A 144,179-nucleotide genomic window follows, 5' to 3' on the forward strand; every position below is an offset into this window, starting at 1 on the left:
CCTACAAAAAAGTCTCTTGGAGCCAAGCACAAAATTCCACAGGAAGTCGGCCATTTTGGTCCAAGTACGCGATTTAGTGGTTTTCGCACACGTTGTTTGGAGAGTGATGCTCCGTCGCCCTTTTCACCAATCGCCTTCAAACTTCTGCTATATACTCTTAAGGCATAGGGGAAAAAATTCAACCGTCGGATTTTTCAAAAGTTGAAAGGTGTGGGCGTGGCTAAGCCTCAAACTTTGACCTGTCGCCGCGCCACTCTTTTTTTCACAGCTCCCTACTGGACTCCTTTTACCCAATCAGCAGGAGTCTCTGGCAAATAGCAGTAGACAACTTGAGGTCACTTGGTATCCAGTACTGGAAGGTTTCAAAAAAAGGCGGGGCTTTGGGAGCATGGCGAAAATCGCCATCACGCCATGGAAATACGTTTGCCTCTCATTTCTTCATTTATCGTGATATCGTTACGAAACTTCTGGTGAGTGATCCTAGTCTGACCCCAAAGAGACATAGACAGCTGAAATATGTGGGCGTGGCCTAATTTCTGAAATAGCGCCCCCTAGGACCATTTAAACTAATAGCCCCAAGCCATGCTTTCACTGAGGATTACGAAATTTGGTACACTAATGTGGTGTCCCAGGACCTACAAAAAAGTCTCTTGGAGCCAAGCACAAAATTGCACAGGAAGTCGGCCATTTTGGTCCAAGTACGCGATTTAGTGGTTTTCGCACACGTTGTTTGGAGAGTGATGCTCCGTCGCCCTTTTCACCAATCGCCTTCAAACTTCTGCTATATACTCTTAAGGCATAGGGGAAAAAATTCAACCGTCGGATTTTTCAAAAGTTGAAAGGTGTGGGCGTGGCTAAGCCTCAAACTTTGACCTTTCGCCATTACTTGACTTAATAACTCCCATGTGCATGATCAGATCTTTTTCGAACTTTGTCTGTGTGATCATTGACCATATCTGTAAACAATGACAATGTGGACAGCTGACATCATCTAAGCCCCGCCCCCTGACTAAAGGAAGTTATTATTTTATGCTGAAATGCCCATATTTGTCCCCTCTAATTTAGTCAACATGACACCTAGGTCATGCACTGTCTTCATGATGCTGTAATGGCCATTCAAATCTGATAGCTTTCCAGAAAGGGAGGGGCTTTGATGCCATGGCGAATTCTTGCGTATGCCGTAACCTTACAATTCAATTTAATGGTGAGCTCAGAGGGGATGCTTAGTCAGGGTGAGGTGCGGACTAGGAGGCCATTTGCTGTTTCCGGTGACGGGATGATTGACGTTTCTGTTCTGCCAGACATGCCCTGGTGCCCCGGGCTGCCGGCCAGGCCGGAGCGGCGCGGAGCTGCGAGGGCCGAACGACGCTGCTTGCAGCTTTAATTAGGCCCGAGCAGCGAAAGCGCTGCGAAGGCCTCTTGTTTTTGCTCTGATTATTATTATTTTTTGTTATTCCGTGCCCCCTTTGAACAGCTTTTTGGGGACCTTAACATACCCCAAAACTCACAATATTTTGCACACTTGTCAGGCCTGGTGAAAAATTTGATATTTTAAAGGTCCCAAAAAAATCGCAAAGAAAATGGCTGAACAGCGCCCCCTACAAAGTGAAAAAAAACCCTCTCCATAAAGCTTAGTTTATCGTACAGTTATGAAATTTGGTACACTTGTAGTACTCAACAGTCCGCACAGAAAAGTCTCTTGCAACCATGGTCAATATCAAACAGGAAGTCGGCCATTTTGGGTTGAAATGGCGATTTTTTGCCGTTTTTGCCGTTTTTAGGGTCCGTTTCTGATTGGATTGCTCGATCATTTTTCGCACGATCGTCTCAAAAATTGTGTAAAATTGCTCAGAAGGGATGGGCGAACAAAATGAGATAAGGATTCTGAGTTTTCGTATATGTTGAAGGGGCGGAGCCAGGCCTCGAAGTTTGACTACTCGCCAAAAATATTTAAATTGCTATAACTTCATAACTGAATGGAATAGAGTTACCAAACTTTCTGTGGTCATTCGTCATCCACCCACAAAGTAAATTGAAAGGTCGGATGATGACATCACACAAGCCCCGCCCCCTCAGGACCAAAAAGATCAAGTTTTACTGTGAAAGGTCCCAAATTGCCCCATTTCACTTAATCACCACAAATTTGTAGCTGGTAACTCAAGACAAGTGGGGGTTGCTTGGCGTCACTTTATGGGAGTTTTCGGCAGAGGGCGGGGCTGTGGTGGCGCGGCGAATTCAGGCGTACCGCCTTGGCCTTACGTTTGCCTCCCATTTCGTCATTTCCAAAGATATCGTCACGAAACTTCTTGTGAGTGATCCTAGTCCGGCCCCCCAAAAGATCTGATGTGAACATCTGGTGGGCGTGGCCTATTTTCTGAAATAGCGCCCCCTAGGACCATTAAAACTATTAGCCCCAAGCCATGCTTTGACTGAGGATTACGAAATTTGGTACACTAATGTGGTGTCTCAGGACCTACAAAAAAGTCTCTTGGAGTCAAGTTCAAAGTCGCACAGGAAGTCGGCCATTTTGGATCAAGTACGCGATTTAGTGGTTTTCGCACACGTTGTTTGGAGAGTGATGCTCCGTCGCCCTTTTCACCAATCTCCTTCAAACTTCTGCTATATACCCTTAAGACATAGGGGAAAAAATTCAACCGTCGGATTTTTCAAAAGTTGAAAGGTGTGGGCGTGGCTAAGCCTCAAACTTTGACCTGTCGCCACGCTACTCTTTTTTTCACAGCTCCCTACTGGACTCCTTTTACCCAATCACCAGGATTCTGTGGCAAACAGCAGTAGACAAGTTGAGGTTACTTGGTCTCCAGTACTGGCAGGTTTTGAAAAAAGGCGGGGCTTTGGGACCATGGCGAAAATCGCCATCACGCCATGGAAATACGTTTGTCTCTCATTTCTTCAGTTATCGTGATATTGCTACGAAACTTCTGGTGAGTGATCCTAGTCTGAGCTCCAAGAGAAATAGACAGCTGAATTTTGTGGGCGTGGCCTATGTTTTGAAATAGCGCCCCCTAGGACCATTTAAACTATTAGCCCCAAGCCATGCTTTGACTGAGGATTACGAAATTTGGTACACTAATGTGGTGTCTCAGGACCTACAAAAAAGTCTCTTGGAGTCAAGTTCAAAGTCGCACAGGAAGTCGGCCATTTTGGATCAAGTACGCGATTTAGTGGTTTTCGCACACGTTGTTTGGAGAGTGATGCTCCGTCGCCCTTTTCACCAATCTCCTTCAAACTTCTGCTATATACCCTTAAGACATAGGGGAAAAAATTTAACCGTCGGATTTTTCAAAAGTTGAAAGGTGTGGGCGTGGCTAAGCCTCAAACTTTGACCTGTCGCCACGCTACTCTTTTTTTCACAGCTCCCTACTGGACTCCTTTTACCCAATCACCAGGATTCTGTGGCAAACAGCAGTAGACAAGTTGAGGTTACTTGGTCTCCAGTACTGGCAGGTTTTGAAAAAAGGCGGGGCTTTGGGACCATGGCGAAAATCGCCATCACGCCATGGAAATACGTTTGTCTCTCATTTCTTCAGTTATCGTGATATTGCTACGAAACTTCTGGTGAGTGATCCTAGTCTGAGCTCCAAGAGAAATAGACAGCTGAATTTTGTGGGCGTGGCCTATGTTTTGAAATAGCGCCCCCTAGGACCATTTAAACTATTAGCCCCAAGCCATGCTTTGACTGAGGATTACGAAATTTGGTACACTAATGTGGTGTCTCAGGACCTACAAAAAAGTCTCTTGGAGTCAAGTTCAAAGTCGCACAGGAAGTCGGCCATTTTGGATCAAGTACGCGATTTAGTGGTTTTCGCACACGTTGTTTGGAGAGTGATGCTCCGTCGCCCTTTTCACCAATCTCCTTCAAACTTCTGCTATATACCCTTAAGACATAGGGGAAAAAATTTAACCGTCGGATTTTTCAAAAGTTGAAAGGTGTGGGCGTGGCTAAGCCTCAAACTTTGACCTGTCGCCACGCTACTCTTTTTTTCACAGCTCCCTACTGGACTCCTTTTACCCAATCACCAGGATTCTGTGGCAAACAGCAGTAGACAAGTTGAGGTTACTTGGTCTCCAGTACTGGCAGGTTTTGAAAAAAGGCGGGGCTTTGGGACCATGGCGAAAATCGCCATCACGCCATGGAAATACGTTTGTCTCATTTCTTCAGTTATCGTGATATTGCTACGAAACTTCTGGTGAGTGATCCTAGTCTGAGCTCCAAGAGAAATAGACAGCTGAAGTTTGTGGGCGTGGCCTATATTCTTAAATAGCGCCCCCTAGAGCCATTAAAACTTTCAGCCCCAAGCCATGCTTTGACTGAGGATTACGAAATTTGGTACACTAATGTGGGGTCTCAGGACCTACAAAAAAGTCTCTTGGAGCCAAGCGTAAAGTCGCACAGGAAGTCGGCCATTTTGGTGCAAGTACGTGATTTAGTGGTTTTCGCACACATTGTTTGGAGAGTGATGCTCCGTCGCCCTTTTCACCAATCACCTTCAAACTTCTGCAATACACTCTTAAGACATAGGGGAAAAAATTCAACCGTCGGATTTTTCAAAAGTTGAAAGGTGTGGGCGTGGCTAAGCCTCAAACGTTGACCTTTCGCCATTACTTTACTTGACTTAATAACTCCCATGTGCATGATCAGATCTTTTTCGAACTTTGTCTGTGTGATCATTGACCATATCTGTAAACAATGACAATGTGGACAGCTGACATCACCTAAGCCCCGCCCCCTGACTACAGGAATTTATTTTTTATGCTGAAATGCCCATATTTGTCCCCTCTAATTTAGTCAACATGACCCTAAGGTCATGCACTGTCTTCATGATGCTGTAATGACCATTCAGATCTGATAGCTTTCCAGAAAGGGAGGGGCTTTGATGCCATGGCGAATTCTGGCGTAACGCCGTAATCTTAATATTCAATTTAATGGTGAGCTCAGAGGGGATGCTGAGTCAGGGTGAGGTGCAGACTAGGAGGCCATTCGCGGTTTCTGGTGTCGGGGTGGTTGACGTTTCTGTTCTGTCAGACGTGCACTGGTGCGACGGCAGACCGGAGCGGCGCGGAGCTGCGAGGGCCGAACGACGCTGCTTGCAGCTTTAATTTTATTTATTATTCTTAGCCCGCTTTGAATGGCTTTTTGGGGACCTTATCATACCCCAAAACTCACAATATTTTGCAAAGATGTCAGGGCTGGTGAAAAATTTGATATTTTAAAGGTCCCAAAAAGATCGCAAAGAAAATGGCTGAACAGCGCCCCCTAGAATGTGAAAAAAAACCCTCTCCATAAAGCTTAGTTTATCGTACCGTTATGAAATTTGGTACACTTATAGTACTCAATAGTCCGCACAGAAAAGTCTCTTGCAAGCATGGTCAATATCAAACAGGAAGTCGGCCATTTTGGGTTGAAATGGCGATTTTTTGCCGTTTTGGCCGTTTTTAGGGTCCGTTTATGATTGGATTGCTCGATCATTTTTTGCACGATCATCTCAAAAATTCTGTAAAATTGCTCAGAAGAGATGGGCGAACAAAATGAGACAGTAAAATTGACTTTTCGTAAATACTGAAGGGGCGGGGCCAGGCCTCGAAGTTTGACTACTCGCCAAAATTTTTTAAATTGCTATAACTTCATAACTGAATGGAATAGAGTTACCAAACTTTCTGTGGTCATTCGTCATCACCTCACAAAGTAAATTGAATGGTCGCATGATGACATCACACAAGCCCCGCCCCCTCAGGACCAAAAAGGTTAAGTTTTACTGTGAAAGGTCCCAAATTGCCCCATTTCACTAAATCACCACAAATTTGTAGCTGGTAACTCAAGACAAGTGGGGGTTGCTTGGTGTCACATTATGTGAGTTTTCGGCAGAGGGCGGGGCTGTGGCGGCGCGGCGAAGTCAGGCGTACCGCCGTGGCCTTACGTTTGCCTCCCATTTCGTCATTTCTAAAGATATCATCACGAAACTTCTTGTGAGTGATCCTAGTCTGGCCCCCCAAAAGATCTGATGTGAACATCCGGTGGGCGTGGCCTATTTTCTGAAATAGCGCCCCCTAGGACCATTAAAACTGTCAGCCCCAAGCCATGCTTTGACTGAGGATTACGAAATTTGGTACACTAATGTGGTGTCTCAGGACCTACAAAAAAGTCTCTTGGACCCAAGTGCAAAGTCGCACAGGAAGTCGGCCATTTTGGTCCAAGTACGTGATTTACTGGTTTTCGCACACCTTGTTTGGAGAGTGATGCTCCGTCGCCCTTTTCACCAATCTCCTTGAAACGTCTGCTATATACTCTTAAGACAAAGAGGAAAAAATTCAACCGTCGGATTTTTCAAAAGTTTAACGGTGTGGGCGTGGCTAAGCCTCAAACTTTGACCTGTCGCCACGCCACTCATTTTTTCACAGCTCCCTACTGGACTCCTTTTACCCAATCAGCAGGAATCTCTGGCAAACAGCAGTAGACAACTTGAGGTCACTTGGTATCCAGTACTGGCAGGTTTCAAAAAAAGGCGGGGCTTCAGGAGCATGGCGAAAATCGCCATCACGCCATGGAAGTATGTTTGCCTCTCATTTCTTCAGTTATCGTGATATTGCTACGAAACTTCTGGTGCGTGATCCTAGTCTGACCCCCAAGCGACATAGATATCTGAATTTAGTGGGCGTGGCCTATTTTCTTAAATAGCGCCCCCTAGGACCATTTAAACTAATAGCCCCAAGCTATGCTTTGACTGAGGATTACGAAATTTGGTACACTAATGTGGTGTCTCAGGACCTACAAAAAAGTCTCTTGGAGCCAAGCGCAAAGTCGCACAGGAAGTCGGCCATTTTGGTCCAAGTGCGCGATTTAGTGGTTTTCGCACACGTTGTTTGGAGAGTGATGCTCCGTCGCCCTTTTCACCAATCTCCTTCAAACTTCTGCTATATACTCTTAAGACATAGGGGAAAAAATTCAACCGTCGGATTTTTCAAAAGTTGAAAGATGTGGGCGTGGCTAAGCCTCAAACTTTGACCTGTCGCCACGCCACTCTTTTTTTCACAGCTCCCTACTGGACTCCTTTTACCCAAACACCAGGATTCTGTGGCAAACAGCAGTAGACAAGTTGAGGTTACTTTGTCTCCAGTACTGGCAGGTTTTGAAAAAAGGCGGGGCTTTGGGAGCATGGCGAAAATCGCCATCACGCCATGGAAATACGTTTGCCTCTCATTTCTTAAGTTATCGAGATATCACCTCGAAATTTGTTGTGAGTGATCCTAGTCTGACCCCCAATAGAAATGGACAGCTAAAATTTGTGGGCGTGGCCATTTTTCTGAAATAGCGCCCCCTAGGACCATTAAAACTGTCAGCCCCTAGCCATTCTTTGACTGAGGATTACGAAATTTGGTACACTAATGAGGTGTCTCCGGACCTACAAAAAAGTCTCTTGGAGCCAAGTGCAAAGTCGCACAGGAAGTCGGGCATTTTGGTCCAAGTACGCGATTTAGTTGTTTTGGCACACGTTGTTTGGAGAGTGATGCTCCGTTGCCCTTTTCACCAATCGCCTTCAAACTTCTGCTATTTACTCTTAAGACATAGGAGAAAAAATTCAACCGTCGGATTTTTCAAAAGTTGAAAGGTGTGGGCGTGGCTAAGTCTCAAACTTTGACCTTTCGCCATTACTTTACTTGACTTAATAACTCCCATGTGCATGATCAGATCTTTTTCGAACTTTGTCTGTGTGATCATTGACCATATCTTTAAACAATGACAATGTGGACAGCTGACATCACCTAAGCCCCGCCCCCTGAATACAGGAAGTCTATTGTTTTATGCTGAAATGCCCATATTTGTCCCCTCTAATTTAGTCAACATGACACTAAGGTCATGCACGGTCTTCATGATGCTGTAATGACCATTCAGATCTGATAGCTTTCCAGATAGGGAGGGGCTTTGATGCCATGGCGAATTCTGGCGTAACGCCGTAACCTTACAATTCAATTTAATGGTGAGCTCAGAGGGGATGCTGAGTCAGGGTGAGGTGCGGACGAGGAGGCCATTTGCGGTTTCTGGTGTCGGGGTGGTTGACGTTTCTGTTCTGCCAGACGTGCCCTGGTGCCCCGGGCTGCCGGCCAGGCCGGAGCGGCGCGGAGCTGCGAGGGCCGAACGACGCTGCTTGCAGCTTTAATATCTTATTTATTATTCTTACCCCCAAATTCCACTACCTCCGCTCCGCTCCGCTCCGGTCCGCCCCCGCCTTCCGCAGCCGCTCGCTTCCGAACTCAATTTTACTGGTACCCGCTCTACAACGGCTCCGCTCCGGTGCGGAGACCTGAGGGGGGCAAACAAGCATGCGCGGGATTTTCGAGATCTTGCGATACAGTCCGAGCAATAAACGCGGAAGTTAGATCCAAACACCCGTTGTGCGGGAGAAGCATCGGAAATGAGCTGTTTAATCTGCCCATCATTGTGTTGAGAGATCAGCAGTGTTTGGATCAACAAAGTGTGACTACTTTGATAGTGGCAACTGTATTTATGGCTTATTTTTGTGCATTTAAACTTCAGCCGCCATTGATAGTTGTTAAAAGTTGTTAAACCTGTGCATATGAAACAAAAAACGCCTTTTGTTTAGCGATTTATTGTGAAAAACGGAAGATGTGCTTGCTCCTTTTCCTGTTGGGCCGTTGTGATTTCTGTCCATTTACTGCGGAGGTGCTCCGGCGTCCGGCAAAAATAGGATCGATTCTATTTTTGCCGGACGTCGGAACAGAGGGCGCCGCACGGCGCCGCACTGCCGGAGCACGGCCGCAGTAGTGGAATTGCTCTGATTGACTAGAACGGGACCGATTTTGCTCCGGCGTCCGTGTCGGAGCGGAGCGCAGCGGAGCGGAGGTAGTGGAATTTGGGGGTTAGCCTGCTTTGAATGGCCTTTTGAGGACCTTATCATACCCCAAAACTCACAATATTTTGCAGACATGTCAGGCCTGGTGAAAAATTAGATATTTTAAAGGTCCAAAAAAAATCGCAAAGAAAATGGCTGAACAGCGCCCCCTAGAAAGTGAAAAAAAACCCCTCTCCATAAAGCTTAGTTTATCGTACAGTTATGAAATTTGGTACAGTTGTAGTACTCAACAGTCCGCACAGAAAAGTCTCTTGCAAGCATGGTCAATATCAAACAGGAAGTCGGCCATTTTGGGTTGAAATGGCGATTTTTTGCCGTTTTTGCCGTTTTTAGGGTCCGACTCTGATTGGATTGCTCGATAATTTTTTGCACGATCGTCTCAAACATTGTGTAAAATTGCTCAGAAGGGATGGGCGAACAAAATGAGATGAGGATTCTGAGTTTTCGTATATGTTGAAGGGGCGGGGCCAGGCCTCAAACTTTGACTACTCGCCAAAAATATTTAAATTGCTATAACTACATAACTGAAAGGAATAGAGTTACCAAACTTTCTGTGGTCATTCGTCATCCACCCACAAAGTAAATTGAATGGTCGGATGATGACATCACACAAGCCCCGCCCCCTCAGGAACAAAAAGATCAAGTTTTACTGTGAAAGGTCCCAAATTGCTCCACTTCACTTAATCACCACGGATTTGTAGCTGGTGACTCAAGACAAGTGGGGGTTGCTTGGCGTCACTTTATGGGAGTTTTCGGCAGAGGGCGGGGCTGTGGCGGCGCGGCGAAGTCAGGCGTACCGCCGTGGCCTTACGTTTGCCTCCCATTTCGTCATTTCTAAAGATATCGTCACGAAACTTCTTGTGAGTGATCCTAGTCCGGCCCCCCAAAAGATCTGATGTGAACATCTGGTGGGCGTGGCCTATTTTCTGAAATGGCGCCCCCTAGGACCATTAAAACTGTCAGCCCCAAGCCATGCTTTGACTGAGGATTACGAAATTTGGTACACTAATGTGGTGTCTCAGGACCTACAAAAAAGTCTCTTGGAGCTAAGTACAAAGTCGCACAGGAAGTCGGCCATTTTGGTCCAAGTGAGCGATTTAGTGGTTTTCGCACACGTTGTTTGGAGAGTGATGCTCCGTCGCCCTTTTCACCAATCTCCTTCAAACTTCTTCCTTATACTCTTAAGTCATTGGGGAAAAAATTCAACCGTCGGATTTTTCAAAAGTTGAAAGGTGTGGGCGTGGCTAAGCCTCAAACTTTGACCTGTCGCCACACCACTCTTTTTTTTCACAGCTCCCTACTGGACTCCTTTTACCCAATCAGCAGGAATCTCTGGCAAGTAGCAGTAGACAACGTGAGGTCACTTGGTATCCAGTACTGGCAGGTTTCAAAAAAAGGTGGGGCTTTGGGAGCATGGCGAAAATCGCCATCACGCCATGGACATACGTTTGCCTCTCATTTCTTCAGTTATCGTGATATCGCTATGGAACTTCTAATGAGTGATCCTAGTCTGACCCCCAAGAGAAATAGACAGCTGACATATGTGGGCGTGGTCTAATTTATGAAATAGCGCCCCCTAGGACCATTTAAACTAATAGCCCCAAGCCATGCTTTCACTGAGGATTACGAAATTTGGTACACTCATGTGGGGTCTCAGGACCTACAAAAAAGTCTCTTGGACCCAAGTGCAAAGTCGCACAGGAAGTCGGCCATTTTGGTCCAAGTACGTGATTTAGTGGTTTTCGTACACGTTGTTTGGAGAGTGATGCTCCATCGCCCTTTTCACCAATTGCCTTCAAACTTCTGCTATATACTCTTAAGTCATAGGGGGAAAATTTCAACCGTCGGATTTTTCAAAAGTTGAAAGGTGTGGGCGTGGCTAAGCCTCAAACTTTGACCTTTCGCCATGCCACTCTTATTTTCACAGCTCCTTATTGAACTCCTTTTACCCAATCACCAGGAATCTCTTGCAAATAGCAGTAGACAATTTGAGATCACTTGGTATCCAGTACTGGCAGGTTTCGAAAAAAGGCGGGGCTTCGGGAGCATGGCGAAAATCGCCATCACGCCATGGAAATACATTTGCCTCTCATTTCTTCAGTTATCATGATATTGCTACGAAACTTCTGGTGAGTGATCCTAGTCTGACCCCCAAGAGAAATCGACAGCTGAAATTTGTGGGTGTTGCCTATTTTCTGAAATAGCGCCCCCTAGAGCAATTAAAACTGTCAGCCCCAAGCCATGCTTTGACTGAGGATTACGAAATTTGGTACACTAATGTGGTGTCTCAGGACCTACAAAAAAGTCTCTTGGACCCAAGTGCAAAGTCGCACAGGAAGTCGGCCATTTTGGTCCAAGTACGCGATTTAGTGGTTTTCGCACACGTTCTTTGGAGAGTGATGCTCCGTCGCCCTTTTCACCAATCGCCTTCAAACTTCTGCTATATACTCTTAAGACATAGGGGAAAAAATTCAACCGTCGGATTTTTCAAAAGTTGAAAGGTGTGGGCGTGGCTAAGCCTCAAACTTTGACCTGTCGCCACGCCACTCTTTTTTTCACAGCTCCCTACTGGACTCCTTTTACCCAATCAGAAGGAATCTCTGGCAAATAGCAGTAGACAACGTGAGGTCACTTGGTATCCAGTACTGGCAGGTTTCAAAAAAAGGCGGGGCTTTGGGAGCATGGCGAAAATTGCCATCACCCCATGGAAATACGTTTGCCTCTCATTTCTTCTGTTATCATGATATCGCTACAAAACGTCTGGTGAGTGATCCTAGTCTGACCCCCAAGAGACATAGATAGCTGAAATTTGTGGGCGTGGCCTATTTCCTGAAATAGCGCCCCATAGGACCATTTAAACTAATAGCCCCAAGCCATGCTTTGACTGAGGACTAGGACATTTGGTACACTAATGTGGTGTCTCAGGACCTACAAAAAAGTTTCTTGGAGCCAAGCGCAAAGTTGCACAGGAAGTCGGCCATTTTGGTCCAAGTACGCGATTTAGTGGTTTTCGCACATGTTTGGAGAGTGATGCTCCAACGCCCTTTACTCCAATCACCTTCAAGCTTCTGCTATATACTCTTAAGACATAGGGGGAAAAATTCAACCATTGGATTCTTCAAAAGTTGAAAGGTGTGGGCGTGGCTAAGCCTCAAACTTTGACCTTTCGCCATTACATTACTTGACTTAATAACTTCCATGTGCATGATCAGATCTATTTCAAACTGTGTCTGTGTTATCACTGACCCTATCTGAAGACAATGACAATGTGGACAGCTAACATCACCTAAGCCCCGCCCCCTGACTACAGGAAGTCTATAGTTTTATGGTGAAATGCCCGTATTGGTCCCCTCTAATTTAGTCAACATGACACTAAGGTCATGCACTGTCTTCATGATGTTGTAATGACCATTCAGATCTGATAGCTTTCCAGAAAGGGAGGGGTTTTGAAGCCATGGTGAATTCTGGCTTGGCGCCGTGACCTTTCAATTCAATTTAATGGTGAGCTCAGACGGGATGCTGAGTCAGTGTGAGGTGCGGACTAGCAGGCCGTTCGCGGTTTCTGGTGTCGGGGTGGTTGACGTTTCTGTTCTGCTGGACGTGCCCTGGTGCCCCGGGCTGCCGGCCAGGCCGGAGCGGCGCGGAGCTGCGAGGGCCGAACGACGCTGCTTGCAGCTTTAATTTAAAATGTTATCCCAAATTTTATTTTAAAAATTAATTTTTTTAGTTTAATTCACCTGTTGCTGTGTTCACAAAAATAAAACTATGGAGATAAAAACTTTTTTAAATGGTGAGCAGCAGAAACATGTATTTTTTAAAGTCTGATGATTTATTTACCCATTATTTGTATTATTTTTATTTTGTTTTTTAATTATGTCTTGAATATACAAGATCAGTGTTAGGGTTTGACTGAACATTAATATGATTTGTTAACACTGGATTTTCCTGGGGGGAGCAGCAATTTTCTAGGGGTGATCATGGCCACCCTTTGGGGGCGGCCTTGCTTCCTCATCCTGTAGCTAATTTAATCTGAGGTTTTATAGGACAACCATCCTAACAAGGTCTTGTCATATTAGATGATGGAAAGAATCCTAAAATTGCTGAAGTAGGAACAAAAGGCTGATAAATACCCCTCATCAACTTTCTGTTCCAACATGAACCTGTTCAGAGTTGAACGACAGGTGTGGTACACCTGCAGAGATCCCCATTAAGTCACTGGGTGGTTTTGAAATACTTCATAGATGAATTGATATTTTTAAACTAATTTTTAACTTTCATAGTTGTGGGGCTGTGCCACGGCTGAGCCAATGTAGGGGAAACACTGAATGATTTTCTTTTTTTGTGACATGTCTCTTCCATGTGAAGCCATTGCTGACTGCATGATGAAATGATACCTAGTAATACCTTTTATAGTCACCTGTCAGGTGGACACCTCTTAAATGAATCGTTAGACTCACCTGTGGTTGAAGGCCTGTTGATTTGAATTTTGTAGTCTCAAGGATGGCTTTTCTCCTGAGACTATAATTGGGGTGTACTCATTTTTGCAACTTGGACTTGAATGGATTTGTTTTTGGAAAATCACTTTTTTGTGTGTGAAAATGAACAAATCTTGTTTATAAACATTGACCCACATTTATGGGAGTATTTTTTAGCAGGGCATGGTGTATTATGGTATGGTGTAGCATGGTATGATGTATTATGGTATGGTGTAGCATGGTATGATGTATTATGGTATGGTGTAGCATGGTATGATGTATTATGGTATGGTGTAGCATGGTATGGTGTAGCATGGTATGGTGTAATATGGTATGGTGTAGCATGGTATGGTGGATTATGGTATGGTGTATTATGGTATGATGTAGCATGATATGGTTTTTATGGTATGGTGTATTATGGTATGGTGTAGCATGGTATGATGTAGCATGGTATGGTGTATTATGGTATGGTGTATTATGGTATGGTGTAGGGTTGTCACGGTGTGAAAATTTAACCTCACGGTTATTGTGACCAAAATTATCATGGTTTTCGGTATTATTGCGGTGTTTTTTTTTAAACGTGTTACATTTTCAGACAACTAAATAAACCCTGTACATCAGGAAAATATTGTCCTCAGTTTGTGTCTAAATTTTGCCTAAAATGTGTTATTTTGTAATAATGTTGTTTATTTGTTTACATTTTTCCAGGGTATCCGCGGGTCCTTAAAAAGTCTTAAATTGACTTTTCCAAATTTAAGGCCTTGAAAATCCTCAAAAATGACAAATAATCCTTAAATACAGTTTCCAAAGGTCTTAAATTACCAAAGACCCAATAAACTAGATTATTTTATTTCTATGACATTTTCGTGAATTTCTAGTAAGTCTTCAGCATTTTTTGTGTATGATGTTGGCATAAGCGGAACCGTAAACATTCAGTTGGTTGTGAAAGGGGGCTATTTTTAGATGAGCACATTAGCTGGTTAAGCTAGTGGGAGCTTGTGCCATGGAGAAGTGCAAGTTTAATGGTAAATGGATGGTTAATCCCACATTCGCGACGTGGTTAGCACCGGTTCCAGGCAATAGCTGGAAATTATAGCTTAAATTTAATTTAAAAAATAGCTTAAATTTGGATCCGGATCGAAAGGAGTCAGTTGAGGTGGTTTGGGCGTCTGGTCAGGATGCCTCCTGGACGCCTCCCTGGGGAGGTGTTTCGGGCATGTCCTGCTGGCAGGAGGCCCCCGGGTCGACCCAGGACACGTTGGAGAGGTTACATCTCCAATCTAGTCCGGGAACGCCTTGGGGTCCTGCCGGAGGAACTGGTGGAGGTGGCCGGGGAGAGCACGGTCTTGTGCTCCCTAGTTGGTATGCTGCCCCCGTGACCCGGACCCGGATAAGCGGAGGAAGACGACAACGAGCTTAAATTTGGTCAAAGTGGCCTTAAAAAAGGTCTTAAAAAGTCTTAAATTTGGCTCCCTTAAACCTGCAGATACCCTGTTTTCACCGTGCATACACCGCAGCCACGGTAATCCACCGAGATAAAATAAAAAAATAAAAAAAAGACAACTATTATTATTGTCAACTTTTTTACCGGGGTTTACCGCTTCACCGGTTACCGTGACAACCCTAGTATGGTGTAGCATGATATGATGTAGCACGGTATGATGTAGCATGGTATGGTGTATTATGGTATGGAGTAGCATGGTATAGTGTTGCATGGTATGGTGTAGCATGGTATGGTGTATTATGGTATGGTGGATTAGAGCCCTGCACTGAAGCCCTAGGCCCCGGGGGTCAGTCCGGCCCGACAGCCCGAGGGCCGGGCTTTGGGCTGATGACTGTGTAATTACCTCGGACACGGGCCGGGCGCCTTTATTTTTAATCGAATTCATACAAAATAAACTGAAACACTTGAACGCAGCAGCACCTGCCTGCTTCTCACGCACCGTTAGCTCAGTTAAGGTCTGTGTGGTTTATAAATGCACCTATATAAACAAATTCTCAAACTGCTGATTGAAACATGTGTCCCTATTCTAACATGCCATTTTATGTCCACTCTGATATGTCAGAAACCATTCGTTTATTCTCATGAAAACAGCAGCATTCTATTTTTCTGTGAATAAATTCGCTCTGCAGTTAAAAAAATACAGCATTCATTGCTGTATTTTTTCTAACTGGAAAGCGCATTTTCAGAGCGGCAGATAAAATTTACAAACGCTACATTAATTGGGGGCATTTATTTAATCTGCCGCTCTGAAAATGCACTCTGCAGTTAGAAAATTAGAATGCTGCTTTTTTTCTAATTGCAGAAGAGCACATTTTCAGAGCAGATTAAATTCACAAACGCATCCAATTAATATAGCTTTCGTAAATGTAATCTGCCGCTCGGAAAATACGCTCTGTTAGAAAAAAAAGCTGCATTGATGCTGTTTTTCTTTCTATTCTTCTTTTTTTTAACTGCAGAACGCTTACACAGATAATTAGAATGCTGAGCATTCTATCACGCTAAAACATTATGAAAGGTTAAAAAAAAAGTCGGGCTCGGGTCGGGCCAGAGAATCCTGAAAACCTTTTCGGACCGGGTCGGGCTGGGGCTCCACCTCCTCGGGCTGGGCCGGACACGGGCTCAGATTTTAGGCCCGTGCAGGGCTCTATGGTGGATTATGGTATGGTGTAGCATGGTATGGTGTAGCATGGCAGGGTTTCCCTTACATAGGTGTAGCCATGGCGGCCCGCCACGGCTGAAATCCCACCACCACGCCTACAAGATCCCAAGTTTTTTTTTTGCGCCGTTTCCCGAAGAAGCAGCGGGAACTACTATGTTGTCGCTTGTGATCACAGCCGGCGGGCAACAAGGAGGAGCAGGCAGGGCAAGGTGAAGTTACAGCATAAGTTACTGAGTTTAAAATTTGAAAGGTAGCAGTGGATATAATGCTTTTTGGTTTACATGTTTCAATAGCATTAAGATAAATGAGTGTTGACGATCTTGACAGGGTTTCCTCCAGTGCTTATTAGGCCAGGTTCTCCTCCCCCCACCAGGCTAAGCATCACTAATTCATGTAAAATTTATTTTCTCATGTCTGACTTTAACCGCATCTAATACTGTTTTTCGGCGTGAGCGCAACAGAGACAACTTAAAGAGCAAGTCACCCCCAAATCAACTTTTTTTCCCTGATAAACTAAATAAACGAGTGTCTAATCGTGCTGCAGACACATGTAGTCAATAGTTTTGCACTTCAGTGCACCTTAGTTAAAATTTAAATATTCTGCCTAAAACTGGCAGTGTTGCACCATTGTCAGGTAAAAACTCTGCACTGCATTTGAATTTAAATCTGCCACCGCTATTGGCTAAGAGGTATGCTATGATGTAAACTGGTACATTATGATGTCACAATGCCGTTTTGAGCCTGTGTGTGTGTGTATTTGTTAGTGGCTCCGCCCTCTCAGTCTGCTAGGCGACAGCATTTGATTGCATTTTTCAAACATGAAGAGGGAGTGAAGTAAGTTTCTTGTAGGGGGTGACTTGCTCTTTAAGATCGATTTGTGAGCAACCTGAGAGGTCCGGTGTATTATCTTAACCCTTAAAACCTCCAGCAGGCTACGCTGCACCATTGACGTGTTAGCGCGCGGCGCTAACAACTTAGCGACGTGACATGTCTCGGAGAAAGCGTAAAAACAAGTTGGATGCTTCTTCTGAAGCGGGAAAACACTGCATGGTATATTAGGGTATGGTGTATTATGGTATGGTGTAGCATGATACGATGTAGCATGATACGATGTAGCATGGTATGTTGTAGCATGGTATGGTGTAGCATGATGTGATGTAGCATGGTATTGTGTAGCATGGTATGATGTAGCATGGTATGGTGTAGCATGATGTGATGTAGCATGGTATTGTGTAGCATGGTATGATGTAGCATGGTATGGTGTAGCATGATGTGATGTAGCATGGTATTGTGTAGCATGGTATGGTGTAGTATGGTATCTCGTAGAAAATGTTGATTTGGAAAAGAAACTAAAGTTTTTTTTGACAAATGTAGTGGGGTGTACTCATTTATGCTGAGCACTGATGTGTGTGTTACACACACACACACACATACACACACACACACACGCACACGCACACGCACACACACACACACAAGTAAGCAAGCATCTTCTGTGATGCTGGCGGACTGCTGTCACCGTTTGGGTTGTAGTGGTCCACTGGAGAATCTCAAAGCTCTGGGCTCAGATGTCTCACTCTGCTGTTCTTCTAAAGAGCAGTGAGATGGTTGGTTAGGGTTTCCTGTCTCCTACAGAGACTATATCTGTAAACCTAATCACCAGAACATTTGCATCACATGACTTTTCTTTATCGGTATTTCACTTTAGTAGATTATACGACTGACAAGCGTTTAAACTGGGGACAAATATTTTATTAAAATCAAAAACAACGACTCATCTATTTTAACTTGATCCGTGTTTGCCTTGTCAGCTTCAGATCAGCAGCTGCTTTCATAACATCCATCTGTGACTAACTGCAGTAGCTACAGGTTCCCTTTTTTATGAAGTTGTCCTTGCAGAGTTGTTAGGGAAATGAGTCACCGTTACCAAGGAAGTGAGATGCTGTGCGGTCAAGTGTGTATTGCAGGGTATGGTTCGCTTTCACTCGAGAGCTTTCAGAACCGTGAAAATCTGTTTGGTGTTCCGACAACTTCAGCAGAAATGTATTTACTTGTTTTTATAATCAAGAGAGACGAGTAGAGGAAAGCAGAGATAAGAAAAGTGCTAAATTAGAGATTAAAGGTTGGTTGATTTTTTTCTGAAGCAAATTTTATGAAAAGAAACGGACTTCTACAGAAAACCAATAATGATGTATTTAATAGCTTGTATTAACCACAAATTTATGTGAAAACTAACCAATTTTTATAGATCCATGTTGTAATGAGTTAATTTTATGTTATTTAATGAGCCATAAGACATAAGATTCCGTAGTAAATATGAAATCAACCTTATGGATCTGTGGTACTGTTTAACCAGAAGATTGGACCTTTTTATTGCAGAGATTAGATAACAGCTTCGTATTAACTCAGAGACAACAGAAGAGAGAGTCTGCTTTTAAAAGTTTAAAGATTTATTACTAAACAAATTAAAACTAGGCTAACTTTAACACTAAATGTATGGTGTTACTAAGGTGAAATGAGACGGAGAATGGTGTAGTGTGGAATGTTGTTCAGAACCAGCAAATCCGAAGAAACGATTAGTTCTGGTGGGAATGAAGGTGATGTCTTGAGCTAAGCTTTGATTAGGAGATTCATAAACACATTCGACATAGTGGTGTGCATCTCTACCTGCCTCACGATTCGATCCGATTCCGATTATCTGCCTAACGATTCGATTTGAGTCTGAAATGCATCACGATTCTTCACACAAAAATTTTCATTACTTAATAAAATCAGTAGAATAGTTTTCAATTTCTTTTTGATTTCGAAATCCCTGAAAAACAGAACATTCATCTATTCACTATAGTGAGCAATAATGTTTAAAGTGTGCTGCCTATAATTACTTAAATAATTCAAGAAATAATGTTTTCGGTAGAGCAGCTTTAAGATAGAATATTACTGAACTTAAAAATAGTAAACAAATACTGTGTTAAGTGATTCTTTCACATCCAGGATCCCAAAACAGAAATTAGCCCATACATCCGATTTAAATGTAACGGGTACATCTTTGATTACTGGTGATGTTGGCCCTGTATCCCTGTCCAATTGCTTCTAGGACAACGCAGTGCGCATGTCATTGCAACTCTGCCCCCAGAAGTAATACCTCAAAATTTTGTTGTCCTCGCATAGACATAGACCAGGGGTCGGCAACCTGTTCCCATCAAAGAGCCATTATTACCCGTTTCCCACAGTAAAGAAAACACCGCAGCAGCCGCGGCGTTGTGGGCGGGGCCTACCCTCAGACAGCAGCCGGTACCGGTCGGTCGCTCGTGTACGTCAAAGTTATCTTTCATAAGAAGATAATCAATAAAACGATTTATATAAAGTGGATCTAGAAGTTGTAGCCCGTCTATGCCTACAGTATTTTGATATTTTTCACCCTGTTGGTGGTTTTACTGAGCAGGTGCCACTTTTGTCATACGTTTCTTTTTAAAACATGTTTAGACTGTTCAGAATACAAATCCAGGCTCTGTCACGTTTGATTGTTGTAATTAAACTTTGTAGGTGGGGAAGGTCAGAAAAGGATCCGATCATTTTGTTTTTCCCTCATTTACAGTGACGGAGATAACAGCGCAGTGCTCCTGGCTCTGGTGTTAATCAAGTTAAATGTAACTATTTTCACAAGAAAACAGAACAGTTAAAAGCAGGGCTTGTGTTGTGTTGACCGGATAGTTCCCGTATTTGACTATTTATTTTGACGGAGAAAGAACAGAAAGAATTACCCCGACGCATGCAGACGAACTGACACTTTATTCGTTTCACCCAGATGTAGCTAAATCACTCAAGAAAAGATTCCCATCTGAGCTCGACACGGAGCTCAGCGCAGCTCGCTGTCAGCGTGTACGTACGGCGCACAGTGAGCTGAAGATGTGGAGAGGGGCTTGGAGCACGTCGCAGAACGTTGCGCAGAACCAGGGCGCATGCAGGACGATTCCTTCGACTGAAGCGAGACTTGCCACTTAGAAAATGTTCCCTGATTATGAAACTTTGGCTGAATAGCGCTTGTTCCTGTCTCCAATGTGGCGACACATCCAGGAGCTGAGGAGAATCCCAGAATCTCACATCCTCGTCAGCTCAGAACACGCATATGATTACGCACAAGCGTGACGCGTCAACCCGGTCTCACAGTAAGACCGGGTTGGAACTGTTCAGGTTTACACAGACAGTCTTTACATTTAGAATTGGCATACAGATGCAAAATTAATGCAGTAAAATATAAAGCATTTTTAAAAAATATCCATTCATTATTTTACAAGCACAGAGAGCCGCATCAGATGGATGGAAGAGCCGCATGCGGCTCCAGAGCCGCGGTTGCCGACCCCAGACATAGACATCGGGAGAGAATCTCATTATGTCACGTTGCTGCATCGATGCGGAATCATGCACGGCTGAATCGCGATGCATCTTAGAATCGATCATTTTTCCCACCTCTAATTCGACACCATGTTGTCGCTCCTCACATACCCTTAGAATGAGACCTCCGTACAGATCCAGAATGCCAGGTCCTCGAACCCCTCTTTCGGTACTGGAGCCGATGAAACAGCGTCAGCAGTACGACAGACTAGTTTTGGATTGTCTCCAGGTAAAAAGCGACAGTTGGTTGACAGCGTCAGATGGACCCAGAAAGTCAGTGAGTTCAGCTTTTATTCTGAAAGGAACCGTTGCAGCAGGTGGAACAGCAACAGATTTTATCCAGCTTGTCGGTTCTTTTGGCTGAAGAGGAAAGTTACGGATCGGCCACTCCGACAACTTCTCTAGAACGCTTTGAACTGGCGTTAAAGATGACGTGGGCATAGTTTTATACTTCGGATGTTTTGGTTTATGGTCGAATGAAAAGTTGACGAATTTACCAAGCACCACCAAAACCACGCCTCCGTCAGATCTCGCAGATTCTGATTGGATCAGTAAAGCAATGTGTCGTGTCTTAACGCTACGTGAGATCAGTCCTAGTGGAAACATTTAAAGTCATATTACTTATTATATTCTATAGGATTATAATAAAGTAATTAATATTTTGATTTCACCGATTGGTCACATCTTATTATTGACTAACACTTTGTTTGATTAGCTTTATTAAAATAGAGTTAGTTGATTTATTAAAAGGAGAGAGTCCATTCTTCATTCTTCTCTTGGGCTGGAAAGGAAGCAGTTTAGAGCAAATGCATGAGACCTTGAGGCCATATCTCATGCAGACTAGTTCTGTGTCAGAGGAGAGGGGAAAATGACTTTTAGGTGGAAAACAGTCATTTCATTCCTTTACAATGCAGTAGATGCATCCGTTTATTTTATTAAAGATGAGATGAAAAGCCTGCAAACATTTTGGTTTTGATGTATATAGATAAATTATAGGGTTTAAAAAAATTGCGCAGTGTTGTACCAATTAGAATTTTTATTAAAAGTTTATTTTTATCCAGAAAAATGTTGCTACTCTGTGCAGCCTTGCAAAAATCAAACTGGAGCATTTAAAATAAAATAGTCTATAAATAAATGATTAAAAACAAATAGAGATAGTCTCCAACTTAAATTTAACAGCATTTAGAGCCAAATAAAACATTTAGGGACACGTTGATGCATCTCTGTCCTCTTTGTCTTTCTGCTAGAGACGTCTTAGTAAAGAGAGACATAAGAGGCACTTTTAAATGAGAAAATAACACCTTTCGTGGACAGTTTCTGTCATCTCCTCATGACTCATTCAGTTCCTGACTGCTGCTGATTCACGCAGGTGGAGATGATGTTTGTGTCCTGCACAGCTGCTGCTTTGTAGTTTTTATGTAAATAATCACAATCCGGTGCTGTTTTCATTTCTCTCTCATAGGTATTTTTGCTTTTGTGTTACAAAAATGCATCAAATCAACATATGGACTTTAACCATTTAATAATCAAACTGTTCATTTTGAATTTTACAATAATTATTTGTTCCTGTTTTAAAAACCATGATCACTTTTTTACATTGTGCACCAAACAGCAAAAATTTACATCTGGATTTAGTTTTTATTTATTTATATTTTTTGAGATTGTGTCACCTTTGGAAAGGCAACAGAAAATTCAACGCATTACTTTTAAGCCGGTTCGTCTGAGGAAGCCTGAGACAGATGCTCAGTAGGAGTAGCCTCGCCTTCACGCAGGTCAGCCAAAAATTCTTCTTCCCACTCAGAAACCCCAGAAAGGGTGGTAGTTCAGAAAAACATTCCTGGCTGCGTTGCTCTTCAACAGTGATGCTTTTCTGAACATTCCTTGGCTCGCCGTGGCAAAACATCGGGGATGACTTTTACAAAACATGCCGCTGCTGCCCGTCTGCCGCTGAAAGGGAAGTCACGGACAAGGCTTTCATTGAGTCAGTATCTGGCAGAGCGAACACAAAACCATTGTGGTGCGGTTCACACTGGATCAACATTTCAGATGTTGGTTTTATGGGGGAAAAAAAAACTGGAGCAGGAATACTGACTTGAAGAGGGTTGTCGAAGGCACTCGAGGGATAGACAAGGATGCTATTAGTTAAATCCTCAGCCTCTAGCCACTCTAGTCACTCATGGCTCTTAGAAGGCATTTGAGGCGATAAGATCCTTCAGTGCTTCTTCTGCGTCAGTCCCACTGTCTGACCTCGGTTTCTGTAAAACTCTAATTGAAGGCTTGGATGAGTGTGCCATGCAGCACTTGAAGCACATGCAGTCAGCATTCCTCTCCCTGAGAGGAAACCAGTTTGGAGCAAGGAGTCGTAAACCTTATGGCAACCCGACGTGATAAAAGCCTGTTGAAACGGCTCTTGATACGCCCTCTTTTACTTTACTCATTCCTGTTGGAATCAGCTGATTGTGTTGTGCCAAATGGCTTCACTTGTGGAGGCATTGGGAGTGGGATACCTGGATAAGCTACCTGTGTTTTGGTAAAGAAGGAATCTTTTGGAAACTCTGCTCTGACGCGCTGCTGAACTGTTTTAACAGCCTCCACACACAAACCCTGCACAAGCACAGATGGTTATCTAACAGCACATTTTTAATAGTTTTTGAGCCGTTAAAGAGAAAATAGTTATGTTATTGTACAATAACATGGGGCTGTTGTTGTTGCACTTGTCTAACCTCGTCCTGAAGGTAGAAAAACTCCTGCAAACATTTTTTCTGGTCCAGGGGTTCTCGAGGTTTTTATTCAGAAGTCCAAATCCGTTTTACAGTAGAGGGTATAGGACAGCAAGTCATAAGCTTTTCAATACATACAAATAAAATAAGAGTTTTGTTAGTAAATGAAAACATGCTTAATTTTGATTAATCTAAAATATTTGCTTTAAAACTGAATTTGAAGCTGTGGAAAAATTGTACTAGATTTCTGCATTTTAAAAGTCTTGGAGTCAATAAAGGCAGAAATTTGAAACTTACACCTAAACAAGAACCTTTACAGTAAAAATGATGACGTTAAAAGCTGTAAAAGATGCTCTAACCGTCTCTAGTAGCAAATTTCACTGCAAAGATTATTTCTAAGAAAGTAAAGTGAAAAGTTGCTTGACTACGATTCTTAAAACTAGCAAAATAATCTAAATTTTGTTTATTTTGCTTGTTTTGAGAATTCCAGCCGAGCAGCATTTGCTTACCTCATTGGCAGATTTTTATTTTTTACACAAAACAAGAAAATTTGGGTCACATTTAAGAATATTTGCCTTCTTTTTAAGTTGAGATGTCCCGTTCTGATATTGATATCAGAAGTAATTCGATGTCGGCCCAAAACACAGCATCAGATCATGTCGGACTGTGTCAAAAATCTCCGATATAGGCAGTCCGTTAAGTTCACATTTTTGCAACCAATGGTAAAAAAAAAATTGTCATTTGTTCCTGTTGCTGGCTCTTGTTCTCCAGTTGAGTAATTTTACTTGATCAAGCCTTTCATACATACTACACTATGAAATAGGGAAAAGTTTGTATTATTTGTGCTGACATCGTATCGGATTGATATTGGTATCTGTCAATACGGAAGGCTGTAATGTCTACCGTATCGGAAGTGAAAACGTTGTATCAGGACATCCCTAATTTTAGGTAATGCTATTTTTCTAGAGAATAGTTAAATTTCTTTTTAGACTAAACATAAGATAAGTTGTCTAAAAATGTAGGTTTTTAACTTTCTTAGAAAAAGCTGCAGCTAGAGTTCTGATGAGAATTAAAAAGAGAGATCACATATCTCCTGTCTTAGCTTCCCTACATTGGCTACCAGTTAAATTCATAATAGATTTTAAGATCCTCCTTCTCACATCATACATCGGTGACCTGATTGTTCCATACGTTCGACCTGATTGTTCCATACGTTCCTAACCGAGCACTTCGTTTTCAGACTGCAGGTTTACTGGTGGTTCCCAGAATATCTAAAATTAGGATGGGAGGCAGATCTTTTAGTTATCAGGCTCCTCTCCTGTGGAACCAGCTCCCAGCCTTAGTCCGTGAGGCAGACACCTTGTCTACTTTTAAGACTAGGCTTAAAACATTTTTATTTGATAGGGCCTATGGTTAAAATCTGATGTTAGCCTAGATCTGGACAAGTGGGGGAGTAGAGGGAGGTGGAGTGTACAGTCGGTAAAGACGGCTCTCCCTTGCCCTGCCTCCAACATGCCTCCATCTCAGGCCAAGGACACACCAGCCGCCGAAGTGCAGCGGCCCGCCTTCTAGAGTCCTGGAACCCCCCAAGGCGCTTTACAACACAATCAGTCATTCACCCATTCACACACACATTCACACACTGGTGGGGATGAGCTACGATGTAGCCACAGCTGCCTGGGGCGCACTGACAGAGGCGAGGCTGCCGAGCACTGGCGCTACCGGTCCCTCCGACCACCACCAGCAGGCAAGGTGAGTTAAGTGTCTTGCCCAAGGACACGACGACAGCGACAGACTGAGTAAGACTCAAACCTGCAACCTTCCAATTACGGGGCGAGCACTTAACTCCTGTGCCACCGTCGCCCACAAGTATTAATAACTTGTATGAATACATCACATTTATTCCTGTCCCTGTCTTCCTTGTGAAATAAATGAACATTAATCGTACCCGGTAAAAACATGTTTGCTGCAAATCGGAGGCCTGCTAGTCCGCTTGATTGATCGCTGCAGTTCATCTCCATCCTCAGTCTCCATCAAAGTTATTAAAAAGAAAAAACGAGTTGAGTTTACGTCCTTGTCTTTTAGTGCAGCCAACCATGTAGCAAGCTAAAACCATTTTACTGTCAAATCAACTAAAAAAAAGCGATAAAAGGCTGCAAACTGGCTTGTTTTGACTAGCTTCACTTGAGTTTCTACGGGTGTAAATGGTCTTTTTGCCGTCCATCATGGCGAAGCGGGCGGTCACATGAGTGGCGTGACGTCACATGCAAAGGGTCAATAGACCGCACCAGTCCACATATGTCTGTGGCACAAATAACCTGTGAAATAATTTAATACATCATGCTAGATCAGCAGCCTGTGATGACACCTGGTTCTGCTCACTATAGGAGACGCTTCAGATATTAGATAAATAAATAAATCTAATAACAATATACCAAAAATTAATCATCAGATATTAAATAAATAAATAAATCTAATAACAATATACCAAAAATTAATCAAACCGAGCCCTTCAAAACACCGAACCGAAAACGAGTTTAGCGTACAGGTACACCTGTTATTGCGCTGAGAGCCTCACACCAGTGGTGTTCTGTTGCTAGATGTGCGAGCATAATGAGTCGAGGACCTGCAGAATTGCGGTGGTTTGGTGAGATTGACAACCAGATGGTCCAATCGGTGCTTTATGACCAAGCCGTGTTAATGGCTGAGATTTTTGGACAAATGCGAGAGAACCACTTCATTATTTTTTTGTTTTTTTGATCTCCACAATATATTTATAACTATATTATGTTAGAACATTAAGAAGCATGAAAAATGTTTTAAGCTAGCTTGTTTTGTAGATTTGCCACCGTAGCTTTAAGTTGGAGTTAAAAGGCCAGATTTTTTTATTCAGCAAAGGCCTCGCTCACTTAGAAACTGTGCCATACTCGTTCTTTCTGAAATTACGGTAAATTGGTCAGTCTGAGCTGCATTCTTAACGTGAGCATTTCCTCCAACCACTATCGCCGGAATTAGCTGCAGAAAGGAAATACAGGAAAACAATCAGGTCAAAAAAGCCAGTCTCACTGGGAAAATTTGTATTAAAAACCACACCCACTTTGGCTTGAGACCGCCTACAGGACGTAGAGAGCAGAGAGCCTCTCAGCTAGTAGAAGCTAACCATATCCAACTCTTCATTACAACTTCAAGCATAATGACGTTCACCACAAATGTTCTGCTCTTCTAGGGGGGACAGAATGTGTCCATTCTCAAACTTTCATTGAGAATCAGGAAGCATATCTTCTATTTCCCCTTCCTGCTCAGACTCAGGATCAAAGAAATGAGGCAGTTTCTGTAGATAATTTAATCAAACATTAGATTATTCTGATTTTTGTTAAAGGCCTCGGGAGAGTTTTGTCGCTGTTAGCCAATCAGAGGAGAGACATTTTGAAAATCTTTTTTTTTTTCTCCCAGACTTCTGGCTAAATGGCATCACACAAAACGCTCCCTGATAAAAGTGCCTCAGAGAAAAGCGTCCTGTGGGCGGCGCTGCCATTTGGTCATAGCTGTAATGTGCGACAGTGGCAGGACATTAAACCGCTCACGTGGTTTCCGTCATGCATCGTTACCAAAGCTACAGAGAAAAGGGAGAAGACCTTAAATGCACCATGATGGTTTTAGAAGCCTGACTTCCTACTTCCTGTTGCGTCGTTGAACTGCTCTAACTATGTCCTTAAACTTTGTGTGAGTGCTGGAGTGTCTGTAACAGAGCTAAGATGCTGAGAAAAATGTTTGTGAACTTCATCTCACTTCCTTTGAGATGTGGTGTCAGGGATACAGGAAATGTCTCTCCCTTGTGCTTTTCCATTCTGGGGATACACCTTTAGTGACTCTAGCACAGGATGCAGCTCAGACAGGTGAGAGAGTGCTTACAGGTGAGAGAGTGCTTACACACAGGTTTGTTCCTGTGTCCTTGTGGGGACACTACATTGACACCCTGCATTTCATAATCCCTCAAAACATGAATTAACACTCTTTGGAACTAGGGCTGGGCAATAAATCGAAAGTTTATCGTTATTGATATTTGTGACTCTTATCGTGATAATTTTTCCCATGTCAATAAATTTGATGATAAAAAAATGAAAAGATGTGTTTAGGTTGGCAACGTTCATGTCCCTTTAAGAAGCTGTACCACCTTGAGTCACATAAAAATGTGACTCAACTCAATACATGCGACAGCCCCATCTAGTGGACAACTTTTGTTTCTGCGCATACCTGTAGTTCTCGTCCATTTATCGTTATCGAGGTGAAATCCTCAATATATCGTGATATTGATTTTAGGCCATATCGCCCCGCCCTAATTGGAACACTGAGGCTTCTGATTGGACCCCTCACGTACGAAACACCTGTCTGCACCCTTACCTGTACCCTTTTTGTTATTAGCTTTCTGAAGTAGGGCTGCAACAACGAATCGATAAATTCGATGAAAATCGATTACTAAAAGCGTTGGCAACGAATTGCGTCATCGATTCGTTGTGTCGCACAACTCTTCCAAAAGCGCCCCCCCCCCCCTCCTGCCCGCCGTTGCGCGCAGACCAGAGCAAGTCAGATCAGCGCGAGGGAGAGCTGCAGATCAGCGTGAGGGAGAGCCGGTACCGGCAGATCAGCGCGAGGGAGAGCCGCAGATCAGCATGAGGGAGAGCCGGTACCGGCAGATCAGCGCGAGGGAGAGCCGGCAGACTTGCGCTGCTGCGAACCGGTTCCGCATTGTAGCGCAGCGATCCAGGCAGCTGCTTCCAGCGCACGGTCCATTCTCAAAGTGGCGCAACCAAAAAACTATAATTAGCACACGATCGTTCATGTCCGCACATATTCTCTATTTTCTGTCTTATTTGTGCCTGAAGCTCGCTACTGCGGAGCTCATCACCTGTGCTGTGGTGATGTCACCTCACGCAGCATCGAAAACGCGCTCTGCGCTTTTCGGTCAGGAGATCCCTTTGATCTGCTCAAAAGTAACTGATGAGGTGAAAAGGTAAGAATCCAGGCAACAGATTTTCTGGAGAATTATGAGGAGATGCAGGAAGATGAGAGACAGACAGGACAGGAAAATAGTTAAATAAAAACAAGAAAACAAAACAAAGTGTTGAAAAGTAAAATGTAGGTAGATTTATCTCCACTACACGTTTTTACCTGTATAAAACAATAAGTTATACACATGTAATATTTATACATCTGATACAATTCAGATCACCTTCAAAACTCAGTCACACACCCAGGGCCGTTTCAAGACATTTTGGGGGCCAAGGCAAAATGCCCCCCCCCCCCCCCCCCCCCAATAACTGGGCTCCCCAGAAGCCTCTGTGTAATTCATGCCCTCACCAGTAGTGTTAGTTATATGGTGTTTATAAAAGCCCCTCAGACATTACTGACATATTCTAATATTATCAGATGAAAAACTAAATTATCAGACATGCTGTCTCATCTGCTGCTTTTCTAAACCTGCTAAAAGTAACAAAACCATTTGAAAGCCACTATTTGTGGATTCTCTGAAAGTTTCCATGGAGTGTGTGACAACTTATTTTTTCATTGATCCTATCGTCTAATCTCACAGCTGAAACAAGTATCCTTAATCATCTGTGCACAGGAAGCTTACCGATGCTGTAGTAAAACAAAAGGTATAATTTATTATTAATAAAACCTTGTTGCAGCACTAAAGCAGAAAAATTAGATTTTGCATTAAATATGCTAAATATTTACATATGAATTGTTTTAGAGCCCTTTAATTGGCAGAATCTGATATTAATTTAGTTCTTACAAAAAATGGGTCCCAACATGGTTTGTGTGGCGTTGCCATAGTGTGACGTCATAGGCACAGATCCCCTGTCCTCTTGTTTGGAAATGGAAATATGGTCACCCTACATTAAACAAACTGTCCACCCGGGCTTTTGCGCTGCACAGAGACGCTTCGCTGCCTACGACTGAATGTCAGTTGAGAGTCAGTCTCATGCAGACTGACCAATGAAGAGAGGGCCTCAAGTTAAGACCCTCTCCTCATTGGTCAGTCCACACGAGGTGGGTCAAAGGTTACTCTGGGCGGGTTACGTGTTGTCAGGCATTCAAGTATTGAGTATATTTACTGCATATCACAGTAAAATATTCTGTATGTGACCACATTATGGTGATCCTCGGGTCGTGATGATGGAGCCCTTGAATATTGTTGCCCAGGGTACAACAAAGTGTTAATCTGGCCCTGGTTCCGCCGTCACATTCCCGCAGAAACTGGTTGATCACACCGGGGCCAGACTACTAGCATGTGGTTTTACAACCACAATGTCCTCAGAAGCAAAAACGCTTTTAAAAGGGAGGGAGGAGTCCTAACTGTTGCTGCAGGCGTGTTGTGTGAGAGTGCAGTTATATACTGGTTCATATATTTTTGGGTTCAGTTGCTTTCATGTGGCCTAATGTGAGTCTATTTGGGATCATTGGAATGATCAGCAGCATTTCTTGATGTGACTTTATGGCAGTTGCCCAGGGCATCATCGCAAGGAGGATGGCATTCATTTACTTTTGTTTTATTTGGTATTTTTTCAGTCAGTTTTGGAAATAGTGATCAATTTTGATTAATTCACAGCCTATGTTTAATTACATTTAAAATAAATGTTAACAGATGAGATCAAACAAAACAGATGAGAATTGCCCTTAAGCTGTTTAACTTGGACCAAGCATTTTAGGTCACAGATAGATGTAGCTTAGGGTCTCTGTCTATACACCTTATAAGACAATTTAGGTGATGGCATGTTGTTTTTCTGCTATTGAAGTGTTTTCTAATAATGTTGTGTTAAATAAAGTGAAGGAAGGAGAGAAATAACGTTTCCCTAGCAGTTTTTAAAAATTTCCCCATGTAATCCGATTAATCGATTAATCGTGTCGAGACCCCATCCGATTAATCGATTATCCAAATAATCGTTTGTTGCAGCCCTATTCTGAAGACACCTTACAGTGTGTTTAATGATGATCAGCAGGACAAATGCTAACTTTCCTCTGTGGTTCTGAACGGCTAGTTGGTTTGATCTCAGTGAATAAAGATGGCTGCCACTGCTAATCAAGCACAAAGATGACTATAAGTCAGTCTGTTTTACAAATATTGAGCTAAAGTTTGGTGTCCTTGTTGTGAAGAGTCACAGAAGATCGTCTGTTGTTTTTAAGCTTTGATCAAAATGGTTTCGACTCAATCATTTAACCTAAGAGTCTTTATTGTTCAAGGAATCACAACTCAACAACATGCTGTTTGACAGCCGTATGTGATTAATCATGATGGAGGTTAACGGAGTAGATTGGTGAAAACATGCACCAGATGGTCCTGTTGGCAGCCAGGGTGTGAAAGTAGACTAGAAAATTACCATCATCATGCTGATTTGAAGCTGTCATCCACATCTTCAGCAGCAGCTCTTAGGCTTGTGTAGCCGAGTAAACGGCTCCTCGGTGAGCTGGCTGCACATGTTGAGGTTTCTCTCGAGTGGGGCTGGTGGTATTGAGCTGGCTGGCGTACTAAGGAATAATTATGGTTTTCTTTTGGGATGGTGGTGGTGGAGGAGAAAAGGACTGAGCATACACAGGGGATCTTTAGCTCCAGTGTTATAGGATGGATTTGGTACGTAATGAAACCTGAAACAGAGATGTGGTGGGCTACATCAGCTGGAAACTCTCACTTACACACATTCTTTCTCCTTTTTTGTTTAGAAATTATAAATATTCAGTAAGAAAAAAAAGCAGAGTTTATTTCTTTTCCTTTTTAAGTTCAGTTTAGTTTGTTTTTTCTTGTTCATGACAGAGGTTGTATCAGAGTGCGGTAAAAAGCACCACATCAGGTCCAGATTCAGGCTACAGTTTCGTTGCATCATTTGAAGACTAAATTCTTAATAAAGTTGCCAGTTAGTTAAATTGTCCCTAAATTAAAATAATCTGCTGTTGAGGTTGAAGCATTCTGAGCAGAACAGTAAAGGGGGACAGGAAGAACCCTGCAGCAGAACCAGAACCAAGCTCGAGATGGGTGGTCTTCTGCCTGGACCCACTTGGCTCTGAGAGGACAGAGACAAACCCAGAAGGACAGGACCAGTCATCCTTAGTCACCACTGGATGTATTCGAGGGGTGGCATGTTGTGTTTTTGGTATTCTCACACAGGATGTGGGGCTAAAACTCAAACTACTCACCTACTGAATTGAATTGAACTGTAATCAGGATGTTTTTCAAGCATCAAACATTTTCTTATACCTATACTTATTTTAAAAAAACAATATTTGAACATAGAACAAGTCAACAAAAAGTTGCCACCTGGGAAAATATTTATTATCAACGTTGTAGTGGTGATGATTGTGCTATATATTTGTTAAATGATCAATAAGGTGTGATGCTCCATATAAATATGATTTATCAATCTGATTGGTCTTTGAATATTTGATTTAGTACGGGTCATTTTGATGAAATACTTGGCCTTTTGTTATGCCACAAAGTTTAATATTACAAAAAGAGTCCCCATCATTTGCATGCAGGAGGGCGGGGCTTAAATCCAGTACTGTAACCGGCCACTAGGAAATGCTTGTTTTTTTAGTTTCTGCTTCAATGTTATTTATTATTAAAACACGATATTTTAGTGTGGTGTATCCTTAGAGGTGGCCATTTCAAAACTGAATGAAGACACTCTCTAGTATTTTTTAAATTATTTAAAGGTGTGTTTGATTGAAAAACAATTTTTACATCTTATTTCGGATTATAATCCCTGTGACAAAAGAGTGGTGTTGTAAATCTGCTCCTCTACCACTCCTAAAGGTGTGGTTTACTGAAAAACCATTTTAAAATTATTACTTCTGATTAAAATGGGTCACTGAGTGTTTAATGCAGGCTGAACATGAAAATAGTCTCCTACACATATCTCCTGCATTAGCTTCTGATAGAAAGCAGACGGTGAAACTCTAGGATTAGAAAAGCCTGACAGAGGTACACACTGTCACTTAACACTCATGGACTCACCCGTCAGGACTCACGACGGGGAAGGCTGCTGTTGGTTTAGCGTCCAGGAAACGGTAGAGAAAGTCTCTGCTAGTAGAAGCTAACCGTTAGCATTAGCTCCTCCACCACACAGCAGAACTTCTCCAGGCTTGTGTTATTTGTAAAGGTGAAACGTCATTGTTGCAGAGCAAATGGAGTCAGTGGTAGTGTTGCTGTTGACCAATCAGAGGAGAGATGTCCACATATCAGGAAACAAGACTCCAAACCCTGTTCCTGAAAATGGTACACCAGTGCTTTTTTTCTCCAGAGTATGACTTAAGGCCTTCATTCTTACTAGAGACCTCTACAAATGTACAAATTAAACTAGTGTTCCACACCTTTAGGCAAGGTATTTTTCTCCATAAAGAGAGGAATATTTAATACAAGGTGTTCTGTAATATCGTTGGCACATTGGATTTGAAGTTAAATAAATTCCCAGAAGAGAAACGTGTCAAATGGCTAATTTTACCTCTTGCCAAGAGGACAGTTCAGTTTTTTCAGTTTTCATACTTCTGAAGAAAACTTTCCTGCATGTCTAGTTTGGGCAGTGTTCATATTTTAACAGCATTAAAGCCTTTCTAGAGTCCTAGCAGGGTGTAAACCATCGACATATAAATATTGGACAATGGGTTTCCATAGGCTCCAATAACACGTTTTTGAGGCCAAATGGGAGGTGGCCACCACCGCCATTTTGACCGTGTCACAGGTTCCGTCAAGCCCAGACAATTCCACAAAAGGGAAGAGAGGTGGAGCTGAGGGTGGGGCTGTAAGGCTGGGATCAACTGACAACACCAGAGCTTCTGAGTCAGAGATACGCCGGGCTGACCGCTGGATAAAACCAGGTGGAACACAGAGGTCTCCCAGAGCTCCACAAGCCGGCAGCCGCACAGCAGACAGAAGCCGCGATCAGACAGAGATGCGCCGAGCTGTGGGGAGGGGAGAACCGGGTGGAACACAGAGGTCTCCCGAGAGCTCCACAAGCCGATAGTGGGAACCCGGCTCCACCAACATGTTATATTTCAACCCATTTTCTAAAGTGCAGCATTATGTTAAATGCACTGGGTTTATCCTATTACATTTAAATTTCATGGTTAAACAGTACATGTTAAAATCTAAGCTCAGCTCGGCAGTGACCTAAAATACATAAATATAATTTTACTTACCGAAAAAAATGAAGTGGAGACTCCTTGGACGCTCTATTAGTGCAATTAATGCCACAGCAAGTCATTTTCTCCAACAATTGCACAAAAATATCCAAACAAAAATACACAAACACAGAGACTCAAAATGCCTGAACAGTTTCCAGGCCAGACTGAGGCTCTACTGAGGCCTTTCCACGGAGCTAGCTCTGTGGTCACGTGGGTCTGATGCTCATTAATTATACAGAATTTTAGGCTTTTAATACACTTAAACAGAAGAGTGAGAAAAAAATTCACCCCCCTCAGAGTTGTCATGAGTGTAAACTAGATCATTTAAACCAAAAACATGTTTTGGTACCAGGCTGTAAACATGTTTATTTCTGCTGTGAAATTGGTATTTTTAACATGGAAGTCAATGAGGATTTGCTCGCTTCTGACACCAGCCCCTAGTGGATGAGGGTGGAACTGCAATTTTTGGTACTTCCGGGTTGCACTCAATTTTTGAGCCGCAATGTGGGGGCTTGGTGTAAACCTGACCATCTACCGAAAACGACATGTGAGGTTGCCATAACACAGAATAATACAAAACACAAAACTGAACTTTCATTTTGTTATGCGTAAATAAGGAAGAAAGTGATTTAAACAACAAATTCGGTCATTCCATATATTTATTTCATCTCATTATTATTTAAAAAACCAATTGGTAATTAAATTATTCAGCCGTGTTGTACCAGATGTGCAAATAACAGCAAAGTACTCTATTCACCCACAAGTATGTTTGTTATGAATCCATAACCAATATTCTAAGCAATGTTCTCTAAAATTTGTTTTGCAAGAATTATTTCCACAATGTTCAAGCTCATTCATAAAATAAAACCTTGGTCTTTATTTGTGTACAGGCTTCAGAATAAAAATGATTATTTTTTGGTCACTAATTCAAGGCCGTTCTCACACCTGGAATGATTTGGCTGGGAGTTGGACGTTTTTCTCTGCAGGTGTTTTTCTAATCCAAAAGGAAACATCGTGGACTTATTCAATCACTGCCATTTCAATATTGGATTTGTCCCAAGGCTTATACGTTTAGATTTAAATTCTATGCATCTTTAAACTAATAAAGCCCCATTTAGACTGCCGTTTGTGTCAAGCAGACATATTGATGGCTTCACTTGTTGTGGTGCGACGAGTTTGTGAGCACATGTGAAACGTCTGAGCAGCCAGCTTCCGAGTACTGGCTTCTCTAGCTCGTACTTCCTGTATTTATTAAAAGCAATGGCATTTAAAGCTTAAATCAATGCTGAAATAGCATCCTGTTAATATTGTTAGGTATCAGCAGCTACTTCTGGTGAATGCTGTTAATTCAATACCAGTAGCTGGTACTGGGAGGACAGGATGAGATAAAGCTAAAGGCAGGGAAAGATAATCAAATCCAAAAGTATGTCCCTATAAATCAGTCATCCGGTTATGGAAACGATTCCCAAGCTTTACTAGTTCCAGCAAGTTCACAAAGCCAGTAAACACCAACCTGGTCTAACTGGATTAGTTGATTCATATCATTAATTACCAATGAAGTCATGGTAATAATTTAAATTTAATATATTATCAGTTACTTACAGTTCATAAAGCTAAGTCATGTGAATATTTAATACCCTCACACCAACGCTAACATTTCTGCTCCCAAAACTGTTCCACATGAAACGTACAATGTTACAGCACTGTCTAGAAACTAGTGCTACTCAGGGAGTGTTTAATAGCGTTATGGAAACATACATACTCAGCGGGGTGGGGGGTTGTCAGTTCATCACCTTTCAAAATGGCCAAAGAGGGACGTAGGCTTTGTTTACGATTTGTGAGCCCGCGGGTGTGCAGAGTCTGTGCTAGCTAACGCTGCAGCACTGGCATTTGGAATTCAACCGCAGGCACACAGCAGCGTTTTGTTAAGATCCTAAGCCCTAGAAGACGGCTAGAGTCTAATGTTGAGTTAACAATGCTAATGGTGAGTTGGAAGCAAACAGTTGGCTCTAAAAAAATCTCAAGCTACTTTTTCAAGTACCAGCAACTTGATATTACAGCGAAATGTATTTATCTACTTATTAATTTACTTTGCGTGACTTGTCTTTGCTCGCTACCTAGAAGTGCTGATTCGTAGCTGGCAACAGCCACGAAACTCCCGAATCAGGAGTAAAAAAGTCACTCGTGTGTTTAGAGAATGGGCTGCAGTACCCAAATCTTACCACAGGATGTCATGCTGACTTCATTCTTGCATAATGTGTTCACCATGCTGTACACAGTCAGGATAGTGGACTAAATTAAAGTAGATGGTCTGACTGTAATGAGGGTGTTGAAGTAGGAGTCAGCTGAAGTACTTCAGGCATCTGATTAGGGCACCTCATGGTTTTCTAAGCCACACTGGGAAGAGAGCCCATGGTAAACCCACAACTCGGGCCAGGGAGCTCCTCCAGGAGGAGCTGGAGGGTCAGGTTCGAGTTTCCGTCTTGCTACATCCACGCTCTGACGTTTAATAATGAATGGGAAAGGGATGAATACGTGGTTGGGCTTTGGTTTGTACGTTCTCTGATAAAACAGGAAACAAACATAGTTATAATTTAAACATTATAGCTTAAACCAAAGATTAGAATGGGACTATAAAGGAAAAATGCATGGCAATAAAAACAATACATATTGATTGATATCAAAAATTATTGTTAACTTTACAAAAATGTAGATAATTATTTTAAGTGCAGCTCTGGCCATTTGACAACATCACTTTTTGGTAAAACAAGTTGGTTGTGTTACCTTACTTGGTTTTATTGACACTTTACGAAAGACTGTTATTTGTTTGTTTTTAATCAATTTTCTAAAAGTCCAAATATTGCCGTGCTGATGAACTACTCTAATCTTTTTTTCTGGCCAGTTTCCTCCGGCTCTCCTTGCTGTTTGCAGTCTTGTCGGTATGTGAAACAAAACCAGAAATACTAATATGTCACACGTCTGGTGCCTCGTCACTTCTGCTTTTGTTACGTTTTAGTTGGCCGTTCTGTGTTTTACCCCCTAATAAAACACGACAGGGCATTTCTGTGGATGCTTCTTTACCCAGGTCACCTTTAACCTTGGAGCTGAGAAATATGGTCCTCTTTTCTTTAACAGAGACCCTCCTTTGTCCCTCCTGCTGTTTTTACATCTGAGCTCCTTTAACGCAGACACAAAAGGAACCGTAAAAGCAGAGCCATTTGCTTTGGAATGAGACCAGGACTTGAGAGATCTATAAAAAGCTTTGAGCTGTGTGTAGGTTTGGCTGAAGATCCCATCAGATATTCAGATTAGAATAGTTTTATTACCCACGAAGATCTTTCTTTGTGTGGACGATGGCTGGTCCGTTACCAACAAAACAGTCTCCGATGAAAGAACATACTGTTCGAATTCTGCAAGAGCAACACAGTAATGATAGAGAAGCCTTCGTGTTAAAATGTTAAATAAAAACTTAAACGTGCAAATTTATGTCGCATAATATCAGAAGCATTTGTTTATTCTGCAGGTTTCGTTTTGTGAGGAAACCCTTCAGGCTTGTTCAATCCAACAAAATAAACGTTGACATGACATTTACGTCCTCTTTGTTTGACACCGGAGACCGTGAGTTCACGGAGCTCAAACAAGTGCACTGTGACGTTAGCTGGTTTTGTCTGGCAGCTATTAAAGAATTCATTGTTGCTGCTTGAAAAGGATGCCGTTAAACTTCCTCAGCTGTTGAATTTTTATAATAAACCTCAGCAAGGCACCATTTAGCAGAGGCGTGCAGCTAAATCTGCAGTTTTACCACCAAGAAGATAAGCTGGTCTCTTTTTACCATTCTAACTTAATTATGGAAGGCTCAGTCTGGTTTTAGAGCTTTAATACGAGATTAATTACAGTCGTTATAGTCAGAAAACAGCTAGAACATAAATCTCGCTAGTTTTTAGGTAGACATTTTATCTTTGGCTCTCTCCTATTTACAGGGTATCCGCGGGTCCTTTAAAAAGTCTTAAATTTGCTTTTCCAAATTTAAGGTCTTAAAAATCCTTAAAAATGACAAATAATCCTTAAATGCAGTTTCCAAAGGTCTTAAATTACCACAAAGACCCAATAAAAAAGATTCTTTAATTTCTATAAAATTTTCATGAATGTCTAGTTAGTGTTCAGCTTTTTTGTGTACGATGTTGGCGTAAACGGAACCGTACACATTCAGTTGGTTGTGAAAGGGGGCTATTTTTAGATGAGCACATTAGCTGGTTAAGCTAGTGGGCGCTTGTGCCATGTGGAAGTGCAAGTTTAATGGTAACGGGATGGCTAATCCCACGTTTGCGACGTGGTTAGCACCGTTTCCAGGCAATAGCTGGAAATTATAGCTTAAATTTGGTCAAAGTGGCCTTAAAAAAGGTCTTAAAAATTCTTAAATATGGCTCCCTTAAACCTGCAGATACCCTGTATTTAGCGTTGGTATGTTACTGGTTAATCAGCCAAAATGATAAAAATGTAGAAAAAATGCAATAAATCAATAGAAAACTCATTTATTTTTCACAAGACACGGCGATTGTGAGCTGAGGCAGCCTAGCGTTTTCTGACCTGCAGATTCCACTTATGTCTGACGTTCTGTTGGAGAACCATAACTAAATATCACACATAATCATTTCTGCAACTCGTTTTATTTCATCATTAATGGGTAAAGTCATTTGTGCATCACCCAAAAATTAAATACAACCCAACTTTTCTGACTTTACCATGTTCATGGAAAAGCTCCAAGTGCTGCAAACAAGTAAAAATTAAATCTCGTTTGCTTCATTTTTGTGAGTTGTCACAAATAACCGCCTTTAGGTGGTGAAAACTGAATCCTTGTTTACCGTTTCCCACCTGATGCTTACGGTAGATTATCTGTAAACGGAAAATCCTTCAGCTGACTCAAAATAATGAGTAAGAAATGTTTTGCCTGAATTCACAGCCCATTGCCCGTTTGATTTGATTTGCTCGTCCAGCTGCAGATGTGGATCTGGTTTGTTGGCTCAGCTGGCTGGAGAGTAAATTATTCTGGAGGCTGTCGAGGAGTTAATTCCATGATTCTGTGTTCAGTAAATGTCAGGAAAGTCGTGATCATGTGGCAGAGAATAGTAACGACTCCTCTGTAAATAAAAGTCGAGCTAGTATAAGGTAGCTAGTCTGTCACTGGGCTTCAGCTGTTGGAGATGGGGTAGTTTGTCTGGAAACATTTACGAGTGCTTCTCTCTGTGAGCTGCAGGGCCTCGCATCTGAGTCGCTGCACATTTGTGCATGTTCAGAAAATTTAAGAGACATTCAACCAGTGAAAGAGAGCGAGCCCACCTGGAGTCCTACTTGGTTTAGTTTCCACGAGTCCGAAGATGGGAGAAAACTGAGCCAACTTTGGGAAGGCTTGGTAGATTTAATGTGTGCTACTAGGGCTGGGCGATATGGCCTCAAATCTATATTGTGATATAATCTGAAGCATGTGCGGTAACGATATATATTGCGATTTAGTTTTTCCTCTGTTTATATATGTCAAAATGACATGCTTTTAAATATCCTCATGTGGCAAATATATGCCACTTGAGGCAAATAAACCTCCTCCTCCGCCATTCTGTTGCCCTAATGTCAGCAGGGTGCACATCTTAGTGACGTCTTGTGTTATCGCGACATCGCGGTATTGCGATATAGCCAAAAACTCTATCATTTCCCAATTTTATATAGTTTCTACCTTATATTGTTTATATTGCCCACCCCTATGTGCTACACATGATCATAAAGTTTCCATAGAAAACCATTTTTATTCACATTTGTCAGTGCATATGTCGTCAAGGTTGGGAAAGTACTGACCTAATTGTATTTCTCTGCTTGCTCCCAGGTGCAGAGACCCGAGCTGAGGACTCATCTGTTCAGTTACATCCTTAATCCTCGTCGGATCTTATTTGACCTTTGTTGCACTCCTCGTCGTCTCCTCCGTACCCCCTCCCTTTCCTCCTCTGTCTTAATCTTCCCTCCTCTCAGCCTCTGGTTTGTTACTCAGACCCTCTGATGGGAAGGCAACACCGTAGTTGGCAAATGATGAAACCTGTCTGCTTGCCAACTCCAGACAGAGGATAGAAGACACAAAAAAGACTCGTAAAGGGCGGAGCAACAGTGAGAGCGAGACGCCGAGGCAGAAGGAGCTCCAACAAAGCTGTGAGAAGCAACCGAAGCAACAAGATGCCTCAACAAACGAAGCACACACGGTCCACTTGAGTGTTGTGTGCCAGCAAGAGACTCCTCGCAAGTTCAGGAGTGTTTTTACTTTTTTAACTGAAGTAAACTGAAGCCTCCTGCTCAACACAAGTTGTGGAGACACTGTGGGGCTCCCCGTTAACATCCGCTATGTCTCAGTGAGAATAGTTAGTCATGCCAGCCAAGGGGAAGTACCTGCTAAACAACCAGGAGCAGAAAAATGAGGGACTGTACCGCAGATACGCCTGCATCAACCAGTATCAGCCACTGGTTTTCCTGCTGGGCCTCTCCATGCTCTTCTGTGGAATTCTCCTCATCCTCTTCTTCACCCTTGGACTGGTGAGTTCTCACGTCACATATGATGATGAGTGTTTTTAAATTCTGGGGATGGGAGGGAATGTGGGTATGCGGGGCCTTTTTAACTTGTTAAGCACTTTGAGTTACATTCATTGTATGATTAAGTGCTAAATAAATAAAGTTTGATTTGATTTGAACCGGAAGGTTGCAGGTTCGATCCCGGCTCCCACCACAGAATGCTGCTGTTGTGTCCTTGGGCAAGACACTTAACCGCCTTGCCTGCTGGTGGTGAACGGAGGGACCGGTGGCGCCTGTGTTCGGCAGCCCTCACCTCTGCCAGTGCACCCCAGGGCAGCTGTGGCTACCTCGTAGCTCATCACCACCAGTGTGTGATTGTGTGTGGGAACGAATGGGTGACTGCATGTATTATGGAGCGCTTTGGGGGGTTGTAGAACCCTAAGAAGGTGCTATACAAACACAGGCCTTTTACCATTTTAGTCCTTGCAAACGACTCTTGTGCAGAAAAAAGATGCAAATCTCTTAAAACTTTGAGGAATGTTGAGTTTAGAGATATTTTGGCTCTGCATAAAAACTTCAGCGAAAAAGAAAATGACACAAACCATCAGTGCAAACACAACAGAGCTTTCCTTTTTTTTTCGATTTACTAGTAATAAAAACCATTTTTGTCATTCAAGTTAAGATTAGCATAAATGAGGAAACTTTTTGTTATAAAAGTGCTGGCATGAGTGGTTTTATTTCATTCTTGTAAGTACATTTTATGTATATAGCACTTACCACAGACAGAATCACAAAGTGCTTCACATAGATCAAAACAAAATAAAACAAAGTCATTAAGTCAAAATGCTCTCAAAACAGAATTAGATTAACATCAGAAAAAAAAGTCATAAAATTATAACATTTCATAAACAGATGAAAGATTAAAAATTTGAGTTAAAAATAGGAAAACAAAAGATTTAGGTAAAAGCAACTTTAAATAAAGGGTCTTTAGCTGTTTTTAAAAGTGTCAACACTGTCTACGCTGCATAAGGATAAAGGAAGATCATTCCAGAGTCGGGGTGCAGCAGTGGAAGAAGCGATCACCTCGACTTTTATATCTGGTCTTTGGAACTTCTAGAAGGTTCTGGTGGGTGGACCTGAGGGCTCGGGTCGGAGCATGAGGCTTTAACAGTTCAGTAATATAGGGAGGAGCTTGACCATGTAGAGCCCTGAACGTTATAATCAGGATTCTAAAATAAACTCTAAAGTTAACGGGTAACCAGTGCAGAGACGTCAGAATAGGAGTGATGTGTGCTCTTCTGTTTGCTCCAGTTAGGAGCCTCGCTGCAGAGTTCTGGACCAACTGAAGGCAGTCAAGGGCTTTTTTGTTACAACATGTGAAGAGTGTGTTACAGTAATCTAGACGGGAGGAGATAGAGGCATGGAGAACCATTTCTAGTTCATGTTTTGATACCAACCTTCGTAGTTTGGAGATATTTCTTAAATGATAAAAACCGTTTCGGACCAATGTTTTTGAGTGACCTTCAAGAGACATTGATTGGTCAAAAATAACACCCAAATTCCTTAAGTTTGTCTTGACGGCAGAAGATAAATGACCAAGTTTTAGACTAATCAGGGTAGCAGAAGCTTCTGAAAATATCTGCCAAGTATAGACATTTTCTAAGAAAGCCTACCTTTTTGTAATAATCTGAATTTATAAACGAGTGGAAACAGAGTCAGCATTCATGCATTTTGCTTTCTGCTGAAGTAACAGAGGCTTCATCAGTAGTTGGTTTGCATAAGCATTAAGATCCTCGTTCCCATTTAAATAAGAATCAAGATACTCAAGATAAGAAAACATAATTTAGATCAGTTCAACTGGGATGTTTCATTTTAGAAAAGGGACAGAATTAGCTGTACTTTTGAAAATATCCACCATTTCTGGGTTATTTTGTAAAACGTAGGTAACTATTATTTATTACTTGTCTTATCAACAGATTTCTTGGATAGCACAACTTTTTCTAAGCACAGTTTAGGGTTTTGCACCCCCCTCTCATTCTGCCAACCAAACATTGAAAAGAAGTGATCAGATCATTGTTCTAACAAAAATAGGGCAGGTGTGTCAGGAAATGTCAAAAGAAGTCTAATTAATTGTATCTTAGTGCCGCATGTGAGGGCTCATTGGATCTGCTAAAAAACGGTTAAAAGAACATTTGTTACCATTTAAAGGTCTAACGTTCCAGGTAGATCATCTCAACCATTGCTCCGCATGACTGTCAATCATTCTGGCGAACCATTCACGCAAGGCCATCGTCATACGTGCTCGTTGCTGGGTAGTTTTCACTTTCGGCTCATGCGCATTCTGTTTATTTGTAGAGCGATGTCTAGCGATGGGTACCGAATTCTGTACTTTTTAAGGTACCGACCAAATTTCATATGACCGACTGAGCACCGATTCACGTAATTTGAAACGGTGCCTCGTTTCGGTACCCGTCCTTCATAACGAGAACTTGCCTAGACAGCTGCGCATGCTCAAGAGCGTTATGTCGTCGGTCGCTGTGAGCGAGTTGTAAACAGAGCAGCATGGTAGAAAGAACGCACGCTAAAGCTTGGGTCCACTTCACTGAATGTGATGGGTAACTGGGTGATGATGAAACCAGCGACAACGATCTAAGTGAGACATCCTCATCTTGATCTGCTCCGGTAGGCAAATATAATGTTTAAGATAACGTTAGCTTGATATGTTAGCTTCCGTTTCGCTAATGGTGCGTTCGCTTTCTCCTCGGAACTCCGAATTTCCGACTAGAAGAACATGAACGCGCTCTAAAGTTTGGCTTCACTTTACTAAATGCGACGGGTGATTGGGTGAAGATGAAACCAGCGACAACGATCTAAGTGTGAGGCATCATTGTTTTAATCTGCTCCAGCAGCTAAATAAACTGTTTAAGATAACGTTAGCTTGATATTTTAGCTTCCATTGCCACCATTGTTATCATCTAATGGTGCGTTCGCTTTCTCCTCGGAAATTCTAACTTCCCAGTAGGAAAACTCAAACGAAAAAAGACGGCAAAAGGAATGAAGATACACAGTAAATGTAGTTCACAGTAAAGATGTTTGCTTCAGTTTAATTATCAGCTTATAAAACTACAAGGACGATGTTAAAATACAAACTGTTGTATGTTATTTATCGTGACATTTATCAAATATGGTTATATATTGAGAAAAATATATATATAATTATAAAAGAGAATTAAAATATTAAACACTCAAAAGTATCTAAAATTGGTACCGTAAAGTACCGGTATCGATTCCTAGGTACAGGGAATTGGTACCGAATCGATTCAAATGTCAAAGGTACCCATCCCTAGCGATAGCCGTCATTCCTCGCTGTTCTCTTCGGGCTCTTTTGAAAATGGCTGTCTGCGATAAGAAGAGAAAGGCCTTCGAAGTGAGAAATTAGTACCAGAGTTATTTGGGAGACTCGTTTCAACGATGGCGTGTGCTGAAATCGAAGGTTGGGCTCCCCACAGACGCCTCTGTCGCTGGTTTTCTGCTCAACAGATGAGCCAAAGTTTGGCATGCTATTTGGGGAAATTAACATCATATTACTGGTAGAAGTGCTGCAAGGCCGGCAGCTACTTGTAAACAGAGCGTGCACGAGGATAACTGGGCGTTCTCTCTAATGCGCATTATTTTCAAAACATGGGGAAGGCGGTTCTTTCCTGAAATTCATAAACATCCTCCACCATGCCTTTAAAATAAAAAATAAAAAACCTTGAATGGTTTAACACAGAAGTCTTAGGGATGATTGTCCCGGAGCTCACCAACATTTTAATTCTCTCACTGCTCTTCTTGTTGTAAACGATTCCCAGCTACTACCACAGCAGCGCAGTCGTTGTAAAATTGACTGGGTTATGACCGTTTCTCATTTTATAAGGCTACTTGATGTTGGCGGCCATATTGAATCGAGTTGGCTCGTAAAGTGCATCATTAAGTGATGGGCGTCCGGTGTTTACTTTCGGAGGCTTTCATCATTGTATCTAGAGGAGATATTTTAAAAACAGCTGATGAGAAAACGTGAAACGTGTCATTCTCAGAGTAAAAGGTGTAGGTGGTGTTTTTGTGTAGTTTCATTGTACTCCGTCCTGTAGTTCGTGAGATATTTTGCAAATTACTGCTCACTAGAACCCCCTGATTTCCTTAAGATATTAATTCAGATGAGACTAAAGCCAAACCAGCAGTAAAAAAACTCAAAGTGACAAAATAATAATAATTTCTAAGGAAACACTAAGAAGAGCTGTCAGGCTAATCATGCTCCTGGAGCCTGTTGTTGGATTTGGGACGTTGACGAGCAGCAGCTGAGTGGAGCTCATCCCACTGACATCTTTTGTCATCTTAGATTATGTTACTTTCCTCTGATGGAAACCAGTTTAACCTTCCTTCTATTGTGTTGCTGCAGGCTTGCGGCACACTCCCTTTTTCTCCTGCTTTAATCCTGGACAATGGCTTCATTACACCCTTCCACACGTGCTAATTTCCTCTGCTGCTCATGCACACATGCTCCACTTCACTGTGTGTTTAGCCCGTGAAGACTTGCAGGCAACATGCTTGTATCAACACCATCCCTTAGTCCGTTTCCTGACCGTTTCGGGGTTCTTGTTTGATGTTCCTCCTACATCTACAGGAGCACCATCAGCATTTCCATGGGCACAGAGAAGCTGGGAGAAAATGTGGGAATGCTGCTCGTGTGTTGTGTTACGGGTAATAGAGCGGCACAAAGTTTTATAAAGGAAGTCGCTGTGTCCACAAATCTTTAACGTGCGTTTTTTTCCTCCGTTCTCGGCTCAAACAGAACATCCTTAGCCTTCCTCGCCTGAGTCATTTCTTTCAGTGAGGCATGTTTCTCTCTTTAACTTACAGTAAAATATTTCTCCATAGTCTGTTATGTAAAATAAAGATTAAAAAGTGGAAAATAAGAAAAAGAGAGAAAGTATTTGATGGTAAATAATAGCTGCGTGTTTGATTTTTCTCTCCTGCTTCCTTCTCTTTACCAAAAATAAAGGTTTCATTAAGACACGGGGAGCTGAAAGTGGTTTTGTTGAGATCTAGCCTTTTCCAGCGCTGCCATGGTAACCAGAAAGCTCGGCACACAATGCAGGATGGCCTTCTCCTGCTCAGAGATCTATTAGCACCGACTTTGTGCATGTGTGTCACTCTCCAGCGCTCTTTTAACCCTTCGCTTTCTCTCATGTTCACCCTCCCACTCCCAAACCTGCCTCCACTTACAGCGAGACACTTCCAGAGGAATGCTGAATGACCCCATTGATGCTTCTGCATCCAGAGGGCGTTATTCTCTCAACCATAATCACCGTCTTTCAAATGGACTCCTTTTTCTTTTACACATTTTATGAAATGCACAGATGTTTTTATCTTGTTCTTTATTCTCTGTGTGTCATTAAGATGTTGGATTTTGAAAAGGGAGCAAAATAAGTCCGATTTCCATGTGTAAAAATATAAATATTCCACTTTTATTGATGTAATGACGTTGTTTTTTTGTGGTTGCACACATCTAGCAGCCCTCACCTGTTAAAAGCAATCACATAATTATAAATATGAGCTTTTGTTGACACTCTGTGGATTATTAGCTCACACAGTGATTATAAAACAATATGACACACGTCAGACACAGGAAGCCTGCCCGAGGACCTTCACACAGCACTAAATTAAAGCTGGCTTTATAGCCGTGTGACTAATGCGGAGTTGTAAAACGTGTGTTTATGTTCCTGTGCATCGCTGCCCATGCAGAGCGCAGAGAAACACCGTTCCTTCGTGAGCGTGGTGAGCGGCAGCCTGTGTGTGTTCCTGGCCGTGTCGGTGCTGGTGTGCACAGAAGTCCTCGCGCAGCGATGGAGGCTTTTGCTCGGCCTGATCATCTGGGCCACGCATCTCACCTTGGGGTACACCTTCATCTTCAGCAGTTCCATCGTCTTGCCTTGGGATCAGGTAGGTCTTACTCAGCAGAGGTAAAATATCCGTGTCCTACAGGTGGTGCTCAAGTTTCCCTCTTTGTGTTACCAGGTGCCTTTCTTCCTCTTCATCATCTTCATCGTGTACACCATGCTGCCATTCCAGTTGAGGCACGCTTTGGTGCTGAATGCCATCACCTCTTTGTCTCACATAATGGTCCTCACGCTGCGTCTAACTCTTTACAGCGAGGATCTGAGCCCAACATCTAACCTTGCCAGACAGGTAAAAATGTTAGTGTCATCAATAATTTAGTCTCTGCGTTGCTGCTGTGTTGGTAGGTGTGTAGATGTAATTACTGACCATCGTATCAGACCACATTTTGGATTGTTTTATATCACTCTTCTAGAGGGTTTGTAGATGAGATTATACCTTAAAGGCCAAGTTCACTGAAACCACTTTTACTTGTTCCTTATGAAATCCGATCGGTCACTCCGAGTTTCACATGCAGGCTGAATGTGAAAATAGTCTCCTACACCTATCTCCTGCATTAGCTGCTGACAGAAAACAGACGGTGAAACTCTAGGATTAGAAAAGCCTGACAGATCTACGTCACACTGCCGCTTAACAGTCATGGATTCGCCCATCTTGGCTCAAACCGGGGAGGCTGTTGTTGGTTTGGCGTCCAGGAAACGGCAGAGAACGTCTCGACTAGTAAAAGCTAACCGTTACCATTAGCAACTCCACCGCACAGCAGAACTCCTCAAGGCTTGTGTTATTTATGGAGATAAAACGTCCAAGCTGCAGAGCAAAGAGAGTCAGTGGTAGAGCTGTGTCTCTGTTAGCCAATCAGAGGCAAGATGTCTGAATATCAGGAAATAAGACTCCAAATCCTGTCGTCTGAAGCTCCCCTCTGTTCCAGCTAACTTCTACCTCCTGAAACACGAGCACCAGAGTTTTTTCTCCACAGAGATCGACTCACAAGGCATTCATTTATCCTAGAGACCACTGCAGATGTGTTGAAAAAAAAAGAGTAAACTTGGTCTTTAACAACCTTAAAAACCACCAATAAAAACTGAAGACGTGCAGAATTCCCAGTGTCACCAACAAAAGCCAAAACAAATTAGTTTGGTAACCGAGTCATAAACACGAATCTCCTGCTGTTTTTCCCTGTAGCTGGTGTCCAATGCCGTGGTGTTTCTGTGTGGCAGTGCAGTGGGGGCCTTTCATAGGGTCCTCATGGAGAAAACGCTTCGACAGACCTTCCAGGATACCCTCAGGTGTCTGAGAATGAAGATGAAGCTCGAGATCGAAAAGAGACAACAGGTGAGTTAAAGACGACTTTAAATTTAAACGCTGTTATTTCCGAGTGTGTCTTATGTAAGCAGCCACTTTAATCTGCTTGTAAACGAGTCTTAAAGAGGCTCTCTGTGTGTCATCACTGCAGCACTGTGGTGGAAACGGCTTCACCACCACTATTCTCTCAGCACTTTGCATATTATGAAAATCCCTAATAAAAACTCTCCCTGCTGACTGAATATGAAAATGGCCCGACGGTAATGGTTATCGGCGTGTTGCGTTCATTCCATCGCCTGTTTGACTTCATCTCCGGATGTTTTCATACATCTGTCCCTCTCAAATAACATGTTCAGGGAAGCAGTTTGTATTTTGCATCCAAGTCAATTAGCATTGACTTCAGGGGTTTCTCAAAACAATGTTGTCATTTCTCTGCGTGAAAAACACAAACCAGTGGGAAGCTGCAGCATGGCTTAGCAGGACAGAAATGGTTTATAATTAGTCAAATGTTTGATTCTCCCTTTGGGATCGCTGCTCGGAAAGAGAGAGGCGTGGTTCGCAAAGTTTCCCAAAAACAGAACGCAAAAATAAAATCTATTTAAAAACTCATATTTATCAGAAAATGTGGTTGCAATTCAAACAAGTTTTTCTACGGTTTTCTTTATTAACGAGGTCTTTTATTTGATTTTAACAAAAAATTGCAGCATAATTTATAAACAAAGCAAAACAAACAATATAGAACACCCCCCCCACCCTCACCCTCACCCCCGCTACACTGGATCAAACTAAAAAAAAACAGTGGCACTAAATCAGAACACATACAGTCCAATCAATAGAGTAAAAGAAACAATCACAAAGAATTATGGAAAATTAGCCACAGACACCATTAAAATACAACATCAATGCCAACCGTACAACATTGGTTAATTGTGCCCCTCAATGTGATCCTGGGCTTCTCCAGGTGCATGTGGGACAAAGCCTCTGCACATCGGTGACCATATGCTGGCGGGTGAGAGTCTTTCCACCTGGACAGTGTAGTAGTTGGTAAATTGAGTGCTTAAGAGTTTAATATATTACCTTTACGTATGACCAATAAGCTGTGATACTCGATATAACTATAGAACATCAACCTGCTTGGTCTTTGGATGTTTAATCAGAAGATTCTTGGATTCTTTGTTTATTCAGGGATTGTAAACACTTCGTTTTGATTCAGGGAAAGAGTCAGGTTTATAAAAGTAAGAATTTATTTTCCAAACAATTAAAACATGACAAGTTAACTAATATTTACTGTGATGGATGAATCTAGATGGAGGAGATGTGTGGATATGATGTTATCAGAACTTTCGTATCGAGAAGAGCAGAGTTCTGGGTGTAAAAGGGAAAGAATTTGGTTTGTGTTAAACTATGAAGTTGGTTCTTATCAAAAAGGCATCAGACTCTGCGTGTCTACCTCACCCTTTGGAAGACCCTCTTCATGGATTCGAAGGTCAGAGAGGTTGGATGACCTCTGGCACCGAGGTTGTAGAATTCCGTAGCACCGACCCTTCAGTCCAGAGATGTTTTCCGCGTCACGGCGGGTGGATTGAACCGTTGCATCTAGGAGGACTCTTAAGGAGTCAGAACAATATCAGCTTTGTTCTGCAGGAACCGTTTGCTGTGTCAGCGGTAGGCAGTTTTTAGCAGGGTCTTCGCAGCTTGCCAAAAATGCTCAAGAGGTGTCGCTCCGGACGGCCGTTCCGAAGCGCTCTCTAGAACTGAATGCTGGATGACGGGAAGCTGGAATCCGACTCCAACTGCAACTGCTGAATCACCAGAGTCATTCTGTTTTATTATTCTCATGTTATGAATTCTTGGCCAATCGGAATGTGCCATGTTAAGGGATATTACCAAGAAAACCTCAGACATCACGCCTTCTTAAGATACCGGATGCTCTGATCTGGGGTAAAGAAATGTCTGTGTGTCATGAGTTTACTTAACTTTAATTTGTCCTTGTCTGAGTGCGGCCTGGTCATATCAAACATTACTGATTACTATATGTGTGTATATATATATATATATATATATATATATATATATATATACACACATCACTCAATGTAATATTTCACAGATCAATCAACCTTATTGATTTAAGCACAGATTAATAAAACATTATTATTATCCATATCGCATTTGTTGATTTCATTTTATGAAAACGTGTTCACTTTATTGAGAGAGTGGGTACTCCTACGGAGTTATCAAGGAAGGCTTTGTTTAGGAACACAGGCTGACAAAGTGTTCCTCCTGAAATGTCGACAAGGTTGCTGTATCCGTCTGGGCTTCAGGAAGATAGAGTGTAAAAACCACCATAGAGGATCTGCAGATGACCGGTGGCATATAGGTCAATATGTAGGTGAAAACTGACCATTTCTGGACATTACAACAGTACAAGTCTTCTGGCCAGCAAACGGCTAAAGGCAATCATAGTTAGCTGTTCCTTAGCCAGACGACAAACAGTGTTTCTCAAAGCCAAGGAAGCTCGCCTTGATGTCTTGGCCCCTGTCCCGGTTGCCTAGGAGATACGTCATCAGGAACCTCTAAGACGTGTTCCAATGTTCATGTTCTACCGAGGCGTGTGTTCTCCGTTTGTTAGCCGTTAAGCTAGCTGAGCAAGGACGCGCGGGAGGTGTCTTGTAGCCTAGCCTTGGTCAAAAATTTCCCAGAATGCACCGGTGTATTTTCAAAAGGATGGCGGATCAGAAGCCGGCATTGGCTGAGGTAAATTTTAAGTTTAAATCAAGTCAGCTAGTTGTTGCTATCGGGCTGATATCTGAAATGTTTTTCTTTTCATATCCGAAGCAGTTATCAGTGGTTAGTTAGTTGTTCTGTAGTTAAAGCTTCGGTGGCTAGCAGGTGGAAACTTGCTTACATAGTTAATTTAATAAACATATACACAATTTGAAAAGTAAAAGGCTAGTTATATATTTATATTGAAACTAATACATATAAAATATAACGTTATCTCCTGTGTCACGTGATGTTATGTGACCGCCGTGGAAGCTGCGGACACGTGATGCAAGTCTGTTCCATTTAACCGTTTTCTTTGACCAAGGACGGACAGTGTCCTCGTAAGCAAGGCGACTGGCCTCGCAAGACATCGCCTCGCAAGGCCAGGTGCCTTGCCATTGAGAAACACCCAGAATCTCTGTGCATTGTTGACAATAACGTAGCTAATGACTCGATGTTTGCTACGTGCCTGTTGGAGAGCTCAGTGGGATCGGTCTATTTTCAGTTCTGACTCCAGATGCAGCGTTTCTTTCTACGTTTTAAGCCTGATTCATGCTTCTGCGTCAGAGCAGAGACACTCAACGCCATTATCCGTCCTTGTGGGCTCTAAAAACATGAACGTTTAATTCCCCGTGACTGGAGGAGTGAAAAGATGCGCAGCAAGCATTTTATTTGTTAACGGAAATGACAGGAAACGTGGGTTTAGAGGTGGCGAGCGCATGAAGAGGTGGAGGAGGATGAGAGACACATTTGTCCGTGTTAAAAAGTCTCTTATATACAAAAAAAAAAAAAAAAAAAACAATAGAAAAACAATATCTTGGACCGGATACATTACAGGATACCACAGAACAGTGCTACGCCCTCTGTTGTCCTGGTGGGGAATTGCTTTGCAACAGTCCCCAGGAGACGGACAAGTCTGAGGGCAAAACATCTCCGTCTATGCGTGCGTGTGTCCCTTTTGGAGCTGACGGAGAAGCACGAATCAGGCTTTAGCCACAGTTGTTGTCGAGCTGGACTCAGGCCCTCAGGAATTCCAAGAATCTGAATATTTCATCTTCTCAACCGACCTTCAGGTTCAAAAGATCCAATTTATCAGGTCTCGAACCACAACGAACGTCAGAAGTAAAGACGAAGCATTACACGATGAGTGCTAAACACGTTTCTACCTAAAATGCACTTTTAAAAGGACTTCTGGCCGGAAGCACCACCATATCTGTTAAACGCAAGCAGCCATCTTGGAAACTCAAAGTTTTTCTAGTTTATTCATTTTTGGGATGGGTGGATTATTTACTTGATGGATAAATTTTATTTATTATTAATTCATGCTTGTGCAGCCAGATGTTTCTGCTTTTAATAATGTGTTATTTATTTTTTAAGCGTTTGAGTTTTCTAAATGTTGTTTGAGTAAATGTTTAGGTTGAGCTGTTGTGTCCTACTTTTGTCAGATAACTGTCAATACAGGAAATCTGTGTTTTATATTGGAATTCGGTTGGCCTGATTTCTAAAAACACAATCAGTGATGTGCTGTTGAGCTGTGGTGCCCTCATGGAGGGGGCCGTCAGCTAGCACACTGCTGCTAACCGCTTGAATATCGTGACGTGTGTGTGTGTGTGTGCTCTGTCTTCTCCATCCCCAGTGAGTCATGGTGGATGGCTGCTTATACTGAGCCAGGATTCTCTGGAGGTTTCTTCCTGTTAAAAGGGAGTTTTCCTGTCCACTGTCGCTGCATGCTTGCTTAGTATGAGGATTGCTGTAAAGACTCTGACACTAGTCAGTGACTCGATGCAACCTGCTGGGTTCCTTAAGGAAACTTTTTACTGATAGGCTTAATGAACTGACCTGTATTGGAATGTTTACTGTGTGAAGGTCCTTGAGACGACTCTTGTCGTGATTTGGTGCTTTATAAATAAACTTGAATTGAACTGAATTGAATCTTTGGAAAAGGAAAAGTAAAATGGCGGGCATTTGTCAAGGAGAATTTTTAAGAAACCATTTTTTAGAATATTTTAGTTATTTTTGTGTTACCTGAAGTTTTTACATCATGAAAGCCTGGATTTGTCCGACGCTGAAGCTTTTCTGGTGCCGAAAAAGACAAAAAATTTGATTTAAACTAATAATGTCAGTGGTGATGGCAGTTTTTTCTTTTATCATATTTACTCTGAAATGGCGCAAGATAGATTACTATCCAGGCTTTAAACAGAGATTACTATGTTGGTATTTATCCATTTCCAGGAGGAATCTTGTGTGAAACGTGATGAAAACCTATCAACAATGGGAGAACTACACTCTCCTCTCCTCCTTCCACTGCTGCAGCATCATCTGATCTCATTTCCTGTGGTAGAGTAACACGTTTCCTACGTGTGTGTGTTTGCAGGAAAACCTGTTGCAGTCTGTGCTCCCTGTTTATATCTCCATGAAGATGAAATTGGCAATAATGGAACGCCTGCAGGACTGTAAAGATAAAGAGGAGCGACAGCGACTGGTCAAAGATAACAACTTCCACAGCCTGTATGTCAAGAGGCACGAGAATGTCAGGTACAACCACAGTCATCCTCAAGTACTTTTACAAAACCATGGCCCAGGTGACAGTCAGGTTCAAAATGACTTTATCATGATTTTTAATGAGCTTTAATGAGCTTCTAAAACAATTCAAATAATCTTAAACTGCTCAGACAGGGTACCAGTCAGTGGCGGACTGGTAATCAGGAGAGAGGGGAGACTTCCCAGTGGCCTGGCCGTTAATCTGGCCCGCTCAGATTAACCCGCTCATGACGTGCATGATATCTAAATTAACAATCCCTCATGCAGCTCATCAGGGCATCTGCTCTGCTGACGCTCACACAAACGGAGTAAACTGGGCACAAAGACACGCCTCCTCTGTCGTGGTCTGGCAACGCGCTGCAGAGACTCTCGGAACACGCTACTGTTCATTTGGCCCCTGTGGCAAAATGGACCGAGGTGGACCAGAAAAGGAGGGATTGAAAAGAAGAAAGCTCTGGCCACAGATGCATGTTCAGTCTGGCCTGTCTGTGATCAGGTTAGGAGAACCGGTTTAAGGTGGAGTTTTTGGGCCAGCTGAATTATGTTGCGATATGTTGCCATATCGATATTTTCTTACATCCCTAGCTCAGAAGCAGCACAGCATCAGGTGACCTCATTGATGACTTTCCCTCCAGATAAGAGATGTGTGGATCTGCAAACTGGATCTGGTTTATCCCTTAAGGTCCACGTGGCACGGGTGAGGAGTGAGCACCACCTCACCCCTGCCACGTGGACCTCAAGGGATAAACCATCAATCCTGCTCAGTGGTCAACTTTCCTGGTGAGGTCACCCATGAAGACTGTGGGAAGGTTATAAATAATTCTTATGAGGTTGCTACATTAAACAAAACCTACATTAATTCATTCATTAGAGAATTTAAAGGGACATTTTGCAACATTTTCATATTTTTAAATCCTTTTCTTGAGCCAGTATGTGCTAAAATGACGCTTTACAGGGTTAATGAAAGGCCACCCTGTCCCAGTGGCCAGAATGTCCCACTTGCAACTTCAGAGTGGCGGGCCGCTTTGCTGGGACTTCGAAGAAATAGAACTTTAGATCATGAACACAGCAGCTTTATTTAATTTAGTGATTCATCACTGCTGTAGACTCTAAGGAAGGCTGGGAGACATTTCGGCTGTTAGATTAAAGGGTAAAAAGCAAAGTTTTCACTTCTACAAACGGACACTAGGGGTGCTAAAAGCAAGCCAAAACTGCCTAGTTCCCCTTTTAAAAGTAAAACTCATCTTAAACATAGAAAACATTCAATGAAACCAGCAACAAAACAAAATAAATGATAAATAGATTAAAAGTGTCCAAAGGTGTGGGAAACTTGTTTAATCAATACATTTGCAGCGATCTCTGTTAGTAATGCTGCCTTGCAAGCCTTACTCAGGACTCTACTCACTTTTCAGGGAACTACACCTTTAACTCATTCACTGTCAGCCGTTTCCTGATCAGAAAAGCCCTTCGCTGCCAGCATTTTTCAGTGTTTTCACAGTTTTTTTTAAGAGTGACAGACCGTTGCGCGCTAGGATGATGTCGACGCCAAAACAACCAAAACAAAGCGGAGACTCACCTTTCAGGAAGAATCCGCGAGTTTCGAGCGTTATCCGTTCTTTCATAATCCGTTGTTGAATTGAGATCGGCAGAAGCTTTTCCAGTTCGCGCCTCACTTTTTTTACAGCAGCGGCCCAAATCGATCTCCTAACACATGGATGTTCTGCTTCCTGATCACGTGACGTGTGACATATGCAGATGAATTCAGCGCTTTGGCCTCCCGTAATGGGTGAGGAAGGAGCTATATAAATAAAGCCTTGATTGATCGACGATTGATTGATTGATTGATTGATTGATTGAAGATCGGCTTAAGAGCTGATATGTTTGTTCTCACGGTGCGAGGGCTCGTTCCAACGCCCACAAAGTAAAAAAAAATGCAAATGACGACTTTGGTCGTCATTGGCAGTGAACGAGTTAAATGGTAATTGGCCTGCATTTGATATAGCGCCTTCCACAGTCCTGGAACCCCCCAAGGCGCTTTACAACACAATCAGTCATTCACCCATTCACACACACATTCACACGCTGGTGGGGATGAGCTTCGATGTAGCCACAGCTGCCCTGGGGTGCACTGACAGAGGCGAGGCTGCCGTACACAGGCGCCACCGGTCCCTCCGACCACCACCAGCAGGCAAGGTGGGTTAAGTGTCTTGCCCAAGAACGCAACGACAGCGACAGACTGAGCAGGGCTCGAACCTGCAACCTTCCGATTACGAGGTGAACACAACTCCTGTGCCACCGTCACCCGTTAAGGAAAGGTCTAGCTGATATGCTGCTTTTTCTGTTGTAAAGGGACAAAAACTAATAAAAATATAAAAAGATTTTGACCCAATGTTCCAGGTTTCCTTTTATCTCTTTATTAGTTTTTTCATCCTTTCTTTATATTTAACCAAATTAATCAATTTAAAGGAAACTGGATTCTGTGAAAGGTTTTGTTATATAAAGAGCAAAGGTAATACAACATCTCTTTGTCTAATTCTCGTCATCCTTAGGACAAATGTCTGCTGATGAAGCAGCTGGTTTCTCTCATTTACTCAGTGCTGACAGCTTTTTCTGGCAGCTTAAACTGAACTTGAGCCGGTGGCTCGCCGACAGATTTTACTGATAAAGGCAGACGGTTACAGTCCGCCGATTTACACAAAAAATACTCGGATTGTAATTGAAGTAAGCGTCGTTGCACCTGGATTATCAAGTCTTTATGGGTGGTGATATTTCTCACTTATGTAAAATAAAACAAAAACGTTCTAAGAGCAGCAGGTGAGACATCAGTTTCTCAGAGAAGCATCAGAATTAGTGTCTTTAATGCCAGAGGAAAAGGTGTCTGCTGATTTCCTGGCTGCGTAGCGGCTTCCCTGTAATTACCTCAGTCAGACAGGTGATTAGCGTGGACGGTCTCGAGGAGCACCTGGCTGTGGAGCACGTGGCCCTTCTGGTTGGTTTCACTGGGATCGTTCCCAAAGCGCTCCAGTAATTGGCTCTTCTATGTGTTTTTTTTTTTTTTTACATAATCACTTTTGTCCCTCTGTGGCTTCGTTAATGAATTCCCTCCCAGCGCCGTCTTTGGGTCGGCTTTTCCTTTTAAATTCCAGCAGTTATTCCCTCTCCGATGCTCCGAGGAGAAGCTTTGTTGATGCTGTGATTCATCTCTGATCCAGACGGGCTTTTTAATGAGTCACTGATCGAACCATCTGGAGGTTCACAGGAGAAGGTGTTGTTCTCCGGCCACAACAGTCATCGAGGATCACGGACGTTTTAGTCGTTTATCTGAGGGAGACGAGGTTTATGGTTCTTCATGTTCTCCAGCTCTCTGCTACAGATGAACCTCAAAAAGGACAAAAACACAAGTTATGAGTTTAGGGTAAATCTTCCTTTTACAGTCCCCTATTCCGCTCTCCCCACCTATTCCACCTTCCTCAGGATCCACTGATTTCCCTCTTTCCTGTTTACTCTCTCTCTTTTCTTTACATTTTTGTAATCACAATTGTCTATTTTTGCTCATTTTAAATATATTAAACATTTTCTAAATTCTTTTTTATATTTTTACACTTTTTGCTTTTGTGAAGCACCTCGTGATTTTTATCTTGAGACGCTATAGAAATGACCTTTTCTTCTTGAGTCATCCAATTTTCATTTTCTGTTTAATTCTTGGTAAATGTTCTGTTCTGAGGGACCTTCAAGGGAACTTCTTTGTGCAGAAGCCAAGGGATTTGTGCGTGCACATGCATGGGTTGGATTTGTAGAACATGAGTTTGTGAACAAAAACAAAAAGAAACAAGAAGTGTGATTTATTCATGTTTGTGGCGATGGGGTGAGAAAATGTGTAAAATAGCCGAGGTCTCATGGGGCTGCAACCATGGGACATGTTGAATTTAAAACTACAAATACTCTAAATGTCATTTGTATTATGAGTTGGAGATCTAGCAGGTCAGAAACTTGGAAGAGTAGCTTTACATAAGCATGAATTAAGGATAGCTCAAATAACCTCGACCACAAATGTGTTATATTTTAACATTCTGAAAGAAAAGTAGCTGAAGAGTTTGATGTATAATATGTGGTTTGTAAACGTTTGGTCATTAAGTGTAAAAACCGATACCATATGTTCGGCACCAATTACTAAGTACTTACATGGTAATTGCATAGTAAGTTAAAGTGTGTTATTGTTTCTGGGTTCTTAGAGTTATTACCATGTAACTAAGGTTCAAATCTAGTTTTTATTTGTATTAATCATTCCCAGTAAATACTGCTTTACACAATAATTACACTTTGTTACAATTATAGACTTTAATTACACGATAATACACTTTAACTTACTATGTTATTACTATGTAAGTAGTACTTAGTAATTAGGGGACTGTAAAAGGAAGCGTTACCGAGTTTAGATCTTAGTTAGTGGTTTTATTTAAAATGACATCAGTTTAAGAGTTTAACCAGTCATGCTGAATTTTGACCGATTCCAGATGATTTTATGCATCTCCAGCTGATCAGTGGCACCAGTTAAAGTGTTGTTTTAAAACAACTCCAGTATAAAATCATTCACTGCAAATCCTATTTAATAAACATTCACATCAGTGTCAATATTACACACTTAATTACATAGAAAGTTGTTGTTTCGTTGCAGCAGAAATTAGCAGTAGAGCTAGCCATCGATGGCACTTCCACTGGGGACTTCGTGACTGACCTAGTCCTCATGCTTCCCATAATGCGCCGCAGGAATAACCACATTTTTAGAGGTGCAGACAAAGGAAAATAAAAATTGTATGTCTGAGAAATGTCTTAAAAAGTCTTGATTAGGATCATTTGATAAATGAAATGTAAATTAAGAAGTACAGTGGTAAACTGCAATGCTAATCTAAAGTGTGAATTATGTAAGAAATTATAAATTACTTAACTGTATTTGTAAATAATCTGAATTAGCTGGTTCTATATATTTTAGTTTTGCACTAAAACAGCTGATTTATCTGGTAAAGACTGATAAATGGTTGAAAGCAGCTGTTCTGGAGCAGAGAAACATCTAAAACATGCTCACATGAACGTTTGTGTTGGGTAGAGCTCTGTTTCATTGTTATTCTTGGTTTTGGTTTTCTTGCAGTATTCTGTATGCAGACATTGTTGGCTTCACCCGTTTGGCCAGTGACTGCTCCCCCAAGGAGCTCGTCATTATGCTCAACGAGTTGTTTGGCAAGTTTGACCAAATCGCCAAGGTGAGCGTCCTCTTATACAGTTTAGTAAATCAGGTAATTAAATACCACAGTTATAGTTATAATCTAAGCATTATTCTAGTCAGGGTTGTTAGTGCTCCAGTTCCAGAACAAAACCTGGTTCTGACAAGTCACAAAGGAACTCTAAAGGTGCTCTTCATGCAGGAAAGTGTTTGTTATGAGTGCTATTCTTCATTCTTTACAGGAAAATGAGTGCATGAGAATTAAGATCCTGGGGGACTGCTACTACTGCGTCTCCGGGCTGCCGGTCTCGCTGCCTAAACACGCCAAGAACTGCGTTAAAATGGGACTGGACATGTGTGAAGCCATCAAGTGAGTGGCACCATGAGTGACCGGATCATCTCATCGGTTCTTAACCTGAGATGATTTCATAATAAAACTCGTGACAGGTGGTTGGAGGCGTGCCGTCCTTATATTCCTGATGCTGAAACCATTTTTTACAGGCAGGTACGGGACGCCACAGGTGTCGATATCAACATGAGAGTGGGCGTTCACTCAGGCAATGTTCTCTGTGGCGTGATCGGCCTTCGGAAGTGGCAGTTTGATGTCTGGTCACATGACGTCACTCTGGCCAATCACATGGAGTCGGGAGGTGTTCCGGGGTAAGCAGGAGAACTCATTAACCCAAGGTTCACGCAACACAACTTCCGCCTCCATGAGAACCATTTCTGTCTACTTTGGAAGTCAGGACTCCTATCAGGGAATGCCAGAGGAGTTCCAGTTGGATATTCAGAGCTAATTGTTCTGAGCAGTGGTTGAACATTAAATAACAAATAGTTTATTAATGCAGCTGCAACATCTGTTCTTGCACAAGGCAGCCATATTGGATCACAAGGTTGGTGTTGGTCAGAAATCTCGGAGACAAAATCCCAACTTTGGAAGCGTTTAATTTGTTTTTCCTAACTTGGAAATTGCAAGATCCCAGTTCAAACAGAATACATCACTAGTTTAAAGTCTCATAGGTGATAAATGTCCTCCAGATCTGACCCCTTCTCGTGCAGACACAGCCACACTCGGGAACTATTTGGTGGTTTAACCCTCCAATCCAACCCCCTAAAGAGCATCTTTAATGTTCTTTAAAATGGTAGAAAAGCATAATCTAAGGTCAAAAGGTTACTTTGGGTATCTTTCCAGGTTTCAGATAATTAGCAGGTGTTAAAAATACTAAATCAAGGGAAGAGGGCATGCTTCCCTACAAAACGCACGGTTTTGGAGTCACGTGACTCATTGTATACCTCAAGGAAAACTCAGTGGTAGATGTGCTTGACCGGTTATTTTTAGTTGCTGAGGTAACACCGATTCAACTAGTTTAATGATGGTTAATGTTTGTGTGTGTTGGGGTTGTACAAACTCCCATTTGTCTGAACATTGTGTTCATCGATTTCCACAACAATATGAGAAGCACACATGGGCTGGGGCTTTCTATAGGCACTGCCGTAACTGCAGGCCGCCATGTTGAATGGGTCACTTGTCGCCCCCAGTGCAGTCATTGGTCTAGAAAAGTCAATAGTTATCCCACATAATCTGTTTACAATAGTACACCGGTTGTTGGAACCATAGACCGCACAGAAACGGGCAGAGTTGCTCACTCAGTGTTGATTCCGATTAGGTTTTGGAGTAAGGGACCCATCCAAAATGGCGGCAAGTGGTTACACTCCAGCGCTAAGCATCGCCTCTGCGTATTTCGTTTTCGTTTCATCTCTTTCCCACCTCGTGTGGCCACTAGCTGTTTGTTTCATAAAAGTAGTACATTTGTACTGATTTCAAACGTAAATTTCTTCTTCTAAAGTAGACCCGCTTTTTATTCTGATCGCTGTTGGACTACTTTCTTTTGAGTGTAAGTAGTAAAGTGGCTCTCACGTGATGTTTTTAGACCAATGCCGTGCTCGCATTTAGTAAACAGGAAACCAACATAGCAGTGTACTCGCTGTCAGAAAATACCAGCGATTAGGATTTAATTACTTTAGAAACTCATAGATTAGAAAACAAAAATTATTTTTATGGAAACTTGTTAGATGTAATATGTCAGGAGACAAGTTTCTGTTGAAATATATTTAGATAAACAATATTTTTACCAGTTAGTGTTTCCATGCCTGTGTGTATTTTGGCGTTTAGATTAATTATCCCTGTTTAGCCTGCTCCCATCAACTCTTGCTGCTGGCTCAAAACCGTATGGCTGTGCACCTTCAGTATGTAACATAAATGTGTGTTTGGATTCACAATCTGGAGCTCCGTGCTGCTGCTGCAAATCCCTTTTTTTCTCGAGCAGAGTCAGGAACGATTTCCTTGAACTTCCGGTTCAGCAAGAGGCGCTGTTTTTAGACGGACGAGCTAGGAGAGCCTAGTTGCAACAATAATAGCACATTTTTTTCTCAAATATCTTCCTTTTTTAAATGTAAAGTTTAGACCTGTTACAATATAAGGGCTTCCTCGTGTGTTTAACGTGGAAGGCGCCCCTAAAAGCTGAGTGTCAAGCAGGGAGGCGTTGGGTCCCATTTTTATAAAGTCTTTGGTTTGACCCGACCGGGATTTTGACTCCGATCTCCTGATCCGAGGGCGGATATTCCACCACCGGGCCACTGAGCTGGGTTCAAATGGATCATTTTACATTTACATCACATTTTACTGCTCTTTGGGTCAAGTTCTTATGACGAAAGAAATCCACTCACATTCAAAATGTTTCTACAAATATAACTTCTAATTATCTTAATAAATTATTGAAACCTAATAAAAATGTCCAGATTTAGCAGAATTATATTCAGTGTCTGGTTCAGCAGTTAAACTAAACAGCTGCTGATGAGGATCTTCTTCATATCTGAGACACAAATGAATTCAGTTAGACGAGGACTGGTGTCAAAGGTCACAACGAGGCATTTAGGATCTTCTAAACTCTGAAGGCCGTGATCATTAGAGGAAACTCTGAGCTGCGGATGGAAAACTCGTCACACTTTCTTCCCTTCTGAAACTGGACAAGATCCAGAAGCACCACCCACTGCAGCGCTTGAAATATTTGATGCAGGAGTCGGTTTGCTGAGGGGCTGCAGTTCTGTTCATGAAAGAGTGAAAGATGGTGGACATTATGGTATCATTCTCTTCCTCCCATCAGCCGCGTCCACATCACAGAGGCCACCCTCAAGCACCTGAACAAAGCTTATGAGGTGGAAGAAGGGAACGGCCACATCAGGGACCCGTACCTCAACGAACTCAACGTCCGCACGTATCTGGTGGTCGATCCCCGGGTGAGTTCTCAGTCCGCCTTTAGAGACGTCTCTCATCATAAAGTTATGTTTAAAGACATCTAGAAGCATGTTTCTGTGTAAAAACTATAAATAGTTGTTTCAGACAGCTCCCTGAACAGCATCAGTTCAGAGAAAACAGGACCACTGAGCTAACGGCTAGTCGGGTGCTATCATTTAAATGGCTTCAAACTTTTAGAAAGGTTTATGTGGCATTTTTACAATAAATCTCCAGGCTGTTCTTATTCAGAAGCAAAACCAACGCCAGCAGCAGTTAAAGCTACTGATTTAGTTCATCCAGAGATCAGATTTCTTCACATTTCCACCCAAATAATCATGTTACGTGAATTTTACCCGGGATAAAGGTTTAAACAATGGTTCAGGGGATTGGTGCCGTTTTGGCTAAACTCAGACTAGCAGTTAGCTCCTCAGTCCAAGGTCTTTCAAGATCTAATTTTACTATATGTACAGTTTTGACACGGACGCACTTAACACCCCCTAGAACATCAGACTCTGTTGATTAGTAGTTTTTCATTGGTGCATAGCCAGAGAGAGGACATTTTTGTTGACCAGGACCTAACATCATCCCCAGGGACTTGTGTAATTTAGGATTAACAGGGTATCTGCAGGTCCATAAAAATTCTTAAATTTGCTTTTCCAAATTTAAGGCCTTAAAAATCCTTAAAAATGACAAATAATCCTTAAATACAGTTTCCAAAGGTCTTAAATTACCAAAGACCCAATAAATTTATAAAATTTTCGTTAATTTCTAGTTGGTGTTCAGCATATTTTGTGTATGATATTGGTGTAAGCGGAACCGTACACATTCAGTTGCTCGTGAAAGGGGGCTATTTTTAGATGAGCACATTAGCTGGTTAAGCTAGTGGGAGCTTGCACCATTGGGAAGTGCAAGTTTAATGGTAATTGGATGGTTAATCCCAAGTCCGCGACGTGGTTAGCACCGGTTCCAGGCAAGAGCTGGAAATTATAGCTTAAATTTAATTTTTACAAATAGCTTAAATTTGGTCAAAGTGGCCTTAAAAAAGGTCTTAAAAAGTCTTAAATGTGGCTCCATTAAACCCGCAGATACCCTGATTAAAATGTTGAGGCTAAATAATTTGGTTTGTGTTCAAGTCCAAGGACCCGTCGCTGAGCACACGAAACGCAGCTAAACCCCGTGTGAACGACGGTCTGAAGATGAGGGCGTCTGTTCGAATGACTCGGTACCTGGAATCCTGGGGGGCCGTCAAACCTTTCGCCCACCTCCAGAACAGAGAGGGCTTCACATCAGAAAGCATCATTAGTGGAAAGACACGCTTCAAGGTAAACCAGCTGATCTGTAGTTGTTAGTTAATTAAACCAGCGTAGTTAATCCCGCCTCTCCCTCGTTCCCAGGACATTCCTCTGCGGTCACCTCCGAGTTCCAAGATCACAGACAGGTAAGAAAAGTCACCATAAATTCTTACGTTTGATAAGAACGTTTAAGAGTCTGTGTAGGTGAAGCATGTTTGGCCTTTTTAAGGTGAATTCCTGCCTAAAATGTGAGAATAACTAGGCCCGAGCAGCGAAAGCGCTGCGAAGGCCTATTTTATCTGCTCTGTTTATTTTTCTTCTGCCAAGTCTATTGGCTTTTTGGAGGCCTTAACATACCCGAAAACTCAGGCATTTTTGCACACATGTCAGGCGTGGTGTAAAATTTTGTATTTTAAAGGTCCCAAAAATATTGCAATAAAACTAGCTCCACAGCGCCCCCTAGAATGTGAAAAATACCCCCCTCCGTAAACCCTTTGTTTGCCATACAGTTATGAAATTTTGTACACTCAACAGTCCGTAGTAGTACTCAACAGTCCGCACAGAAAAGCCTCTTGCAATGAAGGTCAACATCAAACAGGAAGTCAGCCATTTTGGTTTGAAGTGGTGATTTTGACCCCGTTTTGGCCGTTTCTAGGGTCCGCCTCTGATTGATTTACTTGATCATTTTTCGCACGATCGTCTCGAAAGTTGTGGGAAATTGCTCAGAAGGGATGGGCGATCAAATAGAAAAAATAAAACTGACTTTTCGTATATGCTGAGGGGGCGTGGCCAGGCCTCGAAATTCGACTACTCGGCAAAAAAATATAAATGGCTATAACTTCGTACTCGAATAGAGTAGAGTTACAAAAATTTCTGTGGTCATGTGACATCCAGCCACAAACTAAACTAAATGTTGGAGGATGACATCACACAAGCCCCGCCTCCTCAGGACCAAAAAGGTCAAGTTTTACTTTGATAGGTCCCAAATCGCCTCATTTCACTTAATCACCACAATTTTGTAGCTGTTAACCCAAGACAAGTGGGGGTTGCTTGGCGTCACTTTATGGGAGTTTTCAAAAGAGGGTGGGGCTGTGGCGGCACAGCGAAGTTAGGCGTACCGCCGTGGCCATACGTTTGCCTCCAATTTCGTCATTTCTAAAGATATCGCCACAAAACTTCTGGTGAGTGATCCTAGTCCAGCCCCCCAAAAAATCTGATGTGAAAATCCGGTGGGCGTGGCCTATTTTCTTAAATAGCGCCCCCTAGGACCATTAAAACTGTCAGCCTCAAGCCATGTTTTGACTGAGGATTATGAAATTTGGTACACTAATGTAGTCTCTCAGGACCTACAAAAAAGTCTCTTGGAGTCAAGCGCAAAGTTGCACAGGAGGTCGGCCATTTTGGTCCAAGTGCTCGATTTCTCTAATTTCCCTCAGGGATTAATAATTCAATTAAGTTCAATTCAGTTTTATTTATATAGCGCCAAATCATGACAAGAGTCGTCTCAAGGCACTTTACATAATAAACATTCCAATCCAGGTCATGTCATTAAGCCAGTCCTATATAAGGAACCCAGCAAATTGCATCAAGTCACTGACCAGTGTCAGTGACTTTACAGCAGTCCTCATACTAAGCAAGCATGCAGCGACAGTGGAGAGGAAAACTCCCTTTTAACAGGAAGAAACCTCCAGAGGATCCTGGCTCGGTATAAGCAGCCATCCTCCACGACTCACTGGGAATGGAGAAGACCGCACACACACACACACACACACACACACACACACACACACACACACACACACACACACACACACACACCCCAAGCAATATGTCTATGGTTACATTGTGATTTCTTAATAAATATTCTATTTGGTGAGAGATAAACTTTATTGTATTTATCCTAGTGAATCTATAATTAAACGGATAAACTAGTATTATTAGCACATCCAAAAAGTTATCGGGGAGGGATAATGTTTAAGTGATTAGCAGCAGTGTGCTAGACATTGGCCCCCTCCATGAGGCCACCACAGCTCAGCAGAACATCGTTGTAGCTTCTTCTGAGGAGAAAAACACTTAGAAAAAAATAAAGTTAACAGCTGAAATAGCAGAAAATAATACAGTTAAAGAGCAGATTGTAGAAGAAAGTAGTAGAGTGTGAAAAGTGGGCAGTGTATCCTCCAGCTGTGTAAGCCTATAGTAGCATAACTACAGAGATAACTCTGGATAACCTAGCCTTTTTAGATGGAGGCATGTTGGAGGCAGGGCAAGGGAGAGCTGTCTTTACCGACTGTACACTCCACCTCCCTGTACTCCCCCACTTGTCCTGATTTAGGCTAACATCAGATTTTAACCATAGGCCCTATCAAATAAAAATGTTTTAAGCCTAGACTTAAAAGTAGACAAGGTGTCTGCCTCACGGACTAAAGCTGGGAGTTGGTTCCACAGGAGAGGAGCCTGATAGCTAAAAGATTTGCTTCCCATCCTATTTTTAGATATTCTGGGAACCACCAGTAAACCTGCAGTCTGAGAGCGAAGTGCTCGGTTAGGAACGTATGGTACAAACTGATGAATGATGGAGCTTGATTAGTAAGAGCTTTATATGTGAGAAGGAGGATCTTAAAATCTATTCTGAATTTAACATGCAGCCACTGTAGTGAAGCTAAGACAGGAGAGATATGATCTTTCTTTTGAATTCTCATCAGAACTCTAGCTGCAGCATTTTGGACAAGCTGAAGACTTTAACTACATTCTGTGGACTTCCTGAGAGTCATGAATTACAGTAATCCAGTCTTGATGTAATAAATGCATGAACTAGTTTTTCAGCATCACTCCTGGAAAGGATGCTTCTAATCTTAGCAATATTCCGAAGGTGGAAAAAGGAAATCCTACAAACCTGTTTAACTTGGGATTTGAATGACATGTTCTGGTCGAAGATAACACCAAGGCGCCTTACTTTTTCTGGGATTAATAAAGTATCTTTGATTGATTTTGATTGAGATTAATGTAATGCCATTCAGGTCAGTTGATTGACTATACAATTTCTTTTTCTGGATTTCTGGTCCAAAGATGAGAACTTCCGTCTTGTCTTGATTTAAAAGCAAAAAGTTTAGAGTCATCCAATTTTTTATGTCCTCAAGACAAGCCTGTAATCTACCCAACTGATTAGGTTCATCAGGGTAAATGGAAAAATATAACTGAGTATCGTCAGCATAACAGTGGAAGTTTATCCCATGCTGTCTACTGATTTTCCCAATTGGGAGCATATATATAGTAAAAAGAATTGGTCCAAGCACTGAACCCTGTGGTACTCCACAAGTAACCCTGGAGTATGAAGACGATTTGTCATGTACATTTACAAAATGAAATCTATCAGACAGGTAGGATTTAAACCAGCCTAACGCTGTTCCTTTGATCCCTACAACATGTTCAAGTCTTTCTACAAGAACATTGTGATCAACTGTGTCAAAGACAGCACTGAGATCTAACAAGACTAGAACAGACACAAGATTCTTATCTGAGGCCATGAGAATATCATTTGTAACTCTCACTAACGCAGTTTCAGTGCTGTGATACTCTCTAAAACCAGACTGAAATTCCTCAAACAGAGCATTAGTGTTTAAATGCTCACATACTTGGATGGCCACTATTTTCTCCAGGACTTTGGATAAAAATGGAAGGTTAGATATTGGTCTATAATTCATTGGGTCATCTGGATCCAGAGAAGGCTTCTTAAGTGAAGGTTTGATTACAGCAACCTTAAAATCCTGTGGTACATATCCATTTACTAAGGATAGATTGATTGTATCTAGAATGGGGGCAGTAACCAAAGGAAATGCATCTTTAAATAATTTGGTTGGGATTGGATCCAAAATGCAAGTGGAAGGTTTAGATGAAGCTAATATTTTTGATAACGCTGAAAGCTCAACTGGATCAAAACTGTTCAAACACAGATGAGGTTCTACAGTTACCTCTGATGCTGCCTCACTTACTGAGGAAGAAGAAATCGCATTAGGGAGAATGCTAAAGATTTTGTTTCTAATATAATTAATTTTACTTGTGAAAAATCCCATAAAGTCGTTGCTGCTGAGGGCTAAGGGAATAGATGGCTCAGAGCTATGATTCTGTGTAAGTTTGGCAACTGTACTGAAAAGAAATTTAGGATTATTTTTATTCTCATCAATTAACGCTGAGAAATAAGCAGTTCTAGTTTGTCGAAGCTTATTTTTATAAAGCACAAGCTAATTCTCAAACTTTGACCTGTCGCCACGCCACTCTTTTTTTCACAGCTCCCTATTGGACTCCTTTCAACCAATCACCAGCAATTGTTGGCAAATAGCAGTAGACAAGTTGAGGTCACTTGGTCTCCAGTACTGGCAGGTTTTGAAAAAAGGCGGGGCTTTGGGAGCATGGCGAAATTCGCCATCACGCCATGTAAATATGTTTGCCTCTCATTTCCTCAGTTTTCGTGATATCGCTACGAATTCTCTGGTGAGTGATCCTAGTCTGACCACCAATAGAAATGGATGTGATAGGTTTGTGACCGTGGCCTATTTTCTGAAATAGCGCCCCTAGGACTATTAAAACTGTCAGCCCCAAGCCGTGCTTTATCTGAGAACTATGAAATTTGGTACACTAATGGAGTGCCTTGGGGCCTACTAAAAAGTCTCCTGGGGCCAAGGTCAATGTCTAACAGGAAGTCGGCCATATTGGTCCAAGTACTCAATTTAGTGGTTTTCGCACACGTTTGGAGAGTGATGCCCCATCGCCCTTTTCACCAATCGCCTTCAAACTTCTGCTATATACTCTTAAGACATAGGGGGGGAAATTCAACTTTTGGATTTTTCTAAAGTTGAAAGGTGTGGGTGTGGCTAAGCCTCAAACTTTGACCTTTTGCCATTACATTACTTGACGTAATAACTCCCATGCGGATGATCAGATCTATATCAAACAATGTCTGTGTGATCACTGACCAAGGCCGGATTAACCATACGGGCAACTGGGCAATTGCCCAGGGCCCACAACTCTAAAGGGGCCAGGGCAGCAAGAGCACGAGCAAAACACTGTATCTGTAATCTCCCGCTTCATAATAAACTAGGGTGACCATACGTCCTCTTTTCCCCGGTCATGTCCACTTTTCACTCTCTGTCCGGGGGGGTTCTTGTATTGATGAAAATATCCGGTTTTTCATCCAGGAGCAGGGACCGAATTATGGGGGAGCTGTATATCCTACACATCCAGGGGAGCTGGAAAAAACGTTTTCTACCTATATGACATCATTCATGGACCCTTTTGAGCAGAGAGCACATCTAGCGATGATCGTTGGTGTGCAGTGCTCCAGGCAGCTGCGTCCAGCACACGGTCCATTCTCAAAGTGGCGCAACCAAAAAACTATAATTAACACACGATCGTTCATGTCCGCACATGTTCTCTACTTTCTGTCTTATTTGTGCCTGAAGCGCTCTGCTACTGCGGAGCTCATCACCTGTGCTGCGGTGATTTCACCTCACTGACGCAGCATCGAAACGCCTCTCCGCTTTGCGGTCAGGAGATCCCTTTGATCTGCTCAAAAATAACTGATGAGGTGAAAAAGTGAGAATCCAGGCAGCAGTTTTTCTGGAGAGTTTGGAGGAGATGCAGGAAGATGAGAGACAGACAGGACAGGAAAATAGTTCAATAAAAACAAGAAAACAAAACAAAGTGTTGAAAAGTAAAATGTAGGTAGATTTATCTCCACTACACGTTTTTACCTGTATAAAACAATAAGTTATACACATGTAATATTTATACATCTGATACAATTCAGATCACATTCAAAACTCAGTCACACACCCAGGGCCGTTTCAAGACATTTTGGGGGCCAAGGCAAAATGCCCCCTAGATACAATAAAACATTTGTAACTTCTACAAAAAAGCTCCAAACTATATCAAACATGGTGGGAGTCATCACGCAACTGCAATCAACACATGTATGTGCTCACTCGTTCAAATCACTTTAACTCCGCCCACTTACAGCTTTTTGTCTCTAGATGACCCATGCAACGTTTGATTGATGTCAAATTAACAGAAAACCATTGTTGATGACCAAAGATGACCTCTATGGCATTTAGTTGTAAATGGTCACAGCGCCCCCTAGATGGGTTCAAACTTTATTAACTTCTAAAGACAAGGCCAGAATGGCATTATACTTGGCTTGTGTCATCACGTGACTGCACCAAACACATTGATGTGGTTGTTGGTTCAAGCCCCTTTAGCTCCACCCCCTTTTGGTTCTCTGGCTCTAGATAACACACACAGTGTCTGATTGATGCCAAAATAACAGAGAACCATCTTTGTCAACCAAAGCTGACCTCAATGGGATTTTTCTGTAGTTGGTCACAGCGCCCCCTAGATAACTTTAACCTTCAATAACTTCAAAAAACGTGGTCAGAATAGCATTAAACTTGGTCTGTGTCATCACACCACCAGTGTGGTAAAGATAGAGTATCCCCTGTTGGTGAGATGTGTAATTTAATGGTGGGCTCAGAGGAGATGCTGAGTCAGGGTGAGGTGCAGATGAGGACACCGTTCGCGGTGTCTGAGGTCGCAGGGGGTCGACGTTTACGTTCTGCGGACGTGCCCGGTCTGCCGGCCGGGGCAGAGCTGCGAGGGCCGAACGACGCTGCTTGCAGCTTTAATTCCTTTTGTTACTCTTGATGGCTTCCTGTACAGCCGTTGTTCAGTGAAATGGTGTCATTTAGGATCAGTGAGCTAACAGCTAGTCCAAACAAGCTCGGGCCGTTGAGACGTTAGACCAATTGTTTATGTAAGAGGGTTATTTTAGTCTAGCTGATGGGACATCACATACTTCTTGGTCAAATCTGCCCACGCTCGTTCCAGGTATGCGTTATACACAAAGGCCAAACTCCATCTGCCACGTGTGATGCCAACGCGGTTGCAGTTCCGCCCTCATCCACTAGGGGCTGGCTCCAGAAAGGAACAAGTTCCCATTGACACCCATGTGAAAAATGCCAACTTCACAGCAGAAATAAACACGCTTTCAGCCTGGTCCTAGAAACCATTTTAGGTTTAATAGATCGAGTTTATCATCATGACAACTCTTGAGAGGGCAGAATTTTTTGTAACTCATCAGTTTAGATCTAATGAAAGCTTGATGAATACTTTTGACTGACGGGTAGCAGCTGAGCTGTCAATGCTAGCGTCTTTTCCTCCTGCTCGCTCCAGGGAAGACCTTAGCCCTGTCGGGTGTCAGTCATCTGCCCCCACTTTCACAGCCCTGTTTTTGTATTTATTTAGAGTGATGACGCATGATGCAGCCACGGTGGTTTTACATCATCAGAAAGCTAGGATATGATATATTCGACTGTAGCCGTAGACACAGGTAACACTTTTATCAAACCACTCACTAATTCAAAGTGATCCGAATTCTTATAGTTGTTCCAGAACAGTGTTTTACATCTTTTTACGTCCACAAGGGTCCAATTATTGTCCCTGAATAAAATAGTTTGTCCACAACATGTCTTCAGCTCACATCCCATCGCTGAAAACCATCTCAACTCCCTTCAGGTGCGTCTTTCTCATCATAACCTCTGTTAGCACCTCGTACAACGACCACGCCCACTAAAAGTCTCAACATCACCTGCTGAAATATGTCGTCCGTCGGCATTTGTTGGACTGACGAAGAGCGATTAGGCTTTAAGTCGACTTTAGGTCCAAACCATCAAACTCCAAAGGGTGCTGCTGTCTTTTTAAAACAGATTCAAAAGGAGGATTTTGTGCTGAAATAGTCATGTGATGCAAAAGTGACGGTGAAATTTAGAGGACCGGAGCTGTTAGACACTTTTCATCATGGATGCAGACAGAGACGCCAAAGTGTCCCCTGAAAATCTGAGGGTAGCACTGTGAGGCGAGAGTCGAAGGTTTCAGCAACACAGAGGTGGATCTCATTGACTAGATCTCCATGGTAACAGAGATTTAGCTAATGACCAGGTTTTGAGTTGAGATTTTGTAAAAGATGGAATTTGCTCTCCGGTTCTGTTCGATCCTGGAGCCGTCCAACGTTGTAGTGTAAAAGGTCAGAACACGTTTTTACTCTCTCAAAAACAACACAGGTGTGTAGCTGTCGGGTATTTGGTTGTGTCTGTTAGCTGCCATCTCATCTCTGGTGACACGCTGTGTGTTTTGTTTCACTATTGGACCCCGCCAGCTTTGACGAGTCTCTAGAAGAGCCGTTCTCCTTGTCCACACCTCCGCTCAGCAGCAATAAGTGAGTGGGACCTTTTAGGACCCCCAGGGTCCTCGTCCCTGTCAGAACAGTAGTTCTCAGCCTCCTCATGAGATGATCTAAATAGTCCAGTGGTTCAGAACAAGCACATGACATGACAAATTGATCCTCAGGATGAGAACTACTGTCTTGGTGGAGATCTCAGAACTAACCCGATCCTCCTGGTTTAACTGCTAACCCTTCGTAACGGGGCAGGACTTGATCTGAGTAGTGATGTAACCTCTGAGTAGTGGCTTGACTCATTCCTATTAACACTAATCACCATCTTGGGCTTTTCATCTGGGTCTGACAGACCCGCAAGGGATCATCTAACCCCGCCTCCACCTAACCCTCTCACAGGCACAAATCAAACTTCTCTTTCCTCACTAATACTCCCACCAGCTCCCGAGGCTGCCCGCAGACATGGCTGAAACAGACCCACATGAGTAGATCTGGTCTTCCAGCATCCGGATGCTGCTTCCTAATCGCATCTCTGCTCTCTGCTGCAGGATGAAATCCCAGAAGACCAAGTTTGACCAGGAGCTGCACGACGAGATGACCAGCACCATCGACGAGCTCAACAGCAAGTAGGTCCAGTTTGACAGGAGGCCTAACTCGTGGTGGAGAAAATTCCCTCTCACTGAGTTTATGGAATGTTTTAAAATCCCAACTTCCTGTCCAGAATGTTACGGAGTGGCTGCAGGTTAAAGCTCTGACCCAAACGTCCCGGAGCTTCAGACACAATCATTAAATGTACAAAATAAAACCACGTCGGTCTCCTAAAAGCAGTGTCCAGGTCCTGAAATACCAAACACACCGGAGATATTAATATCCCGGCGCTCCGTGCTGCAGCAGCTGGTCCCGTATTTGATTATAGGTCAGATCAGCTCCCGTGTTAATGTCCTTGGATGTGTCTGGGATAAATTTAGATCCTAGATTAGCTGATTTCTGCTGGATCAGATGTGCTGAAGCTAGATGCTAAAGCTAATTCTAATCCCAAATGAAGACGGCCGGTTTTACAGACGCTCAACCAGCTGACGGTCATTCCCGACACCAACAGATCATCAGTGGGATCGTGCATTACTTTTATTTTTCCTGCTTTTACCCAAACTGGTCATCACTCCAATTTATAAGCAGATTTGCTGAATAATCCCTTTGATTGGATAACATCTAGTTTGTTGTTGTTGTTCCTGCGGATGTGACAGCTGTTATTACGACCAGAATAGGGATGGGTACCTTTAACATTATTATAATTTTTTTTAACCTTTATTTAACCAGGATGGAGACCCATTGAGGTTAAGAACCTCTTTTACAAGGGTGTCCTGGCCAAGAGGCAGCAAAAATACAAACAGTTACAACACAATGGCAATGATAAAACACTCAATCATTAAAAGCAGTTACAAGTTACTAATGCAGTCTCGGAAGCTTTCAGTTTGGTTTTGAAGGCATTTAGTGAAACCTGCTCAGTCATTTTCCAGGTTTTCTGCAGCTGGTTCCAAGCAGAAGGAGCAGAGCAGGCGAAGGCTCTCTTTCCTAACTGTGTGCGAGCAAAAGGAACAGAAAGTAGCAACTGATCGTTGGACCTTAAAGAACGGGAATCAACATTTTTTCGTGTGATTAATGTGCAAATATAAGGAGGTAACATTCCAAACACTGCCTTGTAAATAAAAACTTACCAGTGATTTTGACATTTGAATTGATCCGGTACTAATTCCCGGTACCTACGAATCGATACCGGTACTTAACGGTACCAATTTTAGATACTTTTGAGTGTTTAATATTTTAATTCTCTTTTATAATAAAATACATATTTTTCTCAATATATAACAATATTTGATAAATATCACGATAAACAACATACAACTGTTTGTATTTTAACATCGTCCTTGTAGTTTTATAAGCTGATAATTAAACTGAAGCAAACATCTTTACTGTGAACTAAATTTACTGTGTATCTTCATTCCTTTTGCCGTCCTTTTTCATTTGATTTTTCCTACTGGGAAGCTAGAATTTCCGAGGAGAAAGTGAACGCACCATTAGCTGATAACAATGGTAGCAATGGAAGCCAACATATCAAGCTAACGTTATCTTAAACAGTTTATTTAGCTGCTGGAGCAGATTAAAACGATGATGCCTCACACTTAGATCGTTGTCGCTGGTTTCATCTTCACCCAATCACCCGTCGCATTTAGTAAAGTGAAGCCAAACTTTAGAGCGCGTTCATGTTCTTCTAGTCAGAAATTTGGAGTTCCGAGGTGAAAGCGAATGCACCATTAGCGAAACGGAAGCTAACATATCAAGCTAACGTTATCTTAAACATTTTATTTACCTACCGGAGCAGATTAAGATGAGGATGTCTCACTTAGATCGTTGTCGCTGGTTTCATCATCACCCAGTTACCCATCACATTTAGTGAAGTGGACCCAAGCTTTAGCGTGCGTTCTTTCTACCATGCTGCTCTGTTTACAGCTCACTCGCAGCGACCGACGACGTAACGCTCTTGCGCATGCGCAGCTGTCTAGGCAAGTTCTCGTTATGAAGGACGGGTACCGAAACGAGGCACCGTTTCAAATGACGTGAATCGGTGCTCAGTCGGTACTGTGGAATTCGGTCGGTACCCATCGCTAGATCAGAACAGTAAAACCACCTGGATGTGAAGCAGACAGCTGCAACTCTGTGGTTTAACAGCTAAATATGTGAGCTGAGGTCATTCGTGTGACATTAAAGAAAAGCACCTCCACATTCCTGCTGGTTCCAGAGCCGTCTGATGATTGGCTGTTGTATTCTGGTGGATTACACGCAGCCCCTTTAATTAATAAAATTAATAGAATCTTATAGCTGCAGGTATGTCGTCAGCCGCTCAGAAACGACCCGTGTAGTTCGTGTTGGCTCGCCGTCCTCTCGGAGATCTGGGTCTCTAGATCACATTTATGCACGATGAGCTGGTGAAACATGTCTTCCGATGGGAATATAAGCCTCATAAGGATGAAAAAAGATTCCCTCGGCTCAGATAAAGGCCGACGTTTTCCTTCTTATCTGGAGGTTTTTTACGCTGCATGTGGCCTTTGCTTTCCATAACCCTGTGCATCAGGTATGCACCGATATGAAATACCGGACTAATGTCTCGTGCTTCCCCGTTGTTCTTTTTCTTCACAGGCAGTGGTCGACCTCTGAGGAAAGTGGGAATTTCGCTTTGTGTTTTCCCAAAAAAGATCTGGAAAATCAGGTTGGTTTGACTCCTGAGAGGATGCTAAACATTCCCGATCCTGCTTGAGGCTGATGTTTGTTCTTCTCCTCCCAGTACCGATCCCTGGACCTGCCCATGTTCAAGCACTATGTGGGCTGTGCCACCTTCATCTTCTTCTGCATCTTTGTGGTTCAGCTGCTCGTCTCCAAAGAGTAGGTTTCACCGATGGCGTCCAGGACGAGTTTTATCCCAGAACAAATCCCTAAAAGCCACTCTGGTTTTGTTCCCACCAGCCGACAGAAGTTGGGGGTGATGTTTGGGGCGCTGGTTTGTGTGCTGCTGCTCACTCTGGCCATCTGTTTTGCAGGTCGCCTACAGGTCAGTAATCTTCATATTCAGTTATTTATTTTTGTTCGTTTTCAGGTTTTTAGAAGCAGCTGCTGACATGTCAGGATTAGATTTTTCCACCAAATCGGTCTGATTGCAGTCTGACCCTGTTTCTGCTTTCACGGGATGCTGAATGAATTTAATTTCCTTCGGCTCTGAGCAGAAAACGAGATGTGAAACACGTTAAAGGTTTTGTTCAGATCCGGTGAGAGGATGTTTGCACGTGTTTGTAGCATCTTTCTGCTCTTGGCTCCTTTTTTGAGTCTCAGTATTATTTAAAAAATGCATCCTCTAAAGGGACATTTCACTCAATTCTGTGTGAAAGTAAGAAAAATCCCTCCTGAACAGCCTCTGTTTGGAGAAATGGCTTAGTCAAAGTCAAAACAAGAATGGTTTAATTAGATCCAAATAAAAAAAGGGCATTAATTTTTTCTTTTATTGAGACTTAATAATGTGTGAATCAAAGAATTAAAACAATAATATTAAGGTAATTTCAATGAACTATAATTAACTTTAGTTCATGTCTTAAAAAATAACAGGATTACCATATTCTCCATCACAGCAGGTGAGCTGCTAACCAAAAGGTTGATTTAATTGTAAAATAAGCATAACCACAAACGGGCTTATAAACAAAACAATCAACCATCAGATCCTGGCTTTTCTGTTGTTACAGTAACGGTGAGCCGTTTCCTGCTCCTCCGCTGGAAGAAAGTGGAATTACAACTGTTGTAAACAACCCTGCAGCGCTAACAATTCAATTCAATTCAAGTTTATTTATATAGCGCCAAATTACGACAAGAGTCGTCTCAAGGCACTTCACATAATAAAAATTCCAATTCAGGTCAGTTCATTAAGCCAATCAGAAATAATGTTTCCTATATAAGGAACCCAGCAAATTGCATCAAGTCACTGACTAGTGTCAGTGACTATACAGCAGTCCTCATACTAAGCAAGCATGCAGCGACAGTGGAGAGGAAAACTCCCTTTTAACAGGAAGAAACCTCCAGAGAATCCTGGCTCAGTATAAGCAGCCATCCTCCACGACTCACTGGAGCTAACACTAACAAGAGCTAACTAATACTAAAATAAACCACTAAGTTAAAAGATCCACACAAACATTATTACTTACAAGTCTGGTAGCAACAAAGCCAGGTCACCATCAGTCTGTGATCTCGTCTCCTCTTTTTGCTCTATCAGACTAGCGTAGGCTAAAGTTTAGCCAGGCTTAGCTCCTCACCTCCAAAGACATTTCTCTCTGACTTTTACTTCCAGGCTCAGCCATGATGCCAACAGAAAAAGCTATTTTTTTCTTTCTTCTTCTTCTGTTTTGATGAACAGAAAATTTTCTACTAAAACAAGTACTTCAGTATTTCTTAAATAAAATTCTGCTGGTTTAATGAATTGCTGAGGCAGCAAAAAGTTGTTTCTATGAACGGAGGCTGTTCAGTAACAACAGGTAGGACATTTATAAAATAGGTGGAAAAATCAGTGAGACATCACATCAAATCAGCAACGGTGTTTCACGTTGTTTTGTTAATCAGAACAGAACCAAACTGACCGTAAACATTAGGAGGTGTTTAACCTGAAAGTGTTCACACCGCAGCAGCCGTGACACGAGTCACATGTCCGCTCTCTTCCTCCCGGGCAGCGCGTGTTTCCAGACAAGCTGTCGAGGTGCTGGTGGCTGCCGGCGGTGTCCGAGGCGGTGGTTAAACAGCCGTGTGTGCGCCTCCCGCTGGCCGCCGTCACAACTGCGGTCATCATCATCATGGCTTTGTTCAACCTGGTGAGACTCGAACATCTCCCTGCCCCGCGATGGTTCTCGTTGCTTTTTCTGACCTTTTGAATTCACTTTTCAGTGTTTTGTGAAGGAGGAAGGCGTGGGCGACTTCCTCTGCCTGCCTGTGAGTTGGTAACTGTAGAACATCTCAAACATTTGCTGATGGTGTAGAAGAACAGAGAACACCAATAACCCAAATGCTGAGATGAGTGTTTGTAGAGAAATGAATCCCTAAACTGAATCAGTAACTTCTGTGTTCGTCTCGCTTCCGCTCTGCTCCTCAGTACTCCATCCTCTGCTGCATCCTCTCACTCATCGCGTGTGGAGTGTTCCTCCGGCTGAGCTTTGAGCTGAAGCTGCTCTTCCTCTCCGTGGCGACCCTCACGTACATCATCATCCTCGTTGGCAACAATGCCTTCAAGCCCTACGACAGGTTCCTGGATCTTCAGATAAACAGCAGCTTAAACTGCAGCAGGTAGGACCGACGCACGCACGCACGCTCACCTCAGCATGTCGATCCGTGGTGCTGAAAGTTCTAGACAGTGGGTTACCCCGACCGAGCCGAAGCTGCATAACTTCCTGTTAGTTTGTCCTTGTAGAACGTACTACTTGGACCAATCCTCAGAACGCTTAGAGAGGTGCTCAGTGAAAATCTTAGAAGACTTAGACAAGTTAAAAAGTCTTTCTGAGACGCCAGTAAAGGTTATTCAGATGTCCTCACTCTGCCAGAAGACACAGTCAGTTGTTCAGGAACACCACAGGAACCCCTAAAAGTGAAGCCCACCATGATCTGGAAGCTGCTGCATCACCTGAGTTCAGTTACTGAGAGGACCAAGCTCCTCCCCCAAACTGGAATTAAATCTGCAGCTGTTCACACGGGCGAGACAAATGTCTTCTGGAAAAACGTCAATGGACCAATGAGACCAAGGTTGAGCTGTTGGGATGGTTTGAAGGAGCTGAACCTGAACCATCAGTCAACCACGGAGGTGGTTCCAGAGCACAAAGTCCTCCAACCAAACCAGTTAAGAGCTTCAGGAACAACCTTCACTAATCTCTGATGTCAACAACCATCCGTCCAATCTCTCCTGCTCATCCGAGGTCGGGTCGCGGGGTCAGCAGCCTAAGCAGGGAGGCCCAGACTTCCCTCTCCCCAGCCGCTTGGGCCAGCTCCTCTGGGGGAATCCCAAGACGTTCCCTGTCCAGCTGACTGACGTAGTCCCTGCAGTATGTCCTGGGTCTCCCCTTAGGTCTCCCCTCGGCTGGACGTGCTTGGAAAACCTCACCAGGGAGGCGTCCCAACCAGATGTCTGAGCCACCTCAACTGAAAGCAAACAAACAAATTTACAATACCTCCACAAATTATTTCTAGAAGAGATCAAACTTGAGCCAGAATTCTATCAGGAGACGTTTCTGGGGGATATTTAATCTAATCTAAGTGGGTACGGTGCTTTTTACTTTCCTCTGTTTAAACTGAAACTTCCTGTTTGTTTCTTCAGTTCAAACCAATCCACGAAAATCCTGGAGTGCATCGGTCTGATTAAAGATCCCACGGTGACGAGCTGCCTCTACATCGCTCTGTTCCTGCTCACCATGCTCATCATTTCCCAGCAGGTCAGCGTCACCCTCCCTCCCTCCCTCCCTTATCTCTCCCCCCTCCCCCGACCTCACTCTGCCTCTGCCCCCAGAACGAGAAGTGCTTTCGGCAGGACTTCCTACTGAAGTACAAGAACCGCACGGAGCAGGACGAGATCGAGACGAGGGAGAACCTGAACCGTCTGCTGCTGGAGAACGTGCTGCCCGCTCATGTGGCTTCGCTCTTCGTTGGGGAGAATAAGAAGAACGAGGTGTGATTTCTGTAGGCTGACATGCATGTTTTATGGGGACGCTCAAACGTTACTGAGCCAAGATCATCTGCAACAGCTTTGTGACAACTGAGAGGTTTGTCTCAGACATTCTTCAAAACGTGATCAGAAATGGTGACAAAGTAGTTTCAAGATGCGGTCCTGACAGTCTTACAGCAGGATCAGTCATAAAAGGAAATCATCTGAGGTCCAACCCCCTTTCTTCTGGCTCCGCCCCCTAGGCTGTGACTCCAGATTACAGGAGAACGCTGTACAAAATGAATAAAAACATTAAACCTTCCTAACCTAACGCTCCTACTTAACCGCAGAGCATCTTGGCATGCTAGCTAATGTAGCTAGCCTGGCTTTGGCTTCGCTTCCTGTTCAGCTGCTCCAAGCTGCGAATGCACGACTCAGAGGGGAGTTTGATGTGAGGACCAGGACGTCCCCTTCTTAATGATTGGATGAAGCTTTTTGTACGTTTAATCATTCATTTTTTTGACAAACCTTTAATTCATTAGTTACATATGTATGAGAAGAGCACTTCATGCAACTAGTCAAGAACATCGACATATAAATATTGGACAATGGGTTTCCATAGACTCCAATAACACGTTTTTGAAGAAAAATGGGAGGTGGCCACCACCGCCATTTTGACTGTGTCACAGGTTCTGTCAAGCCCAAACAATTCCACAAAAGGGAAGAGAGGCGGAGCTGAGGGTGGGGCTGTAGGGCTGGGATCAACTGACGACACCCGGTCGAACTAGCTACAAGCTAACCTGAAGCTAACGCTGAGGTGGGAGCTAAGCTAACGGAGGTAGCAACCTAGCTACAACTGGAGTTAACTGTGCACAACACCAGAGCTTCTGAGTCAGAGATACGCTGGGCTGACCGCCGGGTAAAACCGGGTGGAACACAGAGATCTCCCGAGAGCTCCACAAGCCGATAGTGGGAACCCAGCTCCACCAACATGTTATATTTCAACCCATTATCTAAAGTGCAGCATTATGTTAAATGCACTGGGTTTTACCCTATTACATTTAAATTTCATGGTTAAACAGTACATGTTAAAATCTAAGCTCAGCTCGGCAGTGACCTAAAATACATAAATATAATTTTACTTACCGAAAAAAAATGAAGTGGAGACTCCTTGGCTGCTCTATTAGTGCAATTAATGCCACAGCAAGTCATTTTGTCCAACAATTGCACAAAAATATCCAAACAGAACGCACAAACGCTACAACTAATGGTCTAAGGTGAGAGACTGAAAATGACGGAACAGTTTTAAGGCGAGGCCGAGGCTCTACTGAGGCCTTTCCATGGAGCTAGCTCTGCGGTCACGTGGGTCTGATGCTCATTAATTATACAGATTTTTAGGCTTTTAATACATTTAAACAGAAGAGTGAGAAAAAAAATTCACCCCCCTCAGAGTTGTCATGAGTGTAAACTAGATCATTTAAACCTAAAACATGTTTTGGTACCAGGCTTTAAACATGTTTATTTCTGCTGTGAAATTGGTATTTTTAACATGGGAGTCAATGAGAATTTGCTCGCTTCTGACACCAGCCCCCAGTGGATGAGGGTGGAACTGCAATTTATTTCACTTCTGCGTTTGCCTCAATTTTTCCCCCGCATTGTGGGGGCTTGGTCAAGAAGCATCTCCTTCTGCACCCTTAAGAAGCTTTAATTGTATTTTTTCTGATTGAAGTCATGCCGTATCGTCTGTTATAAACGAACTTGTAGCATCTGTGTTTGGATATTTGAGTTAATCTTTTCTCCTCCTTTCTGTCTCAACAGGACCTCTACTATAAGTCCTATGACTGTGTGTGTGTGATGTTTGCCTCAGTGCCAGATTTCAAAGAGTTTTACACCGAGTGTGATATTAACAAGGAGGGCCTGGAATGTCTGAGGCTGCTCAATGAGATCATCGCCGACTTTGACGAGGTCAGAAGTTCAGGAAGGATTCATCCGTCTGTTCCTCAGCAAACACGTCCGGTCCCATTCCTCAGATTGTTTCTCCTCTCGCCTCACAGCTGCTGTCCAAGCCAAAGTTCAGCGGCGTGGAGAAGATCAAGACCATCGGCAGCACGTACATGGCAGCGGCAGGACTCAGCGGGACGCCCGGTCAGGAGAACAATCAGGTGGGCGGGGTCGCGCCGAGGTCGCCAGCTGATTCGCAGCAGATCACACTTGAACTGCTGTTGACTTCTGGGTGTTTTCAGGACAAGGAGCGGCAGCAGGCCCAGATCGGGATCATGGTGGAGTTCGCCATCGCCATGGTCGGCAAGTTGGACGGCATCAACAGACATTCCTTCAACAGCTTCAGGCTCCGCGTGGGTGAGTGTTAAGAACCGAAACCTCTCGCTGCCCCGGCTGTTACGGCGGGAGCAAACATACCACGAGTCTCCCGGGTTTCTTCGTATGGAATCGGCATTCACGAGGACCACCTGAGTGCAAGGGCGCCCCCAAGGGGTGGCCACGACCACCCCTAGAAAATTGCTGCCCCCCCCCAAGGAAAAGCCTGTGTTAACAAATCATATTAATGTTCAGTCAAACCATGTATTGATCTTGTAAATTCAAGACATAATTGTAAAACAAAATAAAAATATTACAGTTAATGAAATAATCGGAATAAAATAAATAAATACGTTTCTGCTGCTCACCGTTAAAAAAAAGTTTTTATCTCCATAGTTGTTTTTTTTTACCCAGCAACAGGTGAATTAACCTAAAAACAATACATTTTAAAATTAAATTAGGGATAACGTTTTAAATAGCTGAAATGTTTTGGGTACTTACGGTTATTTTAATCAAAACAAATAAAGGCGCGATGCAGCACAACGCCGCAGGCTAAATTCTCCCCGAGTACCACAAGGACCAATTTGGTGTTCCATCCCAAACATTTCTTTGGCCCCCATCCGGCCACCCTCATCAAAATTTTCTGGAGGCTCCCCTGTCTGAGTGGTGGTGTTCACGGGACCCGGTTATGATGTCACAGCCTGTCGGCGGCTAGAAAAGCCCCACCAACTTTGCAAAAACATACGTCGTCGCCTTCTTACCAGTTTTAAAAAAACTAAGTAAAAAAACATTTAAATAAAATATAAAACAAACATTTATTCAAAAAATGAGCTTCCTGCATCGGCTGCATAACAATCCAAGCTGAGATGAGTAAAGAACCAGGATTTGGGCTGTTAGGGTTACCATGGTTACACCACACACTTCCTCCTTTGTGTGCTGTAGGGAGAAAGTAATGAAATATTCTAACATTAAGGGAATAAAAACTGATTCTTTTTATAGAAATATTAATAGTATTTTCAATATTTTAGAGCTTTTATTGCAAATAAAGTTTCTCTGCTGTTTTCTTGCTGCAGACGTGAAGGGGTTAACGCCTGGAGTCTTTGGTTTTTTCACACTTTACGGTTAATTTGATATTTTCTGTTAAATATTATTTTTAATTATCTGCCTTGTTTTTTTCCCACTGCAGGAATCAACCACGGCCCGGTGATAGCCGGCGTGATCGGAGCGAGGAAACCCCAGTACGACATCTGGGGGAACACGGTGAATGTCGCCAGCAGGATGGAAAGCACCGGGGAGCTGGGAAAGATCCAGGTACGGTCGGAACAAGCATGGGTGCCGACATCACGCCTCAGGTGCGGTTCGGAAACAGGTCTTTGCTCCCGTTCCAGGTGACGGAGGAAACGTCGGGCGTGCTGCAGAGGCTGGGCTACTTCTGCGACTGCCGAGGACTCATCAACGTGAAGGGGAAGGGGGAGCTGAAGACCTTCTTCGTCTGCACCGACATGAGCAAACAGCTGGGTTTGGGTCATAGCTGAGGCCGGCCCGTCAGCGCACAAGACTCAGGTCAGAGTTTACAGACTCCTGCTGCCACAACTCAGCTGTTACCGTGGCGACACTGAAAGGAAAAGGATTTAGAGGAACTGCTTCTTCACCGCGGGTCGGACCCGGAGACTGTGGGTTTGTACGATCACCGGAGACGTCTTGGAGTGTCTTAATGTAAACAGCTTCATGTGTTAATGCCAAGTTAAAAGGGATTTATGAAGAAAAACACGAGGATTAAATTCTAGAGGTTTTAAATCCGACTGGAAGGAGCTGAACCGTTTAATCCCACTTGAATTTTGTGCCTTTTTGTTGTGAATTAGAAACTTTCCTTTAAAAAGCACGTTTAATTCTGAAGGTGTGGCAGGAGCGTCCGTCCACATCTAGCAAAGATCCAGATGCTGTTCCACGTTTTAAAGTCACGTTAGGTTCACGTGGAACTTTTTAGACGGCCCGTGTCGGTTCTGGTGGTGCCGTCGGGTTTTTATAATCATCCAAATATTAAATGACTAAAAAGCAGATTTATCAGGAGGAGGGTGAGTTTATGTCCATCTGCTTATATGTGCTGTGGGGGGGGGGGGGGGGGGGGCTGTTCTGATGCATGTGATGGATGTTCTCACCATCTTTATCGTCTGAGACAACAGCTCGTCTGTAACCATGGTTACGTAATATTTTACTGGCCTTTATGTGGGAAAAATGTGACATTGACTTTTGTACAAATGCAGATGTAATAAATGTTTCTTAGTTCTACCAGAATCGAGGCTTATGTAAAAAAAAAAATGTTTATTGACTCAGATTCACAGAAAACACACACTTTGTACAAAAGTTCAGTTCAGGAACCGAACGTGGAAGTTTGGAATTTCATTTCACAGCGACGAACGGACAGGATGGGAGCGTCTCCATCGGTTCACTGGCATCCTGCACTGAGAAACGGAGAAAACCTGATGAAGCAGCAGAACTTCGGCCGAAGCGGACGCCACTCATGGAGTAAAGAGGAGATTTACCGGCCGTGAGGTCGATGAGGGGCTCTGACAGCGCCGGAAGTGCAGCTATGCCCATGGCCTTCCTAATGCTGGCAACGCTGCTGACGTCACACGGAGCTACCTGACCCGTCAGCTCCGTCAGGTTCCCCATCACCTTCTCCGCTGCAGCACAACAAACGGGAATGTTTTATACAACAGATGAGTTAAAAAGATGCCGTTTCCAGGAACTGGGTCACTTCCTCTTAAAGAAGCTGACTTTAACGCAGCTGAGACTCATCAGCTGATCTGAGCTCCACAAGAGGATGAATGAGTTTCATCTGCAAAACCTGAATTATGAAAACAGCACTGATGACATCAGAGCTAATAAGCCACGGGAACTAAAGGTTGGTTTATGCTTGACGCATAGTTTCCATCTAACCTGTTAATAGCTTCCTGAACAGCCTTAGTTTGGAGAACAGAACTCAGAGTGAGGAGCTAACTGCTAGGCTGAGTGCAACCTTAAAATGACTCAAATTCTCCTAAAGGTTGGTTTATGCTTGACAGGTCCGCACGGCTCAATTGCGTCATTTTAACAACCACGCCCCTCCACCGCGCGGCCCAAAATTTCCGCACCGCACACCTAGGAAAATTTCTAACCACGCGGACGGTCGGACGCAGAAAAACATGGCGGACTGGCAAGAACTAGTACGGCAGAGGTTCGTAAATACAGACATTTGTATGATTCAGCTCTCAGAGATCACCGTGATCAACATGTTGTTAATAATTCTTGGAGAGAAATAGCTCGCACTGTCGGAAAAGACGAGGACGCTGTTAAAAATGCTGGAATGCCATGTTGTAAACAACAGTAAATTTTACTTCTACTATGGCAGGGGCGGGCAATCCTGGTCCTCGAGGGCCATTATCCCACATGTTTTACTGTTTCCCCTGTTTCAACACACCTGATTTCAATCAGCAGGAGATTAGCTGGCTTCTGCAGCTTGATGAGCTGCTGAATCAACTGTGTTGGAACTGGGAAATAACAAAAAGATGGAGGATACCGGCCCTCGAGGACTGGAGTTGCCCGCCCCTGCACTATGGTATAGTGTTGGATGCATGCCGTAGAGCTCCATGCTGCCCCTACAGTTTGGGAGAATATTGGCTCACCGCAGAGACAAGCCGCATGAACCATAAACGCTGCAAGTTGTGAAGTGCGTTCCATCCGCGAGCCGCATCACCAAGCAGAAAGTGAATGCGTCAAGCATAAACCAAGCTTCAAGCCTCATTGATCTGAAGCCAAGCCACACCTGTATGATCTAAATGCTGCTGGGGGGTCTACAGCTGAGGTCACTTACCCAGCTCCAGCTCCTTGGCAGTGGGGGCCAGCAGGCAGATCATGTTAGGAGGCTGTTTGGTGCTCAGGCGCTCCCTCTGAGCGTCCTGCAGGTCTCGTAGGAGCTTTGTGGTCTCATCTAACTTCTTCTGGAAGTGTAGAGCCTCTGTAACACACACACACACACACACACACACACACACACACACACACACACACACACACACACACACACACACACACACACACACACACACACACACACACACACACACACACACACACACACACACACACAGCTGAAAGTGATGAACGAGGATCTGAAAAGGGGGAAATATTTAACAGTAACACCAACTGACCATTTTATTAGGAACAGGTCGTACCAAGACCCTTAAAAGTCTAGACTAAATGCTGCCACCTGATTGGCTGATTACAGATTTGAGTTAGTCACTCAACAGCTGTACCTAATGAAGTGGCCAGTGAGTCTTTTCACCTTATGTAAAACAAAATTCAACACGAGCAACAAAAAGACCTTTTCTCAAACTGAAACATCAAATGTGAAACGGGTCGGTACCTCCAGAGGAATCTGGACCGGCAGCAGAACACTGGAGGTCAGGCCTGCTGGACGAGTCGGGTTCTGCTGCCTAAAGGAAACGAGAAGTTGGTGAGAGGTCTGATTCAGAAGCTGCCTCCAGGAGGGGGGGTGGGGGGGCTGAACACAAGCACGGTTCTGTCTGCTGCACCTCGAAGGGAAAAGCTGTTTCTGTGCACGAGTGGATCAACCCTCAGGCCCCCCAACCCCCGCTCTGTTGACACAGCTGGCTGAGGCGTGACGTAGGAACTCATGACGGGATTTCCACAGCTGGTCACAGACTCACCTCTGCGTCGCACTTTTCCTCGACTGCAGGCTTCTCTGGCTGCTGGACGAGGAAACAAAAACACTTTTAGGATGTGAGAGGACATTTTTTCCGTTGGGCGTCGTCGTGTGAGCTCACCGCCTCGGCCTCTTTCAGGCTTCTGGAGTGTTCCCCGTTGGTCAGAGCGTCCAGGAGATTGTCTGCCTGCTTGTAGACGTACTCGTCTGATTTGGAGAGGAACTCCGACAAGCTGCCAAACACGCGATAACGAGCTGTTAGACGTAACCGAGTCGTTCAGCGGTGAAGGTGCCGGGCTCTAATCCGCCCCGAGAACCAAATCATTTACAGTGATTTATCACCGTCTCAGTGGCTTAGTGGTACGAGCGTCAGCCGGAGACCGGGGGGTCGTGGGTTCAAACTAACTTCACCAGTGTGTGTGTGTGCGAGAGTGTGCGAGTGTCTGTGCAAGAGTGCGTGTGTGCGCGAGTGTGTGTGTGCGTGCGTGTGTGCGAGAGCGTGTGTGTGCGTGTGCGCGAGTGTGAGTGAGTGCGTGCGTGTGTGTGCGAAAGTGTGTGTGTGTGTGTGTGTGTGTGTGTGAGAGAGAGAGTGTGTGCGAATGTGTGTGTGTGTGTGTGTGTGTGTGTGTGTGTGAGAGAGTGTGTGCGAATGTGTGTGCGCGTGCGAGTGTGTAAGAGTGTGTGCGAGTGTGTGCGTGCGTGAGAGTGTGTAAGAGTGTGTGCGAGTGTGTGTGTGTGTGTGTGTGAGAGAGTGTGTGCGAATGTGTGTGTGTGTGCGAGTGTGTGTGTGCGCGTGCGAGTGTGTAAGAGTGTGTGCGAGTGTGTGCGTGCGTGCGAGTGTGTAAGAGTGTGTGCGAGTGTGTGCGTGCGTGAGAGTGTGTAAGAGTGTGTGTGTGTGTGTGTGTGTGTGTGTGTGAGACAGCTGATGGGACTTGAATCTTTTTTTGGTGAACAAGATAAAAACGCTTCTGCTGGGGCGGGGTCACACACACACACCGGGTCACAGAGTTAGCGTCTTCAGAAACGCCTCCGAAGATCCAAACTCTCCTCCCGTCACGCTGCATCCCATAATATTATCTAGCTCAACTTAGACCTGATCTTATTATTTGACTACATCGTATTTCTAGAGAACGAATATTCAAAAGCAACATTTTTTCAGTTTCTGTAAAAACTGAGGTTCCTTTCAGGTTCTGCAGAACTTTAACTTTAACTCTTGTGAGGAAATCTGGTTAAAACCAGACTAGAAAAGTGGTTTTGGAGCCGAGAGCTGAGCGCGGTTTTCACCCTTCAAGGCACAAACAACATCTGCAGATCTTTGCTGCTAAAGCTGGGTGGTTTTGTTTGAGGGCCTGAAAACAGAGTAAGAACATCTGGACGGTAATCGTGACACAGACTCCTCAGGGGAGTTCTGGTTCTGCTGAGCCGACCTGTCTGAGCCCTGCAGACTGGACTCCTCTCCATAGAAGGTGTAGATGAGGTCAGAGTCGTCCTTGCTGATGTTGGAGAAGCTGGAGTCGTAGGTGGGGGCGTAGGAGGAGAAGGGCCCGTAGCTGATGTAGGACACTGGGGGAGGGAGAAAAGCTGAGTCAGCGTTTTTTTATCCGAGTTTAGAAACGAGGAGAAATCCGCTCCGGACCTGGAGTCACCCGGTTCCTCTTGTCCTCCCTGAAGTTCTGCAGCGTGTTCACGCCACTCTGCAGCCGGTTGGACATCATGCCCAGCTTCACGGGACAGTAACCAGCATCTGCAACCACAAACACCCGGCCGCTCAGGCAACGTGCTCAAAAACACGCAATAAGGAGCTGAAGCGCTGTAAACGGGGACCTACCGCCTGGGGACGGGTCTGCTGGGTTCAGAAAGCCCAACGTGGTGGAGCCGTTCGACTTCCGCCTCATAAACTCCAACTGGAAAATGAAAGAATCGTTTTCTTAAACAAGACTTCCTGTGATGGATTTCAGAGTTTTCCACTCAGTCCTAAAACTTCCTACGGGACTGGAAAACCCGGTTTGTCTTTTTAGCGGATCGCTCTCCCGGAATCGCCGTGTTCCAGTAAAAATCAGGTTTTATTTGCCAAACTGTGTCACGCTTTGGGTTTTTCATACATTCAGATAAATAATTTGGCCTTTTTGTGACAAACTGCAAGTGACTAACGATCCAGTTTAAACTGGTTCTTTGCTACCCAACTGGTTTCCCTGGGGTTTAAAGAGCAAGTCACCCCCAACCAGAGTATAACTCCACTCCCACTTCCTGTTTGACAAATGCTGTTGCCTAGCAGAGTGAGAGGGCGGAGCCGCTAACAAATACACACAGGCTCACGACATTGTGACATCATATGGTACCAGCTAACATTCAAAACGCCTTTTTATGTCCGAGTGGTTCTAAGGTCAGAGTGGAGTGGCTAAGAAGACAAAAATGAACTGAAAACTAATAAAATAATCAGCAGAGAAACCTGAGAAACGACAGTTTGGTTCTTTGAAAGAGTAAAAAACAACGTTTGATCCTCATTTAGGTTCCAATTCGGTTAAAAGTGTAAATCTGAGAAGTGGCGTTTGGATCCACGGATTAGAAAAACAACTCCTCACATCACACTGCAGCACTCGGTTGGACAGCTTCCCTCCAGACTCCTCCATGACCTTGCAGATTTCCTCCAGCTCTTTCTCAGCTTTCACCGCTTCGTCCTTGGCGTCTTTGTCCTGCCTGCAACAGAAACAGATTCAAAAGGGATGAGACGCTTTGGCCGTGAACCAAAATATTTTATTACCCAGCAACATAAAACTCCTGCGTTCTCTTTTCTCTCCACGTCCACTCCGGATGTTTGCTGACGTCAACAGAAACAAGTTTATTCAGGCTGTTCCTGCGAGTCTTTGAGCAACACGCCGTGATGAAAACAAAACAGATAAAAAAAAAAAGATGCACAACCCCGAGAGGAAACGAGTCCCAGCTTGTCAGGAATTCCTCACATTCCCAGCTCTGAGGTGGAAAACCAACACACACGGAGTCCAGCTCAGAGGAGACGCAACAGAGTGGGAAACTGTCCTCATCTACGTCCCACGTGTGGCGTCTGACTCGTTTTCTCAGCTTTCCGGTGAAACCTGCTGACGCTTCAGCCTCCACTGCTGACTCAGACACACAGGAAGGTTTCACGGTAAAGACAGAAACGGGAGCATCAGAGGGATGAAGCACCTTGGAGTTCCGGGTGTCTGTGAGCGATCGCCGGCCTCGGTGCTCACGGGTCCCTCTTTGTTCCGGTCCAGGCCGCCGCCCCCGTGTTCCTCTGACTTCAGCGGCGGCTGGGCAGACGGGTCGAGGCTGGACATGAAGTCTATGCTCTGCTTCAGGCTGTCCAGCCGCTCCTAATTGGCAAAACACAAGATTCATTTATCCTTCAGGAAGAAAAGCACAAAAAGTGAAGAGAGGCCCGAGAGGCCAGTTTGGTGCTCTCTGCTGCCCCCGCCTGTTGGACGTTTACAAAAACACGTCTTATAAATGTGGATTTATGATGGCTTGTGTCTGAAAACATCACGTCGACTGGTCCAGAAACCCGGATAAAGGGCAGCGTTTAGAAATCACAAACCATGTGAAACTATGTCAAAGTGTAAAGAGAATAAATGTGACGATGTGCAGCAGAAGGTGGCTCCATAAGAACAGCTCTCCACATCTGGGAGTAAATCTCAGTTCCACATAAAACCAAGTCACCCCCAAATCAACTTTTTTCCTGATAAACTATATAAATGTGTGTCTAATCGTGCTGCAGACACGTGTAGTCAATAGTTTTGTACTTTAGTGCATTTTAGTTAAAAATTTAATTTTCTGCCTAAAACTGTCAGTGTTGTGCCGTCGTCAGGTAAAAACTCTGCACTGCGTTTGAATTTAAATCTGCCATCGCTATTGGCTAAGAGGTACTCTAGAATGTTAGCTGGTACCATATGATGTCACAATGTCGTTGTGAGCCTGTGTGTGTGTATTTGTTAGTGGCTCCGCCCTCTCGGTCTGCTAGGCAACAGCATTTGTTGCATTTTTCAAACAGGAAGTGGGAGTGGAGTAATACTCTGGTAGGGGGTGACTTGCTCTTTAATCAGAAAAGAAATACAGTTTCAGATAGAGCTGAGAAAAATAATCAAATAATCGAAGCTAAACGGGCGTAAACGATTCTGCATCGTAGAAGAGAACGCCATCATCAATTATAGAGGAACGTAGGTTTTTTTTGTTAATGGCGGCACCAGCGTAGCATCCAAATCTGTCAGAGTGGGTGTCCTCCACATTCACAGAGTAGGAAATACTGGTCCACCTTTACGTGGTGCTGCAGGGCCGAGCGCTGGAGTTGGACCCTGAGACCGGACCAGAGCCGAGTCAGCCCGACCGGTTCAGTCGGACAGAGTGTTGTGATGTCGGGAGATCCGGTCTTGGGTAGGGGGCGGGGATGGGTGCAGCATAATCATCTGTCTCTTTTATTTAGGGACACTGAGAAGTTAAAAAGTAGAGAAATAGAAGATAGAAGTTCTTGTTCCACTTAATTCTTTAGTTTCATGATGATAAACTGATGTTAAATTCAGCTTACAGAAAAACTGGAGGGAGCTTTGGTTCATTTTAAGTTACAGAAGATCTTGTTTCCTATCTGCTCCTCCTCCAGAGAGAGCGTGGACATGAGGAGATAATAAAGGTCCCACAGGACGAGTTTCTAGTTAGCTGGTTAGTGAAGGAGATTTAATCCTAATCCAGCCCACAGCCTCCTAATGGCATTATCAGCAAGAACTAAACAAACATCTAAAATATTAGTGGAAGTTTAGGATTTTCTAACTCATTCGCTGCCAGCGTTTCTCACCGTTTTCACTGTTTTTTTAACAGTGACAGAACGTTGCGCGCTAGGATGATGTCGACGCCAAAACAAAGCGGAGACTCACCTCTTACATCAGGAAGAATCCGCGCGTTTCGAGCGTTATCCGTTCTTTCATAATCCGTTGTTGAATTGTGATCGGCAGAAGCTTTTCCGGTTCGCGCCTCACTTTTTTTTACAGCAGCGGCCCAAAACGATCTCCTAACACATGGATGTTCTGCTTCCTGATCACGTGACGTGTGACGTACGCGGATGAAGATCGGCTTCAGAGCTGAGATGTTTGTTGTCACGGTGCGGGGGCTCGTCCGACGCCCACACAGTAAAAAACATGCAAATGACGACTTTAGTTGTCATTGGCAGTGAATGAGTTAAATGTTTTTTTTTTATGAATTAGGGTTACGGATTCATTTTCCAGCATTTCAGAAATGAGACCACTGGATTCAAATAAAATAAACTAAGTGAAACATTTCATTTGGTGTTATTTCTTACATCCTTGAACTGTGGCATAAATGTCTGACTCTAAAGCTGCTCAAAGACATAAAAAACTAACATATGGACTCAAGGCAAGAGCTGGACACGTCCTATAGGTTTTTAGTATATTTTCTGATTTTTGAGCATTTGAAAAGCATGTTTTTCTCAGCCTGAGATGTGACTGTTGAATGAGGAAACAGATTTTTTTTTGTTAAACCTTCTTAAATGTTTTGCACTTTTACATTGTCCTAAGGGCTGTTGTGAATGGAGAGCTTTTGGGGGATGGCAGGTTATCCGTGAAAACACATCCATGTGAAATTATCAGGATATCGAATCGAAGACCTTATAATCATAATCAAATCGAATTGGGAGACAAGTGGAGATTCACACCTCTAGTTTTATCCTGTTTTCACGAACTGCTTCTTTGTTTTGTAAAACAATAGAATAAGCGTACTTATAATTTATCCCAGCCATTCAACGCCACAGCAGACGTACAGGAGGTGAGGATTTGCGTACTTTTTAATACAAAATAAAAACTGCCCCAAATCCTCTGCTCCTTACCGGACTGAGGACCTTCATCCCAGAGTGTAGCAGTTTTCGAGCTGCTTTATGGTAGATCGTCTCAGGTTTGTTATAAATCATGGCGTTCTCACACATAATCCTGAAATCCATCTGTGAAAAAAAAAGATTAAAATGTGAAACACTCATGACCTCACACACAACCAGGAAAGAAGCATTGGAAATTTCACTTTCAGACGAATAGGAGCTGCAGGTTCTGGTTACTGTGGTGCATCAAACTGTTTTAAATGTCTACAAGTTATGATATGTGTACCTTCAGTTCATCTAATGACTGGTAGCAATCTTTCTTCACTTTCTCCTTCATTGTACTGAAGTCCATTGGTCGTCTGATAACTAAAGAGTAGCCGGGTGCGATGAGATCTGTCACTGGAAACGAGAAGAAGGCGTTGGGGTCTTTCCTGCAACGGATGGAGAGAGTGTCGACTTTCGTAAATTCTCAATGAAACATCTGAAAAACATCCAAATTATTTAGTCTGAAGTTATGAACTACACCGTTGAAGCTGCCTGATCAGCTGATTCAACGCTTCCTGCAGAGGCGTCTGCTCTTTTACTGCCAAAGGAATAAAAAAAATAAATCAGAACAAAATAAAAAATAAAGCCTTAAAAATAAAATCTGACTCCGATATATTTAAAACTACCTTCCAGTTTGTCCAGCTCTGAGCGGATTGGAGTTCTGCTGTGCTCTTCCTCTGCATCCTGATCTTTCTTCTTTTTAGTCATCTAACATATTAAACGTGACTTGATCGTTATTAACCTAAAACACGTTACTGTCATCAGTAAAAGGACTCTTGTCATTCTTTTTTAATTACCTTTTTCTTCCCTTTTTCTTCCTCTGGAGACCCAAAGCTTCTTTCTTTGTCCTTTTTCTTTTTCTTCTTTTTATCTTTGGGTTTATCTCCGTCAGGCTGCTCATCATAAAAAGTGTCTAAACTGGAGCTTCCTGTCGTCACTTCATTTCCGGACACCTTCAGCACCAGCTTGAGCGGTCGGTCTCCGTAATCTGAGAGCACCAGGTAAAAATCAACGAGATAGCAGGGATTAGCGGTTACAGCTCAGGGCCAGAAGCTAACGCGCGGTTTTAACACAAGTTATCCGTTTACTGTTTTCACGTCATTAACCGCATCTCCGAACGATATGAATAAATGGGCACGAACAAGAAATACACACATATTAGTCCGACATCTAACAAAGCTGCGAGCTAGCTTCAAGCTAACTTTAGCATTGCTAATATCCAAGCAAATTTGCCAGACGTCGGTTTATTTATTTAAAAACAAACGACGGTGTAAGGACAGCAAATAATTACTTGTGTAAAGTGAAATACCTTCATATCCGTGTTTATCGAACTTGTGCTTTTTGTGCTTCTTTCCCATTGTTTGTTTTGATCAGACACCGGCTGCTAACACTCTCGGATTAATCAGTTACCGGAAGTAGCTCAGTGAGAGGAAATAGCGTACAGCGCCTCCTTCCGTTGGGGTGGCGGTATTACATAAACACACCGCCATGTTTTTACCATGAGGGGGCGAAGTAAGCTTTGTTTTCCTTAAAAAAAAATACTGAATATTCTTCAGTCGTGACCTACTCCCAGAAGAAGGCAAAATCCGTCATGTGTGGTATTGTAAATTTAAATTTAATGTCATTTAGATCTTAATTCTATATTATTTATTGTTCATAATAAGGAGGAAATCCAAAAAGTGGAAGAAAGCAAAACTCTGGGACTTACTTTAAGGTCCCCAACCTATAATCAAAGCACACATTAGGATAGTATCATAACTATTAAAACTGATCTTAGTTGCTGTTATAGATTAATGTTTGCTTGTGAAATCTTCTCAGACTCGTGCATTCACACCATTCCTAATGACTATCTAGGAACAAGCAAACCAATTAGGATTCATGTGTATAATACCATTAATGTAAAAACCCTTTTTGTTAAAAAAATAATAAACTGTAAAATACTGAAACTAATATGACAGTTTGATGATTATTATGTTATAAAATCAAATGTAACAGTAACAATATAAGTTTTAGTAAAATTGAGATTTTAGACATACCGTTTTTTGAAAATATATTTTCTTAGTTTATCAGCGAGCTCAGAGTGCATTATGAAAATATGTTAGATGGGTTTTCTATAACAAAATTAAAGGTGAAGTCTGAGATTTGTTTCTGGAACATTTTTTGCCATAATGCTTTTTCATATACCACGGGCAACCGATACATTAAATGTTTTGTCAAAAAGAATGAAGAAATTTTATCACCTCTGAAGCGTAAAATCCCGTAAAGACCTCATCCAAACCAGGGCTAACCCTCTAGCTACACTACTGGACCACAACCCATCCATCTGAACCTCTGTCACCCTGCTGTTAATAACACCGTCTCAGCGGTGCAGCTGAACAGGAACTGAAGCTAGCTGAACTGCCTTGTGTCACGGATGGAAAGCAGTGAGGAGTATCTGTTCAGAGTTGGCTCTGGAAATTTTGACCTCAGCAGCTCAGCAGAGCTGTGTGTTTGCTCCCCCTTGTGTGTGTGTGTGTGTGTGTCTGGGGGGGGGGGGGAGACAAGGACTGCAGAATCTTCTGACTTGTAGGAAGATGGAAAGTAAAATCCACTTTAGAGAATGGAATTATGTCTGTAGATGACCGGTGGCATGTAGGTCAATACGTAGGTGAAAACTGACCCTTTCTGGACGTTACAGCTGCAAATGTATTAAAATGAGTAAACATGACCTTTAAATTAGGGATGGACAATACATCTGCATCAAAATCGGTATCAGCCGATGTTAGTCATTTTTTTAACATATCTGTAACGGTTCGATAAATAAAACCAGGCCGAAATTAACAACCGATATTTTTTCCATCACGTCTCCATTTGTTTGCCTGTTTCAGAGGATGAGGGGGGTGATGTTGAATTGTTTAGTCATGTGAAGAGTGAATGAAATCATCTCAGAACCGAAAATGTGTGTGGTGTGTGTACATAACGTAAATTCAGCTCATTCTATACACAATCTGCTGATTTTAGAAGCATTAATGTCAGTATATCAGTATCGACAAATAGCGGTTATCGGCCATAACAGTGAGATTAATATCTGATATCGTATCGGCCATAACAGTGAGATTAATATCGGATATCGTATCGGCCATAACAGTGAGATTAATATCGGATATCGGTATCGGCCTGAAAATGTCTTATCAGTGCATCACTACTTTAAACGAAACCTTTCTACAGTATTTAACTGTAAACTTTACCTGACATCAGAAATAACTTATTTTTAAAGGGACTATATCATGCCATTTTACTCCTTCCAGCTCCTGCTACTCCTGCAACCTGACCTTGGGTACGTGGAAAAAGGTGGATAAATGAAAATCACACGTGATGAATTTGCAGATAAAGAATTGTGTCTGGAATTAACCTAAAGCTGCTGGTTCAAACTGGCTGTGACCCAGAATAATGTTGATAGTAGACTAAGATAAGGATACGAGAAGAAGCTGCAGTGTTTTCTGTGATGAAGGAGAGAAATCAGTGGACGGGAACAAAAAAGAAGTTATGGCCACGACTGAATTCTTCCAAACTTAAACTGAGTGACCTGGCTGAGTGATGACCAGAGAGTCACATCTATTTGTGTTCTGACTTGCAGCAAGCTCCTGAAAACTTTTCAGGGATGCAATAAAAGGTGTGAAATCAGCTTCAGGTGGCCTTCCCAGCATTCAGGGTTTTTCGTGGCTACCTGCGTCAAGTACATTCTGTAGCTTTCCTCCTGAAACTCGTCTAAATGAGCCAGACGGATCTCCAAAGGCAGGCAGATGACACACAGTTGGAGTCGTGCTTTACGGGACTCTGAAGAATCCGCCGTCCTCGCAGAGCTGGCATACTCCGTTAAATCGGCACATATTGTACTGTCTGATGAATGGCAGATGTTTTATTCATGGAGTAAAGATGGTGTACATTCACTGAAGCACATTCCAGGTTTTATGAAGAGGGCAAAAGGTTTGAAAGGAAAGAAGACTGACAGTGCAAATTCACCATTTCAGCCATTCCTGAGTTCAGATGAAAAGGTGTTTGAGCCTCTTATCTGAGCAAACCCATCCTCGTTAAATGATGTCATGAAATACCAGCACCACAGCATTCCTCATATCAGAATCGGAATCAGAAAAGGTTTACTGCCATTGTCAGTGAACAAACAATTCACAAACTAGGAACTTGCTTCGGTACTAATGTGCTACATATAACATGAATAATAAGATTAAAAATAGAATAAAATATAATAATAATAAAAAAAAACTAGGATAAAACTTTCAGCTATAAAAAAAAGGCAGGTAATGGTAACATGGCCGATAACGTGACGTTATGTCAAGTACAGAAGACGAGCATGGTTGTGTGTTTATAAGCTATTCACAAGTCTAACGGCAGATGGAAAGAAGCTGTTCTTATGGCGAGAGGTTCTGGTCCTGATGGACCGTAACCTCCTGCCTGAGGGAAGCGGCTCAAAAAGTCTGTGACCCGGGTGCAAAGGGTCAGCTGCTATCCGACCTGCACGCCCCCGAGTTCTGGAGACGTACAGGTCCTGGAGAGATGGAAGGCTGCAGCCAATCACCTTCTCAGCAGAGCGCACAATGCGCTGCAGTCTATGTTTGTCCCTCACTGTGGCTCCAGCGTACCACACAGCGATGGAGGAGGTGAGGATGGACTCAATGATGGCCGTGTAAAACTGCACCATCATCTGGGCCGGCAGCTCGGCCTTTTTCAACTGCCGCAGAAAGTACATCCTCTGCTGGGCCTTTTTGATCAGGGAGCTGATGGATGGTTCCCACCTAAGGTCCTGTGTGATGGTGGTTCCGAGGAAGCGGAAGGAGTCCACAGTGGTGACGGGGGTGTCCGTCAGGACGAGGGGGAGAGATGGGGCTGTGACTTTCCTGAAGTCCACAATCATCTCCACTGTCTTATGAGCATTGAGCTCCAGGATGTTGCTGCTGCACCAGTACACCAGCCGTTCCACCTCTCTCCTGTAGGCGGACTCATCACCGTCAGGGATGAGCCCGATGAGGGTGGTGTCGTCCGCAAACTTGATCAGTTTAACGGAGTCATGGCTCGAGGTGCAGCAGTTTGTGTACAGGGAGAAGAGCAGAGGAGAAAGTACACAGCCCTGTGGAGATCCTGTGCTAATTGTCTTAGTGGTGGAAACATTCTTCCCCAGCCGCACGCACTGCCTTCAGTCCGTCAGGAAGTCAGTGATCCACCTGCAGGTGGAGTTGGGTACGTTGAGCATGGAGAGCTTGTCCTGGAGCAGAGCAGGGAGGATGGTGTTGAACGCAGAGCTGAAGTCCACAAACAGGATCCTAGCGTAGGTTCCTGGGGAGTCCAGGTGCTGCAGGAAGAAGTGGAGGGCCAGGTTGATGACGTCGTCTACAGACCTATTAGCTCTGTTGGGCCTATGCACTCAGGATATCAGTCTGCTCGGACAAACACAGACCAATGCATTCCTATTTTTGGAACCAAAAAGTAAGAAAAAAAAAAAGAAACTTTTTGCCACTTCAGAACAAAAACAAACATTTGATAAAAGTGTTGAGGTCATTTGCTCTGTGGTCTGTTGAGTTGTGGATTCAGATATTCCTCTCCTCAGTGCTGATCCCAAAATACCTTTAGTTAGTTCAGGATCTGCCCTGCGATGGACTGGCTCTCTGTCCAGGGTGTACCCCGCCTGATTGCCCATTGACCGCTGGAGATAGGCACCAGCCCCCCCGCGACCCTACGTGGACAAAGCGGGTTCAGACAATGGATGGATGGTTCAGGATCTCCTCAAGTTTCTCCACCCAGTGCAGAGAGAGGCAACAAGAGGTATTCTATTCTGATGCCTGACCCACCACAGCTGAGCTCTACTCAGAGCTCCTCACTTTGTCCATGTCACGACCTGGTTATCTTCTGCAGAATCACCACCTTAAAGCAGTGGAGGGAGAGTATCCCCGTGATCTGGAGCATCAGTCCCTGGTTGATCTCCAAGGACAATTAAAAGTCACAGTAAACTGGTTACCTCACCTGAAAAGGGGAGCACGGAACACCCTCTTGGTGCTAAGCCTGGGTGGTAAAGCTACATCTGCACACGTGCTGGTGAAGGTTCTCGTCATCCAGGTCATGGTAATCTAAAAAGGTTCAAGACATTTCGCGTCTCATCCGAGGAGCTTTATCCAGTCTGACTGGAATATGGGAGAGTCAAGCTTACAACAACAGACAGCTACAGCTTATAAGCTCGACTCTCCCATATTCCAGTCAGAATTGACAAAGCTCCTCGGATAAGAAGCAAAACGTCTTCAAGAAACCAAAGAAGTCCAGTTGCCTTCATTTGAACCTTTAGAATTAAGTCTACACACCTAAAGCAGAAGTTAGTCACTGATGCAGCGCCACCCTCTCTGTCCGCCAGGCTACTGTGGGTGAGTGGTGGAGGCTTCACCTCTGCTGCCTCTGCCTCTACCCTCTGGTGGGGCTGGAGCTGCCTGTGAGGCTTTGGGGCCATTGCTGGGATGGATAGGCAGGGATGAGTGTTCATGGGTTGGAGTATGGTCTGGAGGCCCCAGCCCTTGTTGCGTCTTATTGGGTGGCTAGCTGTTGACCTGGGACTTTGGGCGTCTTGGGCTGCCTGCTGCTTTGGGGGCTGTTGCTGGAATGGGGAGGGCCCTCTGCTGCTTGGTTCTCTCCCTCCACCGCCCTCACCTTCACCATCCCTATGGGGTGGGGGAGGGAGGTTGAGAGGCTGATGCCCGCTCCGTCGGGGGGACATACTCAGAAATTTGAGAAATTATATTTATTTTCTAAGTTGATAAATGAGTACTCAGGATTACTCATGTAACTTGTTTCTACACATACTTGAAAAGTATTTGACCGTATTACTTTCAAAGCTACTGTTAAGTAACTACAGATTAGTTATATTTTACAAGGTAAGCAAAAATAAACGTTGCCTTTTGGTCAAAAGATTGCTTCTGTCTACAGTTTTAGAATCACTTTATTTTACCTTGTAAATGAGCATTTTTGGAGTGTGACCAGTTTAAAGTCAAATAAAAATGTCCCATAGCTTTAACTAACTTGTACAACAAAGTAGTTCATCCTGGAGCTGACACTCTTTGTTAATACTGATTGTGAATCGATTTAAGTTGAGAATCGAGAATCGATTCTGAATCAAATCGGCACCCCAAGAATCGGAATTGAATCAAACCGTGAGTTGCTCTAAGATTCGCATCCCTACAAACCACCCTCTTTGAATTTTTCACTTTAATTTGTGTTTTTAAAACATCTGCTTCACATAGATTGAATGACCTGTTTTTTGCCTCCTGTTCTTACAAGCATTTCTGACGCTGACACACATCTTTAGATTGGGATTTTTCCATCATCGTGGAGGTTTTCATGTTAGAGCCGTCTCTGACATGTAATTACATCCAAGTCCGTGACAAATGGGAATTAGTAACTTCTGTCCTTCCGAATCGATATGAGAACATGGCGTGAAGTCTGGTCATGGAAGAAGATTTTCTTTCTGGCACTTGAAGTTGTCAAAGCAGCGCTCAGATATGACGGATGAAATGTTTGGGGTCATTACAACTGTCAGCACAGAAGGGGTTTGAAGATGTAACCAGCCATCACAAGCAAGCCTGACGGGAACATCAAAGATGAGAAGTCAATCATTCTGCCTCTGTTTTTCTCCCGCCTGCCAGTCTGTCACGCCAGCATCTTTGAGCATCACTCACTCATCCCCCGTCAAAGACTTAGGAGTGCGATGACTCTATTTTTGTCTGCAATCAAAAACGTTTCATCCCAGGTGGGGTTGATTGTCAATTTGTACAGCTGACCACTGACCCCTGTATCCTGCACAGATAGATGGAAGAAGGTCTGGGATGGTTTTGTGCAGTAATAACATTCTGTTACTGGGCCAGAAGCACTTCTCAAAAACAAATGCATGTCAAATCCAAGCCCCCACAATGTGGCTCAAAAATTGAAGCAATCCCGGAAGTACCAAAAATTGCAGTTCCACCCTCATCCACTAGGGGCTGGTGTCAGAAGCGAGCAAATCCTGATTGACTCCCATGTTAAAAATACCAATTTCACAGCAGAAATAAACATGTTTACAGCCTGGTACCAAAACATGTTTTTTGTTTAAATGATCTAGTTTACACTCATGACAACTCTGAGGAGGGGTGAATGTTTTTCTCACTCTTCTGTTTAAATGTATTAAAAGCCTAAAATTCTGTATAATTAATGAGCATCAGACCCACGTGACCGCAGAGCTAGCTCCGTGGAAAGGCCTCAGTAGAGCCTCGGTCTGGCCTGGAAACTGTTCCACCATTTGAGTCTGTGTTTGTGTATTCTTTTTTGGACGTTATTTGTGCAGTTGTTGGACAAAATGACTTGCTGTGGCATTAATTGCACTAATAGATAGGGATGCACCGATCAGGTTTTTTGCTGCCGATCACCGATACCGATATCAAAGAATGCTGATCACCGATACCGACCACGTTCATTGGCCAGAAATTTTCTACAACATTATAATGAGTGCTACAAACTACATAATCTGGGAATAAAGGAAATGTAACCTAATCTAAAATGGTCTGTATGACCCCCAAATTCCACTACCTCCGCTCCGCTCCGGTCCGCCCCTGCCTTCCGCAGCCACTCGCTTCCGAACCCAATTTTTACTGGTACCCGCTCTACAACGGCTCCGCTCCGGTGCGGAGACCTGAGGGGGGCAAACAAGCATGCGCGGGATTTTCGAGATCTTGCGATACAGTCCGAGCAGTAAACGCGGAAGTTAGATCCAAACACCCGTTGTGTGGGAGAAACATCGGCATGAGCTGTTTAATCTGCCCATCATTTGTGTTGAGAGATCAGCAGTGTTTGGATCAACAAAGGGTGACTACTTTGATAGTAGAAACTGTATTTATGGCTTATTTTTGTGCATTTAAACTTCAGCCGCCATTGATAGTTGTTAAAAGTTGTTAAACCTGTGCATATGAAACAAAAACGCCTTTTGTTTATCGATTTATTGTGAAAAACGGAAATTGTGCTCGCTCCTTTTCCTGTTGGGCCGTTGTGATTTCTGTCCATTTACTGCGGAGGTGCTCCGGCGTCCGGCGAAAATAGGATCGATTCTATTTTTGCCGGACGCCGGAATAGAGGGCGGCGCACGGCGCCGCACTGCCGGAGCACGGCCGCAGTAGTGGAATTGCTCTGATTGACTACAACGGGACCGATTTTGCTCCGGCGTTCGTGTCGGAGCGGAGCGCAGCGGAGCGGAGGTAGTGGAATTTGGGGGTTAGGGTTGTGACGGTGTGAAAATTTAACCTCACGGTTATTGTGACCAAAATTACCACGGTTTTCAGTATTATCGCGGTATTTTTTTTAAACATGCTACATTTTCACACAATTAAATAAACCCTGTATATCAGGAAAATATTGTCCTCAGTTTGTGTCTAAATTTTGCCTAAAATGTGTTATTTTGTAATTAAGTTGTTTATTTGTTTACATTTTCCCCTTCAGTCTTTAAAATACCAATATTTGCCCATAACTTCTTATTTTATGTCTGTTTGATGTCATCATTTTAAAAATATTAGATCAGATGATACTCAGTACTCAAGTAGCCTTCTAATCAGATACTTTTTTACCCTTACTTGAGTAATAAACCCTATATCAGGAAAATATTGTCCTCGGTTTGTGTCCTTCCAGTGAGCTTTGCAGATGTGGGAAAATGTCATCAGGCAGTAATCATTGTTAAATTCATAATTATTCTCGGAGAGAGACCAACTCTTATCTGCCCCTGGGAGCCCCGTAATGCATAGCGTCATTTCAACATGGGGGTGTCCGCGACACGGTTTATATGCAGGTAGCGGCGCTGCGGCTGCTTTATATAGCGACTCGTTGCCTTCTCCCTCAACCCAAATCCTCGGATCACGCATTTTAGCTAAAACGCTAACGTTAACTTGCCTTGCGTTGACTGTAGAGTTGTGGGTGATGGTCACGCAGATGTGTCATGAGATTTGAAGCGTTGCTGCCTTTCACAGACACTTTTTCTGCTCGTGCTGCAAACAGGATAGCCGTCCGTCTTCCATAAACTCCCTCGGCATTCTTCAAATATCCCAAAAATGCCCGTACTTCCGACTTTGTCTTCTTTGAGGGATAATAAATGTCCTCCTGAGCGCTGCCGTCTCCTCCTTTGACCATTATTTCAGCTTTAGCTTCAAGAAAGTTTTGTTGTAAACAAAGCGTGTATGTGCCGCCGGCAACTTCAGCCGATGATACGGTGGCTGGTAAGGGTCACCGAGCCTACACCGCAGCCACGGTAAACCCACCAAGATAATATAGTTTTTTTTAAAAACAAGACGGTTATTATTGTCAACTTTTTTTCTTTTTTTTTTTTTTACCGGGGTTTAGCGCTACACTGGTTACCGTGACAACCCTACCTGATCGGTTTGCTCTGATCTATTTTGAAAATTCCGATCAAAACCGATAGGGGCGCTATCGGCCGATTACGATCAAATGCCGATCCATCGGTGCATCCCTACTAATAGAGCGTCCAAGGAGTCTCCACTTCATTTTTTTCAGTAAGTTAAATGATATTTATGTATTTTAGGTCACTGCTGAGCTTAGATTTTAACATGCACTGTTTAACCATGAAATTTAAATGTAATAGGGTAAAACCCAGTGCATTTAACATAATGCTGCACTTTAGATAATGGGTTGAAATATAACATGTTGGTGGAGCTGGGCTCCCACTATCGGCTTGTGGAGCTCTCGGGAGACTGATGTTTTCCACCCGTTCTCCCCTACCCGCAGCTCGGCACATCTCTGTCTGCTGCGCGGGCTGTCGGCTTATGGAGCTCTGGGATGGAAAACTTTCCACCCGGTTTTACCCAGCGGTCATCCCGGCGTATCTGACTAAGAAGCTCTGGTGTTGTGCACAGTTAACTCTGGTTGTAGCTAGGTTGCTACCTCCGTTAGCTTAGCTCCCACCTCCGCATTAGCTTTGGGTTAGCTTCAGGTTAGCTTGTAGCTAGTTCGACCGAGTGTCGTCAGTTGATCCCAGCCTTACGGTCCCATCCTCAGCTCCACCTCTCTTCCCTTTTGTGGAATTGTCTGGGCTTGACGGAACCTGTGACACGGTCAAAATGGCGGTGGTGGCCACCTCCCATTTGACCTCAAAAACGTGTTATTGGAGCCTATGGAAACCCATTGTCCAATATTTATATGTCGATGGTCAAATCAGCTTCATGTGAACAAAGAAACATAAAGGGAGGGAAATTAAACCCTCGCATTTCAACCCAGCTTAACTGATCTGTTTCTAATTTTGGTATGAGGACGCTTTCTGGAGTTCAACCTTCAGGGCTCACATATCATTCTGCTTCTATGTATCATACATTTGAAGTTTAACTTGGGACAACCAAACTGGTAAGGAAAAAAGTAGATGTTTGCGTAGGGGGCCTTATTTATTTCCTAACCCCTCCCTAAGCCTCTGAAGACAGTGGTCCTGGGGTGATAAATGTACACAAGGGAGCTGTGTTCAAAGCTTGCAGGCTTTATCCTCCATCTGATCCTGAGCCATTTGAAAAGTTCATAAAACCCGGAAGCCGGCTGCTGGGAAAACGTCACAATCTTAACGAGAGTTTATCGGGAGGGACAGTGTTTGGGGTGGGAACATGCTGCCTGTAATCTCGCTCTTCTTCAGAGGTTTGTCAGGTGCCAACCCCTCCTAGAAATAAAAACGAATACATAAAAGTAGACCAGCATGAACAAGGGTTCTCAAAACAGGAGATTACATATGTCCCAGTATGAAGCTCCTGAAGCCGGTCACTGGTGAGTTGATGGAATCACTGATTGCAGTTTTGTGGGAGGGTTGTTGACATTCGATGTTGATGCTAAACAAACTGCAACAATAAAGCAAATATTCTTGTCTCAATTTGGTCGTTGATTGGTGTTTGAATTACATTTGTCTGCAGTTTCCCCCATTTTATTCATCATCTGGGTATCTATTCATCCCAAAAATTAAAGATAGTATTTCCAAAATAAAGTCAAAATTTCAAATAGAAGTTAAAATGTTATTTTCAATTATAAATTATATATTTTTACAAGACACTGTCTCTTGGGTACTTCCATAGCAGAGTCCATAACAAAACTCAGAACTTTAATCCTTCACAATAAAAGTCTTAAAAATGCACACATACCTCAAAACACCTAAAGCTTATAAAATGGTTTATTAATACTTTTGTCTGTTAAAACTCAAATAGAAAACCGTATTGATGAACAATTTTCAGATGTTTTGAGTTAGGTTTGAGATTTATTGTGAAAGATTACAGAGTAACTAAACCCCAAAATAACCTTTTTGCTAATAAACTGTATAATTGGGTCTTTACAAATGTAATCTTTCTGTTTCTGTGCATTTTTTGACAAGCTTGTGTAAACTTGATTAAATCTAGAATCTAGGTCTAAAAACGTCTCAGTGCTTCCCCCTGTGGGGTAATTTGTGGCTACTGCATTTTAAACTTGTGATTGACTGGGGCTGGTACAATTTCATGTCATCGGTACAGTCTCCTCCCACTGCCCCTCCCTCCCAGTATGGAAATTCCCCACACTTCGCCATGCCATTCCGTGCCTCCTGGCAACGCCCACTTTCATGGCATTTTTCAAAATTTGACTAGGGGGGAAGTTACATTTTCTGATGGTGTGTGGTCCCTCTTTAAAGAAAGTTCTGTGTACCTCTGTGGAAGCTGCCACTGATTAGCCAATAGAGAGCGTTTTTATCAATAAAATGCATCTTTGATTGCAACATTATGACGCGTCTCTAAATAAAGTAAAATTTTCTAGTGCAGAGAGGAGACAACTCATAGATGCACTAATTTGATCTCATTTCAGAGAAAAATAGAACAGGCCAGATGCACCTAATAAATAAAATTACTAACAAACTCAGGAATCTGTTTCTTTGCTTCACTGTTCTGGTGCTGAAAATATCACTAATGCGGATCAAAGGAGATACACAGATGAATGCACCTCTTATTTATTATTTGGAGACTACATTTACTGCAGCTGGCAGAGGCAGAGATTTTTTCTATTGATACACGGATTTACAGAATCATTTTAAATGTTAATAGGGGAAGACTGCAGGAGGGAGCGGTAAAATACAAGGGTCCCCAGCAAAAACAAGAAACTACGAGTGTGATGAAACCTGCTGGTTTTCCATCAGGCAGTCACGGGGCAGCTCCAACGACCCAGTGGCTGTGCTGGGTCTATGTTATCGAGCTCAGTCTGGCTCGGCCGTAAACGAGCCGACGCAACGTCGTGCTCTGCTTAAGAAGAGGTGTTATTTTCCCGCTTCAGAAGAAGCGTCCAACGTGTTTTTACGCTTTCTCCAAGACATGTCACGTCGCTGAGTTGTTAGCGCCGCGCGCTAACACTTCAATAGTGCAGCGTAGCCTGCTGGAGGTTTTAAGGGTTCAGATAAAACACCCGACCTCTCAGGCTGCTCACACATCGATCTTAAGTTGTCGCTGTTGCGCCGTAATACAGTATTAGATGCGGTTAAAGTCAGACATGAATTTTTTTTTTTTTTACATGAATAAGTGATGCTTAGCCTGGCGGGGGGAGGAGAACCTGGCCTAATAAGCACTGGAGGAAACCCTGTCAAGATCGTCAACACTCATTTATCTTAATGCTATTGAAACATGTAAACCAAAAAGCATTATATCCACTGCTACCTTTCTAATTTTAAACTCAGTAACTTATGCTGTAACTTCACCTTGCCCTGCCTGCTCCTTTCTTCTTGCTGCCTGCCGGCTGTGATCAAAAGCGACAACATAGTAGTTCCCGCTGCTTCTTCGGAAAACAGCGCAAAAAAAAACCTAGATCTTGTAGGCGTGGCGGTGGGATTTCAGCCGTGGCGAGGCGCCACGGCTACGCCTATGTAAGGGAAACCCTGGACTTTATTTTCGACATTCCATCCTTTGTTTCTTTTTTCTTTACTCCATTGTGGCACTAATGCTCCTTGGTAGGTTTTGCATGAGAAAGCTGATAATTTTTTAAGTAATAGTTTTTAAGATTTAAAATTAAATTTAATAGAAGACTATAGCTCTAATATTTCTGTGCAAAATATCATCTTAGTTTTAAAAAGTTCTATTAAAGGTCTTGTTCACGATGAAACAGTGAAAATGGCCTTCTTAGGGTTCTACATCCCCCCAAGGTGCTTCACAACACAACCCGTCATTCACCCATTCAAACACACGTTTACACCCAGGTGGGGATATGCTACGATGTAGCCACAGCTGCCCTGGGACGCACTGACAGAGGCGAGGCCTGCCGAACAGAGGCACCACCAGTCCCTCCAACCACCACCAGCAGGCAAAGTAGGTTAAGTGTCTTTCCCAAAGACACAACTAGGGTTGTCACGGTAACCGGTATAGCGGTAAACCCCGGTAAAAAAGTTGACAATAAAAATAACCGTCCAGTTTTTAAAAATCTAAATTATCTCGGTGGGTTTACCGTGGCCGCGGTTTCGGCGCGGTGACCCTTACCAGCCACCGTCGCTTCAGCTGAAGTTCCCGCGGCGCCAAACGCACTTTTTAGTTTGCAACGGCACCAAAACTTTGAAGCTGAAATAATGGCCGAAGGAGGAGACGACAGCGCCCAGGACATCCATCAGCCCTCAAAGAAGACTAAATCGGAAGTATGGGCATATTTTGGATTTCTGAAAAACGCTGAGGGACAGTTAATAGAAGACGGCTATCCCGTTTGCAGAACGTGCAGGAAACAAGTGTCTGCAAAAGGCAGCAACACTTCGAATCTAATGGCACATCTGCGTGACCATCACCCACGTCTCTACAGCCAGTGCAAGGTAAGTTAACATTAGCATTTTAGCTTAAATGCATGACGTGAGGACTTTTTGTTGAGGGAGAATGCAACGAGTCACTATAGACTGCAGCCGCAGCGTCCTCTGCCAGCATTTAAACCGTGTCACGGACACCCTGTTGCTGGATGAAGCATCTTATTTGTTGATGATGAAGAGAAATATACAATTAGTTCCTTGTCATTGATTTGTTTACTTATTCAATGCCATTTATACTTGAACATTTGGATTTGATTACATGGTGTAGTAGTTATTTTAGTAATTTGTTTAAAGTGGCTATTTATTTTAAATACATAATTTTTTTAAGGTTGACTTGTACAGTGCTCAAGTCAAGTGTGGACTGGAGTTTTAGATTTTCATTTTGATAATGAAGAAAACAAGTATATGAGAAAACAAGTGGTGTTTCTTTGATTTGTTTACATATTGTTTATGTTTTGAATGATTGGATTTGTATAATTTAAACCTGCACTGTAACATGTTCCAGAAAAAGAAGCTATTTGTTCCTTTACTTGTGAAAAGTTGCACTTTTGCTAAGGCTTTGTGTTATTTTAGGTTTAATAAACACTGTTAAACCTTTTCAAAACTATTTCAGTTTGTGTAGAACAGGACTATCAATGCTTTCTGAACATATGCAACACCGTTTAAAAAATACCGCGATAATACCGAAAACCGTGATAATTTTGGTCACAATAACCGTGAGGTTAAATTTTCATACCGTGACAACCCTAGACACAACAGCAACATTCTCTGGTCGAAGCCGGGATCAAACCTCCAACCTGGACAACCCGCTCTACGTGCTGAGCTGCTGTTCCTATAACACTTTATCTAAACTATTACTAAATCAACAGGTCACTTTGTTGCATATGCACGCTGAGCGTGAATATTTTCCTCAGGAAAACGATCGGATAAGAAAAGGCATGTCACAGGGAAAATTAGCATTCATGGCCTCATCCACCTTGGCTTGCGACTGCAGAGGGCTGTACTGATGTGTGTGTTTCGGCTAGTAGAAGCTAACTATTAGTATTAGCAACTCCACAACATGGTGGAACACGTTCAGACTTGTGTTGTTTGTAAAGGTGGGGGTCTCTGCCCTCCCTGCCCTGGGCGCCCGGTGTCAGTGCCTCGGCTGCTGCTGTCGGGGCGGATGGCTTCCCTGATGGCGTTTCCTTATCCTCATCTTAGCTGGTCTGGCTCATCTGATCTCAGCCAATCGTGTTTTTTTTACCACGGGGAAGGGGGCGTGTGTGTGTGTGAAGGTTTTTTTTTTTATTGTCAGACTGTTTTTAAAATTCTGGGGATGAGAGGGAATGTGGGTATGTGGGGCCTTTTTAATTTGTTAAGCACTTTGAGTTGCATGTATTGTAGGATTAAGTGCTATATACTGTAAATAAAGTTGACTGATTGAAAAAGGTATTAACAGTCAAGCAAGTGGATCCATAAAATGGACAGATTTTTTAAAGGCACTTTTGAAAAGTCTTCAATTATGGACAGAATTACCATGTTAAACATGTTCAGAATAGTTTGCGTTCTCATCTTTGTTTCATCCTGGTAAACAGGTTTGTTTTGTTCTGTTCTAATTCTCTCTTTGTTTAATAAATGTAAACAAAATGTCTTAGCTATTTTTTTTACTGTTTTTTTCTCTGCTTAAAGGCGAAGTATCAGTAAAGAGTGGACATGAAATGTATTGGTAGTAAGCAAATAGCAGATGTTCAATGTTACTTGCAGTATAGTCAGTGTGTTTATAGAAAAAAATAAAGATATTAAAATGTACTAAAAGAATAGTATTCCAAGATTACGTCAAGTTTACTGTAAAGTGTACTTTCAAAACTGTAAGTATACTCAATTATGAGAAGTACAGTACAAGTAAACTTATATTATTTAAGTATATTTTTAAGTATACTTTCAAGGAGAAGAGTATACTCAATTATATCAGAAGTACACTACAAGTATACTTATATTGTTACTTCAAAGAGAAAAGTATACTCAATTATATTAGAAGTATACTACAAGTACACTTATATTGTTACTTTAAGTATACTTTTAATGATAACAGTATACTCAGTTATATCAAATGTACACTCCAAGTACACTTACGTTACTTTAAGTATACTTTCAAAGAGAAAAGTATACTCAATTATATCAGAAGTACACTACAAATAAACTTATTACTTTGAAGTATACTTGTAGTATACTTTAAGTGGCCCAATTTAGTCCCAAGGAATATACTTCTAAGTAAACTTTAAGTAGAAGTATGCAAATAAACTTAAGTATACTTAAGTACACTTGATATTATATACTTGGTATACTTCTTTTTCGTAAGGGTTGGCATCCTGGTTTAATTATTTGGGGATGTTCAACGCCAACAGAGTTCTGTTTTTCCATTCTGTTTGTGCGGAGACACGAGCCAAACCCCTCCCTCCCGTGTGTGATCAGTAAACATCTATGGATAGCCGGAGTGGCCAAATTACCTCAAACATATTGTAAGGGTTTGAATAGTAAACTATAGAGTTAACGTTTTATTTTGAAGGCGAGTTCAACGGGTGAGAAATGTTGTTCCGTTCTTTTCCGCTCTGGTTTGCTGTGCTAGTAAATTCTTCCGTTACGAGCAAATCTGTTGAAAAAATTAAGAGTTTGTAAGGCGTGGGTTACGGCGACAGTAGCCCGAAAATAATACTCAAAGAGCAACCGGAGACTCTGAGTCATTACAGTATAATCGCTGATATGAGCCAATACTGTCAGATTCCAGCCATGTTTGCCCTAATAACTAATAACGATATGACCACCTCTAGATGAAATTTTAATAATTTTACCTTAATTTTATCTTCTATCTTTTATCTTCCGGCTCTTGGAGAGTACAGATGCTTTTTTCTCCACTCCCTCCCTCCTCATCCCAAGGCTCTCTGTCTGTCTTTGTGTGCACGGCACTTTCTGCATTTTTTTCTGGAAACTGAAAATTATTAAAAATGGACCTGGTCAATTGGTCACTCAACGCGATTGACAAGATTTTTTCAACGATGAGAGCGGGAGAAGGGGCTCCTGGATGCCCCTCTGGGACAGAGCCAGCTGGGCATATCATGGACTCCTGGAAACAGTGGAACCTGATCAGCCTCTCTCAACTGTCTGTAGAAGATTCTGAAGATGTCTGGATATTTGTCGTTTTGCAGTCGGGATTCCTGCTGTTTGGCCTGAGCGGTTACCAGGCTTACCAGAAAATTAACGAGCTTTCAAGGAATATTGACTCAATCCTGGAGCTCAGGGATGGAATGCATTGCACTGTGAACGCACAAACTCATATAATTGTCGAGATGAGTTGTAAGCTTTGAACTTTGGCTGAGATTCAGGCTCTGGCACAGAAGGTGGAATCCATCAAGGACAGAGTTGACGGATCAGCACGGATTGGGATAAATTAATTATGCCGTTATTGTATCTAGAGGGGTTGAGGACCAATAGAACTTTAAGACAGAGAGGAAATTATCTCTGTCTGCCCCCAAAACAATTCTTATCTGAATCTGGTGCCCTTGAAGCCTGTGAGGCTGAAGTGATAACTCCCCCTCAGAAGAAATGTGGAATGCTGCCGTCTCTATGGAAACCCTTTCTCCCTATCCCAGCCTGGGTGGGACTGTGACCGGTGAAGGCCGTGGAACCGTATCTAGGAGTCAATGTGCCCTCTAACCCATTATCTCCCTCCCCTGTCCAAACGGAGGTGACGAGCGCTGCTTATGGCGGCTGCACGCACTGAAGTGAGGAGAGTCCCAACCCTACCTCCCCACCTAGTGGACACTTATGTTGTGTAATGTCTGAAGTCTGTGTGCATATCTGTCTGAGGTGTTTTTTGCATAGTAAAGCCACCCTCTCTCTTGAGGGTAACATGAAGCCTTTTTTTCCCTCCCCCTGACTCTATCCTCCTATAAACCCCCTTGATATATTACGGTAGCTCGACTCAGGTTGCGAATGACCACAGTCACCAATTCTTGTCATGTGTCTATGTATGTATGTCTGATCTCAGAATTGTGTGTACTGAAACTCTAATTTCCCTCTGGGATTAATAAAGTATTTTTGAACTTGAATTGAACTGAATTATAAATATATAATTAAAAAGTTCCTGTGGGATATTTGATACACGCCTAGCTCTCAACTGTGTGTGTGTGTGTGTGTGTGTGTGTGTTTTAACGGACAGCTGTACAAGAGAATAGGCACTAAGGTTAAAGTTTGACAAGAATTAATACATTTTTATGCATTTAATCTACTAATTTATGTTTATAATTTCTCTAGACAGCTTGAAGTGAGTTAACTTGTAAATATTTACAGGAGGACAAATATCGAGATATATATCGTAAATCGGAATTCAGCAAAAAAGACATTGAGATATAAGTTTTGGTCCATATCGCCCAGCCCTAATTCACACTAAAGACTACAGCTTTACTTTAGAAAAATGAATGAACGAGACTTTTATTTCTAATCCTATAATTAAGGTTACGGCTTATTTCTTTTGTGATATTCCTACTTCTCATGTGAACTTCTTCAGTACAAGTGATTTTAGTTTGCTTATGTTTCAGTCAATAAACTGACTTAACCCTTATACGACCATAGTGCATCGTTTTGTGCTCAAAGGACAAAAATGTTAGAAAATTAAAGGGTTATATAAGGGTTAAAAGAAAAACCTGAGGGAGTCCAGATAAAATGTTGTTGTGCTAAAATGACCCAAACCTAACAGGATAGCCTTTAATACACCAACTTACTTTCTCCTAAACTCATAAACAATCAAAGTCATCCCAGTGGTTAAAAAGAACCGCATGACGGTGGTTTCCAGGGTAAAAAGTGAGAGGAAACGGGGATCAGCATGAGGGGATGACGGTAATTGTCTCATTTAGACACTGATGCCTACAGGTAAGAGTTATTAGGAAGGACCATTATTCTCCTCTCTCTGGGTGTGTGTGTTTGTGTACTGTGGCGACCAGTCTTTCAGGCGTGTCTCAGCAGCAGATTACAAAGGTGTGGCTGCAGCTCGGCATCCAAATGCGACACATGAAAGACAAAAGCGTGGATCGACAGAGGGTGTCTCAGCCTCATTCCGCTACTATGCTGTCAATCTGGCAGATGGCATGGGCCTGTCTGCGGCCCTGGCAACGAGGAGTGCGGTGGCTTCAAAGGCCCTGTGTAATCTGCAGAGACATCACAGGCTGGGAGAAAGTGACTGTCTCCCAGAAACCCGGCCTGTAAGAGGGCGAGCGAGGCGCTAATGAAAGGCAGATAAAGGGATTTCAGGCTCAGACAGCGCCTCAGAGAGAGATAGAAAACATCAGGTTGGCTTGCCTTTTTTCTTTTAGGGAATCTAAAGATAAATGGTCTCGCCAGTTCTTTTGTGTTTTCTGAGCAAACAGCAACACACAGATAAAGAGTTACTTTCAAAGCCTTCGTCCCCCACTGAGGATGACTCAATTCAGGGTAAATGGTCAGCGCTGAGTATGGGGTAAAGGTAGTGGTGATGGAGAAAGGATGAACGCTATTATTTTTCTTGGGAAAATGTCACACGTTGCTTGTGCTTTTGATGGCTCTCATATTTGACAGCCCGGCTCGGTGATTGTTGCCAGCTGCAGCATTAATCAAGCAAACTTCACTCTGCAAAGCCTCAACGCATTCTTCTACTGGCCGCAAAAGATCCACATCCGCCAATTAAACCAAAACAAATCACATCTGTGCCTTGGAGGTTCACATCTTTATCTAGGTAGCACTAGTGCCTGACGTCATCAAAAGCACAGAATGCCTTTAAACTATATGGTAGGTCAACATCATGCTGTACAGTCCTCAGTCATAAAAACACATTTATTCTAAACTCTTGTTTCTTTTGAAAGGAAACAAACTGAGTGTCTCTAAATGTTTGGGAAATAAAAGAAACAAAATATGTGGAAATGGAAAAAAGAAAAATGGGGGAAAACTAAAAAAATTTCTGTCAGGTTTGACGACTACTCATGGCATTTAAGGCTGGTAATGGCTTTTTCTTCAGGTTTTAGTAAGTAAGTAAGTAAACTTTATTTCTATAGCACTCATCACAGACATAGAATCACAAAGTTCTTCACATGATCAAAACAAAATAAAACAGTCATAAAATCAAAATGATCTCAGAACAGAATTAGATTAACATCAGAAAAAATAAAGTAATAAAATTATACAATTTCATAAACAGATGAAAGATGAAAATTTTGAGTAAAAAATAAGAAAATTTTACATTTTTACAAGGTTTTACATTAGTTACTAATCCTGGTAACTCCCAGCCACTGAGCATCACTGGTGGTTCCCTTCACTTTGAACAAGGGCTGGACGAGATAGAAAATAAACATGTGGTGTTTATTTCTGTTATATGAATTCTTCATATATACCGGGGAATAACCTAGACAACGCCTGGAACGTTGGCAGTGGGAAAGTGTTTCAGTGGGGACTGATTTTAATGCTACGCACTAATACCACAGCGTGGGTGAAAAGTAAACATTTAGCACCACAGACATAAACACAGACACCCCATGGTGGCTGGCCGCCATCTTGGATGGGTCTCCATTCACCCCCAGTGTATTTATTTTTAGTGAGGAAGGTGTTTACCCAGCTAACAAAACACATTATGCTTTTTCACAAAATCAGACATGGTATGGCATGATAATACATATATGAATATACCGTATTTTCTGGACTATAAGCTGCTACTTTTTCCCCACGCTTTTGAACCATGCGGCTTATAATGAGGTGCGGCTTTACTGAAGATTTTCCTTCACCTGCAGGGGGCATTTTAGCAGAAAGTGAAACAGGTGGAAGTCAAAAGTGGAAATCGAAGAAAGTGCTCATTTTAATTTAGCACATGCAAGCAGCCGGCAAGACGAAGAATTTTTTTCAAATCCATACCCCCTCATCATGGTAACTACACATATGAGTTCATATGCTGCCACATTTAAGTTGAAGGCCATCGATCTGGCAGTAAAGGAGGGAAACAGTGCTGCCGCACGTACGCTTGGCATGAATGAATCCATGGTTCGGCGCTGGAGACGGCAGCGGGAAGAACTCATTCAAGCCAGCTTCAGCCGGGGATGATGACAGCAACACGGACAGCGACACCGACATCGCCACAGAAAAGGTATGTGAAGAAGCTCTTCTGAGGCTGTTCAACTCCGACACTGAAGAGGAGGACTTTAATGGCTTTAGTGCGCAGGAGGACAATGAATAAACTAATCAATAACTTTTCTGTTTTGTCTGATACTGATCAGTTCAGTTATGTTCAGTTAAACTACAACTACAACTACAATTCAGTAGATATCCAGTAGATATCTGCGGCTTTTAGCCCGGTGCGGCTTATAAGTTCCATGTATTTTTTTTTAAACTTAGTAGGTGCGGCTTATATTGAGGTGCGCGCTATAGTCCGGAAATTACGGTAATTAAACAAAAATATATTAAAATATAAAATCCAAACAGGTAGGCAAGAAAGTCATTAGTAATTTCACTTGATCTGTTTTCAATGCGTCAGTTGGTGCAACCATAGGCTGCACAAAAAACGGTTTGTGTTGACTCCAGTTGGATTTGGAGAATCAGGAACCCATCCTATATGGCGACAATGCTATAACGCTCTTCAGCGACTAATGGGGCATCTATGTATTTATGTGTGTGTTTAGCTTGCTAACCACGAAACTAGAAAAGGTAGCTGAGCAAAACATACAAAATTAAGTTGTTTTGGTCCATTAGAAAAATATGATATTTCCAAAGTTCATGTCCTGTAAGAACTTTTCTTAACTCTAAACTTAAATCTTTTTAACTGGAGTTTGTTATGAATGACTTTCAGCTACTGATAACTATATCTGTAAAAGTGACTGAGTTACGTCTGTTTAGTGTTTGCCAAGGTTAACAATGATCTTCATAATGCACAGAGAAGTATTTTAGTTTTTCTGAGAAAATCTTTTAATATACCTTGTGCTCTTAATTTGTATTTTTGATGTGCCTGGTGGCGAGGCATGCATATTTCAGAGGTTTTCTACAAAATTCTGCTTCTTTTCCTGACAGAATAAAATTGTAGGGGAAAACTGTGTGGTGCATTTTAGTCCGGACCACTGTGAATTCCTCTTACTGCTAGTAAAATAAGTATCTTTTCATATTTTTATAAAAATCTTTTATAGGACTTTTCCAAACAAAATTACTTTTTCACATCAAAACAACATTAATGATTAGACTAGTTAGTTGACATTTTCTCCACACAGCTTGCTGACAAACATCCCCAGGGTTGCGTTTCTAGTTGAGTCTGTTGTCAAACTGAATCCTGCTTCACCCTGATCCTTTAGGCATGGATTTACAGTGCTTAAGGACCCCTCTGCATGGATAACCCAAATCTAGCTGATGGCTCGCATCGTTGTGACAGACGTGACTGAAACCTGTGGACAAACACTCACCCTGTGTTGAATTAAAAAAGCAAAACGACAAGACAGGGATTAAAACTATAAACTCATTAATGTGTTTACTGCTGTCATACGCTGTACATCCAGAGACCTGAAGCACCCGTTGGTGTTAAATCGTTGGACTTTTACTGTAAAACGCTTAACCTCATCAGAGTTTAAACTTCATAAATAGGTTTTAGCAATCCTTTCTCATTTACTGCATAATTTACTGCAATCTGCGCTTGACTGGTTCTGCTCCTACATTGACAACAGGTCTATTAGTTAGAATGGACGACTGTTCATCTCCCTCTGCAGCTCTTCCTTGGGGCGTGCCACTGGGGTCTATCCTCGGCCCCCTTTTATTTAGCATTTATATTCTTCCACTGGGAAAAATCTTTAGGAAGTTCAACATTAACTTTCATCTTTATGCGGACGACTGCCAGATTTATGTTCCATTGAGGACTTTTACCTCCATCCAGCCGCTCCTTGATTGCCTGAGTGAGGTTAAAGACTGGCTGTCAGCAATTTTCTGCTACTGAATGATTTTAAGACCGAGTTTATTGTTTTTACTCCTAATGGCTCGTCTTCCTCCTCTCCTGATTTTTCTGCTCTTCCTTTTAAAATTAGTCAAACAATTGATAATCTTGGAATTAAAATGGATGTAGCTCTAAAAATGGACCCTCATGCTAATCACATGGTTAAATCATGTTTTTATCAGCTGAGACGTCTTTCCAAACTAAAACCCATTCTGAATCGGCACCAACTCGAGACAACCATTCACGCTTTCATCACCTCAAGGTTAGATTACTCCAATGCATTTCTGTTTGGCATTTCAAAAGCCGCATTATCTCGCCTTCAGCTGATACAAAATGCGACAGCAAGATTTCTGACTAATACGGGCCGTCGGCAGCACATCACTCCAATTTTAGCAAGACTTCACTGGCTTCCTGTGCTCTTATCGCATACGTTTAAAATTTTATTGTTTGTTTTGAAGGCGTTGAATGGCTTAGCACCACCTTACATATCCAAGTTACTCACTCCTTATGTGCCGGGCAGGACTCTCCGTTCAGGTGACCTACACCTACTACAGATTCCCCGTCTACAATGCAAAACCCGTGGTGAACAAGCTTTTTCTGTCTGCGCTCCGAAACTCTGGAATGATCTCCCATTGAATATCAGACTGTCCCCCTCTATTGGGGTGTTTAAGTCTCACTTAATGACTTACTTTTATTCCCTTGCTTTAACTGCCTAGCTATGTTATCTAGGTTTATTTACATTGTTCTTTTACTGATTTTATTGACTTCTCTTGTTTGGTTCTTTGTGCTACGCTCTAGCTGTTTTATTCTTTTATATTATTCTTTTAACCTTATATGTTTTTACCCCTGTACAGCACTTTGGTCAGCTCACATGCTGTTTTTAAATGTGCTCTATTAAATAAATGGAATGGAATAATTTGTGATAGTTAAAATGTGTGTGAAGCATTTAAAAAGTAGATAAAAACTACAAAAAAATAGTCAAGAAGACACATCCGTGAGATAAGACTCCATGAGCATCAGCTCAAACGTTTCCAGATAAAAGATGAGCTGTTAGTGAAGCTCTTTTTTGGTGTGAAAATGGTGAAAAGCTCTGAGTGTCCGCTGCTCCACCAGACAGCTCAGGGATCCCAAAGTCATTCCGGAGTTGTGTAATTGGCTGGAGTTTAATTAAAGGCCAAATTGGAAAAAGGAGGGCAGGCAAAAAGGCAAATTAAAGACACTTGTAAAGCAGAAAATGAAATGCTTAACAAGCTCAGCGCAATCATTCAGGGAGCTAATTTCATGGCGAGCCCTTACATTCAGCTTGGTTATAATTTGGTGGGGTTAGTGTTGCACTTACTACAAAGCTGCAAGTCTTTAATTGAAAACACTTCCAAGAATAATTTTCCAGTATGTCAACACTAACTGTGAGGATATAATTTCAAGCTTGCTCTAAATTAAATATAAGTGCCATGTCTTAAAATATTGGAAAATGCTGCATAAAACTGGTTTGTTTTCCATGCTACCATCTGATGTAACTTTAAAAAGTTCCAATATGTATCTGGTTGATTGAAGAATTGTGACAGTAATCAGCAGAAATTTGCATTAAAACGCACACAATTAGACTTTTAATAAAATAAAAACTACTAAGCGTGTGGCAGATGCATTGATGCTATGCATTAATTTAACCCTTTATAGACTACTCAAACTATTTCAGGCTTTAAAGCATCCAGATGGTAGCCTGGCAGGCCATCCTGCATATAAAAATATAAAGTCCAGCCATAACCCATAGACAGAGCTCAGTTGCCTTTGAAACTGTCTCTGCAATCGGAGCAACAAACAACATGCAGCATGATGCAGCTGCAACAGGGCAGTCCGTGATGCACCACCGCAGACGAAGCCGCAAATACATCCTTTTTTAGAACAAACCTAAGAACTTTTAGGCCTGTTTCCACTATTGGAACTTCAGGGTAATCTTACTGGAACTTCCCAGTAGGGCTGCTCAATTAATCAAGTTTTAATCCCAATTAAAATCTGAGTTTTGAACGATTGTAAAAACAAAATAAATTGACTATTTGCTCCTCCATCTTGCGCTGCCCCGAGTTGCAAATCAAGCGCTCCTCCCACAGTGTTGCCAACTTTGTGACTTTGTTGCTATTTCCAACAGCTTTTCAGACACCCTTCTTGACTTTTTGATTCTTAAAAGCAGCCAGCGGACACCCCAGAAACATTTCTGGTAACCCTTAGCTGCTTTTTAGATAACTGTCATCAATAGGGCTGAAACGATTCCTCGAGTACCTCGAACAACTCAAGTACAAAAAAGCCTCGAGTCAAATTCTCTGCCTCGAGGCTTCATTTAATTCATGTTTAATTAATGTCTTCATGATCATTCAAAACCCAGATAGTAATTGAGATTCAAATTCAATAAATCGACCAGCCCTAGCTACAGTTGGTCTAGATTTCTGGACTAGTAGTATGAGTATTAGCACCGTCATCAGAAACCTGTCTTATCCTCTCCCATATATGTCTACTGCCCTTTGGAGGAGGATGTACAGGTGGCAAACGGCCTGTTTTATTTCTTTACTGTTACAAAAATAAACATTTTATACCTGAGGCAATTGGAAGAGCCAAAAACTAGCTCAGCTTTAAACAATACAAGCAAAACCCATAAAATTAGAATATGATGCAAAAGTCTCTTTATTTCAGTAATTCAACTCGGACAGAGAGACCGTCTAAAGCAGAGGTATTCAATTCCGGGCCGGTATTAAGCACCTTTTAGTTAAACTGTTTCAAAACACCTGATTTCAATCAGCAGGTGGTTAACATGCTTCTGCAGAGCCTGATGAACTGGATGTGTTGGAGCAGAGAGACCACTAAAACGTGCTGGATACCGGCCCTCCAGGCCCAGAACTGAACACAGTGGATCTAGGAACCCTTTGCATGTATTTTGAATTCATTAGCTGATTTGAGTGCGACACTTTCAGCCTAGAATACACACAACACTCCAGTTGTCTGAGATTTTGAATGTGGGGGTTTCATCACCTCTAAACATAATTATCACAATTATAACACATAAAGGCTCACCCTCAGTTTCTGCTGCTCAAAGTTTATGTGGTTAATGACTCTCAGCCACTGTTAGAACCTGTAGGTTAATATCTGACCAGCTGAAATAGCTATTTTAATGTTTGCTAATGTTGATGCTAGTGATTTTTGAACTGGCTCATTCCAAAACTTAAACAACTGTAGAGATACATGCAATAATTACTTATTGGAAATTAGATTTAAACTCATGACACAAACAGAATGCTATTAGCACTGTGTTGGGGAGGACTCCAATTTGCTACGACACGTTTTAGCTTTTTTTTTTTTACTTTATTGTTAGCTAGCATCAATGAGCTCCAGTGGTCAACTTGAAGGGGATCTCATGTTATCATTTATTGCTGAAAGTCAGTTTATCTATATGTATTTCCATGTTTACACTGTATATATGTCGATGGTTTACACCCTTCAGTCCACAAACAAAATAAAACTTAATTCTTACATTTTGGCGCCTCTACGCGAGGCTTTCAGACCTAGCATACCTAGCAGCCACTGTTATGACCAAAAACGTTTTACCTGCTTCTCCTCATCCCGTTCCCTCTGCAGTAAAATTCAGAATCCGTGTGGAATAAATAACGTCCGAGGTCCGACTGGAAAATGTAAAACTGCATCAAAGACAAATAAGAGTTTTGAAAAATGAATGTTGCTAATGTGGGCGCTCTCGCCCCCTAGCGGTGGGGCCCGTGTATTGCAGGATTTTAATCATGGAAGAATAAAATAAACTGAAGCTCAAGATTACCTTAATATCTACAACACTGGTCTGTGAGGGACATTTGTCCAAATACAGAATGTAGTTATATTAGCTTCAGTTTTCACAGTTGTGAAATGAGAAGAATCCTCCCCATTCTTCACTGTTTCATCTATCTTGTAATTTCCATTTTGTACTTTGTAATTTGTATTTTGTAATTTGAATTTCTTTTATTGTTGATTTATTCAATATATTTACTTAACTGTACCATGTTCAGCGCTTTGGGCTTCCTGACAGGGTTGCGGAAGGCGCTTTATAAATAAAGCTTTGATTGATTGATTGATTACTCTGCAGAATTAATTTGGGAGACAATAAACCTCTAAGAAAAGATAAAAACGCCTTATGCAACAGTTCGATCCCATATTGTGGTGCACATAGCAGCTCTCCATCATTTCAGGGCTGTTGAGTGATGGTTTTCAGCTGCTCCACTTTGCACCTAAGAAAAGGCTAACTCAAACCAACGGCAGCATCCAGATCTGTTTCAGTCACCTTGTTTATTGCTGTCTGAAAAAGCCCGTGCATAGCTGCTGAAGCCACCACGCCCGTGCCACAAATTACCCACACAGGCATACAAGGCGTGCACTCACGCTGCAAGACAGGAAGACATTACACGCAGGAAGATTTGCTTCCCGGTTATATTATCATTACACCAAGGAATCAACACGTATTATGGAGGGCAGAAGCGTCAAAAATGTCACCCTTCAAATGTTCGAAATAAGTGGGGCTAATTTTGTGCCATAAATGGACCTAAATTTGCAGCGACATTCAGAAAACACAAAGGAAGTGATAAACACCCCCAGAGGAGTGATGCAGCGAAGTTGAGACCAAAGATAAGTTCAGAAATTTTCCTTAAACAATGACAAACTTCACTTGGCGTGAAACAAGAGGAAAACATTCATTCTGCAGCTGCTGCATCTTCAAAGCAGCCTCCTTTAGAGAAGCTGGCATGACCCTGTTTCCTTGGGAGTAAAAGACACAGAGCTGCAGGGGCTGGGCGAGGAAGAGGAGGAATGGAGGAAGAAGGGAGGGGGTGGCATAGTGGAAGAGGTGGGGTAACTTCAAAACCCACATCAAAAGGAATAAATAATTGTTTCTGCTGGTTTTGTTGTTGTGATACGGATCGGCGAAGCAGCAAGTGGCGAGCAGGAAGCTTTGATTTCAGGCAGCCTTCCTGGAGAGGTCTCCTTCTGTTGGCAGCTGAGCAGAGACGAGTGAAGCCCACTGATTAAAGTCCCGTTTGTTTTAACCTTCTCCTGCGTCCTGGGCAGGCCTGCAAAGAAGGGGAGATCTTCCTCTGGGGAGCATTTCTTTCTTCTTTTGTGTCCCAGATAGGAAGCAAGGGCGAAGCAGTCAGAGGAAACATGCAGAGGAGAAGGCTGATGTGCAGATTAGGGGTTCAGCGTGAAGCTAACAGGGTACTGATGCATTTACAAGATCTGAGTTACACTCAACTCAGTTTGGCCTAATTTAGGTTTAGCTTTGATCGTGAGAACTTTTAAAAGTCAGCTTTCAGTCGCATTCTCTTCCTGCAGGATTAACCTTTGACCTCCACGAGTAAGTCCTTCCTCCAGTTGGTCTGCAAGTATCGCAAAATTGTTTTAGCTGCAAAGCAAACATCCTCATCAAATCGAACAGCTGATATTTAAACGCTTCCCTTTCAGCATCATTTGGTGCTTTTCTGTCGGTCACTGATCGTCTTTGATCAACCTGTTTTATGAAACCTTTCGGAGGCATGGCCACGCCCTCCACAGATGTGTGCAAAGACGTTGTTTATATGGATGCTCCTTAGTCCCGGGCAAAGATGACAACATTTTGCAGCCTTACATTTCCTCAACAGAAGCTTTGACTGAACGTAACCCACCCCAGACCTGTCAGCAGTTCTCCAATGCGCCACGCATGAAATCCCACATCGCCCTGCAAGGCTGAAACAATAGAACCAGACATTTTGTCTTGAATCAACAGAATTTTTGCCGTGTGACATAATCCGAGCGCATCCCGCTGATCAGCGTGGACTGATGCGTGCGACACAGCCTTTAGTTCGCGTAGATTGGCAAAAGTGTCATCAGAATTGCTGAAGAATGAAGTCGACTTGCTGAAGCAAAACAGGGCTTTGAGGCCTTTACGCCCTCGCTCAAACAAAGTAGTCTCATTGGATCTCATCAAGGCATGACGAAAGAGTGGAAGGCAGCATTTTCCATCGCTGACAGTAAACAGCCGCTCCGTCCACGGGCCTGTCAGCGTTAGAGACAGAGCTCGTTAGGAGCTGACATCAAACGCTTACGGAGACTGACGATTTAAATATTGAACTGACTCGCTGCAGCAGGCAGACTGAGCTGAGCTGGTATGTGCTGACAAGACAGATGTATATTTCAGCAGCCGTTTCCCAGCTAAACTGCCTAATGGCCTTGGGGATGAGACAGATGAAAGTTAGACCTACAGATCTGCTGAGACGTCTCCACAGTCTGCTGCAGCGTAAGTGGCACCGTCTCCCGGCACCGTCTCCCCTAAGCAGAACCCACTCTCGGTGGCTTCAGAGGAGAGATTGCCTAAACGGAGGCTCCCCTCGTCAGGCCCCAGGCAGAAGGGACACTAACAGCCTCTAATGATCTCCAGCTAGGCCTGTCTCTCCTCCTTTTCTCCACTCACACAGCTCAGCCTGCAGAACAGGCCTGCTTCTACTCAGACTCGCTGCACATCATCTGCATCCACTTTAGGGTCGAGATGCAACCTTCTGGGCTGGATGCGCGTTTCTATATGAAACACTCCCCAAGAATGTGCACTGGTAAATAAACGCAGAAGTCGGAAACAACTTTTTGTGTGTGATAAACTCCCTGACCCCTTTTCTCTTACTTTATTTTGGTTTGCCGACTTTTGCTGGCGTGTTCGCTCTCCACGGAGAGAACAGATGTGAGGCACTGGAGGGATCGAAATAATTGCTGAAGTGTTTTGATCTGCTTCTTATTTTGACATCTGTCCAAGACTAAAGACGATGGAGAACAAAAGGACCCGTCTCTGAGAAATCCACGACAACGAGGACAGGAGGGCTGTTGTAAATGCAACCACTGAACTGCTTTCATTAAATCAAGCCCAACGCTGAACCGTGAGGAACATTTTATGTTGGCAACAGATTTTGCACGTCTGGGTTGATTGAAAAGGGTAGAATGCCTTCTCGGCGTCTGGGATGAGGTCCTTCCTCAAGTGGAGGAGTCTTAGTATCTTGGGGTCTTGATCACGAGTGGGAGAAAGATGGACAGGCGATTGGTGCTGCATCTGCAGTGATGCGGGCGTCGTACCGATCTGTCGTGGTGAAGAGAGAGCTGAGCCGGAAGGCAAAGCCTTCGATTTACCGGTCGATCTACGTTTCTACCCTCACCTACGGTCACGAGCTTTGGGTAGTGACCGAAAGAACGAGATCACGAATACAAGCGGAAAATAGTTTTGTCTGGGTTCTCCCTTAGAGATAGGGTGAGAAGCTCGATCATCCGGGAGGGGCTCAGGGTAGAGCCGTTGCTCCTCCACATCGAGAGGAGCCAGTTGAGGTGGCTCGGGAATCTAGTCAGGATGCCTCCTGGATGCCTCCCTGGTGGGGTTTTCCACGAACATCCAAACAGGAGGAGACCTAAAGGAAGACCCAGGACATGCTGGAGGGACTTTGTCTCTCGGCTGGTTGGGGAACGCCTTACGATTCCCCCGGAGGAGCTGGTCCAAGTGGCTGTGGAGAGGGAAGTCTGGGACTCCCTGCTTAGGCTGCTGTCCCCGCGACATGAAGGACAGAGGGCGAACAGCTCAGGGACCGAATGGGTGGGGTCTCTATTTACTTTTGCTCGGGTTTTTATTTTTATTTAGATGGTGGCCTTTATACTTATTATATTTTTTATTTGTAAAATGAAACAACAACAACAGAAGTCCCTTGAATGAACTGGAGCAGAAAGATGAAAACAACTTCTTTTTATCTGCCACCTTTTCTCAAAATAAATAAATAAAACGAAATCCTATTTATACATAAACACATGTACTTTTTAAATCACCTTCCTGATCTGATTTTCATATAGAAACACTGAGTGCACATTTTTGTAGTTTCTTTAAAGTAGTTAGCCTCAACTGGCTGCCCGTGGGCCACATCTGGCCCCCCAGATCTTTCCACCCGGCCCAACAATTCTTTGGGCCCTAACCCTCCCCCCCCCATCAGACGGGCCGACCCCACCCAGCCTGGTCCGAGCTGGCCCAGACGGGACCCTTACCCCCAAATTCCACTACCTCCGCTCCGCTCTGGTCCGCCCCCGCCTTCCGCAGCCGCTCGCTTCCGAACTCAATTTTTACTGGTACCCGCTCTACAACGGCTCCGCTCCGGTGCGGAGACCTGAGGGGGGCAAACAAGCATGCGCGGGATTTCCGAGATCTTGCGATACAGTCCGAGCAATAAACGCGGAAGTTAGATCCAAACACCCGTTGTGTGGGAGAAGCATCGGCATGAACTGTTTAATCTGCCCATCATTTGTGTTGAGAGATCAGCAGTGTTTGGATCAACAAAGTGTGACTGCTTTGATAGTGGAAACTGTATTTATGGCTTACTTTTGTGCATTTAAACTTCAGCCGCCATTGATAGTGGTTAAAAGTTGTTAAACCTGTGCATATGAAACAAAAAACGCCTTTTGTTTATCGATTTATTGTGAAAAACGGAAGTTGTGCTTGCTCCTTTTCCTGTTGGGCGGTTGTGATTTCTTTCCATTTACTGCGGAGGTGCTCCGGCGTCCGGCAAAAATAGGATCGATTCTATTTTTGCCGGACGACGGAACAGAGGGCGGCGCATGGCGCCGCAGTGCCGGAGCACGGCCGCAGTGGTGGAGTAGCTCTGATTGACTACAACGGGACCGATTTTGCTCCGGAGTTCGTGTCGGAGCGGAGCGGAGCGGAGGTAGTGGAATTTGGGGGTTACTTTAAGGGAGACTAGGCAGTTTTAGCTTGCTTTTAGCACCCTCTAGTGTCTGTTAGTGAAACCAAAAGTGAAACTTCTCTCTTTGCTGTGCAACAGCTTAATCTAACAGCTGAAACATCTCCCCAGCCTTCATTAGTGTCTACAGGAGCGGTTCATCACTAAATCAAACAAATCAGCTGTGTTCATGATCTAAAACATGCAGGAAACTGCGGCGCCAGGTACGTCAGCTCCACTTTACTAGTTCCAAAAGGAAGCAGACCAGCACTCTGAAGTTGCAAGTGCGATAAACTGGCCACAGAGGGCGATGGGGTCTGAGTGACATTTCATCAACCATGTAAAGGGTCATTTTAGCACATACTGGCTCAAGAAAATGACCTAAAATAAGAAGTTGCAAAGTATGCCTTTTAAACCATGTTTTCATGCAATTTTCGGTGTATTCCATAATTTCACATCGTATACACTAATACTGAATTCCTTCATTTTGGTTCTAAATTTAGGTTTTTAAAGACTGGTTCTTTTCAGATACTTACTCTTTTCTGGAACATTGTCTGAATATTTGTTGGTAAGGTGTTTTAGTTTGCTTTGAACGTTGTTTGCTATCTTTTCCAAACAAATAAATCATGAAATTTCAGCACTTCATCAATTCAATTCAATTCAATTCAAAAATACTTTATTAATCCCAGAGGGAAATTGATTGCTGTAGTAGCTCAGAATAATAATAATAATAAGTCATCAAAGAGTTGTTGTATATTACAATGGCTGTTGGCAGGAAGGATCTCCAGTAGCGGTCGGTGTTGCAGCCAAACTGAAGAAGCCTCTGACTGAAGACACTCTTCCGTTGTCGGACAGTCTTGTGAAGAGAACGCTCAGGGTTGTCCATCATTTTCTTGATTCTCTGGAGAATCCTTCTTTGCATTATCTCCTCCAGTGGTTCCACCGTCGTCCCCAGAACAGAACCAGCCTTTTTTATTAGGCTGTTGAGACTTTTCAGGTCCCTGCTTCTGATGCTGCTACCCCAACAGACGATGGCTGAAGAGATTACACTCTCAACAACAGACTTGTAGAAGATCTGCAGCATCTTGCTACAGACATTGAAGGACCTAAGCGTCCTCAGGAAGAGCAGTCTGCTGTGTCCCTTCTTGTAAACGGCTTCTCTGTTCTTTCTCCAGTCCAGTCTGTTGTCCAGGTGAACTCCAAGGTGTTTGTATTCCTCAACCACCTCCACTTCTTCTCCCACGATGGAAACAGTGTTTGACTCCACCCAGTTTCTTCTGACGTCTAAAATCATCTCCTTTGTTTTGTTCACGTTCAAGGTCAGATGATTGTTTCCACACCATGCCACAAAGCGCTCCACCAGCTCTCTGTACTCAGCTTCCTGTCCATCTCTGATACACCGGACAACTGCAGAGTCATCTGAGTATTTCTGTAGATGACAGGTCTCTGACTTGTACTGGAAGTCTGAGGTGTACAGGGTGAAAAGGAATGGTGAGAGTACAGTCCCCTGTGGTGCTCCAATGTTACTGATCGCCTGGTTTGATGTGCAGTTCTTCAACCTCACAAACTGTGGTCTGTTTGTCAGGTAGTCTTTAATCCAGGCGATAGTTGAGTCCCCCACCTGTGTCTTCTGGAGTTTCTGGCAAAGTACATCAGGCTGGATTGTGTTAAATGCACTGGAGACATCAAAGAACATGACCCTCACAGTGCTGCCTGCTTTATCCAGAAGACAGTGGGCTGGTTGAAGCAGCTGGATGATGGCATCTTCAACTCCAACTCCATGGCGATAAGCAAGCTGCAGCGGGTCCTGATATGTCCTAGTTTGCTTATTCAGGTGGATCAACAGGAGTCTCTCCAGGACCTTCATGATGTGGGATGTCAGGGAAACCGGTCTGTAGTCGTCATTGACTGATGGGCGAGCTTTCTTTGGAACTGGAACAAGGCAGGATGTCTTCCACAGGACTGGAACCTTCTCCTGGGCCAGGCTGAGGTTGAAGAGGTGCTGCAGAATCCCACAGAGCTGCTCTGCACAAGCCTTCAGTACTCTGGGGCTGACACCATCTGGACCTGCAGCCTTGTTCCTGTTCAGTCTCTCCAGCTGCCTCTTCACCTGATTTCTAGAGACAGATATGTGGGAGGGGGAGGTAACTGGGGCAGCAGCATCTCCTGACTTGGTGACCGTACTCTTCATGACTGATAGTGATTATCGTGAATGATTCATAAAGCTCTTTTCTGTTACACAAACAGAGGTTTTATATAAGTTACGTGTGAGATAATGAGTTATACAGTCGGGAACTATTTAAGAGAACGTTTCCTTTATGTGAAATGTGTTTGGTGTAAATGTCGTCTTCAGAGCACATCTAACTTCTCTGCAGCATCCACCTCAGAGCCGTTCTTGTACCAGACACTTACATCAGGATGCTGTCCACTCCACTGCACACCGGTAAAAACAAAAACAGCACATTGATCCATTTACACACTCCTGATGTGCAGATCAAGGGTTTTTGGGGGATTCAAGGAGATATGATGGGGAAGCCAGGGTTGAACCAGCGAGCCACAGCTAACCTGCCTGTTTTAAACTAGTCAGAACCTGTAAATGCTCTTTACTGATCTCCAATAAAAATTTGTTAGCAGCTTTTTCATATTTTTAAATTGTTTTTTGAGCCATCATGTGCTAAAATGGCCCTTTACAGGATTAAAGAGACAATGTGTAGTTTTTACCGTTAATTTCTGGAAATATTCATCAAAATGTTGTTGAAAATGAATGAAATGATGCCCAGCTGTTGAAAAATATTGGCGGCTTTGTAACATTTAACCATAAAACTCAGGTCTAAAATACATGCGAGGCAGTCTAAGTCTCTGGGCGACGCCATATTAGACGCCACGTTTCCTTCTACGGGAGCCTATGAGGACAAGATGCATTTACTGATTTGTAACAAATGGTTACCAAACGTTTGTAATTCTTACATGTTGTTGTTTTACAAATTTACCTCTTCACTAGTTGCCAGTGATGAAAGGGAGTCTGATGTGCTTGTTGTTTCGAAGTTTGCACTCCCCAGGGCTTTTTGACCTTAGTAGGCATCCGTCGGTAAGGTCTCACTCCAACAAAAAAATGCCACTTGCTTGCAACGATTTAGGTATCTACTGCCTCTATCGCCAGGAAAAATACACACTGTCACTTTAATGAAAGGCCACCCAGCCCCAGCTTCAGCAGGCAGGTCTTCTCTTTTGGGACTTACACAAAATGGAGCTGACACACCTGGCGCCGCAGTCTGGTTCCAGCGTGTTTCCTGCATGTTTTAGATCATGAACACAGCTGATTTGTTTAATTAGTGATGAACCGCTCCTGGAGACACCAGTGAAGGCTGGGGAGACATTTCAGCAGTTAGATTAAGGCAGAGGTATTCTATTCCGGTGCCGGAGGACCGGTATGAGCAACATTTTAGTGGTTTCTCTGGTCCAACACACTTGATTCAGTGGTTAAGCGCCTGTGCAGCAGCTCACCAAGTTCTACAGAAGCCTGTTAATTACCTGCTGGTTGAAATCAGGCGTGTTGAAACGGAGTTAAAACGAAAGCATGCTGGAGACCGGCCCTCCAGGACCAGAACTGAATACCCTTGGATTAAGATGTTAGCGAGGAGATAGGATAGGTGTCATTTTCGGTTCTACAAATGGACAATGGGAGGTGCTAAATGCAAGCCAAAACTGCCTCTGTTGGGTAAAAACAGTATTGGATGTTTGGAAATGATTTTGTCTGGGTACCATCTGGTGTTTTTAAATCAAACGAAGATTCATTCCATGCTCATTATATTTTGTTACTACTCTGTAGCTCCGGCAGGGAGGTTCGACCTTGCTTTTCAGGTCTGCAGGACTTGTTATCACAAAAGCTCCCTAGTGAAGTCCAGACGAAGCTTTCCCTGTTATACCAAGCACCTGGGAAAGTTTTTCTTTCTGTGAAGGGAGTGGGTGTGTTTATCTTTATTGTGTGTGTGCTACATGGACGTAATTTTGGAGGGGGGACAGGAGGGACATGTTCCCCCCCCCCCCTACACACACACACACACACACATTTTCCAAAGTCAAGGTTTGACCCCTGCACTTTTTACCATCCAAAAACAATGTTACGATGTATTAAATTGACACTGGTTGAGCTCTAGGACCGAGCAGTAAACAACCGTTTGTGTTGAAGCCTGTCTCCCATTGGAGCATACTGTAAAGATCCCCCCCCCCCCCCCCCCCCCCCATGGAGTGCTATGTAATTTTCAATAAAACCTTTTTGCAAGCATCTGCTTGTCGAGAGACCGAACAGACAGCCCACTGGTGTATATATTCTTTCTCTCCGATTTTGCAAAGTCTGGTCGTTGATTACTGGTGATTGATTATTGGTAAATGGTATTGATAATCTAAACCTGATATCTCTAACCCCCTTGTGTGTGTTGGACTTTCTTTGAGGTAATCCTGGATTGACTAGTAAAATTACCCAACAGCCTCGTTCCATTTCAAACTCGGCTCAGATTCATAAACGCCAGTTGCTGGTGATGATGTTTATAAACGGCGTTGCAAACAGCGGCTGTGAGAACTGCGACCTGCTTAACAAAGGCCTGGTTCACTCTGTAGGATAATCACACAGATATTTGACCCAATCTTCCCCTTCTGACGATCTTAAAGGTGCACAATAATGGCTAAAAATGATGTTTTCAGACATTCCTGCTGCGTCTGGTGTGTCGAGTGTTCAGGTGTGCTCTGAGGGACGTCAGGAACACGCCGATCATACATTTGGGATATTAAACATGTCCGATTTTAGCCTAGTGAACTAGACCAAATTCTTGCTTTGCAAAGAATGGTCTAGGCATGCTCCATTGGAACCTCAGCAGCTCCTACCAGGACTCTGGCTGGCCAATCACAGCTCTCTAGAGGGGTTTCAAACACATAAAGAGCTGTGATTGGTCCATAATGGTGGGCCAATCATAGTGCTCTATCTGCTTAGTGAACAAATCACAGAGCTTTATCTGCTTTGTGGGCCAATCAGGGCACTCTATATGCCTGGTGGGTGGGATGATGCAACAGAGTGAAACAAGAGTATGTCACACTCATTGTCCAATGGAATGTGGAGATCATTTGAAAGACAACGGTAGAACCCGCCCCACAACCGAGAGCCGTCAATGGAGCATGGCCAGACTAAATAATACATTTATTTAGTCTGGCTTGCCAGGCTAGTCCGATTTCAGATATTCTTCACAAATATACTTTGCCTTTCTCAGAGAGAGAGAGAACTAGCAACATGATAATTTATTCACACTTATTTCTAGAACACAATGTCATGACTTAAAGCAAGTGCCTTGATGTTTTGTTTAAAGCTTAGAAAAATACAGTTTTGCCTCTGAAACACATTAAACCGCATCAGAAAGCAGAAAACGCATCAGATCTCTTCTAGAATATGGGTTTAAATCTGAATAACGAAGAAGAGCCGTTACGACAAACTCTGAGTGAAACGTCTGCTACGACTTTGTTGTTGTTGTTATTGAGCTGACTCTGTTCTGGGAGTAATGAGCACGAGGCGATCAGACAGCAAATCCGTTTCCCGTCTCTGAAGTTTGTTCCGGAAACACACATCCTCGTTAGACCGGTCTGCAGCAGCCGGGAGCACAAAGCTCCTCGCTCAGGCGGCGAAGGGCCATTGTATTTGCATCACTCGCTAACCTCCAAAGCTAATTGAGAATACCTTCATTAAGTCCGGAGAAGCTTTCCAACTTCGTTCCCGGCTTAGCAGACTTCAAAGTTCTCCGGAAATCCTGCCCTGTTTTTGTTTCTGTCAGTCTCGAAGCCCGTGTAATCAACAAAGCGTTGACTTCGAGGTCCTAAAAGATCTTCTCTGAAACAGACCGGGACTCGCTCGCATCCCTGGATGGGAGAGGTGTGGACACAGGTTTTGCATAGGACATTGGGGGGGGAATGAATATGAATTTTCAATATTTTGATCTCCGCATTGAGGACGGATAAAAGGCACACATCTGAAAGAGCAGCTTACATTTTCTATAATACTGAACCAAAGTCAGCCTTTGATCTTTTAATCCTGTGCTCATAAGGTTGTGAGATAAGCCAGCATGACTAACGTCTCCTTCTAATAGTCAAGAAAGAGCAGAGCCCACATAATGAGCTGCTTTACCCCTTTTGAAGACAAATTGGACTGAAATTCCAAGTTTAATGGATCTTCTTTTCAATAGAATTCTGTTTAAAGTGTGGAGAGACATGGCCGGTCACGCTAGCGGAGCTTTTCAGCACAGTGTGGGAGCTTTCAACATATCTGTCAGCCGTCTGCAGCCGTCGTGGTGGTGCCATCCTTCCTGAGCTTTATTTAGCCAACACTGTCGCTTACACTCAATCTCAGGATTTACGTAAATACCAAATTGGGATTGAGTTCTGCGCAGCTGAAAGGCTGTCAGACCTGCAGAGCTGTGGGCTCGCTGCAGTCCATGTTCAACAGTAATCTGGATTATTCCAGCGTCGAGGCTGAATATAAACCAGTGTTGGGGGGGGGGGCATGCACGTACCAGGGATGACCAGGCTATATTATGGAGTGACTTTTAACCTGGTAACTAGAGCAGTACGTGCCGGATGCTTACAGGCATACGTTTTGTCATGCATAGCCCCCACAGGTATCATCCTGTCATTGTATTTATTGGTATTTGCAACAACCTTTTGGAATATTTCTTCAATCAGTCAAAAACGTCTGATTTAAATGAAGTTTTTTTGGCTTTTAAATTCAAAACATGCATCTGATGCATGAAGATTTGAATGAAATTTAACATTTTCTCAACTAGATGTTTTGCAAAGCAGCGAGACCTCCTAAGTAAACGATTAAATAGATAAAATGTGTCATGAACTCCTCCTCCTGACCTCCTCCGCGGGCCTGGAGGGTGCTGCACTCCATCTCCCAGCATCCCCGTCACCGACGCAACACGGTGACGTCATCCCGCTGAACCTATTTAAGAACATCTCACAGCTGAGCCGGCACTCAGTCATCATCTAACGATAGGCGCCAACTCATTCCAAGAACTAAAACACTAAACTCTATGAACTCTGAAAACCATACGGGAAGAGATCTTCCCACGCTGCCACATAACAGTCACCATCCAACACCAGTCTCTCCGCGCCTGGGTCTCCAGCTCAGCCCATCGAACCTGACAAAATGTTTAACTTTTAACGACATTAAATAATGAACCGTATCATGGAAATGTTTCAGTTAAATGTCGTTATTATAATTTGCAACCTTTTTTTGTCAAATGTATCCATTTCCCCTCTTAACATTATTTTACCACTATTCTCCATCATGCGTTGTTTGCGTCGCCCGATAATACGGTGTATCTTCTCCCAGTGCATTGTGGGTAGCAGCACGTGTTGTCAATTGGTTTTCATGAAAAACGCAGATGCTAGCATGGTTAGCTGTGAGCTAAGCTACATCTTGATGGTAATTTGATGCAAGTAGTTAAAGGTGTGGAACACGGGTCATTCTGAGTTTTTCATGCAGGCTGAAACATGAAAATAGTCTCCTACACCTATCTCCTCCAGTAGCTTCTGATAGAAAACAGACGGTGAAACTCTAGGATTAGAAAATCCTGACAGATCTACGTCACACTGTCACTAACATTCGTGGACTCATCCATCTTGACTCACAACGGGGAAGGCTGTTGTCGGTTTAGCTTCCCGGAAACAGCAGAAAACGTCTCTGCTAGTAGAAGCTAACCCTTAGCATGAACTACTCCACCACACAGCAGAATTCCTCCAGGCTTGTGTTATTTGTGGAAATAAAACATCAGCGTTGCAGAGCAAAGAGAGTCAGTGGTAGAGTCGTGTTGCTGCTGGCCAATCAGAGAAGAGATGTCCACATATCAGGAAAGAAGACTCGTCTGAAGCTTCTTCCTCTTCCAGCTGACTTCTCCGTACTGACAAAGGCACTTCTGCCTCCCCCAGAGTATGACTAAAGCCGGGCATACACTGTTCGACTTTTCCACTCGTAGCACTCAGCTTCAGCTCAAACTGCACGACTTCCTCGCAGAGCAGATCTCACGAGTCGTGTGCTCACACTGTACGTCTGGTAGTAACACGTCGGACCTAAAAATATGCTAAAAATAGCAGTTTTTACACAACACGTCAGACTTTTTTGTCTTGCCTGTTGTCCTTCAGGAGTGCTGCAGGAGGACACACAGGGATTTATGGGGGTTGGATGAGGAAAATGAAATAAAGAAAGTAAATCTGTGTTTTGTGATCAGTTTAGTTTGACATGAACACGACAAACACGCTTTCTTGACAATCTTTGTGAGTAAAAAAAACGTGTAGAAATAAAAACGAACAGCGTGTGTTATTAGGGAAATAGCGGGGAGCGGTGTTGATGCAGGATTGCGCATGCGCCGTGAGCGGTTCTGATACTTTTTGGGTCGCAGCTGCTCGCAGCGCCGCTTCAACAGTGCGATACCCTCACGAGGGACGAGCAAAATATTAAACACGCCAGAAGTCTGTGCGAGCTCACGATTGCTGATCGGTAGCTGGTCACGTGGTGTTAATCGCCTCTCGTAACCCCCTGTACACTACACGACGCTCAGAGCTAAACTCATCCTGATCTCGTGGATTCTCGCACGAGTGGAAAATCGGCTCAAAAAAGTGAAAAAGTCGCACAGTGTACGCCCGGCTTAACAAGGCATTCAATCCTTCTAGAGACCACTGCAAATGTAATGATCAAGAGAGTGTTCCACACCTTTAACCTTTGACCTTTTATTGCATATATATATATAAATCTTTACCTGTGAACATGTTGGTGATCCGGTGCAGTACAAGTAATTATTTTCGAGTTTAGTGCCCTCTGTGCAGACTGTTAGTGCAGCTTCTCTATGACAACCACAGGCTGTGTTCAATCTTTAATCGTTCGATGCTCATCCATGTCTCTCTCTCTCGCTCTCTCGCCGTGTTTTGCTGCTTCTTTGTTTCACAAGCAAAGTTATTTAAATCATTCTTACTTTCATCTCATATTCTCTTTGTCTCATTGTTATGCAACCACACGGACTCAAATGTGAAAAGGCACAAAGAGAGGAGCATTTCTAAAGCGACACATAGTGTCTCTACACACACATTTCTTCACATCACAGTCCAGAGCTGGGGTTAATGAGGCCGAACAAGGCCGGTTTGTTTTAGGGCTGGTCTCCAGGACAAGACCGGCTGCTGTGGTTCAGTTTTAGCACACTTGTGACGGTCGCTCTATCGTGTGGCCGTTTTCATCTCTGCTTTTGATGACGGTTAAAGGAGAAGGCAGCCATTGTCCTCTGCAGCCTGCAGGCATGTTCAAGGCTCAGCAAAGTGAGTTGATGGAGAGTCGGGGGCGGGCTAAATGTCAGGCGTACATATCTTAATGCAAGCCTGTTTCTGGCTGCTTTCCTTGTTTCCCTCCAGCTGTCTGCTGCAGCTTCTCCTTCTGTCTCAGATCTACATGCCATCTGTCTGGCTCCACATCTGTGGACATCCTGTCTACAAAGCCCCATCAGCGGTGCTCTTTGTGTAGCCGCCCTTCGCCCTGTAGCTCTTCACACCCCGAGGCACCTGCCGTGGCTTAAAGCACGTTACCCATGCAAACGAGGAAAGCCTATCAATAGTTCTGAACGTCGCCTGTTGTTGAACACTTACTGGAATATTGTTTATAGCCCTGGGCTTAGACGCAGCTCCGCTTTGGAATACCAAAGCAGCTCTACAGAGGAGACTGTATCCTGGACGGCATCCTGCACGGATACAGCACAAACAGACATTAACACGCCGGCCTTGAGCCAGAGATGGAAATGTGCCAGAAGCTATGAAAACGGAGAAAAATCATGTTAGGATAATAAAAAACATCTAAATGACCAAGTTATTGTTGCATGTGTTTTTCATCCCTTTCATACCAATTCAGGTTTATAGCGTCCAGATGAACCATCAGGATTAGTACCTTCATATTAACCGTATCCAGTCCTGTACATGTCTACTGACCCCTGGTGGGCAATATAATAGCGACAAAGGGCTTTTTTCCCCTTTTTCCTGTTATATTGTTTTAGTGTTAGATAATAAAATAAAACAGAACAACGTATAATTTTAAGATTAACTAGACAGATGAACTAAATAGTTATTTTTTAGGAAAGTACTAATCGTGTAACATCTGCTTGCTCCAAGCTTGTCATGTTGGGGTTCAGGCGTCTAACCCACGACATACAGACTCAGGACTGAGTCAGAGTAGTGGCAAAAGTATTTATTATAGAAGAAACTGAGGTTGCAGCATAAAGTGAGCTGATCCCGTTGGTTGATTCTGGTACGTGGGGAAGTAGTTTGGCGTGGAGGCAGGCTCGTGGGGAGGGGAGAGTCCGGGGTGAGGTTTGTCCACAGGCGAGGAGGGAGCTGAGCTAGTGGAGAGGCTGAGCGGGTTCGGATCTAGAGGAGTGAAGGTGGGATGCTGGAGGTGGAAGAGCCGGGGGGGGGGGGGGCTGAGAGACAACAGGTCGGTAGTCCAAGGTATCCAGTTGAGAATGAGGCCTGGAAATAGAGCAGGAGGTCAAAGGCAAAGTCAAATCCAAAAATCCAAATATAGGTCCAAATCTCAAAATTCAATTAGTTCAAGAGCTCGAATGTAATCAAAGTGTGGCTGTCAGAAGGTTCCCAGGTAGAGTAATCATCCAGCGAATTGTAGATGCCTCTCAGCTGCTTAAATACATCTGGCTGGCTGATGAGCAGATCTGCTGCAGCTTGGTCAACCTCCAGACACGCCCACCCGCAGAGGGAAAGCTCAGAGACAGAGGCCCTGTCCACACGTAGCCGGGGATCTGCCAAAACGTAGATATTTTTCTACGTTTTGGCCTGTCATCCACACGAAAACGGATCTTTTTAAAAACTCCGGCCAAAGTGAAGATCTGCGTCTTCTCCGTTTTGGGTGTCTGCGTGTGGACAGACAAAACCGGAGTTTTAAGGTCCGCAACGTCACTTTCCACGACAAAAAAATGCTGACATCACGTGTGCGACCTGTGTTTACACTAGCCGGCATCATGGATGCCCTCAGAGCTGCGCACGCTTTATCAATGGTCCAAGCGCTTTTTGCTTGTTTGTTTTTGCAAGCGGAGTTACTGCTCCTTGCGGAAGACCACAGATGAAGGACGAGGTTAAGAACGGGGGAAGTACTGCCGCCTACAGGTCTGGCATGTCCTTAACAACGTATTTATCCGGGTACGTGTGGACAGAGGTTTTTTTTAAAACGAGGTGGTGTGGATGCAAGTTTTTGGAGGGGCGGATATTCGTTTTTAAAAACACCCGGCTACGTGTGGACTAGGCCAGAGAGTGACAGCAGAAACACACCTCAGACCGTGACAAAGCTTTGATGTGAATTTGCAACAATAATCTACAAGAGATTTATTACGTTTAATATTGGGAGTTTGACTTGTGTGCAGGTCTGCTTTTTATTAATTGTAGCTTTTAAATGTACCCCTACTGGACCTTTGGAAGTTTTCTGTGTATTTATTAACACCACTGGCCAGCCGTGCCTTATGGGAAGCAAAGGTCTTGATAACACTCCCATTCAAACAACCCCACCCCCTAATGAAGTTACTATTATTGCTGAGAACCACACGGCACTAATTCAAAGTGCATTTAGTGCCAACCACAGCCACCACACAGGTGATGTGTTGGAAAGTCCAGCCTTGTGAGAGCACCATGTGAGCACCTGTGTGCGTACATGTGCTTGTATACCGGTATGTAAGGTTTTTCTATAGGAGTGTCCAATAGGGAGTGTGAGAGCCCACAGACCTGCCCCCAAAGACGTGGAAGATGGAGCTCCAAGTTCTAGAGATCACTGAGAATTCCAACAGAGCCAATCAGCACTGAGCATCGTTCGCCGCGTCTCTTTCCTCTGTTTTAAATGACTTGGACGTGTCTTTAAAACCACAAGAAGAAAAGCTCTTCAAAAGAAAGATGTTTCCGCTGGACGCCTTCTTTTGAAAAAAGCTACGGTGTTGCTCGACACAGTCGTCATTTCCGCCTTTTTTGTGATTGGTTATGTTTGAGCTGGCTGGTCCCGCCCCTCATGGTGCTCTCTGAGTATCCGACTCATCCTCTGTGTAGAACGGAGGATGAGTCTGGCAGGCCAGACTCGTGCAGTTCTGAAAAACGAGTGCAACCACACACACACACACACCATCATTTTTGACACATCTGTGCCGATTCCTCCGGGTTCCTGAGTGTTTTGTTTATATTTTGCAGAAAGAAGAAACAATCCAGTGAGTCTCTCTCAGTCTCGTCAGACCTGTAAAACCAGTCAGCTCCCGAGCTGACGCGGTAAATCTGATTAATTAGTGCTGTGAGATTTGTATTTGAAGAAATGCTCAGATGGAAACAGCAGGCAGCTTAAAACCATTGTGGAATAATCTTATTCTTCCATCAAATGGTCCAGGAGGGACTCTGATCACAGCACATGCAGGGAGCACTCTGATAGTTCGGCTTCAGACCTGGGCCTTTCAAATGTGTTATTTATGTGATTATCATCCTCATGAATTGCGGATTGTCAACAGTAGTCTGAAGACGAAGCATTGTGTCAATTAATGTGATCCACATTTGAAGTCTGCGTCATCCACTACAGAGAAAGCAGCGCCTCTGATGTGCAGGCACGAATACAAGCAAACGCATGTGATTAAATATTGTTTCCCATTATTGTTTACTCGAGAATTTCTCTGAAGTTAATTCAGAGAGTCTTTCACACTGAAGCACTTTGAGTTGCACATCAGAGAAGCAACTTCAAATCACACGCGTTTGGTTTTCTCATGCAAAGTTATCTGAGAGATTTATTTCAAACAGTTCCTCTTGTCAGGCTGATCTAAAGCGCTGGAATTTCAGAAATGCTCGATTCTCTCCAGAGACATCATCAAACCAGACTGAGCTTGAACTTTCCACAACATGTGTTCAGCCAAACCCACGTTGGCCTTTCAGAACTTCTCTCCCCATGGACATCTGCAACTGGAAATGTTGCTGCAATCCACGGATTTTTCATGTAAAATCTCAATCTTTGCCTCTGACTTGGACTTTTGAGATCTCAAGCCCATTTGTATGATAAATGTATCACGTCAAGCTGTAGAACAAACAAATAAGTGGGATGAGTCTTACCCCATTTCTTCCTTGGAGATGGGGGGTAAGAAGCTCGGTCATCCGGGAGGGGCTTGGAGTAGATCTGCTGCTCATCCACATTGAAAGGAGGCAGTTGAGGTGGCTTGAATAAACTGGTGCATCAGTTCCAGCAGCTAGCAGTTACTCACATCAGGGCTGAGCTTCAGACAACAAGTTTTGGAGCCTCATTTCCTAATACTTGGACATCTCTCCTCTGATTGGCTAACATCAACAGGGCCCTACCACTGACTCTGTTTGCTCTGTGTCATTCATTCGTTTGTTCGTTCGTTTGTTCGTTCGTTCATTTTATTTATAAAGCCCCTTCCCACCCCCAATCAAGGGGGTCCAAGGTGCTGAACATAGTGCAAAGAAGCAGCTCTATAAAAAAACACAGAGATAAAAACATTTAAAAACAAAACAAAAAAAGAGCTAAAAACAATAAAATAATTTTTGATCAAAAACATTAAAATGTGACTAAAAACAACTAAGAAACAGATCTAAAACACAGCTTAACCCTTTGATGCATGAATTATGAAATCTTCAACCATGATTTTTTTTAACAATTTTTTGATTCATCTTTAGGTGTGAATGAAACAAATTTCAACAAATATTTTTTGTAAAATTTTATAATTTACAAATAATTTATTACATGTCCACCTCAGTGGACAGCGTGCAATCTGAACATGAAATATGTTGGCTTGGCTTACCAAAGTCCAAATGGAGGGGCTCAAATGCAACAAAGTCTTCAACAGCTGTGCTTAATAGCAAAAATAAATAAATAACAATTTTGAGTAGCTGTCCACTTTAGTGACCATTATGCATCAAAGGGTTAAGCCTTGCCTTAAAAGCGGGCAGCGATGTGGACGGCTTGATTTCTTGTGGGAGTTGGTTCCAAAGCCGAGGACATAGAACTGCGAAGGCGCGATCGCCCCTAGACTTACGCTTTGATGGCGGTACCACCAAAAGGTCACTCAGACCCGAACGTAGCGACCTTGCAGGGACAAAATGGGTCAGCAGGGAGGCTAAATATGGTGGCGCTGATCCAGACAGGGATTGAAAAACAAGGACCAGGATTTTGAACAAGATGCGACTCTTCACTGGTAGCCGATCCAAAGCTGTCAGGAGGGGAGTGACACGCTCCCACTTACCTGCTCCGTACAGAAATCTGGCAACAGCGTTTTGGACCAGCTGGAGCCGAGTCAGAAAGGACCGGCTCAATCCTGCATACAGGGAGTTGCAGTACTCTAGCCTAGAGATGGTAAAAGCATTGGCTACAGTTTTCAACTCCTGTTTAGTTGAGATCCACTTAAAATTAGATAAGCGCCTTAACTGATAGAAACACGAACGAACAACAGAGTTCACCTGACTATCAAATCGTACACCAGAATTCATCTCGACACCCAAGTCCGTAATCACGGACTTCTTGTAGAGGAGTTGATGTTTTATGTCCACAAATGACACAAGCCTGGAGGAGTTCTGCTGTGTGATGGAGCTGCTAATGCCAACAGTTAGCTTGTACTAGCCGAGATGTTTTCTGCTGTTTGCTGGATGCTAAACCAACAACAGCCTTCCCCGTTGTGAGTCAAGATGGGTGAGTCCATGAATGTTGGCGACAACGTGACGTAGATCTGTCAGGATTTTCTAATCCTAGAGTTTCACCGTCTGCTTTCTATCAGAAGCTACTGCAGGAGGTAGGTGTAGGAGACTATTTCATGTTCAGCCTGCATGAAACACTCAGAGTGACCCGTTAGAATCAGAGATATCATTAAACATGTTTTTTTCAGCAAACCACACCTTTTCACCCTGCTGAAGCATCCGTCTTCTGGATTTGCCTCATGGTGCATAAAACAATCCTCACAAGCGTACTTTTAATCACAGCTGAAACAAAACGTTGAGCTTGATGTGTTGATTTAAAGAAAAAGACCCTCTGGTTTGAAACCATTATCCATTTAGTTCTGAAACAAATCACTTTGTTCAAATGTGACAAATTCTGAGGATCTGAAGAGTTCAGCCGAGCTTAGCACCAAGCCAGAAACCCTAATTAAGAATTAACGTACAAAGATGTCCCTGCTTTCTTTAAATGGGAGGAGGAGACGTGTAGGCATTGAAGAACTTTAAAACACAAACTTTGCCAGCTTTCCTCAAACTTCATTTGGCCACATCTGAATCAAAGCGAGCGGACAATCTTCTCTTTCATCTCTTTGAGGCTGTGAAGGAATGGACGGTGTCCTGCCATGGCTGTGAACTTGTACAGCTTAGCACTACAAGGGCCACGAGGTTTTTTTTTTCTTAGTGGGTCGTCTTTTGAGTGTGTTTTTTTCTCGTCTCTAACCTTTTGATCTAAATCTTCTTACGTTTAAATGAAGTGTTTCACCATCTCTGAGACTCGGAGCTTTCATGTCACTGTTCGTCTCGGGATGCAAATCCTCTCGGAGACGTGATGGCTTGACCGTGTTGTTCAAGCGCGGTCAGAGCTTAAGTGTGGACATCTAGCCTTTCTGCGATTATTAAGCTCAGCAAGAGAAAAGCAGAAGAAAAAATGTACCTCTCTTGTGAAATAAAGAGAGTTGTTTGGAGAAAGGAAGAGGATAGACAATAAGACCTCAGCAGAGTGTTGGTGAACAAATGCAAATGCTCCGGTTTTTATGAGTTAATGCTGCGTAAATGTGGCCCCAGAACACTCACCCCCCACCCCCCGGGTATCTGCCCTGAGACGCTTCTGCTGGAACCGGACACCTGCATTGCCAGAGGAAACGAGATAGAGCTAAACACTGGTCGCTGTTTTCTAGGTCCAAACGTCTTTTGTTGTACGTGTAATGCTTTAAATTACATGTTATTTAATAAGCCATAAGACCTAGGATTCCATAGGAAATATGAAATCAACCTTATGGATCTGTGGTACTGTTTAACCAGAAGATTGGAACTTTTTATTGCAGAGATTAGATAACAGCTTCGTATTCACTCAGAGACAACAGAAGAGAGCGAGTCAGGTTTTAAAAGTTTAAAGATTTATTACTAAACAAATTAAAATTTGACTAACTTAAGCACTAAATGTATGGTGTAACTAAGGTGAAATGAGACGGAGAATGGTGTAGTGTGGAATGTTGTTCAGAACCAGCAAATCCGAAGAAACGATTAGTTCTGATGGGAAGTGAAGGTGATGTCTTTGCGCTAAGCTTTGGTTGGGAGATTCATAAACACATTCGACGCCATGTTGTCGGTCTACATACCCTTAGCGGAAGTCCCCGTCTAGATCAGGAGGTGTAGAGGTCCAGTTTGGACCTTTGTGGAGCCGAAGCCTGTAGAAACAGCCGCGGCAGCGACCACTAGACTTGAGATACTCCCGGGTCACGACAGTTTTGTTGGCATCTAACAAGACCCAAACCTGGGTCGTGATGGTTCAGCTTTTATTCTGAAAGGAACCGTTGCAGCAGGTGCAACAGCAACAGATTTTATCCAGCTTGTCGTTGGTTCTGTCGGCTGAAGAGGAAAGTTACGGATTGGCCACTCCGACATCTTCTCTAGAACGCTTTGAACTGGCGTTAAAGATGACGTGGGCATAGTTTTATACTTCGGATGTTTTGGTTTATGGTCGAATGAAAAGATGACAGATTTACCAAGCACCACCAAAACCACGCCTCCGTCAGATCTGGCAAATTCTGATTGGATCAGTAAAAGCAATGTGTCATGTCTTAACGCTACGTGAGATCAGTCTTAGTGGAAACATTTGAAGTCATATTACTTATTATATTCTATAGGATTATAATAAAGTAATTCATATTTTCATTTCACAGATTGGTCACATCTTATTATTGACTAACACTTTGTTTGATTAGCTTAATTAAAATAGAGTTCTTTGATTTATTAAAAGGAGAGAGTCCTTTCTTCATTCTTCTCTTGAGCTGGAAAGGAAGCAGTTTAGAAGCAAATGCATGAGACCTTGAGGCCATATCTCATGCAGACTAGTTCTGTGTCGGAGGAGAGGGGAAAATGACTTTTGGTGGAAAACAGTCATTTCATTCCGTTACATCCGCGAGTTCATATGGTGTCTTTCTTTTTGGGACTCTGGTAGTTTGTTCTAAAGTTGAAGCGGTAGCAGCCAGCTGTTTCTCCTTCTCTGATAATGTAGAGTGGAGAACCTCTCACGCCAGTGGTGTTCTGTTGCTGAAAACGTGAGTGTGTGATGAGTGGCGGATCCGGGGAAGTGCGGCAGTTCAGTAAGACCAACAACCGGATGGTCCAATGGTTGCTTTCGGTCTGAAACAAATCATTGGTGGAGGATTTTAGTCAAATCCGAGAGAACCACTTTCATAATTTATTATTCATAGCTATACTATATTAGATTGCATGAAAAAAATAATTCTGTTCTGTAGGTTTTTGACAAAACATTCAGAAATATTTGTGATCACCAAACCAATTTCAAAATGAGACAACCTGAGTAAATTCATGAGGCAGTTTTCAAAAGACCCTTTCATTAGGGAATAATCTATTAAAACAAACCTGAATCTGTGTGGGAAAACATTCAATTCTTTGGTGAAATCATGAAGTAATTCAGTGCCGTTCCACAAAATCACATGAAGTGGGCTAAAAGATCTCAAGAAGCAACGCATCCTTGCCTGTTGTGAAAAAACTCAAGAACCAATAACCTCTACAGCAACACAGTCTCAGTAGGGCGGGATTTAAAATTTGTCAGATGATTTTCCAAACATGAGAGACCACACAGGGATAAAAAATCACAGATTTTCCATTTTGGTTCTATTGTGTGTGGCAACGCAGCAAAGAAAACACACAACATGAGCTGAATTCATGTAGGAACATTTCGAAAAACCACTTAAGATCAAGAGTGACTTTGAAGTCAGTAAAATGGCCGATGAAGAAGATTTGCCTTGCTTCCATAAACTACCCATCACGTTCTTCAGGCAGCACGCTCGTTTGTCCTCAAAACCCGACCAAAATATTCCAGCAGGTTTAATGTTCCAGATTTGTGATAGGAGCGCTCCCGACATGCCTGCAAGCAGCTCAGAGCACACCTCTTATCACACCACACACGGCAGGAATATATGATAAAATGATATTTTCAGCTATTACGGTAATCCAGGGAGCCTTAAAATTGTTGGAAGGGGAGAACTGGGTCAAAAATCAGCACAATTATCTAGCCGTGTGAACTGGACCTACATCACTTTTATAAAGCTCTCACTTTAAGTTCAAAAACTCAGTCCACACATTTCTGTTTAATTTTGCAGTTGTAGGCGATGGGGTTAGCATGTATGTTTTAATAAGTTAAGAGTGAGGAAAAATAAAGGACATCTTGTTTCTTTAAGTGATCTGAACCTGGTTGACCTCTTATGACCACAAACACACAGACCCATCTCCTAAAAGCTGAAGACGTGATGCACTTGATGCCCTCTAGTGGCTGGCTGCAGTACAGCCCTGCCCTGCACACCATGAGGCACATTTTCCTGACTGAAAAATGAAAACCCCTGTGACGGGTGATTGGGTGAAGATGAAACCAGCGACAACGATCTAAGTGTGAGGCATCAACATTTTAATCTGCTCCAGCAGCTAAATAAATTGTTAAAGATAACGTTAGCTTGATATGTTAGCTTCCATTGCCACCGTTGTTATCAGCTAATGGTGTGTTCACTTTCTCCTTGGAAATTCTAACTTCCCAGTAGGAAAAATCAAATGAAAAAGGACGGTAAAAGGAATGAGGATACACAGTAAATTTAGTTCACAGTAAAGATGTTTGCTTCAGTTTAATTATCAGCTTATAAAACTACAAGGACGATGTTAAAATACAAACTGTTGTATGTTATTTATCGTGATATTTATCAAATATGGTTATGTATTGAGAAAAATATATATTTAATTATAAAAGAGAATTAAAATATTAAACACTCAAAAGTATCGAAAATTGGTACCGCTAAGTACCGGTATCGATTCGTAGGTACCGGGAATTAGTACCGAATCAATTTAAATGTCAAAGGTACTCATCCCTAAATGGTCCATAAGCACATATTAAATGATAAATAATAAATGACCCGCACTTGTATAGCGCCTCTCAGAGTAAGAACTCCAAAGCACTTTACACTACAGTGTATCATTCATCCACTCACACACACATTCACACACTGATGGTGATGAACTACGATGTAGCCACAGCTGCCCTGGGGTGCACTGACAGAGGCGAGGCTGCTGAGCACAGGCGTCACCGGTCCCTCCGACCACCACCAGCAGGCAAGGTGGGTTGAGTGTCTTGCCCAAGGACACAACAGCAGAATTCTCTGTCCGGAGCCGGGATCGAACCTGCAACTTTCCCATTACTGGACAACCCGCCCAACCTGTTGAGCTGCTGCTGCCCCGACATATTAAGTGTTGAGATAATTGAGATATATGAGAGATACCAACTATTTGAAGACATACATGACTTTTCTCTGCAGGGTTTACAGGACAGAGAAGCAGTGATTCCTACTTCTGCTCAAACGGTATTCGTTGTTTGGCCAGGGAATATTCACAAAACGGACTTTTGTGTGTGTGCATACAATGCGTCGCCGTTGGCACACTAACGGCCCCAGAGCTCCGCTGCCAAGGGAGCTATGGGCTGTAGTTCTTTTCATCCCAGTTAAGCCACTTGGCCCGCAACAGAATGGACACAGTGAAGAAAGGACGAACAGAGAGGCTTGTGGGACATGGCAGGATTCCTCTGGGACACGTCTCCCCGGCATTTTCATTCTTGTGCCCCCCTGGTCTGATTCACCATGAATTCTTTGGTACGGCTTCATTTACATGTGTGCCAACAGGCTTTTAATGTATTTAAAACTTGGATGACGTTCAAAGGATGCTATAATTCCTCTGAAATGGGCCTTTTGAAGGCTTTATCTTGTTCTTTCTCTTCTGGCTAATCTTGGAGCCCCTCTTCTGCCAGAGCAATTTTTCTAATGCCAATTAGGCTTGACATTAGCATAAACCAGCTTTTAAAGTTTTCCTTTTTCTTCTTTTGGAATGAAAGACGTCGGATAAATGGACACTTATTCACACTCCAACTGCCCGTTTTTGGAGCTTCAACCTCGGTAAAATAAGGGAGGTTTGCCTCTGTTTCTGCAGTAATTATACAAACAGATGAAAACATAAAACAAAATAATTCTCCTAATAGCAACGCATCGCTTCTCTTTCTCTTTTTGTTGATTAGCACATCCTGTATCTTACACACACATTCTGCTTTGTGTCCAAATTAAGGTTATGCTATTAATACAGCACATTATGGCTGTCTCTTTGATTCCCAGCAAAAAGCAGCATAATTACCACAGAGAGAGAGGGATTAATTATCATTAAGGCTTCGAAGCAGAGAAATCTGAAACACACTGCAAACGTTTCTTTTTATTAACAACAAATGTGCAAATATGACCCAGAGGAGAAACATAAATTCTTTGCAGATTTCTTGCATTTTTGAGCTCAAGTTAAAAGGCTTGTTTTTCACCACATGGAGAGCTGGGACACACTTCGCTCGGGGTGCTGCTGTTGAAGACACTGAGCAGTTGTGTAGCTGAGAGCTTGTTGAACAGCTGAACCAAAGAAAAGCTCATTTTCACTTCTGTTATTTAACTTAGGATATTTAAATAATGACAAAACTTCACTATTCACATTTGTTTCAGGTAATTAGTTAGCTCCGTAAAGGACCAGAGCTAGCTGCAGCAGCTACATCTGTTTTGTCGAGTGAAAATGATCTGGTGTCCCTCAGGGGTGTGTTCTCGCTCCACGACTCCTCTCTTAAATCTCTAATCGTTAAACTCCTGCAGATTGCAGGTGACACCAAGGGCACTGATGTTCACAATGTCCAAAAGTTTTGGGCTGAAACGGGTTCTACTGACCCACCAGCTAAAACCCTGTTAACACGATAACATAATCATGCTAGTTTTTGTCACA

General features: G+C 43.1%; 2 protein-coding genes across 6 annotated transcripts; one reads left to right on the top strand and one right to left on the bottom strand.

Annotated features, from left to right (window-relative positions):
* The first annotated feature begins 39,507 nt into the window (after positions 1-39,507).
* On the top strand, positions 39,508-81,632 carry adcy7 (adenylate cyclase 7). Of its 3 annotated transcripts, XM_015952813.3 has the most exons (26): positions 39,508-39,881; positions 45,642-45,839; positions 45,915-46,085; positions 46,977-47,126; positions 52,237-52,397; positions 57,550-57,661; positions 57,864-57,991; positions 58,123-58,281; positions 60,786-60,918; positions 62,050-62,238; positions 62,311-62,354; positions 70,412-70,471; positions 70,978-71,055; positions 73,625-73,694; positions 73,770-73,867; positions 73,949-74,033; positions 75,691-75,828; positions 75,902-75,946; positions 76,107-76,297; positions 77,319-77,433; positions 77,508-77,666; positions 79,461-79,607; positions 79,697-79,804; positions 79,886-80,000; positions 81,145-81,269; positions 81,347-81,632. In XM_015952813.3, the coding sequence occupies exons 1-26, from the start codon at positions 39,717-39,719 to the stop codon at positions 81,491-81,493; spliced, it is 3,291 nt and encodes a 1,096-aa protein (XP_015808299.1). In that variant the 5' UTR covers positions 39,508-39,716; the 3' UTR covers positions 81,494-81,632. The 3 variants fall into 3 exon arrangements, with proteins under 3 accessions (XP_015808299.1, XP_054587906.1, XP_054587907.1); XM_054731931.2 differs by having other exon boundaries at positions 79,697-80,000; XM_054731932.2 differs by lacking the exon at positions 70,412-70,471 and having other exon boundaries at positions 79,697-80,000.
* Positions 81,633-82,266: 634 nt separating this feature from the next.
* Positions 82,267-92,011, bottom strand: brd7 (bromodomain containing 7). 3 transcript variants are annotated; one of them, XM_015952819.2, is made up of 17 exons: positions 91,869-92,011; positions 91,357-91,547; positions 91,186-91,267; positions 91,040-91,097; positions 90,801-90,945; positions 90,530-90,640; positions 87,847-88,016; positions 87,246-87,360; positions 86,492-86,567; positions 86,300-86,407; positions 86,091-86,226; positions 84,785-84,896; positions 84,668-84,706; positions 84,364-84,433; positions 83,812-83,955; positions 82,502-82,642; positions 82,267-82,420 (listed from the first exon to the last, which is right to left on the bottom strand). In XM_015952819.2, the coding sequence occupies exons 1-17, from the start codon at positions 91,915-91,917 to the stop codon at positions 82,359-82,361; spliced, it is 1,809 nt and encodes a 602-aa protein (XP_015808305.1). In that variant the 5' UTR covers positions 91,918-92,011; the 3' UTR covers positions 82,267-82,358. The 3 variants fall into 3 exon arrangements, with proteins under 3 accessions (XP_015808305.1, XP_054587908.1, XP_015808304.1); XM_054731933.1 differs by having other exon boundaries at positions 82,267-82,415; positions 84,668-84,709; XM_015952818.2 differs by having other exon boundaries at positions 84,668-84,709.
* Between the last annotated feature and the right edge of the window lie 52,168 nt (positions 92,012-144,179).

The sequence above is a fragment of the Nothobranchius furzeri genome, chromosome 9 (genome assembly GCF_043380555.1).
Source record: "Nothobranchius furzeri strain GRZ-AD chromosome 9, NfurGRZ-RIMD1, whole genome shotgun sequence".
In the NCBI taxonomy this organism is placed as follows: Eukaryota; Metazoa; Chordata; class Actinopteri; order Cyprinodontiformes; family Nothobranchiidae; genus Nothobranchius; species Nothobranchius furzeri.

Coding starts and splice junctions, on each gene's coding strand:
- adcy7 (XM_054731931.2), top strand. CDS start 39,717: ATGCCAGCCAAGGGGAAGTACCTGCTAAACAACCAGGAGCAGAAAAAT. Junction 47,127..52,236: donor AGATCGAAAAGAGACAACAG/GTGAGTTAAAGA, acceptor GTGTGTTTGCAG/GAAAACCTGTTGCAGTCTGT. Junction 57,662..57,863: donor AGTTTGACCAAATCGCCAAG/GTGAGCGTCCTC, acceptor CATTCTTTACAG/GAAAATGAGTGCATGAGAAT.
- brd7 (XM_015952818.2), bottom strand. CDS start 91,917: ATGGGAAAGAAGCACAAAAAGCACAAGTTCGATAAACACGGATATGAA. Junction 86,408..86,491: donor AGCAGACCCGTCCCCAGGCG/GTAGGTCCCCGT, acceptor TTGTGGTTGCAG/ATGCTGGTTACTGTCCCGTG. Junction 84,434..84,667: donor AGGAAAAGTGCGACGCAGAG/GTGAGTCTGTGA, acceptor CGTTTCCTTTAG/GCAGCAGAACCCGACTCGTC.